We start from the raw sequence: 144,179 nt of genomic DNA on the forward strand, positions 1-144,179 counted from the left end.
TGAGAAATCGCTTGCTGCTCATTGCTGCTGAGCCGCAATGGTGCCTTGCGATTTTTTTTTTAAAAGACTGCAGACCTTTTGCGTTGCAACGTAATTTCAGGTCATCGCCCGCCGCTTCTGCAGTATCATTCCAATATATGCTATTTTGAAATCAATTTCTACTCATTGCCACTGAACATATGAACATATGAACATATGAAACTGCCTTATACTGAATCAGACCCTTGGTCCATCAAAGTCAGTATTGTCTTCTCAGACTGGCAGCGGCTCTCCAGGGTCTCAAGCTGAGGTTTTTCACACCTGTTTGCCTGGACCCTTTTTTTGGAGATGCCGGGGATTGAACCTGGGACCTTCTGCTTCCCAAGCAGATGCTCTACCACTGAGCCACCGTCCCTCCCTTTGCATCGCCTTGTGAATGTTTTAAAATAATTTTAATCTTGCTTATTTCAATGTTTTGACTCATCCAACCATGCATGAAGCACATATGTTGCTGTCTAGCTTCTTGTTTCACCCTCAAAATTCCTTCTTTTTATTGGGCTCTACAAATTTTGGTGCGTCGTGCTTTGTTAATGTTTCCCTGAATTCTGCCCCCACCAGGTAATTAGCAATCATGGCATCTCTTTCCAGCCAGAGCGTGCCATCTCCTGCGTTTGCGACGCGAGGAGATTAGCTTGTTGGTCAATGAAAACACTGTCTTCATTGAAGAGGAGGAATGCAGATTCCGGCCACGGTGTTTTTGTCCTCAGAGAGTGTGCAAGGAAGTAATTATCACAGAGATTGTTGAAGACAGAGATATTGCCATTATTCCAAAACAGTATGCCTACTGCTCCATGCACCCTCTGACATCTGTTTGTGAGCATGCTTGAGATAAAAGGTTAAGAAAATATGGTGTTCCTTGAGCTTTGTTTCTTCAGAATCCCCACCCCCCCAAATTCAAGCAGTGGTGGCCAAATACCTATGACCAATAAGAACGCAGACAGAGAGCGAAGTGCCTATTGGTTATGCTATAGCGTAACCACGCATGCAACCAAAAAGAAAAAGAAAGGGGCAGAATTAGATGCCCAGAAAAAGGGGGAAAGGAGCAAAATTTGAGAAGGATTAGTCAATGTGGAACCATTTGCTCCGGACAACACACCAAAGTTGAGGCGGTAGTGCGGAAACAAAATTTGATCTGGGGGAAAATAGACCCGCGGCACATGAGAAGCAAACAGACCAGTGCGGAAAAGATCTGTGTATTCTCTGGCATGCTTCACCTTAAATGGCTTAATTCTAATTTTTACAATATGCTACTTAATATACTTCATTCTACTTATTTTATTGAGGACCAACACTAATTTCAAAGAAGCCAATAATTAGCCTCTAAACAAGAACACATACGTTCTTGTCTACTACCATAGTCCAGAGGGATTCTCAAAGTGTGTTCAGGAACTTGGACACACTAGCAGCAGTCCCCAACCTTTTCGACACCAGGGACCGGTTTTGTGGAAGATAATTTTTCCATGGACCGGAGTGTGGGGGGGAGGGCAATGGTTTTGGGATGATACAATTGTGCATTTTATTTCTACTAGTTTTGTGTAATGGTTAAGTGCACAGACTCCTATCTAGGAGAACCAGGTTTGATTCCCCACTCCTCCACTAGCAGTTGCTGGAATGGCCTTGGGTCAGCTCCATCTCTCACAGAGTTATCCTTGGAAAGGGCTGTCAGAGCTTTCTCAGCCCCACCTACATTACAGGGTGTCTGTTGTAGGGGAGGAAGATAAAGGAGATTCTAAGCCACTCTGAGACTCTGAGATTCAGAGTGGAGAGTGGGATATAAATCCAATGTCATCATTATCTTCTTCTTTTTCTTACATTGTAATATATAATAAAATAATTATACAACTCATGGCCCAGTTATTAACAGGCCACTACCGGTCCTGGTCCACAGATTGGGGGTTGGGGACCCCTGCACTAGTGCATATGGCTTTTGATTTTGGGTGTTTTCCCACAGAGCTTACCTCGGAGTGACGTCCCTCTTCACCACGCAGCCGCGTCTGCGCGGATTTTCTACCAACTGCTCCGCATAACCAGGAAGTGCCGGACCTTTTGCGTCGCAGATGTAAACCGCTAAAAACCAGTTTACGTTAGCGATGCAAAAGCCGCGGCTCTTCCTGGTTATGTGGAGCAGTTGGTGGGAAATCCGCGCAGATGCTGCGTGGTGAAGAGGGACGTCGCTCCGAGGTAAGCTCTGTGGGAAAACGCCCTTTCTTTCTTTGAGCAACAGTCTTTTCAGAGCATCTACAAACTCACCTACAAACTCCTACCTTGATCTATACAAGAGACAGGCAGCAATAACACTGGTTTTAAGATAGTAAAAAATCCTATAGGACAGGGATGTCAGACATGCAGTTTGGGGGCCAAATCAGGCCCTCAGAAGGCTCCTATCAGGGCTCCGAGCAACTAGGCATCATCTGCTTCCTTCTTCATAACGGCTTGCTATATCTTGCTTCCTTCTGCATAACGGCCTGTTTTGCAAGGCTTGCTCAATTGCACAGGAGCTACAGAGCAAAACCTCTATTTTCTTCATTGGCTGAGGCTCTTCCGTTGGGAAGAAAGGGGGGAGGAATAGCTTGCTTTGGCAGGCTCTCTCAATTGCATAACAGAACTACTGAGCCAACCCTCTCTTCCTTCTATTGACTGAGGCTCCTCTCCCCCAGACCCTTGGAGAAGGAAGGAAAGAGCCAGAGCTTCCTTTGCCCAGTTCCCTGGATCCCATGGGAGAAATACAAAGAAAGCATCTTTAAGACCAATGAGTGCTAAAATTTTAAGCATGTTTTAAGTTTTTTAAAAATATATATATTTGTGTTTGTCTGTGTTCTTCATAAAATTTATGTCTCTGCTATCTAATCTTAAATAGATACACACATGGCCCGGCCCAACATGACTCATCCCAACCATGGTCCGGCCCAACAAGGTCTCACTTATGTCAGATCTGGCCCTCATTACAAATGAGTTCGACACCCCTGTTATAGGGTGTCCAGTGCTCATTGTGTGGTTTTATACATTGTACTCTACACTTCCAAAGCAATCAGAAAGCACTGACTTTCTGCCTTTTTCATCCCATATATTTTCTTAAATTAATTTATAAACTTCTTTTAGTAAATAAAATAAAATCCCAAGGCCATTTACAGCACAGTAAAATACCATAATACTATGTTGTTCAGTCAAGCTATAACATAAACAGGCTATTGTGTATGTCATAATTATCTAATGTTTATTAGAAACTTGTTTATGGAGGTCACTCAGGAAGAAACTAGATACTTGCTTTTTTAAAGAGTTGAATCCAGGTTTCCTGCTGCCACTTGGGTTCCCTGTAGCCACACAGCAGCTGTGGGAAATGGCTATTAAAAATAAAGCAAAGTTCTTCGAGGTTTGAAACTTTGCTGCAGTGGGTTGGAAGAGCTCCTGCCTCCCCGCCCCCCCCCCCCCCGGTTATTTTCCACTCTGAAACAGTGCTGGAGAGAGGTTTTTGCTGCTCCATGTGGAGTATTCTGGGATCCTGGATCCATCTCTAAAGAAAAGCAAACATTTCGTTTGGATATATGATCTGCTGATATATCTGTTTCCCCACCATTTTATTTCTCTCAGTCTTACTTGCTTTCTTAATGTTTTAATTTTTTTTGGCTAATTGCCCCTGCTGTGGTGCTTCCTTCTAGGCCTGTGAGAGGGATCTCCAGTGTGGAGGTCGGACATGCTGTGCCATCAGCTTGTGGCTCCGCGGGCTCCGGATGTGCACCCCATTAGGGCAAGAGGGAGATGAATGCCACCCCATTAGTCACAAGGTATCCATAGATGGCTTTTCCTGACATTAACACTAGCCAGTTCCAACTGCTCTGGTTCTAGTTTCTGTGGCTGAAGAGCTATTTAACTTGGAGAATGGCTCCTTAAGTGAAAAGAAAAGTTTCAGTGCTGCTGAGAGTGATACGATACAGGCCACTATTACAACTGTTCTGTGCCTAAACTGAGAAATGAGATATAGTAAGGAAGATTCCTAGATATTTAATTCAATTTCTTGGGCAAGGCTTAAGACAATTTTTCATTGTGTTCCTGTCTTATTTTCATTGCACGCAGCCTCCCACTTGTGGAAGCTTACAGAAAAATATGTTATTCGGACTATATACATGTAATTAGTCCAACCAGCATCTAGCAGTCATTTGTGTGATCCTTCAGTTCTTCATGTGCCATATAAATCATACTACTTTATTTCAAACACATTTCAGTGAGCCTGGAAGGTTAGATGTGGAGGTTATGAAAGGCCAGCAAATGGGCTACTGTAAAGTAAAAATGAACCTCTACTGCTGTAATTATCAGAAACAATCACAGTACATAGCAAGTTGTTTACCATGGGAGTGGGTTCCTTTGTTCTGAATGATTCCTTTGTTCTGCCCCAAGGAACCTTGATTTTTGGCCTGTGAATAGCAGTTGCTGAGGACAACAGGCAGAAATTTTGCTATCTATGCCCAGTTTTCAGACCCTCTAAGGTAATCAGGTTAGTCACAATGGAAATCAGGATATATGATTAGATAAACTGATTCAGTAGGACTTTTAAGATTCCTGGTTTTTAATTTAAGGACTTTTAAATGTTTCACTTGTCTTTCAATTCACTCTACATCACAATAATATTATATAGTTGCTGCTTGGTTGTGTCAGGCCACACAGATAAGAATGTCAAGATTTGGCTTAATGGCTGTTATTATCCACATTCCTTTCCTAGTTCATACTCTGTTTCCCTTGGATGCCAATGATGGTATATTGTTAACGTTCTCCGTGTTTCTGTTTTCTCTTAAAGGTTCCTTTCTTTGGAAAACGACAACATCATACCTGCCCATGCTTGCCAAATTATATATGTTCCAAATTCATTGATGGCCGATACCGATGTTCTATTGACTTCAAGAACATAGACTTTTAATAAAAAGGAAAGAGTCTCCAGGCCCTTCCTATCCCAGAATCCCCGCAGCACACATCACTTAACCACATTCTTCTGCTTCAACATTTACAAGGGCATTGAAATTCCCATCTACACAAGTATTATCCACTGACTTATCTAGGATTACAACAATGTAGGAGGTCAGTGACTTGTTTCAGTGCAAACTTCCAATAATTGCCCTTACAAACAATTAAAGGGGGTTTCAGAGTTGTAAATGTAAGCGGCATAACTGGGTAGATCTGTGTTTGTGGAAGTCTCACCAATATATTTTAAAAAGTATTTTGAAGTTCAATAAACACTATTTGAGCCCATCATATTAAAAAGCAGTGGCTCTCATACCATGCATTTCAATTGATCACATAGAAATTAATCTTTATGTGCAAAATAACTTATGTATAGGTATGCAGTTTATTTCTTCCACTGTAAGCATGGCCATTAGGCAAGTCCAATGCACTGGTTGTCCAATCCGAAGCAAGAAAGAAAATAATGCACAAAATGCTCATTTCCTTACTGAAGACTAATGAATCAAACCTTTTCATATCTTATATTTGAAAGGGGCTGTGGCTCCGTGGTAGAGCCTCTGCTTGGTAAGCAGAAAGTCCCATGTTCAATTCCAGCAGTTAAAGATCTGATAGTAAGTGTTGTGAAAGACCTCAGCCTGAGACCTTGGAGAGCTGCTGCCAGTCTAAGTAGACAATACTAACTTTATTTATTTATTTACTTATTTATTTACTTATTTATTTATTTATTTATTTATTTATTTATTTATTTAATTCGATTTTTAGCCCACCCTTCCTGTAGAACAGGCTCAGGGCAGGTTGCATCATAAAAACAATCAACAGTAACCCCCCCCCCCCAATTTAAAATATATAAAATCTAAAATTACAGAGTAACATTAGGTAGTAAAATGGCAAATTCTGCCTTAGAGACATGGCCTATTGTCCAGGTCCAGCAGGTCTTATAGCACTGGGATGGAATGAAGGGGGGGAGGCTGGTAACAAGTGACATCCACTGCCTCAGCTGAAAGCCTGGTAAAAGAGCTCTGTTTTACAGGCCCTGCAGAATTGAAGCAGATCTCACAGGGCCCAGATCTCCAGGGAGAGCTCATTCCACCAAGCAGGGGCCAGGGCCAAAAGGGTCCTGGCCCTCATTGAGGCCAGATGGATGTCTCTGGCGCTGGGTATCACCAGAAGTTGTTGGGTTGCTGATTGTAAAGACCTATGGGGCTCATACAGGGATCAAGGGTCTGATTCCATATAACAACAACAACAACAATTTTTATTTATATCCCGTCCTCCCCGCCGGAGCAGGCTCAGGGCGGCCAACAACATGATTCATACATTGGTTGTACAAAATTGAATAAAACTACATTAACAGTTTAATTAAAATTCTGATTAAATTTCTAAAATTAATAAAATGTACTAGTGCTATGTTTACTTTTATGATGGCGGTTTTCTTAACAATTTCCTTCTTCGTCAGCGAAGGCCAATCGGAAGAGGATGGGCTTGCAGGCCCTGTGGAACTGTTCAAGGTCCCGCAGGGCCCGCATTTCCTCTGGAAGTTGGTTCCATAGGCTTGGAGCCATAGAGGAGAAAGCCCGGTTACGGGTGCTTTGCAGCTTCACCTCTTTCGGTCCGGGGATGGTCAACAGGTTTTTCCCGGCTGACCTATAAGACAGTTTCATGTGTTCATTTATACATTCTGCCTAGATAAGTTCATGGACACACAACATCTAAGTCTGGATGGAAGCAGGCAGAGGATTAGGTTTCCACAGTGACAGTTAGGACATGTGTCAATTGCTGGCAGATGATCTGCTTCCATTGGTACATGTTGCTGCACGGTGGACTGTATTGTCACTTAGAATCGCTGTGACTGGAGGGCATTGCAAGGCAGTTGCAGAGGCCCATGGGCTGCCAGCTATTGAGTGAGAAGCAGCACTGGGGACAGGCAATGATGACACATTAATGGCCTGCTTCAGGCACTGCCCCTCTTATAGAAATCAGTGTGGTGCCAAAGTAGTGGCCTCTCTGCCTGTGTCTCCACCACAACCTCGTTAAGGTTAGCACACCCTCTTCTTCAGGTAGAGTTGCTCAAGGGTGAAAGTTGGTAGTTTGCCAGCAAATAGCTGCATATAAGTCACCCCTGGGTTTCACCCATATGATAGTAATTAGGGATGTGCAAAAAAAAAAAAAAATCAGAAGTACACGGATTCGGAAATATACGGGGGGGGGGGGATACGGAATCCTGTATATTTCTGAAATCTGTAGTCGGAATAGCCGCATATACAGTAGATGCGCGGCTATTTCCAAATATACGGCCCCATTATACCCTATGGGCCATTGAAATCAATGGCAACATAGGGCATAATTAGAGGCTACTGGGGGGCAGATGGTTTGAGGGAGAGCCCCAAAAACTGCAGGGAACCCGCAGGGGACTCTCCCCTACAAAACCCCCAAGGCCCAAAAAGATTGGGCCAGGGGGTCCCTGTCTTTGGGCTCCCCAAAAGGTCCATTGCCAACAATGATGGGGAAAGCCCAATTAGCCACTTCCTCCACTATAATTGCTGTGGGGAAAGTGGCTCTGGCCAGAGGGGAGTTTGAGGGAGAGGCCCCAAAACTGCAGGGCAGCTTCAGGGGACTCCGCAGCATGAAACCCCCCTGGCCCAAAAAGACTGCACCCATCTGTGGACACCCCAAAAGGAACACTGCTCCCAATGGTGAGAAAAAACCAATTAGAGCCACTCCTCACTGTAATTGTTGTGGGAAAAGTGGCTCTGGGGAGCAGGAGGTTTAGAGGAGAGCCCCCCAAACTGCTGTGCAGCTTCAGGGCATTGTCACACACAAAACCCACAAGGCCAAAAAAAAAAAAAATTGGACCGGGGGTCCAATTCCTGGAGTTAGGTTTGGCACCCAAAGCCAAACCTAACTTCACACCAGATAATCTCTATAGGACCCAAATGCACTACATCCCTCTATCTACTCTATGAACCCTGCAGGCCTGGAACCAATATAAACCCAGTTGCCAACGTCACTGCCACACAAAACAAAATCTGCTCAAGGTCTGCTCTGCAGACCTGGCTGCAGCAAACTGCAGATGCCAGCTCTCCAGTCCTGCCCCAAACAACACAGGGAGAGCTGGCCAAGCACAACAAGCATGCTGGCTCTGGTTCTTTCACCCAGGTGCCAGCTTTCCTGCCACAGAACACACAATCTACAGATGCCAGCTGTCCAGCCCTGCCCCAAACAACACAACTCTCAAACAAGAGAAGTGGTGGACCACCACACCTAGCTCCACATCATTCTGTATCTGACACAAAGCAAGAAGCATTCTGACTTACTTTGAGTGATGGATGGTTGGCTGGTCCAGGCTCTTTTGCATTACCCAGGGTGCACCACGAGGAGGCGAGCCAGAATTGCACACCAAATGAGGAAGATCACTGGGAGAGCCTCAGATTATGTGAGAGAAAGGCAACCATTCCTTCTCTCTCAGCTCAGCAACACACCAGCATCACTGTCCCATTAGAGGGACCTCAGCACTGGTATGGCTGCTGGCTGCCTGTCATCATCACTGGCACCTCCCTCTTTCTTCTACCTTCCCCTGAAAAAAAAACTGGGTTATCCGGGCTGGGCCTGTGGGTGCTGTCAGTTACAGTTGGGGGCTGCAATGGCCCTTTCAGTATTATTAGGCATGTGTGGATGGGGGACTGGGGAAATTTGGATCGCTTCGCAGTTTTTAAACCAGCATTCACTTTTGGTTTGGGGAGGGATGAGAGGTGGGGGGGATGCACTGCCAATTAATTTGTGAGTTACTTTTTGGGCTGTCTTTGAACTCTAGTCTATTTTTAGTGGAGGAGTGTTTTACAACCACCTTCCAAGCACTGGCCAAGAGAGGATGCAGGCACAAGTAGGTGCTCACTTCATTCACTTTCAAAATCTATGTTCGGGGAGCCGAACAGAGGCAAATTGACCTTCAGGAAGACCAACTGCTCAAATGTCCAGGGTTGCATGCGATTGCGATGTGGGCAGGCAATGTCAGCCATATGCGAAAAGACATGCTCGCTCTGCACGCTCGTCGGTGGGCATGAGAGGAACGCCTTGGCCACGGAGGAGAGGGCCGGCCAGACCTCCTCCTTCGTGACCCAGTAGTCCAAAGGAGATGCTTCCTGTGGCTCGAGGGGCTCCAAAAGATAGTCCCTCACCATCGCAGCACCCGTCTTCACTCTCGGTGTCCTACTGCTCCTAGAGGGGCCAACGACCTGCCCGATGAGTGTCACCTCAGGACTCTTTGTAGCGTGAGTCTGGTGGGAAACACTGCCGAGCTGGGGAGGTTGGGGATGAAAACAGCAGTGGAAGTGGCAGATGAGCTGCTTCCACTCCCTCCTCCTCAACTACTGGCACTGGGCCCTTTCTGACTCTGGAATGCTCGGCCTTCTGGGAGAGCTCGTCTCGGCAGCGATCGAGCTCGTTGGCCCACTTGGTGACTGTGCCTTTAAGGCGCGGGTCTAACATGGTCGCCATCATGTAGACCTTATCCTGGGTGAAAGTCTGAAAGCGGGCCTCAAGCACTTCTTGCAGCCTAACAACCAGGGCGTGCACCTCTGGAAGAACCTCTGCATGGCTTGAGCTGGCACTAGAAATGAGGCCAGGTCCTCATGGGCCATCTGGACCATGGGGACAACCAGTGCGATGCTCACCATGTCAGACGAGAGCATTTCTATGTGGGTCTTGAAGGGCCCAAGAACCTCCACAGTCTGAGAAATGACCACCCAATCCTCTTGGGTGAGATGGTTCTCATCCCAAAAGACCCTCGTCTCAGAGACAAAGGCATCCAGGGCTGCTCTCTGCTCCACCATGCGCTCCAGCATGGCACAGGTGGAGTTCCAGTGTGTGCTGACGTCACCGATCAGGCAGTACCCTGGCATGCTTGTCAGTGTCTGTTTCTCACACAGCCGATACGAGTCCGTATTGCTGCGTGAAAAGTGACCCGTGATGTGCTGACACTTCTGGAGCAGAAGTCGGTACTCATGGGTTATGGCTAGATACCGACGATCTTGGCTTTTCGTCTGGCCCAATGCGTCCTTAACCACGAGGTGGAGAAGGTGGGCCACTCAAGGAAGGCGTTTTAGGCCCTGACGCTGGACAGCTGCCTTGATGTTGGAGCCACCATCAGTCACCACGAAGCCCATGGCGACGTCCCCACTGCCTACTCAGCCCTCTAACTGCCGTGAGAGGATGTCTCTAAGAGTGTCCGCCGTGTGCGGCGCATCAACTGCTTCGGTGTGCAGCAAGGCCAGCAATAGCCGTCCTGGCAGCCCTGACCCTGCCTGCTGCTACTGCTGCCACCCCCACACTGCACTGCCCCCAGCTCTCTGGGTTGCCACCAATGCACAGTCAGGGAGAGATACCCCCTCAAATGCATGTTGGGAGCTCCAGATATCTGAGGTGAAATGAACAGTCCCCCCGGCAGCATGGGACAAATGCTCCTTCACCACATATCTGGTCGCCCTGAAAACAGCTGGCACAGTGGTCCTGCTAATGGTGGTTCTCGCAGAAACTTTGTACAGGGCGCCAGGTACTCGAGCAACCCTAGCACCCCAGGATTCTCGATCACTGAAAATGGAAGCCCATGGGCGATCGACCTGGCAAGGTTCCAGGCGATCACCCTCCTGCCATACCTGATTCCCCCTCTTGGCACACAGGTGCCACCCCTACCAAACATTTCAGGCAGAGATGCCTGGCGTCCCTGTACTCCCACGGAATGCTCCTGGAGAGCAGAGGTAGTCGCGATGGGACGGACCTCCTGGCTGGGTGATGTTGGCTGCTTGGGCACCACAGCACCAGCCTGCTTCTCCCCCTTAAGAAGCACCTCCGGGTGGTGCTTCCGCAGGTGATTCCACATCCCCCCCCCCGGGCTCAGGTGGGCAGGGTCCCGCCCACGACTGATCCGGGCCCTGCACAGCTGGCACTGCGCATAGTGTGGATCCTCCATAAGTTGGAAATGCTTCCAGACTTTGGAGGTGAATGGATGCCCAAACTGACTGGCAGCTTGGGTGTCTGGAGCCACCTCCTTTGATGTGCTCGGGGCAGACACACCATGTCTCAGGGTGGCAGGAGGGGCTGGCCACTGGGGGGAAGTGGGCGGAGATGGAGGTACCTCGTGTGTCTCCATCTCTTTCCCCTCCACCCCATGTGGCCTCCACTCCTGGTCATCCCCTGAAGGACTGCTGGTGCCTGAAGAAACCGAAGAAGGGGGCTGGTCCTCCTCAACCAGCTTCTCCTCCAGCTCCTGCACGACACTCTGCACCCTCCTTGGGGTGATCATTTTGGACAGAAAACTGTCCCCAAAGCTCATCTCCAAGGAAGGCTGCTCTTGCTGCCCCTCCTCTGGCTGCTGAGGCCAAGTGACATCAGGTGTAGGAGGGACTGCCCGAGCAGCAGACCCCTGCTCAGTGCCAGCACCTACTGGCACCTCTGCTGAGGGCGCCCCAGCAGCAGCCTCGATGAAGGGCCCAAGACGGGCCTTCTTCTTCATCACACTCTGGCTAGAGTTCGGAATGCTGGAAGGCGGCTGTGGAGTGGCCCCACGCGCAGGTGGGGGGGAGACCTGGGTCCTCCCTCTCCCCTCTAGTCTTTTCCTTGGCCTTGCCATCAGGGCCCCTCTTCTGCTGCCTGTCACTCGTGTCACCCTTGGCCAGTCTCACACAACCTGAACTGAGAGTGGGTTTTTTTACAAGCCTAACTCACTGCACTATACCCTGAACCAACAGGTGCCCTGACTTCTTTTTAAGAACCCTCTCACCAAAACTTGTTTGTTTGTTTTTTTGGTCCCTAACCTGTCCCTGTTTGGGTTGGGGTAGTAGTAGTCTGGTAAAGTTTAGGAGACTAGGTGATCCTGCCTCTACCTGGCTACAGTTTTTAAAAGGCTACCTTGAGATGAAGGCAATCCTTGTTATATCCTCCTAATTAAACTTCTCCTAACTAGATCCTGGGACAAACCTGATTTCCTTGAAAACTAAAAATCATGTGTCCCCTATAACTTGAGGGAAGCTGTGGTTTACCCTATGGAAATCTAAGGATGCACCAGCTTGCAGTGGCTGAAAGCAAGATGCACTGCAACTCTAGTCTCTTTAAAAGGGAGCCTGATGTGGCCTAGTAGTCACGCTGCCATTTATGAGAAACCTAAAATCTTTTAAAATCACCCCTATCTGTCCTACTTGAATTTTGAAAGGAGATAAAGCCCTAAACTGGATCAATTTTTTTTTAAATTTCAAAAAACAAAATCCCTAAAAACACCCTTATTAGTGGGGCAGCCTATTTAGTGGTGCTAGCCAAACCAAAAGCACACTCAGACTCCAAAAATAACTCTATAAAAACATGAAAGTGACCCAGCCTACACAGCCCACACACACCCTCACCAACCTCCACACCAACCAGAGGTAATTTAAAATTACAAAACGTGACAGAAAAAAACTTAACTTCTAACCCACCCACCCCAAAAAACCCAGCACAATCAGAAAAGGCCAAGAAACTCAACTGTTAAAAAAGTGGCCTTTTCACCAATAAGAAACCTCAGGCCAAATCAGTCAACAACCCCCCCCCCCAAAACCAGAACCCGGAAAAGGGGGACAACAGGACAGGAGGATGCAAAACCTGCAGCAATAGGGAATAGATCCAAACAGAAGGCCAACACAAACTCAACTGTTAGAAAAGTGGCCTTTTAAACAATGAAAATTAGGCCAAACAGCACCCCCCCCCCAAAAAAAAAAACCAGAACCAGAAGAGAAAAGGAACAACAGCAGCACAATACAGCAGCAACAAATCAAACACAGAATCCTTTTAAAACAGTAAAAAACTTAACTTTTAACAATACAGGAACTTTCCCAACCCCCTTCACCCTAACCCCAAGAAATCCAAGCCACTCAAATCAGGAAAAGTAAAACGACACTGCACTTTTAAAAGTCCTCTCACTAAAGTAAGATATGGGCAAATTGGCAAACCCCCCCACCCCACCCCAGGCCCCCTCACCCAGTAGAACCCCCTAACCCTAACCCCAAATAAGCTAGTACCCACCACCCAAATCTGGATAAGTAAAGGGACTCTGAGTCATAAAAAGTCCTTTTACCAACAAAAATAAAAACAAGAACCCCAAGACTGTCTTACCTTAGATGTCTTCTCTACTCCAGGAAAGTCTGGTAAGGCTGAGAGAGAGCAGCAGCAGCTGAGGCCAAGGGCCAGCACAGCACAATCTCTCTTTCACACCAACACACACCAACACAGCAGCAATGGAGGAGTCCAGCCAGGCAGACTCCTTAAAAAGGTTCTTCGGCCCTACAGAGAGCAGTTTCAAAAAATAGCACTGCTCTGTGATTGGCCAGACAACAGTGCTTACTTGGATACCCAAGTAAGCAAAAGATCAAAAGAACAACAATGTTGCTGATGGCTGGGGGATCAGCTACACAACAGCCCTGCAAAGCATGCATTTGCAATGCATTTTGCAAATGCATGCTTTGGATTGGCTGCTGGGGCTCCTCTCCCCCCCCCCCCCCTGATCCCAGGGAGGCTATGGGAGAGGTGGGAAAAGACTACCAAAGGCGGGAAAGGAAGCAAGCAGCTCCCCTGAGGCTGCAGAAGCCCCTTTCCCAGCTTTTGCATTGAATTCCGTATACTTCCGAATATATATACGGAAGTATACGGGGAGCCATACTTGGCTCTTGCATAATGGGCCCCAATTGGATTCGGCTGTATGCTATTCCGTATACAGCCGAATCAGGGGTGATTCGGTTTGGCTGAACCAAATGCACACCCCTAATAGTAATCCCTCAAATACTTTATGCTCTTCATTTCTTATAAGAAAAAAAGAAATGAAACCACAGCCAGTTTGAGCATATCACTGGATCTGCAGTGGATTTGGTCTCAGAATACTGAAATTATTTATAATGTCAGTTTGATTCACTTAGTTGTTTCCAACCTAACCCCTTTCTCTGGAACTGTCACCATACATTCCCTCTATGATTACAATGGGTATGTTCACACACGCTAAATAACACACTTAGCAACTGGATTTTTACTGTGTAAGAATAGCAAAATCCACTTGCAAACAGTTGCCATGTGAAAGTACCCAATGAATTTATGCTAAACTGGTGCACTCCAGTGTTTTCTGGATTGTTCTTTTGTCTTTTTAATGCACTCTCCAACTTTTAACACAATTGCTACACCAGCTTATCAGAGCGGCCCGGCAGAGCTTTGTTTGGCAAGGCAGTGAATGAAGTCCCAATTTCATTCACTGTCCTGCCTATGTATGGAAAGTTCTCTCTCTTCAAAAATAAATATTATTACGGGCAAAGTTCTTGGATGCATTCTTCCTACCCTTTCCCAGACAGGGTTGCAGCAACAGTGGTGAAGGCAAGGAAAAGGGGTGACTGGAGACGCCAGCGGAGGAGGAAGAAGGAAGCTGCTGCTCCATTTTCCTCCCTTGCCTTATAGCCCAGCAACAGGACCCTGTGAGCTATGGCAGCAGCCTCAGCTGCTCATCCTCATCTGTACCTGCAGGCTAACTGCCCTCCCTCCTTTTGTTCTCTGCCTCCAGGATCAAGTTTAACAAGATGTTCACAGCAACCTTTGGGAAAGAAGAAGTGAACAGGAGCTAGGAAGGAGGTGGCTTAGGAGGGCACAGAAGGCAGCTGGTACTGGAAGGGAGGGGAGGGGAAGGCTGGGTGACTGCAGCTGTTGACCATACAAGAACAGTGGTGATGTATGCCTGGGAGAGGCATCAGGCAGCCAGCACAAGGTAGTAAAAATGTACAGATCACATTAAAAAGATGAAAACAAATGTATTTTTTGAAGCTATCTGAAACTGGCTGGAAATGATGAAACTGCAGAGCTGCTGGTGGCAAAAAGTGTGTGTGTGTGTGGGGGGGGAACAGTCCATTGGACTTCCTAGGACTTAATTCTGAATAAACTTATCTAAGGTCTTCTTGTGTGGAGATTTGGGCTTTGCTGGATTTTAATAGAAATCTGACTCTAAGAACTCTAAGTTAAAATTCTGCTTCAAGCCGATCACAGAAGAGCAACCTGTTGGGCAGTGAAAGAGGATCTTTAGGGACTCTTTCAGGGAAGCAGCCCTATGGAATGCCTTGCAAAAATGTAGCATGTTTTAAGACAGCCAAAATATTTTTATTTCCACCCGTCCCACTAGCAAATGAGTCTAGGACTGAAAGGATCCTCTTCAGACTGTTCAGTCTCTGAAGCATATGTTCTGTCTCTGCTGAAGAATTCCAAGGAAAACTCAATTACTTTTGGAGAAGTATCATAACTTTCTTACAGCTGCTCTACTACTGTCCAGCATGATCAATGGCACATGCTATTAATTGAAATTGGTGGTGCAGCACAGTGCCATCAAGTTGCAGTGACTTCTGGTGATTCATAGGGTTTTCAATGCAAGAGACCTTCAGAGGTGGTTTGCTATTGCCTGCCTCTGGGTAGCCTTCCTTTGTGGTTCCTCTATCCAAGGACTCACCAGGACTGACCCAGTTTAGCTTCCAAAATCTGATGAGATCAGGCTTGCCTGGGCCATCTGAATCAGGATGAATGAAATTAGAATCAGCCAGTATTTGGTCTCTGGATGCTTGTAGAAAAGACTTCCTGATTCAGTGGGAGAAGCCCTTGCCCTTCACTAGTAGGATCTGATGGATCATCATTGCTTTGAAATTATGGATGGGTATGAGATATGGAAAGAAGAGATGGATATGAATGTGCCATGGGTTTATTGTTCTGCAACACAATATTTGAAGTACTTTTAAAATATACATAAAGAACATTGCTTTCAATGTGGAAAGAAGCCTAGAACTACATAGACTGGATATGAACTGTTGTGTAATATGGAATGTTTCCCTGTAATGTCCTTTACTGTCATGTCACACGTACTATGTTATAATATGGATTATTTTCCTGTATTTTATCATAAATTATGTAGTTACCTAATTTCTCTCTTATTGTATAATGACTGTTTAGTCGTCTTTGGCAGGAGACTGAGGGCCCAACTATACATCCAGCCATGAGTTGGGCAGAGGTTCCCTATACCCAGTTCCCTTTCCCCACAGCAACTGCAGGGCAGTATTTTACTTAAACTCTGCAGCAGTTCAGTGGCTGCACACAAAGCAAGTCCAATCAGGGGGACCTTCTTGTATCTCTGGCAAAACTGATATTGTAATTTTTGAGTTGTTTCAAAAATCTATAAAACTTGTTTGTTACAGTTGGACCAAGGGAAGTCATGTTTAGAAGCACCCTGTGTCCGCTTTTGGAATGGGCGGGATATAAACAGAAGGTAAATAAAATAAATAAATAAATAAAATAACCTGCTGTTTGAAGGGGCAAGGAATAACTGGGAGTTTTTGTAGGAAGAGGACAGATGGACAGGGTTTTGTAGAGCAGGAAGGAGATATACTGCTAGATAGTCCTCTTCCTGTTTTGACTTATCAGGATGCTCGTGGTGTGCACCTTTCTGCATGTATGTGTGTTGAAAATGGGGCCCACATTGATTAGAGAAGCAAAAGCTGGGAACAGTGCTTTTCAGAGGATGTGGGCAACTAGGCACACAAGTATATTTCAGTAGCAGCCCTGAGTGACACACCATGAAGTCCCGAAAGGACACTTTGCTAATCTTCAAGAGCAACTGTGAGGACATTAGAATCCTACACAACAGAATGAGGTGTATCAATCTGGAAGGAATGAACTGGACCCACCATAGAGGCAACAAAGCGCATACTGGTGTTACAAAGCCCTTAATAATTTTAAGGCCATGTCTGCATCTCCTGCTGCTACTTCACTGTGGGAAGAAAGCAAAACTACCATAAGTTGTGCTCCTAATAGCAGGGATGATGTGGTATGAGACTCCTGCACCAAAGACAGAGGAGAGGCAACAATCAGCAACAGAACAAAAAACAAAAGAGAGACAAAATTGGGACCTGAAAGAGGTGCTTCAAGACAAGTTGTATCATGGCTCAACACATTTCAGTGTCTTCTTAAGAGACTAGAAACTTGCTTTGATGTTAGTTTGCTTTTAGCAAACAGCTTTCTCAAATATGACTTTTAGGGTCATGATAATAGAGTGCTTCAAGAACCAGCGTGTCACCTGGGCAAATCTGAGAGCAAGTTCCAGCAGGCTCTTGGTTAAGTCCCGATCACCTAGACTCAAGTTCCAACCTGCAGAATGGGAATAATAGTGATATTCCTCACAGGATTGTTGTGAATGTGAGCCTAATAAAGATTTTAAAGCACTTCGCAAGTTTAAAATGCCACACAATTGGCCTAGCAGCTTTTAGCTCCCCCCACCCCAATCTAGCTGGATGTGCTCTAACCTTGTATGCAGGGGAAGATGACCTGCTAGTGGAATTCTTGCTAAGCAACATTCTAATAAGGTACAAGGCAAGAAAGGTGACCTACAACAATTCTTTATTTATTCACTGAAAGTTTCCAACAAATATAGTTTGACTCAGTACGTACTCCCTCAAATTCAGATACCCTTTTGCACCAGAACAGGTTAGATACATATCAGATGGTCTTTAAACTGAGATTTTTGCGATGGACATTGAATTATGGCCAAGTATTGCCAAGATAAAGCCAAAGAGAGCTGTATATTGATTTAATAGCTAACTGAGGGAAAATTGGACAATAAATTTATATTGCAGAAATACAGTCCTGTATTCCCTTCCATTCTTAGGACTTACATAGCCAGTAATTTTTTTTTATTTTGCAATCTGGGGCAAGGCACTTGGGTCTGGGATGCCTATACTGTATCTGTGGAATGCAGTCCAGTCATGGAATTGTTTTGTAGTTTGATGCAGGAAAAGAAACTACATGGCAGGACTTAAAACACATCAAACTCAGCTTATTTTCATAGGACTACTATCTTTCAAAAGGGGCCTGGAGTTCTCCAGACTACAAGGATCGCTTCTTGTTGAGAAAATGTTCCCTTCAGAGAGCAAACTTTATGGCATCACATCTGTGATGAGCTCTTCCCCCTTCCCTGACTTCCCCTTCCCCAGGCACTGCTTCCAAATTTCCACAATTTTCTCAAACTAGAGCTAGCAACTCTATTATTTTGCCCTTCTGAAAGTCTCTGCTTGTCTTTCTCATTTGACTCTTTCTTCCTCTTCCCTTTTTGACATAAGGCAAGTTTAGTCCAAAGGACAGTCTTCTAAACCTCTTTCAAATGAACTGCAATTCTTAGAACACAACAAACAAAGGACACTTATGAGAACTGTCAAAATAATATTCAGTGAAGAAAAGTAATGAGTTGGATGATATTTCATCTGTCAGTGCAATGACTTCCTTTTTTCTTTTTTTACTAATCACAAAAGGTAATTTCATTCATGTGAAAAGTGTAATTAAAAATGCTTCAGTTTATAATCTTATAGGGTGGAAAAATGCTGCAACAGGATTTCCTCCCCCCCCCCCTGCAAAAAACAGCAACAACAATATTCACCCTGCTGTTCACCCTGTAATACCTGCTGTTCCCTTTAGGGATTTATAAAAACAGCATAGGCCTGGCCATACCCCAGTGTTCACATTTGCACTGATACTGTTATTTATCTGCAACAGCATCAGTCATGTACAAAAAAGCCTATTCCTCTCACTGACAATTTCTCTTCTTTGCTCCTTACAAGGGCATTTTTTGTAGAAAAAGCCCAGTAGGAACTCATTTGGATATTAGGCCACACCCCCTGATGTCACCATTGTTTCACACAGGGCTTTTTTTTTAGAAAAAGCCCAGCAGGACCTCATTTGCATATGAGGCCACACGCCATGACACCAAGCCAGCCGGAACTGCATTCCTGTGCATTCCTGCTCAAAAAAAAGCCCTACTCCTTACACTTTCTAAGAATTTACCAGAGAGGAGAGTAGGGTTGCCAAGTCCAATTAAAGAAATATCTGGGGACTTTGGGGGTGGAGCCAGGAGACATTGGGGTGGAGCCAGAAGCAAAGTTGTGACAAGCACAACTGAACTCCAAAGGAAGTTCTGGCCATCAAATTTAATGGAACTGCACACCTTTTAAATGCCTTCCCTACATTAGAAATAATGAAGGATAGGGGCACCTTCTTTTAGGGCTCATAGAATTGGACCCCCTGGTCCAATCCTTTTGAAACCTGGAGATCATTTTGAGGAGAGGCATCGGATGCTATGTTGAAAATTTGGTGCCTCTACCTCAATAAACAGCCCCTCCAGAGCCCCAGATACCCCCAGATCAATTCTCCATTATACCCTATGCGAATTGATCTCCATTGGGAATAATGAAGTGCCCAGCAGACATTTCCCCCCACCCCCGTTTCTGATGTCTCTGAAGTGAGGGAGGGCTTGCTCCCACCTGGGAATTAGCATCTCTACTTACCTGTTGCTGAACTTCCAACTTCTTCAAGGTAACACAGAGCAACCAAAGGTTCAAGTTTACCTTTCCTATGCAAATGACCTCTGAAAAGGAGCAACCATGTTCTTCTGCCTGTTTCCCCCAACCCCATTCTGCCTTAAAGACACAGACACACCATCCCAAGAGGAAGCCTTTCCAAGTGGAATCTGAAGCCTCCGGAGGGGGACAGGCACATGGTGGCTGTGGGGGTAGGGCCTCCCCCTGCTGACCAGCTGACTGGGAGTGGGAAGGAGCCTGGGAACACGGGAGAACCCCCACTGGGACCTGGGGATTGGCAAGCCTAGAGGAGAGAGCTGGGAATCCATGCTCAAAATGCCTGCACAACACAGCATTTGATGCTACCACCTATCCCTGCAGGTATGTCAGAAGACTGCAACCATAATGTGCAGTAAACATTTCTGGGACTGTTCCTTTGTGGCTTGATGCATCATCCCTCAAATTCCAGCTTAACATGTAGAGGTCACTTATGAGAACTGTCAAAACAATATTCAGTGAAGAAAGGTAATTTGTTGAATGATCTCTCATCTGTCAGTGCAATGACTTCTAATAATTAGGTCAGTACTGTAAAGAACAGAGGACAACTTATTTTTGCAGGTCAGTTATGCAAAGTCATATATCTAAAATGTGTACAGAAACAAAATCATGGATGCAGCCGGTAACATACACATACACCAATATGCAGCAAAGTCACAAGAGCTAATTAATGCTTAGTGGACATTTACACAGGATGACCTTTGTGGATCTTTACACAGGATGACCACTGTCTTACTCTCTCTCTCTTAGCTTCACCTGCCTTTCAGTGTTGTTGTATAGATAAAAAATGGGGACAATGTGTGCTGCTAACAATTTTTTTTGGAGAAAGGGTAGGCTAAATATGTATTCATAATAATTTTATTATCATAGGTGTTTAAAGGGTCAGAGCAACACAGGGTCATTGCAGTTAGGAAGTTTATCAGCTATTAAATGCCATTACCAATGTCAATTTTAAATATTTGAACAGGACCTAAAATTCCCTTATCTATTGTGCTCTAAGATTAGGGCTGAGGATTTTTAGATAAAAATGGTACATTTGCTTTGGGAATACAATGCCTGGAAATTCCCCAAGGGCATACAGAACATTGGTCAAGATTTTCCCCTTTTATTTTACCTTAATTATGAACAATTAAGCTGAAATCAGATGTATCAGTTCAGTGTGGTTTACTCCCAGGTATGCTTGCTTAGGATCACAACCTTGGAGAGGTTTAAAAGCTCTACCTGTCCTGGTGACAAGACAAGATCTAGTGAGGAGGGCTTTTTTAAAAAACAACAACACCCCTCCCTCCTTAATCACACAAATGGTTAATCAAAGACAGCAGAAAGCCACAAGTAGGGGCACATCTCTCCAGTTGTTGGGCTCAGCAACTGATATTTGTATTGCCTCTGAAGATGGAAGTTCTATTTAACCACCATGACTAATAGCCATTGATGGATCTGTCTCATCTTACTTTCAAGTCATTTATGCTATTGATCATCACTACATCCTGTGGCAATCAGCTCCACAGCTTAATTACTTGTAAGTAACTCTATGTTGCTCAGCATATGAGAAATCAGCAGGTATAGAGGATCCATAGCTTTAATTTATCTTCAGGTGGGTAGCTGTGATGGTCTGAAGAAGTAGAACAAAGTAGGAGTCCAGTGGTACCTTTAAGACCAATGAAGTTTTATTCATTGCATGAACTTTTGTGTACATGCATGCTTCCTCAGATATTTCTTTTGGGCAGCAAAATCTCATTTAGCAAATAATGAACTTAAAATAGTATTATCCAAGCTATTATCCAGGCAGCATATTCCAGTACTTGATATGAACCTAGGATGCTGTGTTATACAGAGATATTGGTCCATCTAGCTGAGGATTCAGACTGGTGGAAGCTCTCCAAATTTTCTTCCCCAAACCTTGCTATTTGACATCCTTTATCTGATGCCAGGGACTGAACCTTTTACATGCTGAGCCACAACTCATTTCCACAACAGTCAGTGTTGAGAATATCCTTTTAGTGCCCTGTCTCACTCCAGCATCTAGAATCATAGAATTGGAAGGGACCTCACAAATACTTCCCCCTAAATTCACAGGATCCTCATTGCTGTCAGATGGCCATCTAGCCTCTGTTCAAAAACCTCCAAGGAAGGAGAGCCCACCACCTCCCGAGGAAGACTGTTCCACTGAGGAACCACTTTAATGGTCAGGAAGTTCTTCCTAATGTTGAGCTGAAAACTCTTTTGATTTAATTTCAACCCATTGGTTCTGGTCCTACCTTCTAGGGCCACAGAAAACAATTTCACACCATCCTCTTTATGACAGCCCTTCAATTACTTGAAGATGGTGATCATATCACAGCCGTCTCCTCTCCAGGCTAAACATCCCCTAAACATCCTTCAACCTTTCTTCATAGGATTTGGTCTCCAGACCCCTCTTTGTCGCCATCCTCTGGACCCGTTCCAGTTTGTCTATATCCTTCTTAGAATGTGGTGCCCAAAACTGAACACAATACTCCAGGTGAGGTCTTACCAGAGCAGAGTAAAGTGATACCATCACATACTTCTGTTGATACAGCCCAAAATTGCATTTGCCTTTTTAGCCACCACATCACACTGTTCACTCATGTTCAGTGTATGATCCACTAAGACCCCTAGATCCTTTTCGCACATACTACTGCTAAGACAAGTCTCCCCCATCCTATAACCATGCATTGGATTTTTCCTACCTAAATGCAGAACTTTACATTTATCCCTGTTGAAATTAATTTTATCGGCTTTAGCACAGTTTTCCTTTTATCTTCTGAATTTATTTATTTAGGAAAGTGATATGCTGCTTCTCTAAAGACCTGTTCAAGACAACTCACAAGGTAAAAACGATGCAATAAAATCCTAAAAACCAGCCATAAAACCCTACTCAGCAGCCTAACATGATATTCATGTAACAGTCCTCAGGCTACAAGTGCACCATTAAAATAGCTTTAAAAAGATGGGCCCCTTCCCTTAAAATCCCAGGTGAGAAGCACTGTTTTGACTTGGTGCCTAAATGAAAGTATGGTAGGCACTAGGTAATTTCACTGCTAGCTGTCTGCTAGCCAAAATGTTATTGTTCCACACTGGAGGATGTTTTAAGAGCTGCATGCTAGGACAAGTAATCTCAGCAACATACTGATTTAAAAAAAAAAAATACTGTGCAGCATCTTTGCTCCTTCCCTTCTATACTACTGCAATCTCAACATCAGGGATCATTCCACTTATTACAGATACAGTGGAACAGGCAACCCAAAGGCCAGCAAGATGTAGAAATGGCACAGATAACCCTCTAAATATTTCTTATTCTATTTTATTTAACTTTATGTATACTCTTTCTTCCCAATGGGGACTCAAAGCAACGTACATTGTTTTCTTCTCCATTTTATTATCACAACCCAGGTGAGGCTGAAGCAGTGTGACTGGCCCAAAGTCACCCAGTGAGCTTCCATGGCAGAGTGGGGATATGAATCTGTATTGCCTAGATCCTAGTCTAATATTCTACTCACTATACCACACTCACTTCCTAATGCTACAATACATTCAGTAAACACTACCAAGATAGAAAATTCTTTTGAAATGTCACTGGAGATTTTGGATTAGTGATCATTGTTCAGAGTAAATTACATGTGTGCATCAAGCTCAGTCAGTGTGGGGAAAAGAGGGAAATTAAATAACCTTTTAAAATAGAATGCAAAAGGAAAGATATAGGACGCACTTAGGATCAGGCACTAACTTGTTGTTTGGCTTTCTGATATATTGCAATATGTTGACTGAATCAATGGACATTCACAATATTATTTACCTGAAACTCCCCTAAGGTAGGATTTTTCAGTGCATTTATAAAGTAATTTGTTTGATCACTTTGCTTCCTTCCTGGATTCCAGAAATGGGCTGGGCTTTCTCTGCTTACATATGGTAATCTAGTCTAAATAGAGAGGCAAGACAAACCCTTCTGAGGCTATAAAATAATAAAACTGTGCCCAACAGGCATCAGACTGACTGGATCACCCTCTGTTGAATAAGCAGGATGAAGTACCTAGCAGTTCTCATCACGATTGTTGCTCTCACAGAGTGTATCACTAAGTAAGTCATCAATTTGTTATTATTTGCTTCAGTGACAGGTAATTGAATGTATTAAGTGTCAGGGAATGTGGATTGAAAAATTCACACAATGGAGGCCAGGTAACAGGCAGGGTCATTTTCCTACAAGCACAGGAGAACACCCAGGTTTGAAGAAAAATCACATTAAAAAAAAAGTTGAGGAGGATTTACAAGAACCTCAGAAGTGTTCTATGAGCAAGTGCAGACTACAAAGAGGTATTTCAGCCAGTGAGTGCATGAGGGTGGAGGTGGCAGTGCCTATGACAGTGAGGTGAGGACCAAGAGGAAGGCTGGCAGGCAAGGAGAGAGGGCTGGCAAGTGGGGCCAGGCTGTGAGGGAAGAAAGTAGAGGGTAGTGGGAGCCACCACAAGCCAGGAAAGAAGCCAGGTGAGCAAACAAGTTGTTGGAGAAGGTGGAAGTAGAAGCATTGCTCTTTCCTTCTGTCTTTAGTTACCACTTTCACCAGGGAGAGAAAGTGGACAAGTATTGGCATCAAGGAGGAGATATAGCTGCTTCTTTCTACTTTTCTCATGCAGAAGAGGAGGCAAGCAAGCTACAGTGGCAGTGGCTGGGGGAAAGGACAGGCACTACTGCTCCCTCTTTCTCCTTCTCTTCCTACCTCACTTGCCCCAGCCCCTACCAGGGGGAGAAGGTGGGCACCCCACCCCTGTGAGTCTGTCACAGGTCCCCACTTGTAAGACTATATTTAAATAAGATACACTTCCCCCAACACACATATATTCAAAAGACGAGAATTTAATGAACTACAAAATGTTTCTCTGGCAGCACCTATGTGGTTGTACAGAGAATGAAAATAGGTTGCCAGTGGTAACACAATAGGATTCCTTGTCTTCAGTGACTCAGTAGCAGGTTAATGTCAGATGGGTTCAGTTCCAGCCTTTATAGTTTAAGCCTAGCATAAGACTGCACTGCTGGAATTATGAGGGCAAGTGGAATTGCCATGCTGTTTTCTGCAATTCAGCTAGTAAAGGCTTGGTAGGGACTGGGAAGAGTTTGATTTACATCAGTCAAATTTTGAACACCCATACACCCAGGCCTCATTTTGGGCAGGAGCTCACAGGAGCAGAGCTCTGGAACCTCTAAATTTTATTGTGCTCTTTCTTTCTTACTGCCCCCAGTACTTACTTCTGGGCTGTATTGTTCAAACCCCATGTGAGAATTTTGCTGAACTCTAAGATTTGACAAATTTTCTAATATTTTTCCCCACAAAAAATGGGAAAATAACCAAAACGTATAAAGCAAACAGATGGAAAGTAATTTTAAAAGTGGGGTGGGAGTGAGATTTTATTATGACAGTTATAATTCAAGAAGAATTTTAAGGTAGATGCTGGGCTGATATAATTTAGTACACCTTCTGGTGATGTCAGGGGTGTCTGGCATATGCAAATTGTGCTAATGAGCTCTGGCACCTCTTTTTCTATGAAATGACCCTTGCATACACCTATAGCCTTTCTCCCTTTAATATTGATGCAAATTAGTCAAAGATTCCATCTTTGGGACCAAAGGTTTGTAAGTCCCGATGGGTTTAATGGACCTCATGTATGAGAAACGGCTCACAGGACTCGGTGTTTTTATTTTATTTTTTTAAAAAATAATATTTATTCAGCAATTTTTTGTTTGTATTTGTAACAAAGACACAGAAAACATCTTCAAGCTTGTAGAGCCTATTTGGGAAAGCAGGACTGTTATTTACATTGGCATTTCTCAATAAAGCCTTTGAGCGGCCTTTCAGTTAGATTCCCTTAGGGTGCGGTCACACGTCACATTAAAAGTGGATTCAAGGTGGGGCCAATCAGATGAGCATCCAAGAATGCAACTCATCCCGATATCATCCTGTTGTTGAATGGTCAGACGTATTAAATGCTATCATGCTCTTTTCTTGGAGCATGCACACAACTGATCAAGCAGATCCAAAGTAATCTCACTCTCATTCAGTTGCTGAGCATTCATACGGTGATTCCTGCAGTGGGGTTTTCATTGAACATGCGCCCAACCATTGGTAGGTGGGGAATCAAACGTTGCTTGCGGGGGCGCGGGGGGGGGGAGTTCTGGTAATTAACATTGCTGATACATACTAGGGGACTGCCAGGAACTACTTTCCTGGAAATGGGCAGCGAGAATGATATCTGGAAATCCTCCACATTAAAAAAAGCTTTTTTCTGTTCTTCTGAATACTGGGATACGCTCCCACGGATCCTGTGTTGATCTGAGAAGCAGAAGCCTCACCTCAGATTCCTGATGATCTGGTCATGCACATGTCTGCTGGGGCTTTTTTTTAAAAAAAGGTGGGAGGGGCAGATGGCAGGCACCAAACATCCCAAGGGGCAGTATCCTGCATGAGCAGTCCAAACAGGAATAACCCAAATATGTGTCGCTTCTGGGGAAAAGGGCTGGACTTTCTCCAGGGTAAAATAATGCTGACATCAAACCGGGGCAAGTGGGGATGCTGACGAGTTGCGTTCGAGGGACAGATGTGGTTGTCTGAACATGCTCATAAAATCTGAATGAGAACCACAGATAAAATGGAACTAAAGGCATGTCTGACCACGTCCTTAATGTTTTAATTCAGCTCACATCTGAGTTAAAAAGTGGTGAGAACCTTAAACCCATTACATTGTGAGATAGAAATGCTGGACTAATTTCTCACTAGGCTTGTTCTGATCTTGGAGCCCTTTCCCCCGCCCCCCCCCCCCCCCCGGCGCTTCTGTCTGATTTTGCACAAATTGCTGCGGGGCTGCAACTTGCCCCGCCTCTTTTCCACGGCAAGCAGAAACTGGTTTTCAGAGAATCTTGCTTGCCACAGGAAAGAGACGGGGCTAGTCACAGCCCTGCAGCAGCTTGTGCAAAATTGGACAAAAGCGCTGGGGGGGAAAGGGCTCCAATACTGGAACAAGGCTAGTGAGAAAGCGATCCTGGTCTTAAAATGAGCACATCTCTGCCGGGAAGGAATCTATTAATTTTGTTTCCTGTTTACCAGGGTTCCCCTGGAGAGAGGCAAGAAGTTGAGAGACATCCTCAGAGAGAAGAATTTGCTGGAAGGGATTCTTCAGAGACACCCTTATGACATTGGTACAAAGTATCACTCAACTTTTTCAAGTGCTGCCCAAGTGGCTGATGAACCACTTCTGAACTCCTTAGATGTGAGTAGACACTTTGGTGGTATCAACTTATTGTAATATAAAAACACCTCGCCAAGATTTCATGATAGTCTGTAGCTGACATCTAGCTGTGAGCAAAATAATGGGCTCAGTCCAACAAAATACTCATTTTCACTAAATGCAAAAGAATGGTAATAGTCAAGACATTCTTTTGATTTTGTGGAATTTAAATTATGACTAACCTTTGCGGCATTGTGTTCAATTATTGGAGGCATGATCTAGCTAAAGTATTGAATCTAGTTGACTTCACATACTTAACTGTCACACTGAAATAAATTAGGCTTAAATATGTTTAACTTTGGCTGGTCTTGCCCAGATTTTCCAGGATGCCAAGAAAAAGCAAACTCACCCAAAGTATTTGAATTATTTATTTCCCATGCTTATCTATGCTGGTGCCAATGTTTTCAAAACAGAAGCTAAGATTCAAGTCAATTATTACAATTTAAGAATATGCAACCCTACTGGATCAGACCAGCGGTCCTTCTAGTCCAGCATCCTGTTTCAGAGAGTGGCCAGAGAGTGGCCAAGCAGTTACCCTCCTGGCACTGGCTTCAAAATGTTTCCTGCCTCTGAGTATGAAGTTTGCCTTTTCATTGCTGCCATGGGACCCCTTCTTCCAGGATCTGTGATGAGATGGGAGATTAATTTACTCTGGCCCCATACATTATAGTTTTGACATAGTAAAGTTGCCCTGAAATTATTATTTCAAGTGGTGAACATTAGGTTTGAATATGCCCTTCTGTACTGGAATCTGATATTTTGCATGACCAAGCAATTCCTAGATTTTAGAAACTAGCAGCACAATTCTAATCCATTTTAAAAAAAGGTAAAGGTAGTCCCCTGTGCTTTCGCAATGTTTTCACATCAGACTTTTTATGGGGTTTGCCATTGCCATTCCCCAGTCATCTACACTTTCCCCCCAGCAAGCTGGGTACTCATTTTACCTACCTCAGAAGGATGGAACCTAAACCATTACACCCTTCTAAATCCATTGACTTCAGTGGATTTAGTCAATTTAGAAGAGTATAACTTTGAAGAGGATTGCACTGAAGCAGTGGTAAATGATGCCCTCAATGTTACATTTTTGACACATGCAACATACATACATTGTCATTTATTGCATTGGTATGTGTTTGGAAATTCCTTTTGCTTTCCACATAATCTCATAAAAGGTGGTGGTGATCCTTTGATTCTGATTATGTAGCATTCAGATTTACTGTAATTATGATATACATTTTTATTAAACTAAAATGTTCAAAAAGCTATGATAAGAAAGAAAACCTGACAACATATATTTATTTCATGAATTGCCAGACGGAATACTATGGAACAATCTACATTGGAACTCCACCACAGAGATTCACTGTTGTTTTTGACACTGGATCATCCAATCTTTGGGTACCCTCTGTTGACTGCAGTAGTTCAGCGTGTCGTAAGTATCCAAGTGTATCAAAATACAAGCTTAGAAGCCATGTAACACTATTTATTAAGACTAACCAAAAGAATTCAAAGTAGTGCCCAGGTTTTTGAGTTCTCCAGAATTTTAATCTAGAGAAAACTTTAAAGTTTCCATACTGGTGTGTTTTGCACCCCCCCCCCCCCAAGTCGGAATGAAGAGGCTGACACAGTGTTAGATGAAAACCGGGCCGCTTTATTAACATAACTTGAATGAGCAGGAATGGCAAGAGGTCTAGGCGTAACAGGACAAGCCCTGGGGTCAAACCCAGGACCCCACCTTGTCCTGGGAGGGCGAGCCACCTGCCCCCAGCACAAGCCCAATATCATCTGGCTGGTGCTGGCTCAGTGGTAGAGCATCTGCTTGGGAAGCAGAAGGTCCCAGGTTCAATCCCCGGCATCTCCAAAAAAGGGTCCAGGCAAATAGGCGTGAAAAACCTCAGCTTGAGACCCTGGAGAGCCGTTGCCAGTCTGAGTAGACAATACTGACTTTGATGGACCAAGGGTCTGATTCAGTATAAGGCAGCTTCATATGTTCATATGTTCACTTAGGCCGGCATCCAACCCACTGGAAGGATCTGCCCTGGTGAGGCTTTGTCATGATCTGCACTCCCTGCATTGAGCCGTAAAGCCCATCTGCAGTTCGTACAGACCACCAGCACTAGCTGGTGCAGAGCCATAGGTGGTCCCCTAAAATACTATAGCCAATACCTCATCCTGCCACCGCCACCGCCAATGCCAAGCCTCTGCTTAGGCATTCGCGCCCACCGGGTGGCCCAGAGCCGACCGCAACCCCCTTCTTAGCTCGTCCAGAAAGGCCTGGTTTCCCAACTCCGATAAATGAACCCCATCCGGCCTATACAGGTCTGCATTCTCGACCCGTATCGACGGATGAGGAAGGAATATGCCCAAGCCCCCTTCCATGACCTTCTGCAAGGACCGGCTGGCCTTGCGTCTGGCGCACTCGATACCCCCCGGACATAGGGCAGCCCGCCAGACCCTATGTGGCAAAATTGCCGACCAGATCAAGAGGACCCCCGGCCATCTCCACTCGATGGCCCGCAGATCCTCCTCCACTTGCAAGGAAAGGGCCTTCCCCTTCATAAAGCCAAGGTCATTACCACCCAGGTGAATGACCAAGATATCCAGAGGGGCGCTCTCTTTTCTCGGAAAAGCAGTGGCATGATGCCCGGCCAACGCAGGCCACGGCGGCCAAGCCACTTCACTGTCGCTCACTCGCTGAGACCCAGCTGTGTACCAATTGAGGATCTCCTAGCCTGGTGGGCTGCCCAGAACACCATGCTGTGCCCACAGATGAAGATGCGACGCCTCACACTACGAGCGACAGCACCTGAAAAACAGAAAACGGTCAGATCCTGGAAATAACATGCCAACGGGCAACAACTGCAATTACATCCCAGGAACTTATCTAACCAACGAGCGCACATAGGACTTATAAACCAATATAAGCCCATCCAATTTATAAGCCAATATAAGCCCATCTGCTATATGGTGGGGTGTGTGTGTAACCCATTGCCGCCACCGTAGATGCAGCCCCAATTCGGAACGAATGGGTCCCAAATTTGACACCCCCCAAACCCAGCTCAGCCAGGGCTCTACCGGTCACCGCCCAAAATTGATACTTTGCGAGGGGGGGCCCCTCCAGATGCCGAAACAAAAGGCCATCACCCTCACCCCTGAGCGAAATATATTGCTCCAGAGCTCTAACTGGACACAGCTCCGCTGCGGCACATTGGCCAATCATAATGACTATCCCTTTCCGTCTGCCCTGGGCCCCCGCTCCCTTGTCCAGCCCTCCAGCATCTTTTTAACCCTGAAATCACCGGTGCCCTCTAGAAAGCCCTGCGCTTTACTAATAAAAGCCAGTGCAGCCAATTGCCCCTTGATGGATTTCAGTCCCAGCCCCCTCTCCTTCTGGTAAACACAAAATTGAATAATGTAGGCCACCGGTACTGGCCAGCTGTCAGGGAGCCCGGCAGCCTCCCTGAAAGCCCAGAACTGTAATTCTGCCCTCCCATATGCTTTTCGGGTACTAGGTGCTAAAGCTAGTTGAATTGCCCTACTGGCTTCCACCTCCCAAGCTGCCAAAGCTCCAGTGGCATTCGTGCTGGTCACTGGTCCGCTTCCGGAGCAAGCAGGCGAAAACGATCCATCTGTTGACGAGATAGTGTGTCCACCACCCCATTACAAACTCCCGGAACATGCTGGGCAAGAAAAAGAATATTCAACCAGAGGCAATGTAAAGTGAATGATCGTACCAAATCCATTACCACAACTGATTTTGATGACAAAGAATTGATAACATATATGACAGCCATGTTATCACACCAAAAATGCACTGTATGGTTGGCTGACTGATCTCCCCAAAGCCAAACTGCTACCACGATGGGAAAAAACTCCAAAAAAGTCCCTATATAACCCACTGCCCAACCACAATGCGGGCCATTGCTCCACGCACCAGTGCCCTCTGAAATATACTCCAAAACCAGTAGCCCCAGCAGCATCTGAGGATATTTGGAGCTCCGCTTCTATCCTCAAGTCCTCACGCCAAAGCAAAATTCCATTGAAGGAACTCAAAAATTCCTCCCATACTTCCAAGTCCATTTACATACCGGCTGACATTCGCACTCTGTGGTGGGGGAGCCTCAGAGGCCCCATTGCGTCGCATAGCATCACAAGAACGCCCTACCCAGGGCTACAACTTTGCACGCAAAGTTGAGGTGCCCCACCAGCTGCTGAAGATCCAATAGCGTCACCTTACGCTGTTGTTTAAGAGAAGCCAACCTGACCCTGAGGCACTCCACTTTGTCCGCCGGCAGCCTTGAGGTTTGCTGCGTGGTGTCCAACTCGATGCCTAAAAAAGTAAGAACTGAACTAGGGCCCTCAGTCTTCTCATGAGCTAATGGCACCCCGAGTTCCCGAGCAAGGTCCACGAATGACCGCAATAATCTGGCACACTGTCCAGACCCGGCAGGGCCCACGGAGAGGTAGTCGTCTAGGTAATGAACGGTATCGTTCAACCCTGACCTAGCCCACAGTGCCCATTTGATGAAGGAACTAAACCTTTCAAAAGCCGCGCAGGACACCGAACAGCCCATGGGTAGGGCCCTATCCATGTAGTACTTCCCCTCAAATGCGAAACCCAACAAATCGAAATCCTCTGGGTGTACTGGCAGAAGATGAAATTTTGCCATTTCGGCCCCCACACCACAACCATGAACCACTTTGATCGCTTGATCAAAGGAAGTGTACCTAACGGAACAAAGAACTTCCGGGATGGCATCGTTCACCGATCCGCCCCTGGGGTCAGATAAGTGATGGATCAGGTGGTATTCCCCCGACGCTTTCTTAGGCACCACTCCTGAGGGGGATACCCATAATGTGGGTAATGGCAGGTTCTCAAATGGGCCAATGACCCTCCCTTCCAAACATTCTTTCGCTTTTTGGCCCTGACCACGTGTTCCATCCCTATTACCGAGCAAAGATTGGGGGCAAAACCAGGGACCCTAGGCCCTTGGTACGGAATCCTAAATCCATACATAAAACCATCCATCAAATAATCCCTATCAGCCATCAAGGGGTAACTAGCCAGCAGCCTTCTAAGTACCCTCAGATGAATGGGGCCAGGCCTCTTTTCCAGGCAGCTTCTGGCTCCCCCCCCCCCACACAGGGGTGCTTGGTACCAGCCTTCGCCTTTGATCTACCGCAGGCTGAAAAGGTGTGAGGCCCCCTGCACAGCGGGCACTCATGTTTGAATTTGCAGGCCTTCCTGGAACACACGCCCTTGGACGTAAATTCCCAGAACTGACTGGCCTGCCACACTGCGGGCCCCTGCGCTGTTCTGCTGTCTATGTACCAGGTGCCCGCTGTCGGCCCTGTCCCCTGTATTGGGCTTCGCGGGGGACATCAACTGAAGCCAAAGCTGCTAGTTGATTTGATCCCACGGGAGCCCTGGATTAACTGTGGCCCTCATCCTGAAGGCCTCATCGTATTGCAACCACGCTGCACCCACGAAATCCGTGTACGCCCGGTGCACGATGTTATAATACTGAAACATGTCTTTCTTCTCGAGCTCTCTAAAAAGGAGACTGAACACATCCACATATTTGCCCCTCAAAATTTTTTCCCGAGTTGCCACCGTCAAATGATGCCCTAGTGGTAGGGCAGTGCCACCATATGGCATGACATGGAAGGGGATGGACCCATATGGATTGGGGGGATAATGCCAAGTACCCCAATGATAACCAGGCCACCCACTTTGCTGAGACAGCTGATGCTGCCCCCCCCCATGGCAATACCCTCGACGTTGCCGCCGAAGCGGAGAAGCCCTGTGATGAAGTTGTGGCCATCCCTTGCCTGGGGGGTTGTGAAACAGGCCCAACCAAACCTTGATATTGAGACGCTGCACAAGGCGGGCTCCAAACCCAGGAGGGTCTTGCCTGCGCCTGCTGCCCTGAAGGCCCCACCTGTCCTGACGATGCCACTACCGGACCCACCGAGCACTGTGAGGCACCAGGCTGGACCGGGCCCCATGGCCAGCTTGGCAGCTGGGGTTGTACTGGGGACTTACCCATTACCCCCAAAGGGCAAACCGCCATCGCCACAGCCGGAGCTGGATGCGCTACTTCACCTTCCGATCCCTGAGCGCCGCGCTCCCCGCTGTCTACCGCCTCCAAATTGGCCTCGTCTTCCTGGTCTGGCTCCTGCCGCACGTCCGCCGAGCCAGGACTTCTTTTTCAAAAGTCAGCTTGGAAGACCGCCTGGACGCCCGGCGACGGCCCTCCCATATAGGAGCCCCGGCGGTACCCTGCTGCTGCTCCAGCACGTCCAGCTGTCCAATAATGGCCTGCCTCAGCTGGGCTTCCTCACCCGAATCCCCAGGGGAAGCGGGCCGCTGGGTTCGCTTTTTTGCAGGCTGCTTCCCGTTGGACGTGCCCTGACCTTTCTTGGGTGCCATGCCCCCTCACTAACAGCCGTGATCCCCAGACAGGGATACACTTAAAATGTGGCGATGGGGAAGGGTAGGGGTGTGCCCTGCGGCGTATGCCAAACACCCCCAAGCTGCCTCTCACAACACTGCTACCCAAAGGTGTGTGTGTGAGAAATATGAAGCTGCCTTCTACTGAATCAGACCCTCTTGGGTCCCTCAAAGTCAGTCTTGTATACTCAGAGGAAAGTTTTTACACGCCTCTTTGCCTGGACCCTTTGAGTTGGAGATGCAGGGGATTGAACCTTGGACCCTCTGCTTTCCAAGCAGATGCTCTACCCCTGAACCACGTCTCTCCCCACCAATCTCCCTCCCCAAGGCCTCCCTACCAGGCCCACACCTCCTGCTGCCCTCTTAAAGAGGGAGAGGGAAGAGATGAGCTGGCAAGGGGGGGGGGTGGACTATGAACTGAAGAAAAAAGGGGGGAGCCCAACACCCCCTAAGTTGCCTCCCACTGCCCTTAATGCATGGGGGGGGGTGAGCCTCGCTGCCACTCCAATGTCCCCCTACCCCCTCAAAGATCTTCCTCTAACTTGCTGTCTACCATGGAGCTGCACGCTCCAAAAAGAAAAACGCGCTGCGCTGACAGCCACTCTGCGCCGCGATCGCCTCAGCTCCACTCTTACCGTATTACTGGCCGTCCGCATTCCACGGCCTCCTCGGCTTCCGGCTCCCGACCAACGTGGCTCTCTCGCCCCGAGAGCCCAGAAAAACTGCATTGGTTGGGGTGGGGCCAGGGCTTTAGAGCCCCAACACCACGCCCCATCAGCTCCCTGTATGTCGGGGAGCTGAGTCATCCCTTCCTCCTTCCGGGAGGGCAAAACCCAGCCCCCAGCCTAAAGCGGTGATGCTGCTCGGCTGGGAGGGGGTCGACTTATTTTGGTTGGTTTTAATAAAAGGTATTACATGTTTCTTGTGTTTTGTTTTAGATCATTAATGCCAGAGTCAATCAGTTATTCAAGCATAACCTCATACTAACTAGTGGTTATAAAGTGGTTCTGTTTCTACCTACCATTGATTAAAAACTGTTTTTTAAAAATTAAATGCTATTTTTCTAACTTTTAGGAAACCATCAAAGGTTCAACCCATCCCAGTCTTCCACCTTCCAGAGCACACAGCAGACTATATCCATAGAATATGGCACAGGAAGCATGGAGGGAATCTTAGGATATGACACAGTAATGGTAAACAATGTTGTAGTAATGTATGGGAAAGTGAACCAGAGAAAGTTATCAATGGCCATCTTTGCTGTAGATTACCATGGCCAGCATTTGTCATTCTCTCTGAATGCAGAAACTATAACTTCAAAGCAGTGAGCACCATTTGTCTTTAGGAATGCAGCTTTAAAATTGCAACCGTAATGCTGAGAATCTAAGCATACATACCTGGAAGAACAAAATCATTTAAATTGATGAGACATGTTCAAGTAGGTTTAAGGTTGTGTTTTATGTCTGAATTATTATTATTAATTATTATTATTATTATTAACATCAGTAACAACAACAATTTGTTAGACTTGATTAATTGCCTCATCCCTGGTTTACACTGGACTCTGGGTGATGTACAACATATATTATAAACAATATACAAGTTAAAAACCAATATAACAATTTAAGTTAAAAATCTATTGAAGACCTAGATGGTGCCCCATGAGTTTTTGTCTACACTCTGGCGTACCAGGGCATCATACTTGGGGGAGGGGGGGAGAGAAACTTACAAAGCATCTGGGGGGGGGAGTGGGAAGAGGGAGATGCCAGCTGAATAACAAACCGTTGCTGTCCTCAGCCAAGTAAACAGGTAAATAAATAAATGGCATGGACAAAGTAGAATTATTCCATAAATAAAATTAACTATTTCAATAAAGTGAATCTATTTCAATAAAACTAAATATATTTCAAGCCATAGTCATCAGATGAAAGTTCAAAGGGAAAAAAGACATATATAATTATGTTACCCTCTTCTCTGTGTTACATATGTGACTCAGTTCCATACAATACTGATTGGAAGCCAAGCTCATGATAACTCTGCATGAAGTGTGGTAAAAATTTTCCTTACCAAATGATTGGTTGACAAACTATTTATACTCATATTCTGGTAAGGTATCACTTGGTTAATGACCATCTATAACTACTCGCTGTTGTAACTGTAATGTAAATATGTAGAATACAGGGGAGTTTGTGGTGATAGCAACAGGTGTGGTTCTAGTGGGGACAGAAATCACTGTCTCAAAACTAGACAAGCAAAGCATGTTATTTCATAAGAACATTCCTCTTTCATTCTATCCCTCCAAACATCCACTGAATGCCATGTTCACAATAGGCTATCAATGGAACAATCCTGTGCAGTTACTCCAGTTTATGCCGGCGGATTTCAGTGATCTTAGATTGGAGTAACTCCATACTGAAATGCATCATGAATCTTTCTGCATTTCCTAAAACTGTACAATAGGACCCAATTGACTTGCATCCCACTTAATTGAATGGAGTTTTCTCCCAATCAAATGGACACAATATTGCAGCCTTATTGTTTCTTAGCAAAATCCTATTCTGTATCTAATCAGCTAAATAAATGAATCTTTTGTCTTTCTTAGGTGTCTAGTCTTACAGATGCCCACCAGATGTTTGCTCTGAGCACAAATGAACCTGGCTTCATCTTTGTCTACTCCAAATTTGATGGGATCCTGGGATTAGGCTACCCCTCCTATGCTGTTGGTGGAGCAACTCCTGTCTTTGATAACATGATGAGTGAAGGCTTAGTGCAGCAAGATTTGTTTTCAGTTTATCTCAGCCGGTAAACAGTTTGCTATCATGATAAGATTTGTATCGTTATTGATGAGTGGATGAAGCATATATGGATTGAGAATATACTTCAGATTATTTCATACACTGGCTACTGTTTTAGCTGCAGCATTCCATAAAATAGTCAGCTCAGTCTATTGTCAAAGTAAGATAGTCATGATTGTATTGAGGCTCACACTAGTACAAGTGTAAGGCTGTTAGCTATAATAACTGTAGAAGAGGGATGCATTGTAAAGACCATTTAACATCATTACTTTTGAGGCAGAGGAGTCACTCTCACTTTTTGGATGTTTTCAATGACTTTATGAAACAAGAATGACAAGTAGCTATGTCTTCAGAAACTCTTGTATTCTAGACATTTTGAGGCTATAGAAACCTATATGATTTTACTACATGGGATTTCTTCACGTGATAATATAAATAATGAAGGGGAAAGAATTTCGGATAGATAGACTAAGGCTAATGATGTCATAATCTAGAATAAAAATGGAGACATGCAAGAATGGGCATTAATTGACTATGAATGAAAGTTTGTAATGAATTTTAGCTAGTTCATGATTAGCAAAGGGATGTTTACAAATTGAAGAGCCAACACAAACTTCCTCAAATTTTAAGGCAGTTCATAGTGATTCATGAAGAGCAGAATTGTGAAGAGCAGAGCTTTCTGCTCTTCACAAAAAACTGCTGAGTGGTGGGGAGCAGAAACCCCTGCTTTCTGCTTCCTGCTGCTTTTTCTGCAGAAATCCCTGCTTTCTGATCACTGTGGCTTTCAGCAGGGAGCAGGTAGCAGAGATTTAAATGGCTTGGAACAATTAAAACACTTCCTTTCTGCTTCCTGCCACTTTTTGCAAGGAGCAGAAAGCAGAGGTTTCCCCATGAAAAGTGCTGGGGAGCAGAAAGCAGGAGTCATGAACTGATAACAACTGAATCAGTTTGTGAACCAAACTCCCAGTTCATATTGGTTTCTGCGCATCTGTAGTGACATGATTTGCCTGAGACAGAGGCTGATCCAAATAATGTTTAGCATTTTAGAAAATGACTTTGGCTGAGGGCAATGGTATAGGAACCATGGTCTTTGTTAAGCTAGCTGAGCTTTCTCAAAGCTTGATTACCTGAAAATAGCACAGTTTAGACATAGCAGTGAATTATGCTTCCCTCTGCTGTTCCCTACACTGTTCAAGTCTATTTTTAAATATTAGAATTGGGTAGGTAAGCTTTTCAGCCCTGGCCCTTGCCTGGTGGAATCAGCTCCCTGTGGAGATCCGGGCCCTACTTTAATTACTGCCATTTCATAGGGTCTGCAAGATGGAGCTGTTCCGCTGAGCCTATGGTTGAGGCAGTGGACATCCTATTATTCCATCATTTGGCCTCCCTTGTGGTGACATCATGCTTTATTACAGTGCTATCCTATTACCATCATTTAAGGTGGGCCTACAACTGGTTATTGATATGCTGTTTCCTGTCCGCCACTGGTGCGTTTTATTTATTGTTTTTACTGTTAATTTTAATTTGTTGTTTTAACTTTGTTATGTAGGTTTTTATTGTTATTTTTATATGTTGTGCCCCGCCTTGAGCCCGTTTATGGGAAAAGGCAGAATATAAGCCTACTAAATATAATAAATAAATAAATAAGTCACTGAATTTAAAAATTTGGACATGGTGCTGAGGTGCGGAGGGTACAGCAAGGAAGTACTGCTGTTATATTTAATCAAGATTTTATTTCTTCATATTCAGAAATATAGGAGAGCTGAAACCCTCTATAAATCACCCACAGATGCTGATCCAGTATGAGATACTATATAACCAACTTCTCTCTGTCTCTTTTGTAATGGGAAAATTTGGACAAAGACACAAAAAATGTGATTCTTTTTGATTTTACACTGGATGAATATTGGATTAATGTCTTGTGAACAACCTATCATTTATACATATTTCAGAGAAACAACTGGGAGTGTAGTCATTTTTGGTGGAACTGATGAATCATATTTTACTGGTTCCATTAACTGGAATCCTGTCACAGAGCAAGGTTACTGGCAGATTGCAATGGACAGGTAAGCAATTTAGCAGTAGTAGTATTGGTATAGTTATGGAGCATCCCATATTTCACACTATATCAGTTTGGTGTCGTGGTTAAGTGCGCCAACTCTTATCTGGGAAAACTGGATTTGATTCCCCACTTCTCTACTTGCAGCTGTTGGAATGGCCTTGGCTCAGCTATAGGTCTTGGCAGAGTTGTCCTTGAAAGGGCAGCTTCTGTGAGAGCTCTTTCAGTCCCACCTACCTCACAGGTTGTTTGCTGTGGGGGAGGAAGGTAAAGGAGATTGTAAGCCGCTCTGAGACTCTGAGATTCAGAGTGAAGGGTGGGATATAAATCCAATATCTTCTTCCACAGTAAAATTTGAAAATACTATCAACAGAACAGGGCCGGATCTAGGAAGAGGCAGAGGGGGGTGCTTGCCCCAGGCACCAATGGAGGGGGGCACCAAATTGGGTATGGAGTCCATTGTATTCTATGGGACCATAAGGTAGAATGGACCATAAGGGGGCACCTTTTTTAATTTTACCCCCCCCCCCTCAAAAAAATGTAGATCCGGTCCTGCAACAGAATGCCTGCTTAAAGTTTGTGTTCTATTTATTTATTTAAAATATGTATATCCAGGGCTTGAATTCAGCAGGAGCTCAAAGGGGTACAGCTCTTGAACCTCCAGCCAGGGTCTGCATGAGTGGGGAGTTCTCTCCCTGCTGCACACAGATCCCGGGGCATATACAAATAAGATATGTTACTGAGCTCCTGCACCTTTTTCCCCTACAAAATGACTCCTGTGTATATCTTGTGTTATTTGTTTGTATTCAAGGCAGCTAACTATGCATCAACAAGCCACAAAGACACAAAAAGATCTCTTAAAAAGTTGGGATGCAAAGTGAAAGGTAATGAAAAAGTCAGGGAGAAAAATGTCACTATTATTCTCATAAACTACATGTGATAAATCTGTAGGTGGCAGTGGTTAGAGAAAGTTATTGAATAGAAACTACAGCAGTTAAATTGTTTAATTTTTATTTACTGCAATTGCAAATACAGATCAGGAGTCTTTGCTTTTGTCTAGAGTTTGAAGTCTTCTTCCCATCTAAGGAAATGTAATCCCAATTAAGTGGCTCTCCTGTCAGAGGAAGGCTCCTTAGGCTGTAGGAAGGCTATTTGAAGGATAGTTGGATCCACCCTGTGATTTCCAGGGCTAGAAGTTACAGTTAAAGCTATTGCCTGTAATGGGAACATGACATGACTAACTAAGGGTCAGGTATCATATCTCCACAGCCGTATTGTTTCAGATATATAAAATTACCAGCATCTCATGATCTGCAGTTTCTCAGTATTTTAGTGAATGGGCTGGAGATTGCCTGCAGTGGTGGTTGTCAAGCGATAGTTGACACAGGAACCTCACTCTTGGCTGGCCCACCAGCTTCTATAACCAAGATACAAAATGCCATTGGTGCCACTTCAGGGAACTATGACCAGGTAAGATCATGCTAAAATACTTTATTCTTTGCCTCTGATTTTCCATTGTTGATGGAAGGTCCCCAAATATAATTTCCCCCACTCCTAGCATCAATCCTCAAGCAGGGCTCAAGTTTCAGATGCACACAAGGGGGTTAGGATTTATCTTAGTTTCTTTCCTGACTACAACAGCCAGTATCCTAGTACCAAGCATTGTGTTTCTTCATAATACTGCATATATGTGTAGAATCACAAGGAACTGTGGCTTTGAAGACTAAAGTTCCAGCATCCATTGAGTATTTCAGAGTTAGATGATGGGGAACAATGACTATTAGAGGGAAAGGGTTAGCTGGGCTGACATCACATGGGAACACAGGCTGTGGCAAATTAAATGCAAGGCTGTGATCAGGCAGGCAAAAAGGGACTACGAGGAGCATATTGCAAAAAACATACAGAGGAACAATAAACATTTCTTCAAATATATTAGAAGCAGGAAACCAGCCAGGGAGGCCCTTGGATGACCAAGGGGTAAAAGGATTATTGAAGGAGGATAGGGAAATGGCTGAGAAGCTGAATGCATTTTTTGCCTCAGTCTTCACTGTGGAAGATGAGAAGTGTTTGCCCGCTCCAGAACCACTAATTTTGGAAGAGGTGTTGAAAGATCTGAGTCAGATTGAGGTGACAAGGGAGGAGGTCCTACAACTGATTGATGAATTAAAAACTAATAAGTCACCAAGTCCGGATGGCATACATCCAAGAGTTCTGAAAGAACTCAAAGGTGAACTTGTAGATCTCCTGACAAAAATATGTAATCTTTCGTTGAAATCTGCCTCCGTTCCTGAGGACTGGAAGGTAAAAAGGGTTTCAGAGGAGATCCGGGAAATTACAGGCCAGTCAGTCTGACTTCAATACCAGGAAAGTTGGTAGAAACCATTATCAAACACAGAATGAGTAGGCACATTGATGAACACAAGTTATTGAGGAAGACTCAGCATGGGTTCTGTAAGAGAAGATCTTGCCTCACTAACCTGTTACAGTTCTTTGAGGGGGTGAACAAACATGTGGACAAAGGGGACCCAATAGATGTTTACCTTGACTTCCAGAAAGCTTTTGATAAAGTTCCTCATAAAAGGCTTCTTAGTAAGTTCGAGAGTCATGGAGTAAAAGGACAGGTCCTCTTGTGGATCAAAAACTGGCTAATTAATATGAAACAGAGAGTGAGTATAAATGGGCAGTCTTCGCAGTGGAAGATGGTAAGCAGTGGGGTGCCGCAGGGCTCAGTACTGGGTCCCATGCTCTTTAACTTGTTCATTAATGATCTGGAGTTGGGAGTAAGCAGTGAAGTGGCCAAGCTTGCAGATGATACTAAATTGTTTAGGGTGGTGAAAACCAGAGAGGATTGTGAGGCACTCCAAAGGGATCTGTTGAGGCTGGGTGAGTGGGCATCATCGTGGCAGATGAGGTTCAATGTGGCCAAGTGCAAAGTAATGCACATTGGGGCCAAGAATCCCAGCTACAAATACAAGTTGATGGGGTATGAACGGGCAGAGACTGACCAAGAGAGAGATCTTGGGGTCGTGGTAGATAACTCACTGAAAATGTCAAGACAGTGTGTGATTGCAATAAAAAAGGCCAATGCCATGCTGGGAATTATTAGGAAGGGAATTGAAAACAAATCAGCCAGTATCATAATGCCCCTGCATAAATCGATGGTGCGGTCTCATTTGGAATACTGTGTGCAATTCTGGTCACCGCACCTCAAAAAGAATATTATAGCATTGGAAAAAGTCAAGAAAAGGGCAACTAGAATGATTAAAGGTTTGGAACACTTCCCCTATGAAGAAAGGTTAAAACGCTTGGGGCTCTTTAGCTTGGAGAAATGTCGACTGCGGGGTGACATGATAGAGGTTTACAAGATTATGCATGGGATGGAGAAAGTCGAGAAAGAAGTCCTTTTTTCCCTTTCTCACAATACAAGAACTCGTGGGCATTCCATGAAATTGCTGAGCAGTTGGGTTAAAACAGATAAAAGGAAGTACTTCTTTACCCAAAGGGTGATTAACATGTGGAATTCACTGTCACAGGAGGTGGCAGCGGCTACAAGCATAGCCAGTTTCAAGAGAGCAGAGGTCCATCAGTGGCTATTAACCACAGTATATTATTGGAACTGTCTGGGGCAGTGATGCTCTGTATTCTTGGTGCTTGGGAGGGGGCAAAGTGGAAGGGCTTTTATACCCACTTGTGAACTTCCTGATGGCACTTGGGGGTTTTTTTTGGCCACTGTGTGACACAGAGTGTTGGACTGTATGGGCCACTGGCCTGATCCAACATGGCTTCTCTTATGTCTTATGATTCATGGTGCAATAGCATAATGTGTGCTTTACAGAAGATCCCAGATTCTATTCCTGGCATTTCAGTTTAAAGGATTGTAGGTAAAAGCTGTTGGGAAACATCCTTCTCTACCTGGGCCCTTGGAGACCTGCTGTGAGTCAGAGTTAAGCACACTGGGATGGATGGTCTGGTATTATATAATGCAGCTTCAACATGTATATCAATTTAGTATGCCAATGAAACTAAATCCAGAATGGGGAATGTATTCTCAGACCAAAGTTTAAGACATTACGTGGTATTATCTTTGTGCATGATGAGAATATTATCTTTGTGCATGATGAGAATATAAGAAACTATGGGTTTATTGATCTATAATTTTTACACACTTGTCTATAGACCACAATATGCTGTTCAAAGTGAAGCATTGTATTGGATGGTTATTTGGATTAAATTCCACAACATTCAAGAGCTGACATAAAATGGCAGGTCTGTTCTCCTGAACATTCCTGTTTGATTTCAGGATAATAACACTGAATATCTAGGACCTTCCTTTAGCAAATTGGGGTTTGGTAGTTATTATTATCAGAGTAACCAAAGACTTCTCTTCTTTATTTCTTGCAAGTATGACATCAACTGCAATAACCTCTCCAATATGCCTGATGTTGTTTTTGTGATCAATGGAATCCAGTATCCACTAACCCCATCAGCCTATACTAATCAGGTACAGAATGGATCTGTTCCACTAGCTATGAAACACTTTTATCCATCATAAGGATGAAGTTTCAAGGGACTGCCATATTTTGTTGCAGTACTGCAAGTTGAATTTCCACATGAGTGTTTGTATCTGAAGAGAAGCAGGGTATCTGTAACGGGACTGAGGACACAAATGATTAATCTGCCCTTCTGGCATTAGTTGTTAGCCTTAAATGTTCATGCATAAGGCACCCTGTGTGCTAAGTGCCTTTTCACCAATGTTTTCCATCATCTTTCATGTACTGAAACAGAGGTTCAGAATGAGAGGGTTCTATATACACTGGTGTTTATTTAGGTTGCTTCTTTCCTCCTTTCACTGTGAAGGCCACATTTATACCTCCCAAGCTTAGGATCCATCATGGAAATTTATGAGAGTGGAGACTCTGAAGGGCTGTCTTCACAGCCTGTTTATACATCATGTACGGGAGATGTATGGGATTGGTTCCATGATGTTATGCTGGTAATCTGGTTGTAGCTGTATATTGATTATCATGACTGGTGAGTGACCATAGAATTGCTAAGGTTGCTGTGGGAGAGGCTATCAGGGACATTACATTGTTTTTGCTGATAAGCATTGATGTAGCATCTATGCACCTAGTAGAACCACAGAACTGCTTTGCTCCTTAGCATACTGAAAACACTGAGTTTATAGGACTCTATGATTTTAATAATAATATAATATGGAGAATCACATGTATCTGATTGCTATCCTTTTCCTCCCCACTCTAGGTTATGCAGGGAGATTGCACAAGTGGCTTCCAAAACACATCTGGGGACCTTTGGATCTTAGGAGATGTGTTCATAAGAGAATACTACAGCATCTTTGATAGGGCAAACAACCAAGTGGGACTGGCAAAGGCAGTTTAAAATTATGGTGCCTTTAAACAAACAGCATGTCCATGTAATCAACCTACTCAAATTTTATTCTAGGTTCACAGCAATACATTTATGTTAATAGAAACATTGATTACATCCTTTTAAAAGTAACATCTGTCCATTATCTTTAATGACAGCCTGCAAGTGATACATATTGTTAAAACATGTATGATTACAAAATTATGAATTTCAAATTTGTGTACAAGAGATGAAATAGTAGCCCAAATATAATTGTCTGGATATATCTACTTCAAAAAGCCTTTAATATAAGTAAAACTGGCTGGAAATTTGTGATGGGTGTGTGTATTTTGGGGGGGTGGGGGTGGGGTGGGGTGGGGGGTGTCAGTAGGAAGTGGGAAGACAAGATGCAGCAAGTTGACTCCAGGATTCACTTCAGTTGACATTGTGAAAAATCTGAGTATTTTAAAGACATGTGCTATCATTTTTGTGTTTTATAATGGTACCCAACAACTATTCAGTGGAAAGAAGAAACTTCACAAGAGATTTAAATGCTACTGAAGCATAATCATGTGTTGCCTTAAAAGGGAGAACAGATGAACTGTCCTCTGCCTCCAGAAATGGGAGGGTACGTGTGGCTTAGTGGTGGAGCACCTCCTTTGTATGCAGAAGGTGCAAAGTTCAGTTCTTGGCCTCTCCAGTGTTTTTTTTTTTTTTAAACACCAGGTAGTATATGATGTGAAGGGCCTCTGGTTTGAGATCCCAGAAAGCTGCTGCCGGTCAGAGTTGACAGTTCTGTCCTTGATAGACTAATAGGTTGGCTCTTTGTAAGGCAACATCTGGTGGGTTCACCAACCTCCAGGAGGGACCTAGAGATCTCTTGGAGTTACAGAGAGCAGATCTCCTAGAGAAAATAGCTGCTTTGAAAGGTGGACTCTATGGCATTATACTGTCCTGAGGTTCCACCTATCCACAAATCCCAGGAAGTTCCCAACCCAGAGCTGGTATCAGTGGTTCAAAAGCTAGGGCTTTTTTTTTTTTTAGCGGGAACTCCTTTGCATATTAGGCCACACACTCCTGATATAGCCAATTCTCCAAGAGCTTACAGGGCAATGACATGGAAGAAACCAGAATCTCAAAATGATCCTGATTCTTTCAAAATCAAGGAGTATAGAGGCAGTACACAACAATTGCTTTCATATGTAGAAGACTCATGCTTTAAGAAATGGCTCAAGTCTCTTCATATCCATTCTACTAAAGATGAACATGGGAGGAAGAGACCAATGCAGAGAATGGAAAGGGATATGGATTATGGATCTCTCTTCTCCATTGCTTGCTGTTGCTGTACTGGAGTAGTGCTTTGTAAATTTTCCTGAAAAAAGAAAAAAAATACATTCCACAAAACTGGGAACAAATGAGCTAGAGCCATCAGAGAGTGTCACTCCCTGGCTTTATCACAATTTTTTAATTAGCTACCTTCCCCTTCAATAATTAGGTGGTTCTATTGAACTGGCTATAAGCTTAAATAATGATGTTAAAAGAAAAGAAATTCACCATGAAGGCCTATTTATAAAAAATTATGGAAGGTTTCACACAACTTTATATGAAATATGGGAATTTGCTCAATTCTTCTGACAGAGTTATAACTGCAGCATCACTGGCAGTGTAGTCAAATGGAGTTTCTTATGGCTCTCATCTGGAACATTATTGCTGAACCATAAATGTAGAAAGAAGTTCCCAGATGAGCAGGTATACACCAACATTTATCTTTCTGGCCCACCATGGGCCAGCAGTCCCCTTCCATCTATAGAGCAGAGATGCAGGGAACTAGAACTAGAACAATGATTTGTTTCTGTGTGAAGGTCTGTTATCTAGATCAACTCTGATCCCTAAAAATTGCCCTGGGCAGATATATCCTAAGAATACTTAACTATAAAAATACCAGGGACTGAAGAAAGCAGATTATTCACATCATTACTGCTGATTTCATACAATCTTTGGATTATGAATCTGCCTTACCGTGGTAACACTAGAGGGAGAAGCAGTCATGGATATCTCAGTAGATGGAAGCTGGATAGTTTTGCGCCAACAAATCCAATTCCAATATGCCTCTCTCACCTGAAGATCCAAAACACACAGTGAGAATTCTCCTCTTAAAAGGACAAAAAAGAAAGCTCTGGAACTCGAGTTGTGAGCTAAACAAATAATTGTTCAACAGTGGAAAGCAATGGCTATAGCCCATACTGAAATATGAACTGAAGCAACATTAGACCTGGCAGTGAAAGAAAGAGCTGACTTTAATAGACAGGAAAATGTGAAATATTTGGTCTGGATTTGTGGATCTGGACATTATCATGTGTGTATTAGTTTGTAGAGAGCATGGAATTATCCTGTTGCTTCAGCGTCAAGCAGGATTTTGTGGGGGACTATCTCTAACTGGCCATGAGATTGTTGGGGTTTTTTGCCTCCTTCAGACTGTATCAGGAACTTAAATTTATTTAAATAGATCTGGTCAATGTGGACTGATAAGGTCCTAACTGAAAGGGGCAGGTATGAAGCCAGCAGTAGCTATGGCCAAGATTGGAACCAGGGTGAATTCACTCACATTTTTGGTAGGCCACTTGCTGATGGCAACTTACACTAAAGTTTAGATTCTTCATTTGTAAGTAAATAAATACAATATTTGAACAAACTGAGATGACCAGGGAAAAAGAATAATTCTAAAGCCAAACACTCTAAGAGCTCTCGTGTAGAGCGGCCTCTCCTCCTCCCATGAGGCTAAGGAATGTGGACGAAATGTAAGCTTCCCTCTTTCCCCATTAAACACCTTGATATATCACAGCTTCTTCTACATTCTATTATCTGCCCTTCCTTTGCCATATTTTTGCACCCAACTCACCCCACTTCTCACTCTCCAATTGTCATATTTTTGCTCTGCTTTTGATGTGTAGCGTTCTTTTTTTCTTTTCAATGCAGCCTCCTACCTATCTCGAAGGACTTCAGTATTCATGTGCATAATCTCACTTTCTCACCATCATCCATCTTCAGTTCCCTCCTGCAGATCATCATTCTGGCCCTATCTTTGACTTCATTCTTTGCAAGAGTTGAGGATCAAACTAGATGGGATGTTTTTTAATGAGTTAGGTCAGTGTTCTCTCGGGGTTTCCTTGACTCCACTGTCATTCCCTGCAGTCAGAGGAGAGCTGTAGGGAACTAATTTCTTAAGCACTGCAGGGGCTGAACTTGGAGTGGAACTGTGGAGGCTTCAGCTTTCCCCTTGCACCATTTTCCTGGCCCAGAAGAGTCTGGAGGGAGGGACTGCTTGTGCAGCGTTATTGGTTATTCAGGGCTGCATGCATGAAAATATTGGATTCATTGCACCTAGTGTTCTCTTTTAGGCCTCACAACTCTCTAGCCCCAATATCTAATCTTTTGTGATGCATCTTCCCACACACAACCTCTCTATGATTTCCAGCACAGTGATCACTTTAACCCTCTGCTCAGTTTTGCTAATCAAAGACTGCCTTGAAAAATTGGACAGAGTACTTCAAAAAGCTTAATCTCACAGCCTATAAAGCCAACTGGATGTTGCTGCCCGCAAACCCCACCCTCTTTTGTCCTATACATCACCTTTTTGTTGAGCAAGCAGTGCACCAGGAAGATGAAGGCTCCCTGTGCACTGTTGGTGAGGGTGAACAGATATGCCATAATATCAGCCAGTGGTCCAAACTGAAAGAGACCGAAGCACCAAGTCAAGCCCAAGATGAACAGATGGGCTATGGCCTTAAATGTCAGTGACCTGTGTCAAAGAAAAACAACACTGTAGAAATCAACAGGATAAAGAAATACCAAGAGAAGGGGGCCAATTTGAGCTATTGGAGCACAGTTTGGTTCTTGTTGTTTGTAGGTCTTTCATTGAGGACTGAAGGGGGCATGATGCTTTGAATTGTGCAGCTCCCTACATCTAGGGTTAATCCTTGCCTCCCCCACATTCATTTGTAACCATTTGGGAGCAGTAAGAGTCTGAAGTATTAGGAACATAAGAGAAGCCCTGTTGGATCAGGCCAATGGCCCATCCAGTCCAACACTCTGTATCACACAGTGACCAATATCTATCTATCTATCTATCTATCTATCTATCTATCTATCTATCTATCTATCTATCTATCTATCTATCTATCTATCTATCTATCTATCTATCTATCCCTCTGCTCCATATTTTTATCCAATCCCCTCTTGAAGCTGGCTATGCTTGTAGCTGCCACCACCTCCTGTGGCAGTGAATTCCACATGTTAATCACCCTTTGGGTGAAGAAGTACTTCCTTTTATCCATTTTAACCTGACTGTTCAGCAATTTCATTGAATGCCCATAAGTTCTTGTATTGTGAGAAAGGGAGAAAAGGACTTCTTTCTCGACTTTCTCCATCCCATGCATAATCTTGTAAACCTCTATCATGTCACCCCGCAGTCGACGTTCCTCCAACTTAAAGAGCCCCAAGCGTTTTAACCTTTCTTCATAGGGAAAGTGTTCCGAACCTTTAATCATTCTAGTTGCCCTTTTCTGGACTTTTCCCAATGGTGGGGGGTGGGCTCCCTCTGGGAATCCTACCCCCCCAGGGAAAGTGCATGCGCAATACATAGCCTCTCCTCTCCCGGTGTAGTGAACGCCGCGTGGTCACTGTCTGGCTATGCCTGGCAGATGGTCACTGCAATGGCCTCTCCTGCATTACTGCATCCGTAGCAACACCTTCTCGCTGGTCCCCCCCGTTTTCACAGAGTTTGCTACGTCATGGTGCGACCGAATTGTCCGGCGGTATAACCGGATGGGCAGGCTGGGCCCACCAACTTCGTCAGCCTAAGAGAAGGAAAACTCTAACATCAAACCCGGGCAGATAGAGCTCGTTAATGTAACACCTACCACCTGGAGGACTCACTGCCGGCGTCCCGGCTTACTGGGCCATGGCAGATGACCCCCAGGTGAAAGGGTGGAGCAAGTACCGCGCACACTGCGCTTCACCTAAAACATTCCTCTGCGCAGGCCTGAAGGGCATATCCACACACACAACCCACAACGCATCAAGTCCTGCAGCGATAGGCAAGGGGCGAAACGGCAGGTGGAAGGTGCCACTGGAAGCCGCAGTCCCGATCCTGCATGTAGGCGGTTCAGGATATTGGTCGCCTGATGCTAACCCGGAGACGAAAGCATCTTTCGGCAGCACCCTGAACGACCAAGCAGCCTTATCTAGGGACAGCACTGCTTGCTCCACACGGAGAGGGGCCTAGAAAAGGTGGCCTAAACAAAGCTCGTCTCCCCCACCCCAGTTGGCTAGCCGCGGTCAACGGGCATCCTTACTTGCGGTCGAAAAATAACAACAAAGAAAAGGCATGCACCTGCCTCACAAAGTGTGCAAAGACTAAAGCTTGCGTGTTGGAACATCAGAACCATGCTTGACACAGTAGGCAGTGGTCGCCCTGAACGACGCTCTGCTCTAGTTGCCCACGAACTTCTCAGGTTGAATATCGACATAGCAGCTCTCAGTGAGGTCCGTTTCCCTGAGGAAGGTAGTCTTCAAGAACACGGTGCTGGCTATACCCTCTACTGGTCGGGTAAGTCAAAGGCTGAGAGCCGCCTTTCTGGCGTTGGCTTCATGGTCAGGAACTCCATTGCCTCCAAACTCGAAAACCTTCCAACAGGTCACTCAGATCGCATCATGTCCATGCGCCTCCCACTTCAAAACAAGCAGCATGCAACACTCTTCAGTGTGTATGCCCCAACCCTTCAAGCAGATCCTGCAGAAAAGAACAAGTTCTATGCTGATCTACGCAACCTCGTACGGAAGACCCCTACAGAGGACAAGGTGATCATCCTTGGCGACTTCAATGCCAGAGTAGGTAAAGACTCAGAAGCCTGGAAAGGAGTACTTGGCAAACACGGCATTGGCAACTGCAATGACAACGGGCGCCTCCTGCTAGAATTCTGCATGGAGCACCAGCTCACCATCACCAACACTATCTTCCAGCAGAAGAACAGTCTGAAGACAACCTGGATGCACCCACGGTCCAAGCATTGGCACCTTATCGACTACATTCTGGTGCGCCAGAGAGACCTTCGAGATGTCTTACACACCCGAGTAATGCCCAGCGCAGAATGTCATACGGATCATCGTCTTGTACGCTGCAATCTCCGTCTTCACTTTAAACCCACACCCAGGAGAGGAGGTATCCCTCGGAGGAAGTTTCAGGTTGGCAGCCTCCAGTCAGCCGAAGTTAAAGCTGCCTTCCAGGCAAAACTCCAGTCAAGAATTGAGGACCTCAGTTGCCCCACAGACCCTTCTCCAGAAGCACTCTGGGAACACCTAAAAACTACCGTCCTGCAGATCTCTGAAGAAGTCCTCGGGTTCTCCACAAGGAAGAACAAGGACTGGTTTGATGAGAACAATCAAGAGATCCAAGAATTACTGGCAAAAAAGAGATCTGCCTACCAAGCACATCTTGCTCAGCCCTCCTGTCCTGGGAAAAAAGCAACCTTTCGCGCTGCATGTAGCAACCTCCAGCGCAAGCTTCGAGACATTCAGAACGAGTGGTGGACCAAGCTTGCAGAGAGAACCCAGCTGTGTGCAGACACTGGTGATTTAAGAGGGTTCTACGAAGCCCTGAAGGCAGTATATGGTCCATCATATCAGGCTCAGAGTCCCTTGCATAGTGCAGACGGCCAAGTGCTCCTCACAGACAAGGCATCCATACTGAACCGGTGGTCGGAGTATTTTCAGGTTCTCTTCAGTGCCAACCGCGTAGTTCAAGATTCAGCAATCCACCTCACCCCACTTCAACCGGTGAAAACAGAGTTGGATGAGATCCCCACCCTAGAAGAGACTGTTAAAGCCATCAAGCAACTGAAAAGTGGCAAGGCAGCAGGAGTTGATGGAATTCCACCAGAGATCTGGAAGCATGGGGGCACAGTACTACATAGCTCACTTCACAAAGTACTTGTCACCTGCTGGGAACAAGGCAAATTACCACAGGACTTTCGCGATGCAATCATCATCACCCTATACAAGAACAAAGGGGAAAAGTCAGACTGCTCCAACTACCGGGGGATAACACTGCTCTCCATCGCAGGCAAAATCCTTGCCAGAATACTCCTGAACAGACTGGTGCCCACCATTGCAGAAGAACTCCTCCCAGAGAGCCAGTGCGGCTTCAGAGCTAACAGGAGCACCACCGACATGGTATTTGTTCTCAGGCAGCTCCAAGAGAAATGCAGGGAACAGAACAAGGGTCTGTATGTGACTTTTGTCGACCTTACCAAAGCTTTCGATACCGTTAGCAGGAAAGGCCTGTGGCAAATCTTGGAACGTTTAGGATGTCCCCCAAGGTTCCTCAGCATGATCATCCAGCTACACGAAGACCAGCGAGGCCAAGTCAGACACTGCAACGACCTCTCGGAGCCCTTTCCAATAGGCACAGGTGTAAAGCAAGGCTGCGTTCTCGCGCCAACTCTCTTTACGATCTTCTTTAGCATGATGCTTCAAAGAGCCGCAGTAGATCTAGATGAGGACGATGGTGTCTACATCCGCTATCGCACCGATGGCAGCCTGTTCAACCTGAGGCGACTAAAGGCACACTCCAAGACAATGGAAAAACTCATCCGAGAGCTACTGTTTGCTGATGATGCTGCACTCGTCTCCCACTCGGTATCAGCTCTGCAGCATATGACGTCCTGCTTTGCAGAGGCTGCCAAGCTATTCGGCCTAGAAGTTAGTCTGAAGAAGACAGAAGTTCTCCACCAGCCTGCACCCCAGGAAGATTATCACCCTCCCTGCATCACTGTGGGTGAATCAGTTCTGAAGACAGTCCAGCAGTTCAGCTACCTGGGGTGCATCATCTCCTCAGATGCCAAGATCGACAAGGAGATTGACAACAGGCTGGCAAAGGCAAACCGTGCATTTGGCCGACTGCACAAAAGAGTGTGGAGCAACAAGCATCTGAAAAAAGGCACAAAGATCAATGTTTACAAAGCGGTTGTGATGACAACCCTCATCTATGGCTCCAAATCGTGGGTTTTATACCGTCATCACCTGCGACTCCTTGAGCGCTTTCATCAGCGCTGCCTTCGCACCATCCTCAACATCCACTGGAGTGACTTTGTGACCAACACTGAAGTCCTCAAGCGGGCAGAGGTTACCAGCATCGAGGCACTGCTTTTGAAGACGCAGCTGCGCTGGGCAGGGCATATTTCTAGGATGGAAAACCACCGCCTTCCCAAGATTGCCCTGTATGGCGAACTCTCCACCGGCCATCGAAATAGAGGGGCACCAAAGAAGAGGTACAAGGACTCCTTGAAGAAATCCCTTAGCACCTGTCACATCAACCATCACCAGTGGTCTGACCTAGCCTCAGATCGCAAAGCATGGAGGTACACCATCCACCAGGCTGTCTCTTCCTTTGAGAACACACGCATAGCTGGTCTTGAGGACAAAAGGAGATTGAGGAAGAATCGCACTGCTACAGGACCAACCCTAAATCAGACTTTTCCCTGCAGCCGCTGTGGCCGGACCTGCCTGTCCCACATTGGTCTTGTCAGCCACCAGCAAGCCTGCAGCAAACGTGGACTATTGCACCCTTCTTAAATCTTCGTTCGCGAAGCCAAGCCGAGAGAATATCCTTTTTGAGGTGCGGTGACCAGAATTGCACACAGTACTCCAAATTGAATCATTTGAAGTGCCTTGTCGTGAATGAAAGCTTAGATAAAGCTCTGGTGAAAACGAAGTCAGAATATTCCAGGACCACTTGTTTAGCTATGATATAGAGCCTTGGAAATAATTCTGCACATAGGAGAATCTGCCTTCAGTCTGAAGTCCGTCTGTCTGCTGCATTCTTCAGTCCATTCTGCTTGTTGTTCAGCCTGCAGGGATTGTGGATATTCACTTGAAATTGGTTGTGAACTGTCCCTTTCTTGTCATTTTGTTGTTTCACATGAAGTGTATATTGTGATGTGATAGAAATAATTATTCTAAGTTTTTCAATCATTGTAAGTGTGAATATCTTTAAGAAACAGTCTGCAGACGTTTAATATGGAAGCACTGCTTTCTTTCCCTGTTATCCCCCATGTCCATGGTTGATAGTACCCCATGGCTTAGTCAAGTGTAAGGGAGTAAACAAAAATTTTCTGCTGGTTTTGACCACTTTGAAAGAAGATATCATGAGAGTCCTTCTGAAGAAAATGGCTGTTATATTCTTGGGCAAGGCCTCATTTTATTTATATTTTTGGGTTCTTCAGTGGTTCATCTTTACTCCATGTTGTTAAACATCTATGTGAATACCCTGGGAGAGATAATCTGTGGATTGCAGTGAGATGTCACCAATATGTGGATGACTCACAGCTATATTTCTCCTCAACAGCTTAGTTAGGTAAGTCTGTGGAAGTCTTGAACTGCGAGGCTGCCAAGAGTCACCAAGGGCCACCAGAAAAAGATTCTACCTGGGCCCTCCATAGGACTCTGATCCAGACCAAATATCATAACAAAACAAGCCACTTTGCTTGCGGTTACCATGAATCTATAGTAATAAAAGAATTGGCCTGTCTGTGCATTTGTCCACTTATGGCAAGCATAGGGTTGCCAAGTCCCTCACAGCCCCTGGTGGGGGACTCTCTTTGCGCGTGAAGTGTGATGATGTCACCCAGAAGTGATGTCATCATGCCAGTGATGTCGCATGATGGCCACTCTAGGCATTTCCAGGTAAACTCTATGGTTTTCCTGGATGCTCTAGCCATTTGAGAGGGGAAAATCTATGGTACCTATTGTACCATATTTTCCCTCCCAAATGGCTAGAGAGTCCGGGAAAACCCTAGAGTTTTCCTGGAAACACCTAGAGTGGCCACCACCACGCGATGTCGCCGGCACAATGATATCACTTCCGGGTGACATCATAGTGCCGGCGACGTTGGGGGAGATTTCCAATGTGGGCCAGCAGGTTGGGGCTTGGCAGCCCTAGGCAAGCATAACTCATCAGAGAATAAGTTAGGAGATTCAAAATTTGCCACCAGCTTCAGGATGATTGTGGGAGTTCCAGGTCAAAACTGAAAGGCTTGGGAATATCCTAGCTGAGGTGAGACACTCCCCCCATGTTATTTACAATGGAAGCTAGGGGTCACTGTGGCAGGCATAACTCATCAGAAAATAATGCTACTTATTTGAAAACTGACCACTGAACCCAGAATGATGATGGAAGCGGAAATGCTAAAAGTGAAGGGAATTAGAACATCCTGAACCAGGCTATCTTCACAATAGGCAACATGTAATAAGAAAGCTTTTAAGCAACCTATCATGCCTCTCTGAGAGCCAGTTCGGTGTAGTGGTTAAGTGCATGGACTCTTATCTGGGAGAACCGGGTTTGATTCCCCGTTCCTCCACTTGCACCTGCTGGAATGGCATTGGGTCAGCCATAGCTCTAGCAGAGTTGTCCTTGAAAGGGCAGCTGCTGTGAGAGCTCTCTCAGCCCCACCTACCTCACAGGGTGTCTGTTGTGGGGGGAGAAGATATAGGAGATTGTAAGCCGCTCTGAGTCTCTGATTCAGAGAGAAGGGCGGGGTATAAATCTGCAATTCTTCTTCTTCTTCTTCTTCTTCTTCTTCTTCTTCTTCTTCTTCTTCTTCTTCTTCTTCTTCTTCTTCTCTCTAATACTCGGATTCTCAATCCGCTATAGAAGGTTGCTGGGTGACATACTCTAAGTCAGGCCTACCTCAAAGAGTTGTTGTGAGGAGAAAATGGAGGACAGGAGAGCAATGCAGCTTTGGGCCTCATTGGGGAGAAAGACTGGATATGACATTTGTTATAAATCTAATTTTTAATGATATTAGAAAGATTAGATCATTTGTCATACAGCAAGGTAGTCTTTAGAAAGGGCTATTTCTTCCACCCATACAATAGTAATGATAAACTCAGTGCCTGAACTGGAAGTTCTAATTTCTGTTCCACACGTATAACCTCTAAAACAGATGAATGTTCCATTGTCATGCATGGAGGGGAGGGGGAGAGCATTATATGAACATAAGAAGAGTCCTGCTGGATCAGACCAATGGTCCACCATTCCTGCATCCTGCCTCACACTGTAGCCAAACAGTTCCTCTGGACTGCCAACAACAGGGCATAGAGGCTGAAGCCATCCCCTGTTGTTGCCTCATGTCTCTAGGGGCGTTTTCGCACTGACCTTAATCAGAAGGGACGCCCCTCTTCACTGTGCAGGATCGGTGCGGATTTCGCACTAATTGCCGCGGAGCACCCGGAAGAGCCGGAAAGTCCCGCGGCTTTTGCGGCACAAACGGAAACTGCCAAAAACCAGTTTCCATTTGCGCCGCAAAAGCCGCTGGACTTTCCGGCTCTTCCGGGTGCTCCGCGGCAATTAGTGCGAAATCCGCGCCGATCCTGCGCGGTGAAGAGGGGCGTCGCTGCTGATTAAGGTCAGTGCGAAAACACCCTAGGATTCAGAGGTTGACTGTCTCTGGTGGAGGTTCCCCTCAGTCACCATGGCTAATAGCCATTGATATTTCCTTTTGTCTGTCCTAAACCTACTGCCCATCAGCTTAATTGGATGCCTTTGAGTTCCAGTATTTTGGGAGAGGAAGAAGAATTTCTTTTTGTCAACTCTCTCCATCCCTTGCATAATTTTATAAACCTCTATTTTAATCATCTCTTTTCTAAACTGAAAAGTCCCAGACTCTTCAGCTTTCCTCATAGGGAAGGTGCTCCAACCCCCTAATCATCTTGGTTGCCCTCCTCCACTGGTGACCAGAACTGTAAACAGTATTCCAAATGAGGCCACATCATAGATCTATACAAGGGCATTACAATAGCAGCTGTTTTATTTTCAATCCCTTTCCTAATAATCCCTAACATATTGTCTTTTTCACCACTGCAGCATACTGGACATTTTCATTGAACTATCCACTACTACCCCACTAACAAGAACTTTTTCCCTATCAATCTCAGCAAGCTCAGACCCCATTAGCCTATACTTGAAGTTGAGAATTTTGTCCCAGTTTGCATCACCATACGCTTACTAACACTGAACTTCAGTTGCCACATTGTTATCCACTCACCCAGTTTCTGGAGGTCCTCTTGAAACTCTTTACAGTCAGCCTTGGTTTTCACCATCCTGAATAACTTTATGTCATCTGCAAATTTGGCCATTGCACTACTTAGCCCTAGTTCCAGAACTGATGAATAAATTAAATAATACCAGCCACAATACTGATCCTTGTGGGACCTGACTGCTTACTTCCCTCCATTGTGAGAAATGTCCATTTATTCCTACTCTTTGCTTCCTGTCATGTAACCAGTTTTTAATCCATAAGAGAACCTGTCCTCTTATCCAACAACTGCTAAGTTTACTCAGGAGCTTTTGGTAAGATAACTTGTCAAAAGCCTTTTTGGAAATCCAAGTATATAATGTTTAGGGGGGTCACTGTCTTCCACATACTTATTCATTTTCTCAAAGAACTCCAAAACGTTGATGAGGCAGGACTTCTCTTTACGGAAGCCATGCTGATTTTCCTTTAGCAGACTTTGTCCCTCTATGTGCCTAACAATTCTATCTTTGATTACAGTTTCTACTAATTTGCCTGGAACAGACATTATGCTGACTGGCCTTAATTTCCTGGTTCCCTTCTAGATCCCTTTTTAAAAATTGATGTCACATTGCTACTCTCCAGTCTTCTGGTACAATAGCTGAATTTAGTGATCAGTTACATATATCCGAAGAACCCCGTGGTGCAGAATGTTAAAGCTGCAGTACTGCAATCCTAAACTCTGCTCATGACCTGAGTTTGCTCCCAAGTGGAAGCTGGGTTTTCAGGTAGCTGGCTCGAGGTTGACTCAGCCTTCCATCCTTCCAAGGTCGGTAAAATGAGTACCCAGCTTGCTGGGGGGGGGGGGGGAAGCATAGATGACTGGGGAAGGCAATGGCAAACCACCCCATAAAAAGTCTGCTGTGAAAACGTTGTGAAAGCAACGTCACCCCAGAGTCGGAAATGACTGGTGCTTGCACAGGGGACCTTTCCTTTCCTACATATATCCAGGAATAACTGCATCTTATAGTTTTTCACCATTCCACTATATTTCTTAGATACCTACTATATCTAAATTGTCATTGAGCAGCAAGCACTCCAGCTCCCCCATCTTGACTTGGAGATTTCTAGCATTGGCATATAGACACTTATAATGTGTTCACCTCTCCACCTCCCTCAGCCCCTCAGTCACCACACATGGCCCTAAGTCCCCATCATGCCTTCACTCCCAGGTTTTATTATGCTCCTATCAATATTACTCTTAGTGTTTATGCAATCATCCCTTTGGACTGACTTGTTCTGAACTGGAAAATCCCTGGCTCCTGTCAGCTTTCTTCTTAGGATTAGTTTAAAAACCCCTATTATAGGAAACTGATGTATTACGACCTCTAAAATATATATTGTAAGTATTCTTATATTATAATTTAGAAATAACAGTATATTAGCATAGTTTGAAAGAAAGGATTGTAACAATGGAAAATAGAGAATGTATAAATATTTGTTAATGTTAATGAAAAATTTTTAAAAATATTTTTTTTAAAAAACAGGATTAGTTTAAAAGATGCTCTGACACCTTTTTCATATTAGACATTAACAACCTGGTTCCCTTTTCATTCAAGTGAAGTCTGTCTCTTTGTACAGGTTTGGCTTGTCCTGGAAAGTTCCCCAGTGCCTGACAAATCTAAACTCTTCCGCTCAGCACCACTTTCTCGCCCATGCTTTTAGATCTGTGCTTGTCTAGCTGGCCCTGTGTGTGGAACCGGCAGCACTTCTGAGGATGCTACCTTTGAGGTTCTGGCCTTTAAAACTTTCCTCTATGGCCAGATGACTATTTCCCAATGTCACTGATGCCAATGTGCACCATGACTGCTGACTACTCCCTAGCACTATCAACCTATCTAGACAGTGTGTGCTGTCCGCAACCTTCGCACCAGGCAGGCAAGTCACCATGTGGTCAAAATGTCTGCCATAGACCCTCCCCACAGCCCCTCCTGGGTATCCTTGGAATGAGAGGATATTGGTCTACTGCCCAAGGAAGGGGTCCTTTTAAAGGAATCACATCCTTCCTTCTTAGACTGATGCCCTCCAACCTCAAGACTCTCATTCTTTACAGCAGTAGGAGAGCTGTCAGAACAGGAGTGGGACTGTTCTGGTAAATCCCTGAGGGTCTCAACCCCAAATTCTTTCTCTGATTCAGCGTCTCCAGGTCAGCAATCCTAACCTCAAGGGAACAAACCTGCTCCTTTAGAGCCACAAGCTCCATCCAGTGAGCACACATCCACAATTTCCACCTTCTGGGTAGTTAATCATTCATGAGTCACTTTTGCAAAACACTGTCTAGCCCTTCCTTCTCTGCTTGCTTTCTACCTTCATAAGTGCTTAGTGGCTTAAAGGTATCTAGAATGATGCAGGGTCCTAAGGCCTGATCCCTAGGCCAACAGATCTTTGACATATGCCCTTCGGCTTGCACCTCTGCCTAAGAGGAGCCTTATTGTTCAGAGGCCCCCAGCAACACTTTAAAGGAATTGTACAAGAAAGTCCAGAAAAAGCTGCCACAAGACTCAGATACTGTTGTTTGTTCCTGACTGAAATGAACAAGCTCTTTGCTAGGGAGTGATTCACATATACAGCAAAGCTGGGGAGTCCTGAATATTTGGGGGATGAACGTCATGCTGCATTCAGCCAAACATCTTTCCTTTTATTTTAAAATGCTGTTCTGGCTGCAGTCACTAGGAGCGCAGTACATACCAAAAAGCACACTAGGGGGCTGTTCAGACGCACAGTATAATCAGTTATCGCTGCTGTTTCATACTGGATTAAAAGTGGCTGATCAGACAGCAACATCTGCCTCTTGGTATTAACTCGTAGTAGCCCCCCCAATTCTTTTCGGAACCAGAGAATTTTGTTACCTGCTCCTTTGCGGTGTTTTTTGAGTTCTTCAGTTTCACCTCGTAGTTTCCCCATCTGGATAGTTCTTGACCAACTTCCGGATGTCTGAAGGCTGTCCTGGAGCAAAAGGAGCCTCAGACATCCGGTTTATGGTTGCCATTTTTTTTTTACTACTTAGCGATATGCGCATAACTGCATAACCATATAATGTTTTAACCTATGTGCATGCGCATAATGCACATAAAAGTGGAGGAAAAAAAGAACTGCATGGTGCCATCATGTGGACGGCAGAAGACGGTTTCACCGCAGAGTGATTCGAATTGCATTATGGCAGTCTGATCAATAATATCTGGAACAAAGATATTCGGAACAGAACCGGGTCTGTTTAACATGGACTCAACACGCTGTGTGAACAGGGCCTAGGATCGGCTAAACTTCCCTTTCTCCAAAACTGAAGCAAACTTGCTTAACAGATCATACAGTTGAGCTAGCATGATAATAGCTGCTACAGGAACTGCCAGCATGCAGGTCATTTTCTCCAATAGTCTTGCATTTCTCTCTTCCTTTGCTTGCACCCAGCTCAACCAAATCTTACAAAGCAGTAGTTAGCAACTGGGTGTTGCAACCTGTCTTGATTTCTCTCCCTCTTGTCCACAGGTTTCTCATTAATTTCTATCTCCCTTTACCTAATTTTTCCATGTCTCCTCCCCACTTTATTTTCACTTCTTGGTCTCAGGACCATCTCATTCCTATTGTGCTTCGTGACAGAATGTATTTAAGAGTAGCACAGTAGCAAACTTTTGTTACTATTATGAACGAAAGTCACTGGGTTTGCTTGGCGCTCCACATTGCCCTGGTTCTGCTGGGCTTGCAAAAATGCCCGCCCTCAGTTTCTATTGCAGAGATTCTCTGGTTTGATTTTAGTCCTTTGGAAACAATGGGTGGGGATGGGGGCACTTTCTTGGGGTGGGGTAGTGTGTTTCTTAACATCCAGTATAGCAAAGCTCACAATATCTATTTTGTGTTAGTAAAAAGGCAGACTGCTAGCTCTCAAAAGCGTCTTATGGGTGTTTGGGATGGTTAGGTCTTGGGCTTCAAAATGGAGAATGGAAGCCATTCCAAGTGCCTGCTTAGAACACAAGTGCTATGATGGATTTTTTTTTTTTTTGCTGTCAAGTCACAGCTGAGTTTTCAAGGCAAGTAGTCATTTGGAAGTGGTTTGCCACTGCCTGCTTCTGTGTTGGCCCTGATTAGCTTCTGAGATCTGATGAGATCAGGCTGTCCTGGGGCTATCCAGGTCAGGGCTAGGCTAAGAGAAATGTAACAAGTGGGGATTCAAACCTGGATTTCCCAGATCCTGGTGTGAGACTTTAACCACTACGGCATTCTGGCTCTCATGATGGAACAGCATGTTGGATTTGATTTTTTTTTATTGCCATGATTGTATATATGAAGTGATACTAAATTGGGAGGGGTTGCAAATACAGTAGAAGAAAGAAACAGTATACAGTATGACCTTGACAGGCTGGAAAACTGGGCTAAAACCAATAAAATGAATTTTAACAGGGATAAATATAAAGTTCTGCAATTCGGTAGTTATAGGATGGGGGAGACTTGTCTTAGCAGTAGTATGTGCGAAAGGGATCTAGGGGTCTTAGTGGATCATACGCTGAACATGAGTCAACAGTGTGATGCGGTGGCTAAAAAGGCAAATGCAATTTTGGGCTGTATCAACAGAAGTATAGTGTCCAGATCATGTGATGTGATGGTATCGCTTTACTCTGCTCTGGTAAGACCTCACCTGGAGTATTATGTTCAGTTTTGGGCACCACATTTTAAGAAGGATATAGACAAGCTGGAACGGGTCCAGAGGAGGGCAACAAAGATGGTGAGGGGCCTGGAGACCAAGTCCTATGAGGAAAGGTTGAAGGATGTTTAGGGGATGTTTAGCCTGGAGAGGAGGTGGCTGAGAGGTGATATGATCACCATCTTCAAGTACCTGAAGGGCTGTCATATAGAGGATGGTGTGGAATTGTTTTCTGTGGCCCTGGAAGGTAGGACTGGAACCAATGGGTTGAAATTAAATCAAAAGAGTTTTCAGCTCAACATCAGGAAGAACTTCCTGACCGTTAGAGCAATTCCTCAGTGGAGCAGGCTTCCTCGGGAGGTGGTGGGCTCTCCTATTTTGGAGGTTTTTAAACAGAGGCTAGATGGCCATCTGACAGCGATGAAGATCCTGTGAATTTGGGGTAGGTATCTGTGGGTTTCCTGCATTGTGTAGGGGGTTAGACTAGATGACCCTGGAGGTCCCTTCCAACTCTATAATTCTATGATTCTAAGTTAAATAATTTTTTCACTGTCTGTGTTTCTTTTCTCGTTATCAAAACAAAGTTTGGGTCCAGTGGCACCTTTAAGACCAAATTTTGTTCTGTTGCTTCAGACCAACATGCTTACCCACCTGAATCTAGTTTCTGGCCTAGTTATACCTATTCATTTTATTTCATTATTAATGAAAACAATTTTGTCATATAGAGACAGGACCCTGACCTGGATAGCCCCAGACAAACCTGATATCGCCAGATCTCAGAAGCTAAGCAGGGCCAACATGGAGGCAGCAGGCAATGGCAAACCACCTCTAAACATCTCTTGCCTTGAAAACCCTATGGGGATGCCATAAGTCAGCTGTGACTTGATGGCAAAAAAAAAAAAAAAGAGGAGAAGGGTGTTAAAAAATATCCACCCGGGAGAGGCTCCAACCAACTTCCTGGTTGGGAGCCATTACCCAGTGTTCATCATTTACCTGCTTATAATAATGATATTTCACTCTCTGGCAACAAAATGTATAGCTTGAATGATGTCTCCGAAAGCTACTATGAATGAGAAGAAGGGGGAGGGAAAAAAGAGAGTGTCTCCCTTTTAACAGAATTCATTTCATCAACAGAGTCTCCGTCTACCTCCTCTGCAAAGCAGGAGATGGGTGAGTCAAAGACAGCTGAGAGTTTGCTCATGACAAATTTCTTAATGCAAGCTTTAAATAAACAAAGACAAGAAATGAAAAATGATATCTTGGAAATGCTAACACCAATTTGCCAACACCTAGATGAACTGGAACAAATTTATGAACAGACTAACCAAAAGGCAGATAAAGCCATTAAGAAAGTAACAGAACTAGAAAGCCAATTAGTCTCCAAAACATCTGACACCTGGGTGAAGGAATGCATTTTGATGCTTAATTATCATCATTATCATCAACCCACTTTCACCAAGTAGGGCAATATATCCACAGTATTCAAATTTATTTCTCTTTTAGGGTAGTGTATCAGAATAATGCTTTTGTACTGACATACTCAAACTAGGAATATTGGCTGTTTATCTCATTACATATATTAAACCCATCTTCTACTATATTTTAATGTATTTTTTCCTAATGGCAAACTAGAATGATGTATATATTTATGTTACATGTTAAAAGGTAAATTAGTTGGACAGGAAAAACTTCTGGGAAAGAAATGCCTTCTTTTTGACCCAGGTTTATTAGCAATAGAATAATTAACAGGCATTTTCACATTCTGACATGTTACTGTTTTATGATTTCCCACACTAATTCAACCCAGATCAAAAGTTTTCTGAATTTGTTCATTTTACTATTCTGCTATTGGTTTTTAACTTTGTACCACTTGGCATTCCAAACCCCACCTGCTATATGTGGCTCTGCTTACTGTACCTCATTCCTCGTCTGAAGAAGTGTGCATGCACACAAAAGCTTACATTCTGAATAAAACTAAGTTGGTCTTAAAGGTGCAATTGACTCCTATTTTGTTCTATCATCGAGAACTCTCTTTGAAGTTTAGGGGGTTCCAAGAGAACGCGCTGGAGGAGAATTAAATTTATTTATGGCTAACTGGCTTGCAAGCACTTTGAAGCTGGAATCTGGTGTTGTCCCCCTCCTGCAAAGAGTTTATCGAGTCGGAACAGAGAAATCTGCCTCCAAAGGATATACTAGAGACATACTAGTGGAATTCAAAGACTTTCCTACCAGAGGATTTTCAAAAAAGTCAGGGATCAGGGTGGCTTTGAGTTTCAGGATGTAAAGATTCAAGTCTTCCCTGATTTACCTCAGGAGTTCTTAAAAATAAGAAGAGATCTTAAAGGAACAACTGATAAGCTCCAAGACTGTGGAATTAAATATCGCCAACTTCTATCAGGCAAGCTATCTGTTCAACATGGACAAAATCATTATATTGCTTTTGATGCTACAACTGGTGAACAAATGTTGGCTGCTATAATTCCTCAACATTGGAACCAACAGATAACAAAACAAATGAAAGAAAGGAATGTTCTCCTTCAACTCCTGGCAAAGTATCTAAAGTATGTGTGCTTGAAAACTCCTTAGAAATTGAAGAAAACTTGGACTCATTTTGAACTTAGGACTTGGATAAAAATAATTTAATATATCTACTTGATTTATATTCATTATTTATTCATTTTTCTCTTCTGTAGTATTAAGCAGGTTGGAATGGCATAGCATTTGGGTATGTTCCCCACTGTTTATTATTTTTATCTGCCTACCAAGCCTACCAAGAGATCTGCCTACCAAGCACATCTTGCTCAGCCCTCCTGTCCTGGGAAAAAAGCAACCTTTTGCGCTGTATGTAGCAACCTCCAGTGCAAGCTTCGAGACATTCAGAACGAGTGGTGGACCAAGCTTGCTGAGAGAACCCAGCTGTGTGCAGACACTGGTGATTTAAGAGGGTTCTACGAAGCCCTGAAGGCAGTATATGGTCCATCATATCAGACTCAGAGTCCCTTGCGTAGTGCAGACGGCCAAGTGCTCCTCACAGACAAGGCATCCATATTGAACCGGTGGTCGGAGTATTTTCAGGTTCTCTTCAGTGCCAACCGCGTAGTTCAAGATTCAGCAATTCACCTCACCCCACTTCAACCAGTGAAAACAGAGTTGGATGAGATCCCCACTCTAGAAGAGACTGTTAAAGCCATCAAGCAACTGAAAAGTGGCAAGGCAGCAGGAGTTGATGGAATTCCACCAGAGATCTGGAAGCATGGGGGCACAGTACTACATAGCTCACTTCACAAAGTACTTGTCACCTGCTGGGAACAAGGCAAATTACCACAGGACTTTCGCGATGCAATCATCATCACCCTATACAAGAACAAAGGGGAAAAGTCAGACTGCTCCAACTACTGGGGGATAACCCTGCTCTCCATCGCAGGCAAAATCCTTGCCAGAATACTCCTGAACAGACTGGTGCCCGCCATTGCAGAAGAACTCCTCCCAGAGAGCCAGTGCGGCTTCAGAGCTAACAGGAGCACCACCGACATGGTATTTGTTCTCAGGCAGCTCCAAGAGAAATGCAGGGAACAGAACAAGGCTCTGTATGTGACTTTTGTCGACCTTACCAAAGCTTTCGATACCGTTAGCAGGAAAGGCCTGTGGCAAATCTTGGAACGTTTAGGATGTCCCCCAAAGTTCCTCAGCATGATCATCCAGCTACACGAAGACCAGCGAGGCCAAGTCAGACACTGCAACGACCTCTCGGAGACCTTCCCAATAGGCACAGGTGTAAAACAAGGCTGCGTTCTCGCGCCAACTCTCTTTACGGCCTTCTTTAGCATGATGCTTCAAAGAGCCGCAGTAGATCTAGATGATGACGATGGTGTCTACATCCACTATCGCACCGATGGCAGCCTGTTCAACCTGAGGCGACTAAAGGCCCACTCCAAGACAATGGAAAAACTCATCCGAGAGCTACTGTTTGCTGATGATGCCGCACTCATCTCCCACTCGGTATCAGCTCTGCAGCATATGACGTCCTGCTTTGCAGAGGCTGCCAAGCTATTCGGCCTAGAAGTTAGTCTGAAGAAGACAGAAGTTCTCCACCAGCCTGCACCCCAGGAAGATTGTCACCCTCCCTGCATCACTGTGGGTGAATCAGTTCTGAAGACAGTCCAGCAGTTCAGCTACCTGGGATGCATCATCTCCTCAGATGCTAAGATCGACAAGGAGATTGACAACAGGCTGGCAAAGGCAAACCGTGCCTTTGGCTGACTGCACAAAAGAGTGTGGAGCAACAAGCATCTGAAAAAAGGCACAAAGATCAATGTTTACAAAGCGGTTGTGATGACAACCCTCATCTACGGCTCCGAATCGTGGGTTTTATACCGTCATCACCTGCGACTCCTTGAGCGCTTTCATCAGCGCTGCCTTCGCACCATCCTCAACATCCACTGGAGTGACTTTGTGACCAACACTGAAGTTCTCAAGCAGGCGGAGGTTACCAGCATCGAGGCACTGCTGTTGAAGATGCAGCTGCGCTGGACAGGGCATATTTCTAGGATGGAAAACCACCGCCTTCCCAAGATTGCTCTGTATGGCGAACTCTCCACTGGCCATCGAAATAGAGGGGCACCAAAGAAAAGGTAGAAGGACTCCTTGAAGAAATCCCTTGGCACCTGTCGCATCAACCATTACCAGTGGTCTGACCTCGCCTCAGATCGCAGAGCATGGAGGCACACCATCCACCAGGCTGTTTCTTCTTTTGAGAACGCACGCATAGCTGGTCTTGAGGACAAAAGGAGATTGAGGAAAAATCGCACTGCTACAGCACCAACCCTAAATCAGACTTTTCCCTGCAGCCACTGTGGCCGGACCTGCCTGTCCCGCATTGGTCTTGTCAGCCACCAGCGAGCCTGCAGCAGACGTGGACTATTGCACCCTTCTTAAATCTTCGTTCGCGAAGCCAAGCCGAGAGAGAGATTATTTTTATATATTTTTCCTAGGTTTTTTTTCCAAATCCTTGGGAAGAGGGATCAATGTTTCCCTTCGCGACCCTTTTGGCCATCCTGGATTGAAATGCAAGATTTTTCTTTCTTAGTAATTAAGCACTGAACAACAACAGTTAAGCATAGCAATAATAGTAATTATGAAAAAAAGAAAAGGAAGTATAGAAGCAAAGATAAATGTTTAATGTGGTGTCAATATAGCAAGATTAAGTAGATAATTATATGTTCTTTTGTAAACCTGCTTCCAGTGTGCCAAATAGGCTAGGTACGCCACTGTTGAGAGGCGCAGACAAACTTTGGCTTGGACCAGGAGAAGAGCTTCTCAGCTGCCAAATTTCCTCACTGGCTCAGATAAGAATCTCTCACACATACTTTCTAGTTTATCTCCCCCACTGATGAGCAGGCGCAGCTCTAGTGCGAATAGCGCCCTAGGCTGGTGGCCTCCCTGGTGCCTTCCTGGCGTGGCGCTCACCTGCCCACCCACCCCCGGCGCTCTGCTCACCTGCCTGCTGCTGTTGCTCCGCTCACTCCCGTCCCCCTGCTCACCACGGCTAAAAGTAAGCTCTGCCAGCTTCGCAGCCCGCGCCTGTGTGTTTTGTTAAGAGACAAAACATGCAGGCACGGGCTGCGAAGCTGGCAGAGCTTACTTTTAGCCACGGCAAGCAGAGGGAAGGGAGGAAACGGAGCACCGCTGCAGGCTAGTGGAGTGCTGAGGGGTGCGGTGGCAGTGGGGGGGCCGTGGGGGGGCCGTGGCAACAGCCCAGAGGGGGCTAGTGATGGCCATGGCAGCAGCAGGGAGAAGGGAGGGAGGCACCAGAGGGGAGGGGAGAGCCCAATTTGCCGCTCCTGGCCTCTTGGCACCCTAAGCAACCGCCTAGTTTGCCTAGTGGGTGAGCCGGCCCTGCTGATGAGGCATGATGAGGTAGAAACTGAAGGCAGCTGAGAAGACAGAAAAGTCTTTCTTTTGCACTTTCATTTCTTCTGCAATGCATTCTAAGAGCTGCAGCTCTCTCAATGACTGACAATAACAGCCAGGCATTTTACACTTTATTTATACCTTGCCTTTCTCCCCAGTGAGGACCCAAAGCAGCTACATCATTCTCATAGTCTCCAAATAGCAACCCTAGGAGGTAGGTTAGGCTGAAAGTATGTGACTGGCCCAAGGTCACCCAAGAAAGCTTCCATTGCACCTCCTTCTCACCCCTGCCAAAAAACCCCTAGCCTTCACAATGGTATTGTCTAGAACTCTCCCTCTCTCTTTAAATTCCTCCTATGTGTTACTTATTTGCAGCTTTTCTTACCTGGTATTTTTCAAGGTAGATACTTTTGAATTGAGAGATGCAAGCTTCTCATGCAAGATCTTCAGAATAAGGCAGAAAAACACTGTATTGATCTGATATAGAAAATGGAATGTAAAAAGGTCAAACAAGTTCCACTGAAGATGGTGATGCAAGATCCTTAGCTCTTCAACTGACCTGACCTTTAACGCAATGATATAGTTTACAATAATGCGGAAATATGAAGATCAGTGCCCCAGATTCTTTACTTAATTTTGTGGTATCAGTGCAGTTATTTCTAGCTCAGTATCACTGCATAATAGGCAATCTTGCATAACTAGTTGTACAGAAGACACAGAGTAAATTTGAGTTCAGAAGAGTCTAATGCTGCTCCAGAGTTGTACTAACACAAAAGTGAACTAAAGTTCAGACACAAAAGTGAACTAAAGTGAGTTTACAAAAATCCAAATCCTTAAGAACCTTGTGGTTCAGTGAATGGATTCCTATTTCATTCGTAGCCAGGGTTAGGGTCACCAACCTCCAGGTGGTGGCTGGACATCCCCAGCTATTGCAATTGTTCTCCAGGTGACAGGGATCAATTCCTCTGGAGAAAACAGCTGCTTTGGAAGGTGGGATTTATAGCATTATACCTTTTGAAGTTCTTCTCCTCCCCAAACCCACCCTCCTCAGAATTCACCCCAAAAATCTCCAGGTATTTCCCAGCCTGGAGCTGGAAACCCTACTCAGGGATGACAATAAGAAATAGGATTTCTGCCTCCTAACACTTAAAGGGCTTATTTTTCTTTAGCAGTTGTGGAGAGCTGCTTCCCTTCCTTGCTCCCCACACCGAAAAGTTGCATGCCTGAGTAGCTGGCCAGGAAATTGATAAACTTCCTCTTATTTGGAGGAAGTTGCATTTTGTTCTATATTTGTTACAAGAGCTGAATCATTTTTGTTGCTTCTTATGAATTCTTCCTGTCCTGTACTTGATAAAAGAAATATCTTCTCTGCTGAAAAGTGCTGTTAAAGAAGATGACATTCCTACTGTTGATTCCAACTGAACTTGAATCAGGTTTGTCATTCTTTGTTCTGGGCAGCTTGAACAGAATCTATTCATTTTGCTAATCTTAGAGAACATAAGAGCCCATCTTACTCACCACAATTATGGCACAGACTGGTCCCAGAAAACTCCAGTGAAAACCTTTATCAGGATTAAGCCAACAGCTAAGGAAAAGGAAAAGAAAGAAGACCATCAGCAGAACTTTAGGAAAATTTTCATGCAATGAAATACAGAATAATTTTTCTAAAGCATGTCTAGTACTCATGCTCAATAAACTAGAATAGGCTAGCATTTAACTGTTCTCTCAGCTCAGAAATACAAAATCACAACACAAACTCCCAGCCTGGATAAAAATTTGGAGGCATGATGGAGGCAGTTCTAGATTTCAAATAGTCCTTGCCCTTGATAGATCTTGTCTACCAAGACATCTTGATATAGCAAAGTTTGGTTAATATTATTGTCACACACTGTATTGTAAACAAACCAATGGGATTATATCATGTTCTACACTTATCTACCTTTCATTTTCCCCTGCTGAACTGGGAGTTATTCCTTGAGAAGGGCCCTTTATTTTAATGGAACATTGTTTTAGAGTGGATATCAGCTATAATGAATTAATAATGCCACATTGCTCTCTGAATGCCTAGTTAAGGACGCTTTGATCTTGGGGTTGCAGGGTTGCCTATTCCAGGTTGGGAAATACTGGATGTATGGGAGGATTGGAGAGGGAAGGGAACCTAACATGGTAGAATACCATAGAACACATCCTCCAAAGCAGCCATTTTCTCCAGGGGAGTTGATCTCTGTTGTCTGGAGGTCAGTTGTAATACCAGGAGATCTCCATGCCCTTCCTGGAAGCTAGCAACCCCAGGTTTGAATCTACTCAATCTCATTGTGTCGCAATGCTCCTTATTGTACTATCCCCAGTGAATATCAGCTAATTCTTTGGGAATCACTGTGACAAAAGATCTCTTGTGGGTTTTATTACAGAGTCAGTATAAAGGAGTAATCTCAAATGAAATAACTGGGAATAAGTTCCATTAAAATCAATGGTATTTATTTTTGAGTAAGGAGCCAGGATATGTTCCACTGGCTGAAGAGAGATTTTACAAAAGTTAATATTCAGTTCTCTACTAAAAACTTCAAAACAAGCACTTACTGATAATGAGTCCCATAGGCCCATGGAGCACTTGCTGCAGAAATTGCTACTATCAAGGCAGGGATCCCATAGCCACAGAGGTACATGCATATCCTCACATGTTTGTTGGCACCACTGTAATTTGCCACTTTCAGATTCTTGACAATGAAGTACAGATTCACACCTTCCAAGAACATCCACAGAAAGCAGGCCAGGAAGACGTAATGCAGCATTCCAGCAACAACTGAGCACAGAACCTGGATCAGAAATAACAGCTGTCTTTCTTTCAGGACTGGCTTCTTGCATTGCTTTTCCTCTCCTGGGTTTGAATTAAGAAACTGAAGTGGACTGAAACAAATTTCTAGAATTCTACCATACTAATTGCAATAGAGCAGTTCAGCATCTCAAACAGAACTACAGGACAACCTGCTCAGGAAGAATCAGAGCAAACTTCCTCCATATTACATTATCAGAAATAAAACTAAAAGGAATAAAATCTGACTAGGCTTGCTGAAAATGTATGTTTTTGCCCCATCAACACTATAGGTATAGTCAGGGCTTTTTTGGTAGAAAAAGCCCAGCAGGAACTCATTTGCATATTAGGACACACACCCTGACATCACCATTGTTACACATAGGACTTTTTGTAGGAAAAGCCCAGTAGGAGCTCATTTGCATATTAGGCCACACCCTCTGACACCAAGCCAGCCAGAACTGCATTCCTGTGCGTTCCTGCTCAAAAAAAGTCCTGGGTATAGTGTTACACAGAGGTATAATTCCCTGGATTCTTCTATATTATATCAGGGATCTTGCCATTCCTAATATTTCCCTCAGAGGACAAACCATGGGCGTTTTCGCACTGACCTTAATCGGCAGCGATGTCCCTCTTCACCGCGCAGGATCTGCGCGAATTTCGCACCAATTGCTGCGGAGCACCCGGAAGAGCCGCAAAGTCCGTCGGCTTTTGCGGCGCAAATGGAAACCGCCAAAAACCAGTTTCCATTTGCGCCGCAAAAGCCACGGGACTTTGCGGGTCTTCCGGGTGCTCCGCAGCAATTGGTGCGAAATCCGCGCAGATCCTGCGCGGTGAAGAGGGACGTCGCTGCCGATTAAGGTCAGTGCGAAAACGCCCCATATTATAACATATAATCAATGGCAGCTTCTTAGAGTTGCCAAGTCCCTCCCGACAACTGGTGGGGGATCCTAGGTCTTGTTGCCAGCACCACACAGGAAGTGATGCCATCATGCCAGTGATGTCTGGGCAACATTCTGGTATTTGGGCAAAAATTCTATTATAAAACTGGCTTCTACCATAGAGTTTTTGTCCAAATACCAGAGTGTCACCTGGAAGTCACTGGTGTGGCTCACATTACTTCCTTTACAATGCCAGACAAGAGGCGTTGGCCTTCTTTTTCTGCTGGTAAGTCCCCCCACCAGCCAGCTGATCAGTGGCTGGGGATAGGGCCTGTTGGGTGGGGGAATCCCTACCTCCACCAAGGGGCCTGGCAACCCAACAGCTTCTACATGGGGAGTGTGTGTGACCCCCCCCCCCCAAATGGCAGGGACAATACTGCCCTATGGCAGTAATGGCTTTGTACACTGTGTGTATACATATGTAAAGAGAAAAGGAATGCTGGAAATCACACTTTTAAACTCTACAGGGCAGAGTATGTCACACATATCTTTTCAAGATGTGTTGAGTACCTTGTTGTATGTTTTGTCTATTCCTGCTAAGAAGAGAATGTCTGCAAAGAAGAGGCAGAAGCCCAGCTGTAGGTGGATGAAAGTGCTACTATTTTGGACGGAGCGGCAGTAGAGAAATGTTACAATGGATAGGAAGAGGCAGACGATTGAAATGATCAGTCCAATGTAGCTGATGAAGACAAGAACCAGATCCCCCTGGAACACAGAAGACCTGCTCTCAGATTCAGACAACTGCCTTGTGACAAGCAAATCTCTTCTACCTTTCATTCTGCATACATTTGTTGATGGAACAAATCCTCAGCTGGTTTACACCTGCCTCAGTCCATTCATTGCAGTGGATGAAAATAATATGCTGAATATCTTGCAGAACTTTTGTAAATACAATGAATGTAATAGAAAGTTAATGAAATAATTTAGTTATGAACTGTCATGGCAAGAGAGGGCTGGAAGGGAAGGGGGAAGAGATGTCCACACTGTATTTTCCTTTCATCCCTTCCATCCCTTCTCACCCCCTCCAGCCTGTTCTTGCCTTGCAGCAGGACTTTCAAAGTTTTCCCAGTTCCTTCTTCCCAAGTTGTTAGAATTACACCTTTCCTTTTTTCTTGCTAAAGTAACACTTTCCCTCCCTCACTGTGTTCCTTCTACACTAGTGGCCATAACCAGATGGACACAGTATTTCCAAGTTATAAGAGTATATGTGCAAAGTGTCAAATTCCAGAGGGTTTCTAGCCAACATTCCACAGAAAGAGATTTGGTAATTAGTGACCAGCACATATAGTAATCACATTAGTATACTAGGGAATAGATGTGATTCTCCTCTTTTGCATAATTAGCCTTGAGTCCAAGTGAGAAAGGCAGACTGTATGTACATACAAACATACATAATTGAATGGCTTAAAACTGGCTTAAACTTGCTTTCTCATTCTTTGCTTGCTACAAGAGGGGGTTGAGAGATTTCCAAATCCAAATACCACATACTTGCTTGGGAATGGTAGCCATCAACACAGCATATGTAGAGAAATATTGACAACTGCATTTGGAATGAGAGTTGTTAGAATGGAGATGCCAACAGCCCTCAGGAGTCCAGGCACTATCCTTGCTTGCAGAGCTCAACTGGACACAAATAGCTTCTTTCTGGGGATCCTTGTCCTGCAAAGAAGGAGAATGGTTGAAAGGAGATACCTGATTCATTCATTTATGGGATTTATACACTGTCCTTATTGGGTTCAAGACAGGTTACAAATCCTTTAAACAGAGTTCACACCAATGTTCCCTCTAAGCTGAAGAGTGTTGTGAGCAAAAATTCTACTTTGTGAGCTCTTGGTATTAAAGTTGTGAGCTACTGGCATTAATTAAAGTTGTGAACTACTCCATAAATTATTGTGCTCTGGGGTCATCCTTCCTGAGCTAAGACAAAAATGTGTGAGCTGGAGGCTAAAAATTTGTGAGCTAGCTCACGCTAACTCAGCTTACAGGGAACACTGGTTCACACAGAACTAATAGTTACATTTTCTTCTAGCATACAGATTAGGCATCACTCATTAAAACAGGCAACAGATGTAAGATGAGCTAAAGGAAATATGTACAGGATTTAGTTTCAGGTTCCATACTTCCTGACATCTGCTACAATACTGACTGGCAGGGATTTGAACTTAAATTCTGTCAGCTCTTTCCTTGGCATTCGTATTCTCTATCACATCTTAATATGTATGAATACATATGAATATGACTAAGTGAACAGGAAAATATTGTTGGCATTTTCCAGATGTCTCCAACAGATTTGAGTTACATACCTCAAGGTGACAAAAAGTGAGGTTGATAGGGATGGAAATATTTCTCATCCAGCTGCTGGTAGAAGCACTTACTACCCTGGAGTTCATACGGATGTTTTCCAGCTTTTTGCCATTCTGCAGAGTCATATTCTGCAGGGAAGAGGAATTTCCTAGGAGTGATTCCAGCCCATTGAATGATAAAAAAGCCACAGCAATGTAACCTGTGGGAGACATCATGAAGACAGAGGTTAGAGGAGAGAAGAGAGAAATGGCTCAGGCCAAAATGTATACATTATTACCTAGACACTGGCTATACCTTGGTAATAAGCATAGCAGTAAGATGCAAAATAATTTATGAAGAAATGGCCACATATGCTTCAAAGTACACCAGGAGGTACACAAGACAGCACAGGTAAGGTGACAGTGACACCTCCACCCCTCCCTAACAGCTCTTCTTTGCCTTCTCATTCTCTCATTCCACCATGCCTGGCTGGCACCTTGTGATCTTGAGTACTTGCATTTTAACTATGATTATACAATTTTGTCTAAAAGTCTAGACTTTCCATGAATAAAAGGATTAGTGTATTTGTATAAATGTTACCTGGGAAAAAAGGAGACAGCATACCTTGAGTGGCTGTCCTAGCCAGTGCACTTGGATGAATAGCCAGTTGGTCTCCTTGGGCATCTAACCTCATAGTTTCTCTTCTGGAAATCTGTTCTTCATTCATGAGTTGTGTTTGAATCACTAAAATCAGCAGAAAGGGAACCTGAGTTGTTGAATAAGCAGCACTACTATAAATCTTACCGGTTAATGAGTGTATCCCAAAATAAACACAGTGTTTCTACTGATCTGTTATTACAGACAGACAGGTAACATTTCTATTGGAGATATAATTTAATTTACAGTGCTTATATTCTGCTTTTCATTTTAAAGACCAGAAAGATGCCAAACAAACCAGTTAACCATAATTTAAAAAAAAAAAACCCAATAAAATTGCAATATAAAATTCTGAAGCAGAACCAGCAGTACTAATATATAGCAAAGGGCACCATCTGTTAAAAGTTCAGGAGAATAACACTATTTTAATCTGGCACTTAAAATTCAGTGTCTTACATCCAAAGTTGTCCACACAGTGAAAATGTAACCAACTACAGCCCACAGGGCATGGTTTGGGTTCTACAGTGGAAGAGGGGAATTAGTGAAAAATGCTTACCTTTTCTAATGCTAGAAGTGTCCAATTCCTGATAGAAAACAAGGTTTGGATTCAAGCAAGCAGTAGACTTGGTGTCAGGAGAACATTCTAACACTGGAGTATTACTGCAGATAATGCAATCTCTCTGGTCATGCCTACATAGGTTTTGAAAAACCAACAAACTGGGATCACAGTTCATATTACAAGCAATAAGAGAAACCAACACTGATGTACTGGCTAACAATGTTTAGAAAAACCTTTTTAGAATCATATAATCTTTTTATACATTACAATAGCACAAGAAATGTCCATTCAAATTGCAATATTGCAAGAAATGTCCATTCTCACATTACAATATTACAAAAAAGGTCCACTTTCAAAGATCATCTGGATATAGGCTCATTTCGTAAGTGAACTTCCTTAGGAGTAGTGCTTCCTATTTCTTTCAGGGTTATTAGCCTGTTGTAACAATTCAATATGAGTCTATATCCAGGTGATCATTGAGAATGGGCCTTTCTTGTAATATTATAATGTGAGAATGGGCCTTTCTTGTAATGTGGATGGACATTTCTTGTACTATTATAATGTATAACAAGATTACATGATTCTAAAAGGGTTTTTCTAAAAAGGTTTTACTAAACATCACAGTGTTTGTTTCTCTTATTACATAACTTCTGAATGCAAGGGCATCGGCTGGATATGATCCCCCTTCAGATGACTTCAGAAAGGAAGCAAGTGTAGGAGCAAGTAGTCCTTTGAAGAAGAAGATATTGGATTTATATCCAACCCTCCACTCCGAAGAGTCTCAGAGCGGCTCACAATCTCCTTTACCTTCCTCCCTCACAACAGACACCCTGTGTGGTGGGTGGGGCTGGAGAGGGCTAATACAAATCTTTTTTTTTTCATCTTATAGTAAGCATAATAATTTTCCTTTTTTTTCCAGATTCTTTGACCAGTCTTCAATTTATATAATTGGTTAATTTGGCCATAATGGCATTTTATCTCTGCAATTGTTTTTGTTGTATGGGCACTCCTCAGCTTTCCATTTGGTTGCCCATATTGTTCTGGCCACCACCAGCATGCATCAGAACAATTCATGAAGTATTCTTTCATTTTATTATTATTTATTTATATTTCACCCATTCCCCCGTAGAGGCTCAGAGTGGACTACAACATAAATACTTTTTTGCTCTTTCACAAGTCCACCACATATGGTAGAAAGAACCTTCATGTATTTTACATTTCCAACATCTGTCTGGCATCTTATTATTCATTTTTGCCAATTTCTTAGGAGTCATATACCATCTATACATCATTTTAAAACAGTTTTCTTTAATACTATGGCACGTCAAAAGCTTCATAGAGTTCTTCCACAAATATTCCCAAGCTTCCATCTGTATTTCTTTATTTACATTAATTGCCCACTTAATCATTTGAGATTTCACTACTTCATCTTCCGTAGACCATTTTAAAAGTAATTTATATAATTTTGAAATTAATTTTTCGTTGTCTCCAAGCAGAACTTTTTTCCATTTCTGTTTGTTCTTTTCTTATTCCTTCAGTTTTAATGTCATTCTCCACCAAGCTCTTTATTTGTTGCATTTGAAACCAATCATATTTATTATTCAGCTCTTCAGCAGTTTTCAATTCTATTTTGCCACTTTTTATTTTTAATAGTTTATTATATGACAACCACTTTTCTTCACCCGTCTCAGCTGTTATTTTTATCACTTTGGCTGGCAGCATATACATTTTGACTTCCTCAGTTTCAGTATCATACTGAAGTAAAAGTTTGTAAATTCATCTTAGCAGATGATCCTTTCATTGAATAATTTTTTTTTAAAAAATCAGTTAAATCTCTTATCTGTCCTCTATAAGCTTGAACAGCTTTTTTTCAGTCTCAAAGTTAGCTGAAGAATACCAGCCATTGTATATTCTTTCTTCTTCTTTTACTGTTTTAACCTCTCCTTGTAAATTCAGCATGTCTTGATAGGTTATAAAATCATTAATATTTCTCTCATATTTATCATAGAATGCCTCTATTGCTGACATAATTGTGAAGTCAGTGGACTAATCCTTTTTTTCAGAGAAACCGAGACTTTAAGTAGCTGCATGAGATTTCTTTTGAATTTGTGTCATTTTCTTTACCCAAAGAAGACCACGTAGCCTTTCTGTCTGGTCTGCATTTTCTAATTTCATTAATCTATCATTTCAGTTTGTAATCCAATCTGAAATCCAGACTCAGCTGCTTGGTAGCACAGTTTAACATTGGGTACTGCTAAACCTCCTCTTCCCCCCACCATTTTACAACACTTTGAATCTGATCCTTGGCTTCTCACCCTTCTATATGAATATATTTATTTGCTTTTGCCAGTCTTTCAAAGTTTCTCTTGTATATTGATTGATATCATCTGGAATACCATCTGGAATATTTTTTGGTAGTACATTAATTTTAATTGTAGAAATTCTTCCCAACCAAGATAATTTTAATTTTTACCATCTTTCCATATCCTTTTGTATTTTTTTCCAGACCATATCATAATTATCTTTGAATAATATTTCATTCTGCCCAGTTATTAGGGTTGCCAAGTCTCTTGCAGCCTCCAGTGGGGGACTATTGTACCATAGAGTTTCCCCTCCCAAATGGCTAGAGCGTCTGGGAAAACCATAGAGTTTTCCTGACTGAGAGTGGCTGCCGCACGATGTCGCCGGCACAAGGTCATCACTTCTGGGTGATGCCGTTGAGCTGGCAATGTCGGGGGAGGTTCCCCACGCTGGCCCAGTATGGGTTGGTGGTTTGGGAGCCTCCTGGGTGGGGAAACCCGTGCCCGGACTGGGGGTTTGGCATCCCTGTTTCTTCAGTGTCCTTCAGTGTTTTATTTGCACTGTTTCTTCAGTGTCCTTAGCTTTCCAGTAAACCACGATTTCTGGTGTCTAAATCACTAGAATGGACACTTACAAGTTACAGTCTCAGTTACAAACAGCAACTTTCCACTGAAGAGATCAATTAAACAGTGATTAAGGAAGTTATTAGTGTAATGGGAACATTTCCTGAAAGAGTTTTGGCAGCTACAAAACCTTTCAAGGGGACACCATGCTAACTGCCCCCACACAGTTCTTTGCCATGTAGTTGGACTTCAGAAGCACAAAAAGAGCAATCTTATTTTTTTAAGATACAATAGAAGTCACTTTGCTATGTCTTACCTACTGACTTAGTAGTCACAGTCTGGATGGGTGTCTCTGGAGATGAGAGAGCTGTTGTTACAGCAGTGGATCCTAGCTCTTCCATAACTAGCATCACAGTAGATACAACATCCTCCTTTGCCTCAGTATTCCAGACAGAATTATTGACAAGCTTTTCAAACGATTCTGCTGTTTCCTGTAACATTACAAGAAACAAACAGACCACACAACCATTCAGAAGGACCCTTGATTATTCACAAGGATGTCATTGTCAAAAGAGAATCAGGTAGTGAATCTACACAGACGAGGCAGAGGCAGATTTTTAATCAGTCTTGAAAATCAGCTCTATCTACTGATGGATGGCCAGCCTGGCTGTGTCCCAGAAAATCTGGATGTGGCATTGCAAGCTGTGGCAGGATGGCTTAGGCTGAGTTGATTGAAGCTGAATCCAACTAAGACAGAGGTCCTTTGCCTTAATTGCGGCAGTCTGGGCAGGGAAATCCCCTTACCAGCATTTGACGGTGCGCCACTGACAATGGCACACAAGGTCAGAATCTTGGGGGTGCTGCTGAAGCCTGCCTTGACAATGGAGGCCCAGATAGCAGCCACTGCTAAATCCACATTTTTCCATCTTAGGCGGGTGAGGCAGCTGGTCCCCTTCCTTGAGCACAGCGACCTGGCAATGGTGATCCATGTAAGGGTCACCTCGAGATTGGACTACTGTAATGCCCTCTACATGGGGCTGCCCCTGTCTCAAATCCAGAAACTGCAGCTAGTGAAGAATGCAGAGGCCAGGCTGCTACTGGGGCTTCCCAGGTGGGAGCGCATACAGCCAGGACTGCGGGAACTGCACTGGCTGCCAATAGTATCCTGGATTTGCTACAAGGTGCTGGTTATCACCTTGAAGGCCCTATATGGCCTAGGACCTGCCTACCTTAAGGACCGTCTCTCCCCATATGTTCCCCATAGGGTACTTAGATCTGGATTTCAAAATCTGTTAGCAATTGTTTGTTGTGGTTTTATGCTATGAGCTGCCCTGAGCCTGCCTCGGTGGGGTGGGTGGGATATAAATCAAATTTTAAAAAGCTGGACAATAAATAGGCATTGTCTTATGAACAAGTAACCCATTCAAAAACTTACTAATGGTTGTAGTAAACAGATTGGGGCGCATTCTTTTATAAAGGGAACAATATTGTGGTTTTTAAAAAAATAAATAAATAAAGCAGGTGGTGCAAAGGGTGTTCTATATGGCATTGTTTATTAATTGCATTATACTATTTTTGTTTTACTGATGTCTATTGTTGTAATCTAGCTGTATATACTAGCCTCTTTTGCATGATTTTATAATGACATAATCCACCTTGAGTTGCAATGAGAAAGGTAGACTAGTTAATAAATGAACTTCCAGAATGTACTTGGTGAATAAACAGCCGACACCTTGCTCATTATTTGACTGTATGCATGTGTGCAGAGATACACACAGATATAAGAAATAATGCATAGGAACAAAACAATCACCTTTCTCTCTGTCTAGCTCCTAGGTGGTAGACAAAATGAGTACCTGGACACATTCAGCCATCACTCACTGTAGTCTACAATATGACACCATACAAGAAAGTATTGCAACATCTCAGAAAGGGAAAGCACAACCAAATGTCTCTTTAGTTCTGAGTAAGTCTCACCTCCAAGGAAAATGCCAGGCTGTCATTTTCACAGGCAAATGACAAGAGACTGAAGGTAGACTCCACCACTGAGCAATAGAAGCTGCTGTTATGGCCCAGGGAATTCTAAAAGAAGAGGGGGGAAAATCTGTGTTGGCAGAGGTTAGATAATAAGGAGAAAAGGAATCGTTGCAACTGTTCAGCATGTCATTAGATGGGTTGTGAAAAGGTCTAGTTATGTCTGGTGATATGAAGCTGCTTTGCACCAAGTCAGAGCACTGCCTATCTATTTTCTATATTCCCTTCCCCAAAAGGCAGCAGCGGTTCTCCAGAGTCTCAGCAAGTGATTAAAATGCGGAATTCATTGCTAAAGGATTATGGCCCCAAGCACAGATAGCTTTAAAAGGGAATAAGAAAATTCATGGATGTCCATCAGTGGCTACTAGCAAGGGTGACTAAAGGGAACCTCCAAGTTAGAAGCAGAAAACCTCTGAATACCATTGCTAGGGGACAACACTAGATGAAGGACTTCATGTCCCATTGTTGGCCCTCCATAGTAATTGCCTGGACACCATGTGAAATGGGATATTGGATGAAATGAACTATGGATCTGATACAACAGGGCTCTTCCTATTTCGGGGGTGGGGGTGGGTGGGCAGGAAGTATCTATGAAAAATTATGCAGCTAATTCTCTGTCAAAGTCTAATGATTTGACTCTATTACGCATCAGTTTCCTCTCAGATATCCATATAGTCAACCAATATATTAGAAAAAAAGAACAATGTATGTTATTTTTTGATTACTGCAGTTACCTAACATCTGATTAGAGCCTTATCATGATAAATGTATGGATGCATATTCTTGAAGATGGTTTGGAAACTTCATTTGATCCCAAATGCAGCAGCTAGGTTCCTTAAAGTTGCCTGCCACTGTGATAGGGTTGCCAGGTCCATCTCAGGAAGTATCTGGGGACTTTGGGGGTGGAACCAAGAGAAAGGTTTTGACAAAGACAATTGAACAGCTTAAACAGAGGCTAGATGGCCATCTGACAGCAATGAAGATCCTGTGAATTTAGGGAGAGGTATTGTGAGTTTCCTGCATTGTGCAGGGGGTTGGACTAGATGACCCTGGAAGTCCCTTCCAACTCTATGATTTTATGATTCTATGAACTCTGAAGGGAATTCTAGCCACCACATTTAAAGGGACCGCACTTCTTTTAAATGCCTTCCTTCCATTGGAAATAATAGAGGATGGAGGCATCTTCTTTTTGGGGTCATAGAATTGGGTCCTCTAGTCCAATCTTTTGGAAACTTGGGGGTGGGGTTAAGGAGAGGCATCAGATCCTATGCTGAAAGTTTGGTCTCTCTATCTCAAAGAATAGCCCCCCCCCCAGAACCCCATGGATCGATTCTCCATTATACCCTGTGGGGAACCTATCTCCAAGTCCATATGGTATAATGCAGTGCCCAGCGGACATTCCCCCCCCCTTCTGATAACCCTAAAGTGGGGGAGGGCACCCAAATCACGGGATCCTCTGCCCCCAACTGGGAGTTGGCAACCCTACACTGTGATCATATAAAGCCAGTCCTATACTATCTACATTGCCTTCAAATTTGTTTCCAGAATCAATAAAAGGTGCTTATTTTGGCCATAGAACACAACTTTAGGCTCAGAGAACCAACCAACCCAATGTTTGAGGTGAATCCAGAAAGCCTTCCTTTAGAAACCAGCCTAAGCAGAGGTTTGGCTGATGGGAACCTATGGGAGGGATTTTGGGGGCTTTTCCCCCAAAATGTGGAACTCCCCCCTCAGGCTGCTTCCTGAAAGGTTTTTAGGTTGGGTTTGAAGCCCTATCTTTTCCAAAGGGCCTTTTAGGTATAAGAAAAGGTATGACAGGAGGAGTGATACTACTGAGAAACTATTTTTCATTGTATTTTATTGCATCGCTTCTTGTTGTATATTTACAGGATTATTTTTTACAGGAAAAATATTACTATTTTTATTGACTCCTCTTTTATTTTATTGTGCTGTAAACCACATTGGGGACTTTTAAAGTTGAAAAATCAGTCTATAAATAAACATCAAAATAATCAGTTTGTCAAATAACACATCATGCATTTTGTGTTCTTTATTTTGTGGAACCAGCATGACTGTGAACATCGTAATTTGAGCATTATATAATAGACCCTTACCATTTGCAGATTCATGACATGAGATTTCACTTATTTACTCTCTGTGGTACAATCAAGGGATGTGGTCTCCAGCCTCTTTACTCCCACCATACTATCATGATGAAATTTGGATGTCTGCTGTTGGGATCTCTGCCTTCAGTATTTGTAGATTTTGCAATTTACAGTGATCTTAGGAATGGATCCCCTGTGAATGGCAAGTGTCTACTGTACTAAGTTTACACATGGCATGGCAAACTTACTTGTTTTGTTGCATTTAAACACTTCATTACATTGTCATTTCCTCTCATTATATCTGGCTGGCAGTGGTAGGGAATTTCTGTGAAGGAAAACAAAATGTTGAACTCTGATGCCCATGCAGTGGAAGAGAAATTGCTCGTGTAAAGCATGGTAGATTGTCTATTGTCTTTATGGATTTGACCAATAGAACTACTCTGATAAATCTGACTTCCTTACTATTTTCTGCTCTGAAGTTCATGGCTCTTGATGTAGTCCTTTCAGTTATTTCATTTATTTCCCTCCTTCCAGTGGCTCCCTCAGCTCTTGTACTCTCTTGCCCCGCTCTTTGTCTCTGGGTGATCTCTGTGGTGGAGAAGAGCAAGCAGGCCTGCCTATTCCCCCCCCCCCCCTTCACACACAATAGAAATAGTTGCCTATTTGTGGGTCAATGCTCAGAGGCTGACTGAGGTCCTGATGCTTACTTGAGTTATAGTAGCCTGAATTTGCTTAGGCCTCTCTGTTTGGTTGTCTCCCATAAGGCATTGCTCTTCAAGCCTGACAATAGAGCCTGCACTCTGCTCTAAAAAGAACTGTTTACATTTATGAGTTCCAGTCTCAGAGATAAAACATCTAGATATGAAGACCTGTGGCTCCAAGCTCTTGAGAGGGAGGTTATTTCTGAACTAGTAATGCAGTGACCCTGGTTGAGTCTTCTGGTCAGAAAAGGGAAGGGTTTGGTTTCTTCAGGACTGTTGTGTCCTAGGCTTAAATGGGAGAACTGTTACTTTTGGAGGGAAGCTGAACAAGCCAAAGCTTGTACTCCACACCAGGGTTCCAGAGAAGGCCTAAGCGTGCCCAATCAGGGGAAGGATTGAAACATAAGTAGCCAATCAACATCTAGGCTCATACTGTACCCTGATAGGCCCTTAGGGCCCTGTAAATAGCCAATCCATGTAAATAGTTAAGGACCAATCAGAAGGGGGCAAGAATTGTATAAAAGAGCGGGAAGTTTGAATAGAGCTCAGTCTGTGTGTGTGTTCCTGAAGTAAAGCTTGCTGAAATCACTCTCCGACTCTGGTCTCTTACTGCGCCAACCCCAGTACTTTACACTGGCGACGAGGATGGGATGCCAGTAAGAACCAGCAACAGAACCAGGAACACGGAAATCCAAGCCATCTGGGTCCGCACCTCCGCTCTGCGCACACCCCAGGTCGCAAGCCACCCAGACACGCTGCCAAGAATGGAGGCTCCAGCCAACCTCCTACAGCCCTTTAGCATCGATCGCCCAGAGGGTCGAAGGCTTCCAGTCATACCTGACCTTCCGGAAGATTACAGAGACTACCATGCAGAGAGCTCTGCTTATCAGTACGTGTGGTACAGAGACCGTGGACTTAGCCAGGGCTCTTCTCCAACCCAGGAAGCTCTCAGAGACGCTGATGGACGACATCATCAGCGCTCTGGAGAAGTATTTCCAGCCCCAGCCAACCAAGCTCACCCGGCACTGGGACTTCCGACAAAGGACACAGAAGGCAGGCGAAACCACGATGGCGTTCTTGACAAGCCTGCGCCGGATGGCAAGCCGATGCAGTTTCGCAGACCTCAACGAAGCCCTTCTCGACCAGTTTGTATGGGGCTTGAGGGACGAAAAACTAGTACAGAAACTCCTGTCCCTCTCCGAGTGCGACCTAACAAAGGCAATCGATGTGGCCACCAGCTGGGAGAAGGGCAGATCAGCAGAGCCACGGCTGACAAGACAGGCTGCGGCACACCAGATCAACCCTGAACCATCTACAGAGGACTCAGACGAGGACAAAGCTCTACAAACCGGCTATCGTTCAGCGGGAAGGAAGACCACCCATGTCCCACAGGGCATGAGACACAAGACACTACCTGCATGTGCAAGTTGCGGGGGCCAGCACGAGCGGAAGACCTGCCGATTCCGGAATGCCATCTGTCGACTCTGCAACAAGGAAGGCCACATAGCCTGCGCCTGCAGATCCAAATCCCGAGCACGCGTCCCACAAAGATCTGCGCACTCCGAAGGCCAGCCAGACTTCGAGACCGACGCTCTCCACGCCCACCCATACCCGGTACAGTACCTACCCTCACCAGTCAGGCCCTCCAAAATCTGGGTCAATGTAGGGATCGGGGGGGGTGCCCTGCCAAATGGAGGTGGACTCTGGGTCAGCATCATCTATTATAGTGGCAGAGACATTTTTTAAAATTCCCACCAGGCTGAGGCCTCGTCTCAGGGACCCGGGGTTTACCTTAGTGGACTTCCAGAAGAATAAGGTGCCTATCTTGGGAGTGGGCCCAGTCCCAGTCCAATACAAGGGGTTCAAGGGCCAGCTACAAGTGCTAGTTGTCAAGAACCACCTTACAAACCTTTTGGGTCTCGACTGGTTCAAGCCCCTGGGAATAGAGATCAGGGGGGTCAATAAGACTGTCGGAGTGGACTTTAACAAGGTTTGCGAAGAGTTCCCGGCCGTTTTCAATGGCACCTTGGGCTGCTACACGGGTCCCCCGGTTACACTACACCTCGACCCCACAGTGCGGCCTATTAGGCTTAAAGCGCGGCGAGTTCCATTTGCGCTCAAGCCTAAAATTGAGGAGGAACTGGATAAACTGATTGCACAGGGAATACTAGAGCCTGTCACCCACGCAACCTGGGAAACTCCCATCGTGACTCCAGTCAAGCCCAGTGGGGAGGTGCGGATTTGTGCAGACTATAAGTGCACCCTCAACAAGGCTTTTCAGCCCCACGCATACCCTGTGCCCATTGTCAGCCACGTTTTAGCCACCCTAGCTGGCGCAAAAAATTTTGGCAAGTTGGACTTGGCCCAAGCTTACCAACAGCTGCCGGTGGATGAGGCCACGGCCAACACCCAAACAATTGTGACCCACCGGGGGGCCTTTAGAGTAAAGCGGTTGCAATTTGGCGTGAGTGTGGCTCCGGGGTTGTTCCAGGAACTCATGGACTCTCTTTTAAAAGGACTTCCCGGAGTTACTCGATTCTTCGATGATGTGCTGATCGCAGCAGCCTCGCCTGAAGAATTCGCCGCCCGCCTTAGAGGAGTCCTACAACGTTTTGAAACAGCCGGCCTCAAGGTCAAACGGGAGAAGTGCCTCCTGGGCGTGGATCGGGTGGAATTCCTGGGGTTCTCCATCAATGCCCAGGGGGTCCACCCCTCCGACACCAAGCTGCGTGCCATCAGAGATGCTCCAGCGCCCACCAACAAGCAAGAACTCCAGGCCTTCCTCGGCCTCCTAAACTTTTATCATGCTTTTCTCCCCCACAAGGCAGCGGTGGCCGAACCCCTGCACCGACTTCTAGACAAGAACCGACCCTGGGCATGGGGCCACCAGCACGCTAAAGCCTTCCAGGATATCAAGGGCCTCCTGATGTCCAACTCCGTCCTTGCCCATTTCGACAAGACCCTGCCCTTGGTCCTTGCATGTGACGCATCCCCTTATGGCGTGGGGGCAGTTCTGGGCCACCGACTCCCTGATGGGACCGAAGTCCCTATCGCGTACTACTCACGGACCCTCTCGTCAGCGGAGCGGAACTACGCCCAAATCGACAAAGAAGGGTTGGCAGTTGTGGCCGGCGTCAAAAAATTTCATGATTACATCTACGGCCGGCCCTTTACCCTCTATACGGACAACAAACCCCTCTTGGGCCTCTTTGCATCGGACCGGCAGACCCCTCAGGTGTTGTCCCCATGGGTCCTCCGTTGGTCCATTTTTCTAGCCGGCTACACCTACACCCTAGTGCATCGCCCGGGCAAGGCAATGGGCCATGCTGACGCCCTGAGCCGCTTGCCCTTGCCTGACGTGGATCCTGATCCAGCCCCGGCTCATCAGATCCTACTGATGGACATGCTTCCGGACAGGACATTGCTCGCCCGCGACGTTGCTGCCCGCTCCGCTCGTGATCCAGTCCTCTCCCGTGTCTTGGACTGGGTGGGGAGGGAGTGGCCCAAGGGCTCGACTGGGCCAGAATTTACTCCGTTTGCAGCCCAGAAAGACGAACTATCCACCCACAAAGGCTGCCTACTATGGGGCAACAGAGTCGTCATCCCCAAACCCTTGCAAGACCAAGTGCTGAGAGCCCTGCATGAGGCACACCCGGGCATAGTCCGCATGAAGGCTCTCGCACGGAGCTATGTCTGGTGGCCCAGCCTCGATGCAGAAATTGAGGCTTGGGTTAAAAGGTGCCCGACATGCCAGGTGTCAAGGCCTGACCCCCCACGTGGCCCAGTGCAATCATGGGAATCCACCAAAACCCCCTGGTCAAGACTGCATATGGACTTTGCTGGCCCCTTCCATGGGCGGACTCTACTCATACTAGTGGATTCATACTCCAAGTGGTTGGAGGTGGTCCAGGTGCCCTCGCCATCATCGCAGGCGACCATCACGGCTCTGAGGGCCATCTTTGCAACCCACGGGTTGCCGGAGACCATCGTCACCGACAACGGCACAGCATTCACGTCCGCAGTGTTCCAGGACTTCTTGGCCAAGAACCTCATCAGGCACATTCGCTCTGCCCCGTTGCATCCAGCCACCAACGGCCAGGCAGAGCGGATGGTGCGCACGGCAAAGGAGGCCTTGAACCGTCTGGGCCCCTCAGACTGGCCAAAAGACATGGCGTGTTTCCTAATGGCCTACCGGACCACACCTACCGCCTCCACAGGTCGCAGTCCAGCTGAACTCCTCATGGGCCGCCGCATCTGCACCCTGCTGAACAAGCTGCACCCTGACCGAGCCCCAGACAGGCGACCGGCGCCGGAACACCTTAAAGCCCCCAGAAGGTTCTACCCAGGTGAGACAGTGTGGGCACGGAACTATGCCACCACTGGCCCCGCCTGGCTCCCTGGAAAGGTGGACCACGTCACCGGACCGGTCTCCTATGCAGTGACCTTGGAGGGTGGACATCTCCTGAGGCGACACATCGACCAACTCCGAGGTCGCCTGCCTGCCGGGGAGCCAAGGTCAGAGGCTCCAGATCCGGACAACGTAAGTCCCCGAGAGCCTGACACAGAACAGGGTTCCGTGGAGCCTGCTTCTGCCCAGCAGGAGGAGACCCCCGACCACGCAGCTGAACCCAGGTCTCCCGGGGCCGCCGTCCCAGATGTCTCCAGCTCTGCAGCCGCGGAACCACCAACCGAGTCGGAACGCCCAGTCCCCTCGGAGCTCCGACGCTCGACACGAGACCGCCGCCCTCCGGCATATCTCCAGGACTATGTCACCTGATAGCTGGAACTATGGGGGGAGGGGTGTTGTGTCCTAGGCTTAAATGGGAGAACTGTTACTTTTGGAGGGAACTGTTACTTTTGGAGGGAAGCTGAACAAGCCAAAACTTGTACTCCACACCAGGGTTCCAGAGAAGGCCTAAGCGTGCCCAATCAGGGGAAGGATTGAAACATAAGTAGCCAATCAACATCTAGGCTCATACTGTACCCTGATAGGCCCTTAGGGCCCTGTAAATAGCCAATCCATGTAGATAGTTAAGGACCAAGCAGAAGGGGGCAAGAATTGTATAAAAGAGCGGGAAGTTTGAATAGAGCTCAGTCTGTGTGTGTGTTCCTGAAGTAAAGCTTGCTGAAATCACTCTCCGACTCTGGTCTCTTACTGCGCCAACCCCAGTCTCTCTCTCTCTCTCGGCTCGGCTTTGTGAACGAAGATTTAAGAAGGGTGCAATAGTCCACGTTTGCTGCAGGCTCGCTGGTGGCTGACAAGACCAATGTGGGACAGGCAGGTCCGGCCACAGCGGCTGCAGGGAAAAGTCTGATTTAGGGTTGGTCCTGTAGCAGTGCGACTCTTCCTCAATCTCCTTTTGTCCTCAAGACCAGCTATGCGTGCATTCTCAAAGGAAGAGACAGCCTGGTGGATGGTGTGCCTCCATGCTTTGCGATCTGAGGCTAGGTCAGACCACTGGTGATGGTTGATGTGACAGGTGCTAAGGGATTTCTTCAAGGAGTCCTTGTACCTCTTCTTTGGTGCCCCTCTATTTCGATAGCCGGTGGAGAGTTCGCCATACAGGGCAATCTTGGGAAGGTGGTGGTTTTCCATCCTAGAAATATGCCCTGCCCAGCGCAGCTGCGTCTTCAACAGCAGTGCCTCGATGCTGGTAACCTCCGCCCTCTTGAGGACTTCAGTGTTGGTCACAAAGTCACTCCAGTGGATGTTGAGGATGGTGCGAAGGCAGCGCTGATGAAAGCGCTCAAGGAGTCGCAGGTGATGATGGTATAAAACCCACGATTCGGAGCCGTAGATGAGGGTTGTCATCACAACCGCTTTGTATGCGCCCCCTTGCCCAGATTGTCCGGAGGTTTGGGCTGGGTTGCCATCAATATGCGGATGACACCCAGCTCTATCTGCTAATGGATGGCCGGCCTGGCTCCGCCCCGGGGAACCTGGATCGGGCCTTACAGGCTGTGGCGACGTGGCTCAGATTGAGTGGATTGAAGTTGAATCCAGCAAAGACAGAGGTTCTTTGTGTGGGTCGTGGCGCTCGGGGAGGGGAAATAGCTCTCCCAACTTTCGATGGCGCACCATTGGAACCAGCGCGCCAGGTAAAAAGTTTGGGTGTTTTACTGGAGCCTTCATTATCAATGGAGGCCCAGATAGCAGCCACTGCCAAGTCAGCATTCTTCCATCTGAAGCGGGCAAGGCAGTTGGCCCCCTTCCTGGAGCGCCGGGACCTCGCAACAGTGATCCATGCAACGGTCACCTCAAGATTGGACTACTGTAATGCCCTCTACTTGGGGCTACCTCTGTGCCGGACTCGGAAGCTACAGCTGGTGCAGAACGCGTCGGCCAGGCTACTGTTAGGGCTCTCGAAATGGGAGCACATACGGCCGGGGCTGCGCGGACTGCACTGGCTACCAATTATCTACCGAGTCCAGTACAAAGTGTTGGTTATCACCTTTAAAGCCCTATATGGCCGAGGACCAGCCTACCTAAGGGACCGTCTCTCCCCATATGAACCCCAGAGGGCACTGAGGTCAGTGGGTAAAAACAAAATGACCATCCCTGGGCCGAGAGAGGTCAAACTCCAACATACTAGAGTACGGGCCTTTTCAGCGGCTGCACCGGCATTGTGGAACCAGCTTCCGGAGGAGGTGCGGGCCCTGCGGGACCTCGGCCAGTTCCGCAGGGCCTGCAAAACCGCCCTTTTTAGGCAAGCTTATAACGACACTGACTGCTGAGTTGCCTGGTGTAAGAACCGGCATCTATAAGACTACCTAAACTGGCAGAACCAGCGCCATAACAGCTCAATCGCTGCCAGATACACTCATATATATCTAGGCTAACGAAAATCATGTATTTTAACTTAACTGACTGGTTTTTATGCTTAATTTTAATTGTTAAATTTAAAGTTTTATCATTTATGTTAATGTCTAAGTTGTTGTTAGCCGCCCTGAGCCGCCTAGGCGGGGAGGGCGGGATAGAAATAAAAGTTATTATTATTATTATTATTATTATTATTATAAACATTGATTTTTGTGCCTTTTTTCAGATGCTTGTTGCTCCACACTCTTTTGTGCAGTCGGCCAAATGCACGGTTTGCCTTTGCCAGCCTGTTGTCAATCTCCTTGTCGATCTTGGCATCTGAGGAGATGATGCACCCCAGGTAGCTGAACTGCTGGACTGTCTTCAGAACTGATTCACCCACAGTGATGCAGGGAGGGTGATAATCTTCCTGGGGTGCAGGCTGGTGGAGAACTTCTGTCTTCTTCAGACTAACTTCTAGGTCGAATAGCTTGGCAGCCTCTGCAAAGCAGGACGTCATATGCTGCAGAGCTGATACCGAGTGGGAGACGAGTGCAGCATCATCAGCAAACAGTAGCTCTCGGATGAGTTTTTCCATTGTCTTGGAGTGTGCCTTTAGTCGCCTCAGGTTGAACAGGCTGCCATCGGTGCGATAGCGGATGTATACACCATCGTCATCATCTAGATCTACTGCGGCTCTTTGAAGCATCATGCTAAAGAAGATCGTAAAAAGAGTTAGCGCGAGAACGCAGCCTTGCTTTACACCTGTGCCTATTGGGAAGGGCTCCGAGAGGTCGTTGCAGTGTCTGACTTGGCCTCGCTGGTCTTCGTGTAGCTGGATGATCATGCTGAGGAACCTTGGGGGACATCCTAAACGTTCCAAGATTTGCCACAGGCCTTTCCTGCTAACGGTATCGAAAGCTTTGGTAAGGTCGACAAAAGTCACATACAGAGCCTTGTTCTGTTCCCTGCATTTCTCTTGGAGCTGCCTGAGAACAAATACCATGTCGGTGGTGCTCCTGTTAGCTCTGAAGCCGCACTGGCTCTCTGGGAGGAGTTCTTCTGCAATGGCGGGCACCAGTCTGTTCAGGAGTATTCTGGCAAGGATTTTGCCTGCGATGGAGAGCAGGGTTATCCCCCGGTAGTTGGAGCAGTCTGACTTTTCCCCTTTGTTCTTGTATAGGGTGATGATGATTGCATCGCGAAAGTCCTGTGGTAATTTGCCTTGTTCCCAGCAGGTGACAAGGTGACAAGCCAACCCCAGTACTTTACAAGGACCATCCAATTTCTTGATTGACAGTTAATCTGGATTCTAAAGGTATTTAACACCAGTGTTTGAGATGCTAAGGGCCCCTCTGCCAACGCTGTGGTTAAGACTTGACAGAATGCTGGAATGCATTCCTAAATAGATAAATGTGTACTATTGGTTTATAAATATTTGTTTATCTTTTTTTTTCTTTCTGAAAAAATGAATACTGAAATTGCTTCTTGCTTGAAAAGGTGTGCAGTGTGGTTTTCTTTTAATAAATGGTTTTTTAACTTTGGAACAGGTTTCTCTCACCAATTTCACATTAGGCTTCTTCTGGGTGGTGACTCCTTTTGCTCCTGGTGCTTTTCTCAGTTTTTGCACAAACTGCCCCAGAGCTGTGAGTTGGAGCTTGCTGCGAGAGAGCTGCACGCCAGCTCCTAGCTCTGCAGCAGTATGTGTGAAAATGAAGAGAAGCACTGGGGGCAAAAGGGCTCTCCACCAGGGACAAGCTCTAGTGCAAAATTGGTATCTGTCTGTCTCTCTCATATTATGGGGTTCTTGCCAGTCATCCACCCCCCACCCATTACTGAACCCGGTGGGAAAGTGTTGTGTCTTGCATTTCAGTCCTGAAGTTACAACACAGCGAACACTACAGAGGTGACCAGTGGGAGTCCACTGGTCCCCAGACGTAGCTCGCAATTACGCTCTGCCAATCAAGATCTGTGGCGGGAAGTTTAACTGGCCAGGATTGGACCTGACCAGGCTGAGGGTTGTTCCGGGGTATGTATATACAGTATTTTTTGCACCATAAGACTCACTTTCCCCCCCAAAAAAAGTGGAGGGAAAAGTGTGTGCGTCTTAAGGAGCGAATACTGCAAAAAATTCACACAAATGCCTCTAAATTCACACAAACGGCTCTAAAAACTAGGTGCGTCTTATGTTCAGGTGCGTCTTATGGAGCGAAAAATACGGTAATTGGGACCCGGCCTGCGTTTCTCTCTCTTGTGATGTACTCACTAATAAAGCATGTTGCCTTCAACACATCTCATCACTCTATACATTACAGAAAGGGAGTCCTCAAAAAGGTTTCTCTACTCCAAAAATTCTCTAACAGTAAGGCACCCCTCACAAACCTTGGCAGGTTCCCCACTGCACACCTGGAACTGGTGTAGCAGTCAGCACCACAAAACTGGGCCATATATTTCCTAAGTAGACTGCTGGGGATTGAAGGAGGGAAAGCTGAAGACAGAGGCAACCTATAAAGATAGGTTGGCTGGTGTGTGGGAAGGAAAGAAGGAAGCAGAAAAAGTGGAGACTCTATGTGGGCTTTATGAAAAGGGAAAGAAGAAATAGTGGGGGGAGGGAAAAATGCACACCCACAAGTCCTTGCAGTTCCCCCACTTGTTCTACTATTTTTCTTACTTGTTAATCAATTATATGCAGATTTTCAATTTTAATCAATTATATCCAGATTTTACCCTAGCTACCTTTGACACTATAACTAAAATAAATGCACTTACTTTCACAAAAACACTCATTTATTCCCACAAAGGTCATCATCATATATCCTTTTTCACAGAAGCAGCTGGATGCATTATAAGGAATAGTGTCAGGATCACAGTCTATTACGCTGCCACTGAAACCACTGACTTCATCATCCAATGGATTACAGTCTGGAAAAAAATTAATTACTTCAATGGCAGAAATGCATTTCAGCTAAATTACTCAACAAAATGAGCCTTGGGTCCAAAGAAAGGCTAACCAATGCAGTGATCTTTGTGCACTAGAGCTCCCTAGGTGCACCTAAACAGGACCCCCTTTTAACCTTTAGCCTACTCATTAGTTATAATTCTTAGAGGCGTGGGAGTAAAGTGAATCCAGAAAAGATGCCTGCGTTATAGTTAATCGCATGCATTGAATCGCATCAGTTTTGGATCACTCCAAGCTGTACTTCCTAGCAGGGCTTTTTTTTTTGCAGAAAAAGCCATGCAGGAATCTATTTGCATATTAGGCCACACCCTCTGATGCCAAGCCTGTCGGAACAGGATCCTGTTCTGCATGGGTAAGGGAGCGCCTCATGGCACCCCCAGGCGGGGTAGCGCCCCAGGCTGCCGCCTACCTTGCCAACTTCCATGTGCCAGCCCTGATGCTGTTGCATAACAAATTATTTATTTATTTAATTTATATCCCGCCTTCCCCACCAAAGGCAGGCTCAGGGCGGCTCACAAACCAAGGGTTGACACTAACACATTAGTGTGACCGATACAATAAACAACAATAAAAACATAGAACATAAAAACAATTTAAAACATTTGCATGTGCTACTATCATAATTTCAGGCAGTGATTTAAATTCTGGTGGTTAGCTATACTCAGAGGTCTCAGGATCACCACAGCGTCGTGCAATAGGCCATTGGTGGTGTTCTTATGGGTCAGTCCCATTGCTGCAGATGTTACCATTCATGTAAATGCCTGGTGGAAGAGTGCTGTTTTCAGGCCCTGCGGAACTGTAAAAGCTCTTGCAGGGCCCTAACCTCCTCCAGCAGCTCATTCCACCAGCTTGGGGCAGCAATGGAAAAGGCTCTGGCTCTCATTGTTTTGAGCTTCACTTCTCTGATACTGGGAACTGTCAACAGGCTTTGAGACCCGGACCAAAGTGCTCACTGGGGTATGTGCAGGGAAAGGCGGTCCCTAAGGTATGCAGGACCCTGGTCATATAGGGCTTTAAAGGTAATGAACACCTTGAAGCGAATTCGGTACCCTATCGGTAGCCAGGCTGGATGTGTTCCCGTAAAGGAACTCCTATTAACAGCCTAGCTGCAGCGTTCTGTACTAGCTGAAGTTGCCAGATTTGAGACAAGGGCAGCCCCATGTAGAGCGCATTACAGTAATCCAGTCTCAAGGTGACCGTTGCATGGATCACTGTTGCCAAGTTGTCACGTTCGAGAAAGGGGACCAACTGCTTTGCCATCCGCAGTGTCAGCTACTTGGGCCTCCATTGTTAAAGAGGGATCCAAGAGCACCCCTAAGCTTTTAACCTTGGGCACCAGCATAGCTGGGCTCCATCGAAGGTTGGTAAATGGACCTCCGGTCCCGGACAGCAGTGACTCAGATACAGGACTGCCATCTTCATCAGATTTAATTTCAGTCTACTCAGCCTGAGCCACCCCGCCACAGCTTGCAATGCTGCAGACAGATCTTCCGGTGTGGAGTCGGACTGGCTGCCCATCAACAGATAGAGCTGAGTATCATCCGCATACTGGTGACAACCCAGCCCATACCTCTGGGCAACCTGGGCGAGGGGGCATATGTAGATGTTTGAATAACAATGGAGAAAGAACCACTATAAGTGGGTGTTGTCGGGATAGTTCGCCACCTTCTGTCCCTGACCCTGGAGGAAGGAGGAAAGCCAGTGCAAGGCCAACTCCTGAATCCCAGCATCGGCGAGGCGACAGGTCAGTAGCTGATGGTTGAACGCCACCGACAGGTCGCCACCTACACCGTGTCGAACGCCACCAACAGGTCTAGCAACATCAGCACTGCCAAGCCACCTGTCCAGGTGCTTTGGCATCTACTTGGTGTCAGGAACAGCATTCAATAACTTTTGCCCTCTGTTGTAATCCTTCCCCCTACTTCCTGCTACATAGGATTAACAAACGAAGACTTGGCTAAAACATACCCTGGAAATTCAATGCCACAGCTTGTAAATACTTCAGAATTTCATCATACCACATTTGGTGTTGTCCAGTTATTCCTGCAATTAAGAGGTAGTTCTGTTAAGTGTCCATTTATTGGTCCTAGTCAGCAAGATTGTTTAAAAGATAGCACTTCTTTGTGCCCAGAAGCAGCATCACAATCAGCTTGTCACAGAAGAAGATGAAGAAGAAGATATTGGATTTATATCCCGCCCTCCACTCCGAAGCATCTCAGAGCGGCTCACAATCTCCTTTACCTTCCTCCCCCACAACAGACACCCTGTGAGGTGGGTGGGGCTGGAGAGGGCTCTCACAGCAGCTGCCCTTTCAAGGACAACCTCTGTCAGAGCTATGGCTGACCCAAGGCCATGCTAGCAGGTGCAAGTGCCGGAGTGGGGAATCAAACCCGGTTCTCCCAGATAAAAGTCCACACACTTAACCACTACACCAAACTGGCTCTCAGAAAGTGGCAGCTCCTTAGCAGAAGAGACAAAGCAAGAGGTAATAAGCCTCTTCAACTAAGGATACAAGTAATACCTGTGGAATACATATGAGTCTACAGTTTGGAGGCTTGATGAATATTGGAAGTTCTCCAGACAATCACAAATCAATAAAATTGGTTTGAAAGAACACAACAATTGGTGTTCTTATCAGACTTGTGAATGTGGGAGACCATAATATGGCAGTTATGCTCCAGCCCTCTTTTTGAATTTCGAGGTTTGGGTATTTATGTTGGCTAGATTAAATGCATTTCCCTCCAAAGTTTTATAGGGGAGATATCGATGGCTGATTCTACATTCATGTTTGGGTCTGATTTTCTGAGCACTGAAATTGCCTTCTAGAAATCCGGAGTATATTTTTTCATCTACACTCAAAATTTTGCTCCTGGACTTTCTCCTCTACACTTGCTTGCTTTACTGCGATTCTTGTCAGTGATTTATATAAGTGTCTGCAGGATATGCATGCCAAACTTAAAAACTGCTTGAAACCATGGAGGGGGGAGGAGGGCAGGTTTAAGAGTTCCTTTATTCTTTATTGATAAAGGAGTTTATTGCCCTGCTTCCCAGGAAAGATATCATCTTTATGGCCTCAGCATCTTTTGTCCTGTGGAATGCGCTTGCAATTTCTCTAGCCAGTGTAAGAGTCAAAACAAATGCTTTCTTTTAAAAGGAACTACTTTGTCTAAGTATTCTATCCTATATTATCTTCTACTTTAGCCATATGCACTACTACTTAAAACTACTTATAACAATTTTATTAGTACAAATCTGATTGTCATAGCTGATCTATAGGTCTGAGAAACATCATAGGTACCAACAGCCAGTAGCAAGTGATGCTCAGAAGGACATCTGCTGTTGTTAACTAAACAATGTGCCAAACAGAAGTAAAACATTTTCACTTATGGCCTTAGATTCGAAGCTTCCTGGAAAACCCTTATTCAAAAGTAGTCTTGGAAAGTCAGCAACAACTCAGTGGCGAAAACGTTTTCAGAGCCAATTCAGGGTTTTAAATGTAAATGACAGTCAAAACACCAGAGCAAAACAGAAGTGAAGGCAGATTGTAATACAGATGGCCACTTTCAGAAGCACAGCATTACTGGATCTTTTGCCCAGTGTAAAATCAGCCTCTAGAATCAAGTCCCTTTATGTGATAGACTCTGTACCTGTGGAGCGAATATTCCCAACTCAATTCAGCATATATTGCTGGGTTGTTCTATATATCATAATCTCCAAAAAGAACTATTTTGCAAGCTTTCCACCTCCCCATATCTGTCTATTCTGCCACCCTGTCATTATTTACTGAATGATACTGAGTGGGAGGTTAGCAAGGCTGTGGCAAAAGTTTTGGTTGACATTTTTAAATTTAAATCTGACCATGTATGAATGTATTTGTAATCTCTGTTTCTTTCTGATTTTATATCCAATGTTTAAACCTTTTACATTCTCATTTGCAGTTGTTATGCCATTAAAGGTTTGGTATTGTGGCTGCCACTTCCCCTTGTGCTACTGGATGGTTATTTCTGGGCTTAAAAATCAGCAACAGACTGATTGCTGGGATGCAATAATGTTTTAACCATCTATTATTGCAGTCTACTAGTTCCTAGCTTTTCTTTTCAAATAAAATGCAAGTCTATTAGCCCTTTTCATCATAGAGTTGTAAGGGAATATGTAGAGTCTGAACCTTGGTGTAAGAAGGCACAGAGAGAAACCAGGTAACAAGACTCAAACGTCATCTCAAACATGCTTTTCTTTCTTTGATATATATGCCATTTAACAACTGGAGGTGGCCATAGCAGAGGGAGGCAGTGGCAAGAAAGCAGGCTGTAATTCAGAATTCAGATATATCCAAACTGTTCAGATGCAGATGAACAGTACATTGGATGCAGGATCACTGATTGTGACCCGCAAGCAAGACATGGACTCAACCACGATCCCTACTTAGTAGATGATCTTTAGGGACCATCTATAGGAGGCAAATCAAAATGTTTGTTTGTTTCAATTTATATTCCAACCTCCCCACAAGTGGGCTCAGGTCAGAGGTATTATTGGTTTCCCAACAAAATTCCTGTTTTATGCTTTAAGTGAAAAAATCTTGCAATGTTTTTAATAAAATGAACTTGCAAACAATTATTTTAAAATGTTCTGAGAAAAACTGCAATGCTTTCCAGCAGCCATTTTGGAAACTGAGTGAATTCCTACACTTATTTGGCACAACATTCAACACAATTACAGAACTTAAAAATGACAAGAAGATAGCAAAAATTGTGCAATTTTTGAGTTCGATCCTGGCGGAAGCTGGGTTTAGGTAACCGGCTCAAGGTTGACTCAGCCTTCCATCCTTCCAAGGTCAGTAAAATGAGTACCCAGCTTGCTGGGGGGAAAGTGTAGATGACTGGGGGAGGCAATGGCAAACCACCCCGTAAAAAGTCTGCTGTGAAAACATCATGATGCGAGGTCATCCCAGAGTCGGAAACGACTGGTGCTTGCACAGGGAACTACCTTTACCTTTACGGTAGCAGTCCTAAGCAGGTCTAATCTGATAAAACCCCAATATTATTCAATGGGGCTTTCTTCCAGGACAGTGTCCTTAGGATTGAAGTTTAACTTTACAAAAACCCCAAGCCGGGGTTCTCAGTGCTTTCCAATAAGTATACTTATGCAAAGTATACTACTATTTTATGATATGGTGCATGTGTGACATATTCTTCCTGAATGACATTGTATGTCTTCCCATAATGACAGTCCTGTCCTCCTGGAATGACATGGATCTCTCTTTCTGGAAACATATATCATTCTTTACCCAATGACTATGATGCGAATCTTATTAAATTGGCCCATGCTACATTGGTAGGGGGCATCATTAACATGCATTTTTTTAAACTAGTTACTACCTACACAAGAAGATACAAAACTGAATGGCTGATAACATCGTATTAATGGCCAGATTCTGAATTTGGAAGTTTCAGGTTTACTTTTGATTCATGGAAAGAAGAAACAGCAAATCTGTGTCAGGAAACAAAGCTTCACCAAAACAGTAATCTCTCATCTGCTGCTTCCCTTTTCCATCCTAAAGGTGGGGCTGTCGGGCAGCTGATTGTCAGGCAGCCAGCTGTTACAAGTACAGGGATTGTAGACAGAGCTTTAAAGGGCACCTCCACTACTCCCCTGGTGGACACTGAGCTCAATACTACAGTGTATCAAAGAGAACACGGCTGGGCACCACCAAATGCACTCCCATAGCAACTCTAAAGAAAAACCAGCTGGCACAGGTAAAAACCAAGGCAATGCACCTGCAGTTTATCAAGTACTACCCCACCCCCAATAAATAATTTTCTACCTGATCCATCTGCATGGACAAGAAGAAATCCAAGACCTGGGATAAATAAACAAAAACTATATTGAAGTGGGATAGAGAGCCTTTTATTAGTTTTGGTTCAGAAAACTGATGAGGCAACGAATAAGGGAGAATGAACGGGGAGGAGGGGAGATACCCAATACAGCAAGTTATTCTTATGAAAGCCGATGCCTTATTCTTTAAAGTTCCAAAGACCTCTTTATGTTTTTGCTGAAACAGACATCCAGTATACTCAGGAATTAACTTGGTCTGCTGTTTTCCATTACAAACAAGGCAAGCCAAAGTTGCTCTGCCTAAGTAATTCTCAGAGCAGCTTGTGACAGCTTTATATGGTTGCAGATACTGTGACAAAATGCACTGTGATGACCAACCCTAATAGACATGACATGAAACTAAGGGCCAATCTAGAAAAGACCAGAATGACCTGTTATTAGGATCTTCCACAGCTTTTGAAAAGCTAATGAGCATTTATGTACACAACTGATCTAGAAATTAGAAAAGGGGCACGGTGGAAGAACTATTAAAATCCTTTCATCTCTTTTAGTGCCCTCAATGAGGAGTCATGATTTAAACAAGCCCTCTGAAGTCACAATTATCTCTGCTTGGAAGAGGAAGAGAAGAGACTGGATTTATATCCTGCCCTAAACTACCTCTAGGAGTCTGACAGTGGCTTACAATCTCCTTTTCCTTCCCCTCCCCACAGCAGACACTCTGTGAGGTAGGTGGGTCTGAGAGAGCTCTGACCAACACTGCTCTTGAGCAGAACAGCTTCTGACAGAGTTATGACTGACTCAAGGTCATTCTAGCAGGTGCATGTGGAGGAGTGTGGAATCAAAGCCGGTTCTCCCAGATAAGAGTCTGTGCACTTAACTACTACACCAAACTAGCTCTCTAATACACCAAATTGGCTTGATTCATTCATTAATCAAACTTGCTGTATCCATATGCCTCTTGGTTTGCAATTCTGATTTGTGGGAAGGAAACAAACTCTGTTTCCCCAGACATCATGGTTTATAGGAGTTTGACTGAAGGCTTCCCAAGTCTGAAGGCTTTTAATCATGCTCCATACACAAGGGCAGGTGGGAACTTGGGAAGCAGCCCATGAGCATGAGAGTAAGCAGGGTTTGTGCCTTATCATAGGCAGAGATTTGTTTGAATCCAACCTGGAAAAGCTAATGGTCTTTTTAAAAATGCAAAACCCTATGATCTCAGACTGAATTCATATATAACACTTAAAGCACTCTTAAAACCTTCTCCCAAAGTTGGTGTGCAAAACAGAAAGGCAGTTTATTGTCTTTCTTTCAGGATTCTCAATCAACTGATGCCCCTACAGGAACACTGATTTACAGCAGGGTTTCATCCTTCCTGCACTTTACAACATATATGTGATTTTGATCTTAATACATTTGGTTTTCAATGTGAACTGAAAGTCTTCCTGCTCCCATTTCAGCATTGAATTTGGTTGGTGAGCAGAGGAGTTCGTAAAAAATAAAAAGGTACAAGACAGTTTGCAATTATCCTGGACAGTGATTCCCCCTTGGGTTGCATGAATAGCACAGCTTGGGCATTGACCACGCTATAATTTCCTTCCCAAGATCATCTCAAAACATGCACAGGTTGCAGGGACCAGATATACTGCATCAGTTTGCCCCATTCTCAAAGTCCAGCATGGGCATTAACATTTTCACTAATACAGTAGGATCCATAGTAAATGAAGGAACATATTCTAATAATACAATAATGATTTAGGTAATAATAACCAATTTACAGTCTTGTTCACTTCTGAAACGTCACACTGTACATCCTGAGATAGCTCCCCCCCCCCCCAACTCCTCTCCACAATCCCCTCTTGTTGCATTTTTTAAAAGTGAGAGTGGGATGTGAATTACTTTTCACATTGGTTGCTCACTCTTGTCTTCCTGGTCTGCATTTCTTAGCCTGTGAATTTCCTACTCACCAAGAAAAAGGCAAATGAATGCGATCCTCATGGTTTTCTTTGCAGTGAGCTAATGTAGCTCAAAGTGAAGGTGACTTCTGTGTACTGAGAGCAGCTTTTTAGAGAATGCTTTACTGCATCAATCAACACTTCCTCAAAGTCTGACAGAAGCAGGGGAGGGTAAAATTCACCAAAACACCATTACTGCTCCATTAACCACATATTTTCATAGCCTCACTGAAGATATGGAGTTACTTTAAACTGAATCAGACCATTGGGTCATCTTGTCCTACTCTAACTAGTGCTGACTCTCCAGAGCCATAAGCAAGAGGGTCTTTTGCAACACTGTTGCTCCAGATCCTTTTACTGATACGCCAATAGTAATGCCAGCCTCCAGGTGGGACCTGAGGATCCCCTGGAATTACAGCTCATCTCCAGACTACATAGATTACTTTCCCTGAAGCAAATGGATGCTTTGGAAAGTAGACTCTATCGAACTGTACTCCGCTGAGGTCCCTATCCCTCCCAAGCCAAATCCCCAAATATCCAGGAGTTTCCCCAACGGGATCTGGAAAGCCTACCCCACATCCCCTACCGGTGGCCGGGGGACCTGGCAACCCTAGCTAAGGACTGAACCTATGGCCCAGGCTAGTTTGATCTCATTAGATCTTGTAAGCTAAGCAGTGTCAGCCCCAGTTAGTATGTGGTGGGAGACCACCACAGAAGTCGAGGGTCACTATACAGAGGCAAGCAATGGGAAACCATCTCTGAACATCTCTTGCCTTGAAAACACTGTAAGTCAGCCCTGATTTGACCACACTTTCCACCATCACCACTTAAGGCACCCAAGAGAGCAACCAAGAGTACAGAATAGGGTGGAATTTGAATAAGCAAGCCATAGTTCTCTCTTAAAAAAATGAAATTTCAACAGCAACTATAATCTGATCTACACATCTGAGAAGGGAAAATAGCTGACTCTGACACTGTCATTACCTGTAATGACTACAGTGACCTCCAAAGGCCACAATGGCTGATAATGGTTGGAATACACTGGGGGGGGGGGGATGGCTTAAGAAAAAAAGGCTCCATTGTGCTGTAGCAACTAGAAAGGTTTGTCCACACCAGGAAAATCCAGTATGGAACAACCGCTGTATGACAACAATAGAGCAATATTCAACAATGTGCATATACAGCCAAAGGAGATAATAAGTAGGCCTTTCAAGCTCAGGACTCAAAAAATGAGAAAAAGAAGCCCTATAAATGAAGTATCATGCAGGACAAAGCTGCAAGCATTATGGAATGGGGGGTGGGGGGTGTTAATCAGGGCTTTTTTGTAGAAAAAGCCCAACAGGAACTCATTTGCATATTAGGCAACACCCCCTTGCATATTAGGCCACACCAAGCCAACTGAAATTATAAGAATGACCAATGCAGTGCTCAGGAGACAGTTCACACTTTGACCGTTTTCGCACACAGCTTACCTCGCAGTCACAATGCTGTTCCCTCCGCAGCGTCTGTCGGATTTCCCACCATCTGCACCGGAGTTACAGGAAGTGCCGCGGCTTTTGTGTAGCAAACGTAAACTGGATTTTAGCAGTTTACGTTTGCTACACAAAAGCTGCGGCACTTCCTGTAACTTCAGCGCAGATGGTGGGAAATCCGACCAGACGCTGCAGAGGGAACAGCATTGTGACTGCGAGGTAAGCTGTGTGCGAAAACGGTCTTTGTATTTGTCATAGCCCTCTGTAATGACTACACACCAGACCCATTACCTTCCATAGGGCTTTTTTCCCCAAAAAACAATTTTTATTAGTAACATACAGCAATATATTCAATTTCTTATATCATTAATAACGACTTTTTTCTCTATCCCATATATTACTTTCTGCCTACCCCTCCCCCCATTACTTGACCCCTGCCAGTGTACTGTAATCAAAACATCATAATAAAAGGTACCCCTACTTAATAAGAACCAAAATTCATAACCTCCTCCCACTTATACTTAATCATTATCAAAGATTGTCCAATGTCCTTTTATCTTCCATTCTTTTTCTACATATCTTCTGAACTTCTTCCACTCCATCTTAAATACTTCTAAATCATAGTCTCTTAAAGTTCTTGTTAACTTATCCATTTCACTCCATGTCATAACTTTTACAATCCAGTCCCATTTCTCTGGGTTTTTTTCTTGCTTCCACAACTGCACATACAATGTCCTAGCAGCTGAGAGCAAATACCAGATTAAAGTTCTATCTTCTTTTGAAAATTTTTCCATTTGTAATCCCAACAGAAAAGTCTCTGCAACTTTGTTAAATTCATATCCCAAAATCTTAGAAATTTCTTGCTGAATCATCTGCCAAAACATTTTAGCTTTTTCACAAGTCCACCACATATGGTAGAAAGAACCTTCATGCTTTTTGCATTTCCAACACCTGTCCGGCATCTTATTATTCATCTTTGACAGTTTTTTAGGAGTCATATACCATCTATACATCATCTTAAAACAATTTTCTTTAATACTCTGACATGTTGAAAGTTTCATAGGGTTCTTCCACAAATATTCCCAAGTTTCCATCTGTATTTTTTTGTTTACATTAATTGCCCATTTAACCATTTGAGATTTCACTACTTCATCTTCTGTAGACCATTGTAGAAGTAATTTATACATTTTTGAAATTAATTTATCATTGTCTCCAAGCAGAACTTTTTCCATTTCTGTTTGCTCTTTTCTTATTGCCCCCCCAGTCGGAATGAAGAGACAGACACAAAGTGTTGGGTATAAAAACCGGGCTGCTTTATTAAATAATTAATCAACCTATAACTGGCAGGGATGGAACCTGACAGGACAAGCCCCTGGGGTCACACCTGGACCCCGCATTGTCCAAAGGGCGAGCCACCCTGCCCCCAGCACAAGCCCGCCGTATTCGGGTTGTAGCTGAGCGGCCAGGCCCCAGCCATTCTCCACCTGGGCTAGCATCAATCCCCCATGGAAAGATCCGCCCAGGTGAGGCTCTCGATGATCTGCATTCCCCGCACTGAGCCGTGTAGCCCATCTGCGGTTCCTACAGACCACCCGCACCACTGGTGCTAGGCCATAGGTGCTCCCCTGAAAACCCTATGGCCAAAACATCCTCCAGCCACCGCCAATGCCAAGCCTCTGCTTAGGCATTAGCGCCCCAACGGACGGCCCTGAGCCGACTGCAAACCCTGCCACATCTCTTCTAAAAAGGCCCGGTTACCCAACTCTGAAAGATGAACCCTATCCGGCCGATATAGGTCGGCGTTCCCGACCCATATGGCCGAATGAGGGAGAAAATCCCTAAGCCAATCTCCATGGCTTTCTACAGGGCCCTCCTGGCCTTGCGCCTAGTGCACTCCTTCTCCCCAGATGAAAGGGAGAACCTCCAAGTCTTGCATGGCGATCTAGCTGACCTTACCAGGCCAGCCAAGGAGGACAAGCCCCTGGGGTCACACCCGGACCCCGCCTTGTCCGAAGGGCGAACCACCCTGCCCCTAGCACAAGCCCGCCAGATTCGGGTTGTTGCTGAGCGGCCAGGCCCCCAGCCATTCACCACCCGTGCTAGCGTCAATCCCCCATGGAAAGATACGCTCCGGTGAGGCTGTTCAGTGATCTGTAGTCCCCACACTGAGCCATGTAGCCCATCTGCGGTTCATACAGACCACCTGCACACTTGGTGCTAGGCCATAGGTATTCCCCTGAGACCGCCCAAGAGCAAGACCCAGATGTACGGAGAGGGTGCCCTGCCTCTCTCCGAACTATGGCCCACACCGGCCTACGGCGACTCAGCCATTCTCCAACTGCACCGTCGCTGAAGCCCAGCTGGGTACCGTTGAAGACCGCCTGGCTCTAGGGGCCGCCTGGAATGCCCTGCTGTGCGCGCAGATGAGAAAACGGTCCTCTCACTAAGAGCCACAGCACCTGCAAAACAGAAAAATTATCAGAACAAGTCATGACCAAGAGGCGATAAGCTCTCGCCCTCCAAAAATGCCCCCCAGGCAACCAACCCATGTTGAATCCCGGCCTGGGGCGCCCTTCCCACAGTGTCAGTCACTAGACTGCATAGTTAACTAGCTAATACATAGCGCCCAAAACAGGCCATCAACGTGGCCAAATGAAGCAGCGCGGTCCCGGAAAGGGGACAGCGAAATCCGTGCCACGGAACCAGCCATCCCACATGCGGCCCTGCAGTGCTGCCAATTGCCCGAAATTGGGAAGCCACTTTGTTATATGCCCTTCTGTTAGGCTTTACCAATAAAGGCCAGCACCGCCAGGTGGCACCTAATAATCCTCAACTCCAAACCTCTCTCTCTGCAACGCGCTGGATTGCATAATATGAGCCGTCGAAATCGGCCAGTAATCCTGAAGCACCGCGGCCCTAGGAAAGCCGCCCTACTATAATCCCCCCTGGTACTAGGTGCCAAAGCCAGCTGGATGTCCCTACCAGCTTCCGCTTCCCAAAATGCCAGAGGTCCGGGGGGAATCGCGTCGGCCGCGAGTCAACTTCGGCGAGCTTCCGAAAGCGCCACAACTATTGGCAAGCTAGAGCGTTCGCCGCCCCATAGCAGCCTACTGGGCACGTGCCCTACCAGGAGCCAAATATGCCACCGGAGGTAACAAAGAGTGAATAACCTACCAGTTCATCACCCACACTACTTAGAGGTCAAGGAGTTGATAACATGTACTACCGCCATGTTATCGCCCCAGACAAGCCCACACAAGTCGGCCAGTAGCTCACCCCCAAGCCGAACTGCCACTAGACTTGGGAAAAATTCCGAAAATGGCGGGACCGTACTGAACCCGGTGTCCAACGCCGGTGTCCCTGGCGTCCCAAATCACCTCAAAGAGGCCCCACCAGGTGCCCCCACTTTCGTGCAAAGTTGAGGTGACCCACCACCTACTGCAATTAGAGCAGTGACACCTTGCGTTGCCCACTAAGAGCAGCCAACCGGCCCCTAAAGTCAGCAACCACTCTCACCGGCAGCCAAAATGCCCGCTGGTGGGTATCAAGCTCAATGCCTAAGGAATGTCACCACCATACTGGGCCCCTCGGTATTCACATACACCAAAGGTACCCCCCAGCTTGATGGCCAACTCCTGAAGCACGCAAGAGCCAGGTGCGTTACCTTGTACCTGCTGGGCCGACAAAAAGGTGGGCGCCCCGATAGTGCACCGTGTCATTAAACCATGGTCCTATCCTATAACGCCCACTCCAGCAAGGAGCCAATGCGCTTGAATGCAGCACAGGAGACCGAGCACCCCATCAGGAGGGGCCGGTCCATCGCTGCCCCAACACCTCAAACCCCCACAGTACCTTAACTGACTGGTCAAAGGAAGTGTACTTCATAAACATAATTCCATAATTCACCGACACCCCTCCGGGGTAGTACTGGTGCAGAACAAGGCGATAGTCCCCTGGCGCTTCCTCAAACACCACCCCCGGGGGAAATACGCACAATATGGGTACAGGCGGCGTACCAAAGGGGGTCCTAAGGCCCCCACTTTCCTGGCGCTCTATAGCGATCTTATGTGCTCAAGACCCGCCACTAAATGGAGATTAGCAGCCAAACAAGGGGAGGGGGGGCCTAGGCCCCTGATACGGGATCCGAAAGCCCAAAGTGAGACACCCCAGGCGGATACTGGCCATCCGCTTCACGAGGGAACTTACTCAATAATCAAATGATTACCCTCAGTCAAATGGGGGGGTTTGTTAACTGCCACCACTGCCCCCCGCCGGGGCGCCTACCCCTTGGCCACGGCTTCGCCCTAATACAGGCGTAGAAGGCATGAGCCACACTGCAAAGCCGACGCTCGTGCATGAAGTTGCAGGGGTTTTCTGCCCAGCACCTTAGGCACCGCCTAGTGCCCCGCCTTGCTCACTAGGCCACGCCCCCTGTAAGTGCATACTACTGCTCACCACCCAGCGCAAAATGCCAAGGGAGGGGCGACACCATGGGAACAGCAGGTGTCACCACTGGGCGGCCTGTAACCCGCAGCCAGTAAGCCTGAACTACCCAATGCGGATCCATAGGGGGCCCACCCTGCGTGCCCCAGCCCAAGGTGGCCCGAAACCCCCCCGCTCGGTGGGAGTCAGGGACCGCCCAGTGCCCCCAAGCCCCACACCCTGACACCGGGGGGGGGCATTCGAATAGGACTGCAGGGCCCCCTCGCGTCTGCTGCAACAGGTGCTACCTCCAATACCAAGGGGGTACCAGCCCCGCCTGTGGTCTGCTGCACTATGCCTCCAGGCGCCCTGCCGCTCGCCTGTTTAACCAACGGGCACCTGTCCAGGCCATCCTCCTGGTCCGGTTACAATTGAAGTTCGGGCCCAGGTGCGCCGCTCTGTGAAGCAGTAAAGCGGGCCAGTACCGCCGCTCAAGAGTTAGCGGCGCCGAGCACCCAGAGGTGCGATGACGCCCCTCCCAAATGGGAGCACCCCTGGCAACTTTTCCTTGCTCAATGGCCTCTAACTGGCCCCTAATGGCACCTACAGACAGACTTCCCCTGACCCGGCTCTTCAACAGGGCCGAGCTGCAGGCATTGTCCCCGGGCCGGGCGGGTGGGCTGATTGCCCTTAGACCTGCCCTGCTCTATCATGGGTGCCCTCAGGACACCTCTAATCCGCAGCCGGGCCCACAGCAGTAACTGTGCGACACTTTCCCAGCCGGTCCCAAGTTCCCCCGTCCAGTGTACATAACGCAATAAGTGGATGGGTGCCCAAAAGGTTAATCTACCGTGTAGCCACCCGACCCAACTAGGGGAAAAATTCAAGCAAGACCCCAAGCAGCACCCATATGGAAGGCTGAGTCAACCTTGCCGGCTACCTGAACACCCGGCCTCCGCCAGGGATCGAACTCCGATCATGAGCAGAGCCTGGGACTGCAGTACTGCAGTGTTAACGCTCTGCGTCGAGGGGTTCTTCCAACTTTCCAACCATCAGCTGGCACAGTGGAAACAGGGGGGGGGGGGGTGCTCAACCACGCCGACCGCCCTAAAGCGCAACGACATCCTTCCCATATGTAAGCCCCCTGTGGCAACCATTTGTTGCTCAAGACCCTCCAGTTGTCTCACGTTGGCCAACCGGACTAGACCCCGCCCACAAGACGGGTAGGCAGGCAGATTACCCATGTACCCTCCTTATCCCATCACGGGTGCCATAGTGTTGCCCTTACCCCAAGCGGTCCACATAACGGTGACCAAGATAGCCCACACAGCAACCAAGTAGCCACTGAGCTATGCTAATGTGAGCCACCCAAACCATGAAAGGAATGGTGGAGGCAAAATAAGTTGAAGCTGGTCCCAAAACGGCCCCAATGCATGCCAGCCATCACAATACCCTGAGGAGGGGGAGGGTGGGTTCACTGAATAGGGTATGCCAGCCGCAGTCATTATGGTAACATATGAAGCTGCCTTCTGTTGAATCAGACCCATGATCCATCAAAGTCAGTACTGTCTCAAACTGGCCGCGATTCTCCAGGGACTCAAGCTGATGTTTTCCACCCCCCTTCGCCTGGACCTTTTTTTGGGAGATGCCAGGGAATGAAGATGGGACCTTCTGCTTACCAAGCAGGTGCTCTACCACTGAGCCACCGACCCTCTCTAGGAAGCCCAACTGTGACTCTCCAGGTTCCCAGGCAGAGATCTTACTCCTTGCCTGCTGCCTGATCACCTCCACTGCCCAAACTTGTAACTGGAGATGCCAGGTATTGAACCTGAGCTCCTCTGCCCCACTGACCCAGGTAATCTCCCACGTTAAGATGAATACAAATAAACCTCTAGCCCCAAGGGGAAGGAAACCCAGACCAGCCCTGAGCCACCGCGAAGCCACCCACGGGCTCAATAAACTTGGCGGGGGGGGAGATGACTGGCGGCAGAAAAGTGCAGGAAAAACCCAGCCCCAAGCACTACCCTGTACTCCCTTTGACAAGGAGAGCTCCTACCCACCCTGGCCTGAAGGGTGGGGGGGGGATGGGGGAGATGTGAAATGCCCACAAAGGACGCCCCCCGTGCCACTTATAGCCGCCCACAAATAGCCACACGAGTGGCCTCGTGCGGCCGACAAAATGGCCACCGTGCGCGCTTTCCAGACCCCCCCCCCAGGCTTAAAATGCCCGCCGCATGCAAACCCCGCCGCCGTGCATACCACCCATTCCAGAGGAACGACGATCTTCTGGCCAGTGCTTGCGCGACACCCCGCCGCTCGCTCCGCTGCCGCCGCCCAGTCCTGCTGGACGACGATCAGCTGGCCAGCGCTTGCAAGCCCGGACCGGAGGAAGGATCAGCTGGCCAGCGCTTGCGCAGTACTCGCCGCTAGCGCTCCGCTGCTGCCGCGCCAATCCGAGCCAAACCGAAGCCGCACGTTCCTTGGCTCCCTCAGCCGGCGCTCACAAGGCCCGTTCTCCTTGTGATGTACACGTGGCTCTCTCTACAGAGAGCCCAAAGGACTGAAGAGCTCTGGGCGGGGCCAGGGCTTATATAGCCCTGACTCCGCGCCCAGAAACAGACCCGGATATACCAGGCTGAGCACTATGTCCCTCCCTCCTTCCGAGGGGGCAAATACGGCCCCCAGCCTGAACGCCGGCGATGCCGGCTTGGCTGGGAAGGGCCGGGCCTTCCTTCAGTTTTAATGTCATTCTCCACCAAGCTCTTTATTTGTTTCATTTGAAACCAATCATATTTATGATTCAACTCTTCAGCAGTTTTCAGTTCTATTTTGCCACTTTGAATTTTTAATAGTTGATTATATGACAACCACTTTTCTTCACCTATCTCAGCTGTTATTTTTATTACTTCAGCTGGCACTATCCATAACAGTCTTCTCTCATCTCCATATTTCTTGTATTTCATCCATGTATTTAGCAAATTATTTCTTATATAATGGTGAGAGAAAAAACTGTCCATCTTCTTTTTTCCATAATACAAACACGCGTGCCAGCCAACATTATTTCCGTGACCTTCCAGCACTAAGAGTTTTTTATTTAACAACATTATCCATTCTTTTATCCACACTAAACAAACTGCTTCCTGATATAATTTTAAATTCGGTAGTTGAAACCCACCTCTCTCCTTTGCATCTGTCAAAATTTTCATTTTAATCCTTGGTTTCTTTACAGCTCATACAAATTCTGAGATTTTTCTTCGCCACTTATCAAATTGTTTACTATCCTTCACAACAGGAATAATTTGAAACAAATACATTATTCTTGGTAAGATATTTATTTTAATTGCAGCTATTCTACCCAACAATGACAAATTAAGCTTGTTCCATATCTTCATCCATTTTATGCCATAACTTCTCATAATTGTTTTTAAACAGATCAATATTCTTCATTATCTTCACTCCCAGATATTTTACCTTGGAGGTGACTTCACAGCCCGTTAGTCTCTGTAGTTCTTGTTGCTTGTTCTTCTGCATATTTTTACACAAAATTTTTGATTTCTCTCTATTAATACAAAGTCCCGCCAACTCCCCATATTCTTGTATTTTAGCTAACAACAAAGGTGTAACTTGTATGGGGTTTTCATTTATAAACATTATATCATCTGCAAAAGCTCTGTATTTATAAGTAAATCCTTTTATTCTTAATCCTTCTATATCTTTTTCTTCTTGGATCTGCATCAATAATATTTCAAGAGTCATTATAACCAACAATGGTGAAAGCGGACAGCCTTGTCTAGTACCTTTGCTAATTTTCATTTCTTCTGTAAGATCTGCATTTATACATAATCTTGCACTTTGTTCAGAGTATATTGCTTTTATCATTCTTATAAAACTTTTTCCGAACTCTATTTTTTCCATTACTGCAAACATAAAGTCCCAATTTAAATTGTCAAATGCTTTCTCTCCATCTGCAAAGAATAATGCTACTTCTTTTTCTGGATGTCTTTCATAATATTCTACAATATTTACAACAGTTCTAATATTGTCTCTTATTTGCCTTTTGGGAAGAAACCCTGCTTGATCTTCCTTTATAAAATTTATCAAATGTTGTTTAAGCTGTTCTGCCAAGATTCTTGTAAATATTTTATAGTCATTATTTTTTTTTTAATTTTAATAATTTTTATTAATAAAATATACAATTCAACAGACAAAAACATAAAACCATAACATTAACAATAACTTTAGCCTTCCTGTTTTGATTATAACATGAAGTTAATGATCTTAATAATATACAAAATTTAAATATTTTTCTGGTAATTTACATAAAGAATTCTGTTGTTTTTGTACAAATTCAAAGAAGTGGAACCACTTTTCTACAAACTTTATTTTTTTCAATTCCTCCTTCTAATACTTCTGATTTTTGTAAGGTGTCTGCTATCTTATCCATATTATATCCCAATTTTTTAGGAACCATTGCCTTTTAGATGGTAAAACTGTTGACTTCCACTGGTGAGCTATTAAAATTTTTGTGGCTAATATAAGCAAAGATGTTAATTCTGTTTTATGTTTTGGCACGTCTTCATTTTTCCACAGGTTTAGTAGTATTGACTCCGGTGAAAAAGGTATATTATGGTTTATAATTAGTTCAATAGTGGGCAAAATTTTCCTTCAAAAATTTTAAAATAGAGGACATTCCCACCAACAATGAATAAATGTGCCAATATGGCCACAGCCTCTCCAGCAATTGGCATCTTTTGACCTCTTTGCATGAAAGATCTGTAGTGGTGTCAGATACCACCTTGAATAAATTTTAAAATTTTGTAATCATAGATTCAATAAAGGAGTATGAAATAGTTTTGATAATCAAATGTTTGACCATATAGTCATTATTTAATAGTGAAACTGGTCTATAATTTTTTACATTCGTGACATTTCTATCTTCTTTAGGTATCAATGAAATAACAGCTTCCTTCCATGTGTTTGGTATTTTCCCTTTTATTCTTATCGTATTCATCAACTTCTGCAATTTTGGTATTAACTCGTCTTTAAAGGTTTTAAAATATTTAGCTGTATATTCATCTGGTCCAGGTGCTTTTCCATTTTCCATTGCATTAATTGCTGCTTCAATTTCTATTTTTTCAATTGGATCATTCAAAGCTTTTTGCATATTTTCAATTAAGGGCTCTATTTTTATCTTTTGTAAATACTCATCCATCTTCTCTTTCTTTATTTTAACACCTTTATACAATTTGGCATAGTACTTAAAAATTCTCTTTTTATTCCCTCTTGGGAAACCACTTCTCTTCCATCTACCACAATTTTATTAATAATTTTATTTTCTCTCTTTTTCTTCAATTGCCAAGCCAAATACTTTTCCGGTTTATTTGCTCCCTCAAAAGATTTCTGCTGAAGTCTTTTCAAACTCCATTCCACTTCTTTATTTAGCAAATGTCTAATTTGAGTTTGAAATATTGCAATTTCCCTTAAAATTTTCTTTTTCTCTGGCCTTTTTCTCAACTCCCCTTCCTTTTTCTTTATTTCATTTTGAATGTCCAACAACTGTTTTTCTTTTGCTCTCTTATCTTTATTATTCAAAGTAATCAACATTCCTCTCATTACTGCTTTGTAGGCATCCCAGACCATCTGAAATTCTATATCCTCTTTGTCATTCACTTGGAAAAAAGCTTTAGTTTCATTTTCTAGGTATGCCAATGTTTCTTTATTCTGTAGCAAATCTTCATTCAATCTCCATCTTCTCAACTTCTTGGACAATTTTGTAATCCACATTATTGGGTTGTGATCAGCACCAATTTTAGGTAGAATCTCTATTTTCTTTGTTATAAGACCTAAATCTTTAGTCCCCAACAACATGTCAATTCTAGAAAAAGTTTTGTGTCTTGCTGAAAAAAAAGTATAGTCCCGAACCTCAGGGCTAAATTTTCTCCATATAGCTTCCAAATTTTCTTGTTTAACCAATTCAAAAAAAGACTTTGGCAATTTTCCTTCCTTGCTATTATTTTTTTCTCTCCAGACATATCCAATAAGTTCTTAACTGTTCCATTAAAGTCACCCATTATCAAAACTTGGTCATAAGTCTGTTCATCAAGCTGTTGCATAATGTCTTTTTAAAAAGCATCTTTTGCACCATTAGGCGCATACAGTCCCAATAACAACGTTTTCTTTCCATTTAATATTGTTTCTGCTGCTACAAATTTTCCATCTTTATCTTTAAACACTAATTTTGGCTCCAATTCTTGTTTAATATAAAAAAAACACTCCCCTTTTCTTCTGTTCAGCCAATGAAAAAAATTCCACTCCCAATTGTTTATTCCATAAAAATTTGCAATCCTTTTGTTTAATGTGCACTTCTTGCAGACAAATTATATTACAATTTTGTTTCTTAATCCAATGAAATGTTGCCCTTCTTTTTTGTGGTGAATTTAGTCCATTTACATTCCAAGACAATAATTTGTAATCCATCATGGTGCAAATTCTTTATTTTCTTCAAAAAATCTACGCATTTCCTGCGCATTTGTAATTGTGATTCTTTTCCCTTGAAGTTCAAAACTCAAACCTTCAGGTATTATCCATCTAAACCTCATTCCATTGTCTCTCAATTTTTCTGTCAATTTTTTATATGTTCTTCTGTCATTTATCACTTGCCTTGGCAACTCCTTCATGATTTTCATTCTACTGCCTCCGACTAGCAATGTCTTTTCAAAGTTTTTGCTCCTGATCCTGCCCACCATTTCCTTTGTCATATATCTTATAACAACATCCCTGGGTAAATTATTTTTCTTGGCATAAAGTGAGTTCACTCTGTACATATAGTCATACATATTTTTAGACTGTTCAGGATCTTTCTCTAAGAATTCTGCAATTATTTTTATTATATATTCTTTTAAATCCCCATCCTCCTTTTCAGGTACTCCTCTCAGATGTATCTGAGTTTCCATCAATTTGCAGTCATGGATTGTCACTTTTTCTTGCACTTTCAACAAGGTGGAATCATATGCTTTCATTCTCCCTTCTACCTCCTGCACTTTCTTAGAAGTTTCCTCTGTTTCCTTTCTGAGATCTTCCATGTCTTTTTAAATCTCTGCAATAATTTCTTTTTTTTATTCATTTATCATCTCTCTCACTCCTTTCATCATTCTGGTCTCTATTGCCTATAGTTGGTCCTGCATTTTTTCCAATGAAGTAGCCCTTCAGACATGTGTTCAGACATTTAAAAAAAACAGCCAAAATTTGGACCTCACCAATTTCAAATTTGACTATCAGAATCAAAAGAATAGGACTTGTTTTTTATAACAAGCCAAATTTCGCTGTCCTTGGAGCCCCCAAAGTCAAGATATTTATTTTTAAAGTTTTAAAATCTTTCAAAATGGCGGTCGCAACTTTTTACTGCTCCTTACAATTTTTTCCGCCTTTTAAAAACATCTGAGGTCCACACAAATAACAAGTCCAATAATATTTATCTTCTTACCCACTTCTCAGTTAACTCCAACAATTTTTAATGTCCCGAATTCTTTAAAAACATTATTTTAATTTGACCTCCCAGCAATGGCCACCGATGTTTCTCAATGGTAGTATATTCCTAGAGTAGATTTTCCTTCCGTTACTTCCTGCTTTAGTTGCCACGAAGTCTCATTCACACTAGCAAGGAGATCTCACGATACTTGATGTACTTCCTGTATTGCTTGAATGTGCTGCAAGTCTGTTACGATGGTGCTCTTTTTTCCAAAACCGCAAGTAGACTAAACAATAAATTCCTTTGCATTTTTAGCACTTTTTAGCACTGTCCTTTATATTTATAAAGTCCAAATTTCACCTCTTCCTCCCCTCTTCTTCCAGACTTTCTAGATTTTCCTTTCCCACCTTTAAATTTATTCCATTAAGCTGTAAATTGTCTCGGAATGAAAAATAGTAAACAGTACCTTCTCTTCCAATTATCCAAATTCCCACTGGTCTTGTTTAGCTTTAAATGTTTAGCAATGTCCAAGGTTAGGATCTGTCGAGCTTATGTCAAATAAATGACTCTGAAAACTTCTGCAGATGATGAATATGCAACTCTTCCCAGAGACCCCTCAAAGTCTCAAAGGAGCCCCCCCCCCGGGACTCCCTTTTAGCCAAGGTAAATCTCCTCAAAGTTTCCTGTGCATATCTTGGACTAATCTCTGACTGAGAAAAGTAGGCAGTAGGCATTAATTTGCCTTCCACTACCCCAAACAGAAGTTCCAGCCTGCTCCCGTTATGAGAAGCAGCTCAGCTCGACATTTTCCTCCCCCGGAAGCCTGCCTTCCATAGTGCTTTTTTTTAGCAGGAACGCATAGGAACACAGTTCCAGAAGCTTGGTGTTAGGGGGTGTGGCCTAATATGCAAATGAGTTCCTGTTGGGCTTTTTCTACAAAAAAGCCCTATGTGAAACAATGCTGATGTCAGGGGATGTGTTCAATGAACGACAGAATTTGTTCAAGAATTAGAGTTCACACACACTACAACATACTTTTTCAGCAACCCTGGGAACTATAGTTTCACAAAAGAGTTAGAAATATTTAACACAGAATTTTCTAACAGAACTAGATAAAATGTCAGTTAAACCAGTTCAATGTCAGTTCCGCCGGGTCTGTAAAATGGAGCTCTTCCACTAGGCTTTTCATTGAGGCAGCAAGCATTCACTTTATATCTGGCCTCCCCTCCAGTGACTCCAGGTCTGAGTGACCACTTGGGCCCAACTGGGTGGATATCTGTTGAGGCAATGGTTAGTTTTAATGCTGATATTCTGATTATTTAAGATGCATTTTAATTACTTAATTACTTTCATTGTGTGGTTTCATGAAGGAACCCACCCTGAGTCTGCTTGTGTGGAGGTTGTGATATAAATTAATTAAATAAATAAATTTGTTATCTAGATTCTTTCAGGCCACACCACACATTGTGATTTTTAACGTGTAGTGTTTGTGTTCCCCCAAGCTAATTTTGACTCAGACAATGACATATCAGGGGCAAGGGAATTTCTTCCCCAGGTGCACAGGGTTCCAGTTGGATGGTGGAAGAGAAGGGGTGTCATCTTTCCCTACTACACTGTTCTCCCAACAGCTCCAGGGAAAGCTTTTTGCCATGGGGCAAAAAGCTTACTTGGGCCATTTCAAGTTAGGAAAATAGCTCAGGGAGATGGTTAAAACTCTCTCTCCCCCTCCCCACTGTTGTCCCAATCTGAATTGGGGCCGTGGGTCTTTGGAAGTTCAGCCACACCTGACAAGTAATATCTGAATAAGAGTCTGAACAGGGGAACCCAAATGCTATATGTCAAAACTGTTTGGCCCTGAGCAAAAGGAGTCATGTGTATTTTACAAAATGTAGATTAAAGCTTTTTCCAAACTTTTTCCTGGCCTTAGGAGAAAAAAGTTAGGCAAGGTTATTTCCCAGGATATCAAACAAGGAACACATTCAAAGGCAGAATTGCCAGGCAAACACTGTACAAAGATATCTAATGCAAGCTGATTAAAAAAAAAAAATTCAGGGCTTGGAGGAGTTCTCTGAAATTCTTCATTTCCTTCCTCATCCAGGATTGAAACCTAGTATATTTTAGGCCACAAGACAGGGTATTTTTTAGCAAACTAATCAAATGAAGGGGATTTTGATTTCCGGTTTCCTTTATTTTAAAATGTAGATTCCCCTTCCCCAGTGGTATCCATTATCTGCAAATGTAAGCCACTCTGTAGTTCCCTCTTCCTTGAAGAGAAATCAAAATATCCCACCATGTTATACTTTATCCTAGGCACTTTTGTAGGTCATATGTTCAGTTGCATGGATTTGCAGAAAATTACTGCTGTTGTTGACCAAGCTGATATGTTTGCATAATACTGTGCTTCTCTGAGGAAAATCTGAGTTAGTAAAAGCTAGTAGGGGAAATCCTCCTGAGTTCTCAGGAAGTTGACATAAACCACACATTAAAGCAGTCTGCACATTTTAATAGTACAATGAGGTATAGTGCATGACTAGCATTGTCTCTTTTGCTGCCTTATCACATTTTGCTACAAGAAGAAATTCAGAAATGCATATTTTTAATCACAATGTTGAGACACTCTCTAGCTCCTATGTTCACTATTATATGTTAACACACAAGACAGTCTTTCTGGTCTGGATAATAGCAGACATCTTTCATTTGCAATGTCAGCTTTAAAGCTCAAAAAGCCAGGGCTGAGACTCACTATGGGTCCTGTTTGTGGCCCCATGGGATGGGGGAGGGGAGAGAGGATAGTGGCAGCTGCAGTGGTTCTCACTGGCTGGGAGGTGACTGGGCCATGGTAAGTATGGGAATTTTAGGCCAGCCCCTTGGCCCCGGATGGGCCTATTTCAGAGACCTAAGGGGATGAGTGGGTGGGGGCAGCCAATCCAGTCATTTAAGGTGCCATGCTGCCCCTGGCTGCTCTCTTTGCTGCATGGGTTTTTGCTGCTGGTTCCCTGTCACTTTGCTTGGCTGCTCCAGGCACTTGGGCCCCAGCACCAGAAGAGCAACCACCAGCAGCTCATTGGTAGTGGAGGATCAGTAGCCCAGGTGGCACTGACATAGCTGGAGTATGAGTCCTGAGCACAAGGTGAGGTGGCCAGGGAGGTTATCTTCCCCAAACAACTCCCCCTTTTTCCTCTTTGGAGGCTGGCAGTGGTGGTGGCCACTACAGAGACCATGGGATGGGGGCAGCTTCTGACCACAATGGAGATCAGTGAGAAAGGAACCTCACCAGGAGCTGATCCTAGGGACAGTTGGGAGGATGCAAGTGGCAGGGCTGGAAACCTTTCAGGGCACCCTGGGCAGCTTTGACTGCCTCCATTAAAACTTGGGGTCCTGGGAGGGGGGGTTTGTGTGTCCAGACCCACAGCATGGGGGTGATGGTGGTTGGAGAGCCTTGGCCCAGACTGCAGCCCCAAGACCAAGGCACAAGGATGCCAATTGCCACTGGGCCACCAGCTGGTGGGATTCACCACCAAGTTTTTTTCAGGTAGGGTTTTAGAGGTGCCCATTGCTGAGAGCTGTGGGACTCCTGGGCACAGGGCCACAGATCTCCCAGTTGATTGCTCTATGCCCTCAGAGAAAGGGAGTTAGTGACAAATTCTAAAACAGATGCCGCTAATTGCCCCCTTGGGGAGTTCAGTCCTTTTGGTGGGCAAAATGGGAGTCTCCTTGGCCATCAGGTCTAAGACTGCCCGGGAGATTGAGGGACTCACCTGTGCTTGGCCCCCCTGCTAGGGGGGTAGCCCATGCCCAGTGCGGACCACTAGGGCTTTTCTTGTGATACACACGCACAAGTCAGGACCCTTATTCATCCACAAGAACAGCTCTTTACTTACAAGGTAGCAGTTTGCTGGGATCCTGTGGGCTGGCATGGTTGCACTGGATCTTCTCCCAGGAGATTCTGGACCCCATTCTTTCCAAATGGGGGTGGCAATTACAGCTGCCAAACTGGGCCTGCAGCCTTTGAGCATCCAGGCCATGGGAAAATGGCATTCTAAGGCCTACTGGATGTACATTTTCCATCAGCTGGTTACTGGGAGCAGCAAAAGCACTCTGGTTCTTCTTGGGCTCTCTTGTTGTGACTGAGTCACTCTGTGTGTGTGTGTTGTATGCATTATCTGGACAGCCGCTAAATTGCACTCCCAATAGGTAAATATAGTCCCATGTAAAATAAGTTCTTTGTCTTTATAAAGCTACCCCCTTTATTTTCTGAATATGTATGACTGTTTATAGAGTGCTTTTTCAATTAACAAGTTGGATTTTAATTTTGTTTAGTTTTCTTTAATAAAAATCATTTTATTAATTAAAGCCTGATTTATTTGAGTTTTGAAGGAGGAGCTCCCAGCTGTGACCATTTTCTGGTCTGATTGGCTACATTGGTGGTCTTGGTGTGGGGCCCTCTATGCTGAACAGGTTGATGTGGCAAGGAGAAAGTTGACCAAGAAGCTGGGCGAGAGCATGGAGGCCATGGGGGGGGGGCATAGGATTCACCATCTGGACATTTTGCTTCAACTGGAAGCCTTGTTTCAGCCTAATGAGAATCACTTGTCTTGCTGGGGGATGGATATCTGGCTGCATGGTATTAAGGATGGCCTATGGGCTTGGCTACAGCTGTATCAGCTTTGGCCAGAGCCAGGCATGAGGAGGCCAGACTTTTGTGGTGGTATCAACATGGGGCCAGATCCATTCTCAGAAAAGCTGGCCTGCATGACCATTTTTCTGAGTATGAGGATCCCCTTATGGGATTTTGGGGTGAGGGTTTCAAGAGGAATGCCCAGCCTGGGTAGAGGGGACTGCTGGGGATTACCCTCAAACTCAGGTGGCAGGGGAGACTACTTCAGGTCTGTTACCCTTGTGGGATCCATCGACCTGTCAACCCATGGTTCTCACAACCCCAGCTAGGGTGGGCAGGAGATCATCAACTGGCAGGATGAGCAGTTGATTACCTGGATCTGGTACCCCATGCTGTGCCAAGGCTTCTAACAGCTGTAACCAATAAAATTGTAGCCAATTTTATTCCAAAAACTGGGTTGTGCTTGTTTTATTCAAACCTGGGTTAAAAACAGGGTTACTGGAGTATGGGGAATAAGGGAACCTCTTGCCTTTGGTGCTCTCCTCTTGGTGCTGGAACCACAAATGAGGAATAGCCAGCCATGTTTGCTGACCACTTACTTTTTTCTCGAAGTCCAGCATCATTATCTTCCATGTTTATTTACAGGACTGAACAAAATACATTACAATACTGTATGACCTTCAGTAAATCACTTCTGATGTAACAAATAATGCGTGTGTGAACACAGCACACCCTACTGTGATTGTGTATTCGCACCCTAAAAGACTGTTTCATTTTCATAGACAAGAGATGATTTTCCAAAGGTCAGTATTTATGAGATTATTCTTTTATTTCGGTCTCTTGTCACCATAAATCAGCTGCAATTTATTGGGTTTTGATTTAAATTGGCTTTGATTTGACAGCACTTTCCACCACCACCACTCAATGGACATGATACATGAAAACTGTAAAGGCATCTTATTTCCATCATCCAGTACCATGGGATGATGTTCCTGGTCAAACCTAATTTATACTTCATAAATCGTTGCTCTGAATTCTTTCATAGCAGTTTCTCATATTGATTTTTATAGTTGTTCTAAGTCACTGAAATTATGTATTAAGATATGTATTAGATATGTATTAAGATTTAATTGTTTTTTCATGTCTTCACTGAAATTTGGAAAATTTTCATTTCAGTCTTTGAAACTGTACTATTTTTATACCTGTTCTTATTATATGCCTATCTTTGTTAGTTAGTTTATTAGATTTGTATCCCACCTTCCCCACCGAAGCAGGTTCAGGGCAGCTCATAGTACACAATAAAATCACAATAACAATTAAAATAAACATTAATTAAACAGTTAAAACAATTAAACAATTTTAAACAATTTGGTGCTAATTACTATTTAGATTACAGATGGTGTTCAGTATTCTTAATTCCTAACTATGTGTATAAATCAGGGGTGTCAAATTCGTTTGTTATGAGGGCCGGATTTGACATAAATGAGACCTTGTCAGGCTGGGCCATGTGTATCATAAAATAGCGGACATATAAACTTTATAAAGGACACAGACACACAATTAAAGATTTTTTTTTTACTTAAAATAAAACATGCTTAAAATATTAGCCCGCTTGCAATATTTTGTTTTACAATCTATGATAAATGTCACCTCTTGCTATGAATTATTGCATCAAAAACTGCAGACAATGTCTGTGCTGTACCAGTCTTGAATATGTGCTGTTCAGGTGTGCATATCTGTAAATTGCAAACCTACTTTTGATTCATTGCCATTCATTACAGACATCTCTTGGTCAAAGCTTGGAGCCTAAGACCCAGAGGAACATGAAGCAGCTAGGCATTGTGAGCTTTTGTACAGAAGTTGCTTCACGTACTAGTCAAGAACATGTGAAGGCACCATGGCACAGACTGAGGGTTATGTGCTTGTCTACAAAACTATCATTTTCCCCAGAAAAATGGCTACAACTAAAGAAAAAATACAACTCTCCCTCCCCAAAAAAACAACTACAAGAACAGAGAAACAGCCATGTACAGTGGTCAGTGCCAGGCTTCCCAGTGCCAGTGCCAGGCTGGGAAGTCTAAATTCAAAACCCCCAATAAAAGGAAAATGTGAAAGGAAAATTAAGGAAAATTTGCTGGGTAAACCTGGGGTGGAACACATTCTCAGCCTAATGCTGATATTTCTCTTTTAAATAGTTCACATGCTTTCCTATTGAGAAAGAGTGGAGGGCATGAGTACAGTGAAAAAGAGGAGGGGAACCCAGTTACAACCATAACAAGCCCAACAAAACTCCCTGGTCGTTTTCGCACTCACCTTAATCAGCAGCGACGACCCTCTTCACTGCGCAGGATCTGCACGGATTTCGCACTAATTGCCGCGGAGCACCCAGAAGAGCCGGAAAGTCCCGGCGCTTTTGCGGCGCAAACAGAAACCGCCAAAAACCAGTTTCCGTTTGCGCCGCAAAAGCGCCGAAACTTTCCGGCTCTTCTGGGTGCTCCGCGGCAATTAGTGCGAAATCCGCGCAGATCCTGTGCGGTGAAGAGGGTTGTCGCTGCTGATTAAGGTGAGTGCGAAAACGACCTCTCTTTCTTTCTCTCTCTCTGTAGCAAGGCAAAATGTTCATACCTTCACTAAAACATTGCTAGTCTTAAAAGCACTCTTTGTAGCTCTCCTGATGGTGAGGACTGGCAAAGGAAGCTCTGGCCCATTCTTTCCTTCCCCCGGCATGAGGAAGGGGAGGAGCCTCAGCCATTCATTAGAAGGAAAAGAGGCTTGTCTCAGTCGCTCTGCAGAGTGATTAATTGAACCTGGCAAACTTAATCACCCAGCAGAGCTATAGAGCCAAGTTCCCTCATTGGCTGAGGCTGCTCCTCCCTTTGGGAAAAGGGAGTGGGGAGAGGGAAAGGCTGCTTTGCTGCTCTGGCTTATCTGGGAAGAAACACAAAATGGCGACCGAAAAAAGCAGGCAAGGGAAAATGAAACACACAACAGCCAGTTGCTAGAGGGCCTGATTGGAGCCCTCCATGGGCCTGATCCGGCCCGCAGGCCGTATGTTTGACACCCCTGGCAGATTTTTCATGGGGGGGGGGGACACATGGAATAAGAGCCTCAAAAAGGAAGAGAATATGAGAAACAAGCAACAGTTAGCTATTAAAGGCCATCAGTTATCAGTCTGCAGTGTTTTCCAGCCTGTAACTGCCTCGGGTTTTCATCGGTGTCATGATGGTTCCAGTTATTGTGATACTGGTGTGATCAGTTACATTTCCCCAACCCCACCCCTATTTTTTTCTCCATCATAGTTCCATCTGTTCACATTCACATCGAGGACTGATTTTCAAGGGTTTTCCTCCTCCTTTTTTGTGCATACACTGAAACATTGCAGTATTTCAGCAGCCTCAAGGGGCTTCACAATCCCTGTTAAAGTTTATTCATAATCCATCACAAGTAAGCTCAAGTGGGCTTACTCCTGATGAACTCAATGGGGCTTACACTCAAGTAAGCATGCATGGAAAGGGTGCTTCCAGGATGAGCTTGCCCTGGTTTCCAGCACCTTCCTGTGTCCTCTCTTGGGGAAGAGGCTCCATGAAAAACCCCTCCTTGCTTCTCTCTGCCGAACTGCTAACTTTGCACGGAATGGTATCTGATCTCCCAGAAGCTGTGTGTTTATGCACACGAACACCCACCCCTCTGGATGGGTTTCTGGCCGAACAACATTCTTTCACGCTTCCATGAGGGTCAAAGGCTCCAGACTTTTGACAGAAGGTAGTCCCACTGAACACCATGAAATCTGCTGCTGCCAATGCATGCATAAAATAGATTGGGCTGAAGACAAAATAAATGGCCAATGATTGGCTGTTGGTGTCAGGCATTCCAATGACACTAACTGTTTCAGCTCAGGCATCCTTCAGCACTGAAATGTTCCAGCACTAGCATGCAAATATTTTTTTTTTTACATTTGCTGTTCAAACCTGCCCTTTTTGGGTCAGTTTTGGGCAGCAATCCATGAAGTGGGAAAAAATGTTCAGATTCCAAGCAAGAGATTATCTTGTTTTTTTGTTTTAACAATTTATTAATAACATATCGTTACAATATTTAATTGTCTCTTTTGTATACTAACCCATATGATATTTCAAACCCCCCCTCCCTCCAATATTTGACTTCCCCAAAGTTATAAATTTAAATTCAATTATAAAGGTACCGCTAACCAATCAAAGTTCAATATTTTTCTTTTCTCATTAATACTAAAAAATTGTCCACTGTCTTTTTACCTTCCACTCTTTCTCCATATATCCTTTAAATTTCTTCCACTCTTTTTTGAATATATCTAAATCATAGTCTCTTAAAGTTTTAGTTAATTTGTCCATCTCACTCCACGATAAAACTTTCACAATCCAATCCCATTTCTCTGGTATTTTTCCCTGTTTCCACAGCTGCGCATACAATGTCCTAGCAGCTGAGACCAAGTACCAAATTAAAGTCCTGTCTTCCTTTGGAAATTTTTCTAATTGTAATCCAAGCAAAAAAGTCTCTGCAGTTTTCTTAAAGTCATAACCCAAAATTTTGGAGATTTCTTGTTGTATCATCTTCCAAAATTCTTTCACTTTTTCGCAAGTCCACCACATGTGAAAGAAAGAACCTTCGTGTTTTCTACATTTCCAACATCTATCCGACATCTTCTTACTCATCCTAGCCAGCTTTTTTGGAATCATATACCACCTATACATCATTTTAAAACAGTTCTCTTTAATACTCTGACAAGTTGAGATCTTCATCGAGTTCTTCCAAAGGTGCTCCCATGTATCCATTTGTATTTCTCTATTCACATTGATTGCCCATTTGACCATTTGAGACTTTACTACTTCTTCTGTAGACCATTTCAATAATAATTTATATACTTTCGATATTAATTTTTCATTATCTCCAAGCAGGACCCTTTCCAGTTCTGTTTGCTCACGTCTAATTCCATCCGATTTAATATCATTTTCCATCAAGCTTTTAATTTGTTGCATTTGAAACCAGTCGTACTTATTATTTAACTCTTCTGCAGATTTTAATTCAATTTTGTTTCCTTGAATCTTGAGCAGTTGATTATATGACATCGCTCTTTCTTCATTAGATTCAGCTGTAATTTTTATTACTTCTGCTGGCACTATCCAGAGCGGTTTTCTCTCATCACCATATTTCTTATATTTTATCCAAGTGTTTAATAAACTATTTCTGATATAATGGTGAGAGAAAAAAACGTCCATCCTATTCTTCCCATAACACAAATACGCATGCCAGCCGAATTTATTCCCATGAGCTTCTAACCATAGAGGTTTTTTATCTAACAGCATTATCCAATCTTTGATCCATGTCAAACAAACCGCATCATGATACAATCTTAAATCCGGGAGCTGAAAACCACCTCTCTCTTTGGTATTTATTAAAATCTTCATCTTAATCCTTGGTTTCTTTCCGGCTCATACAAAATCAGAAATCTTCCTTTGCCATTTATTAAATTGTTTGGTATCCTTCACGATCGGGATAGTTTGGAACAAATACATTATTCTTGGCAAAATATTCATCTTAATTGCAGCTATCCTGCCCAATAAGGACAAGTTAAGTCTATTCCATTTCATCAAATCTTTGTCCATCTTACACCATAATTTTTCATAATTATTTTTGAACAAGTCAATATTCTTCATGGTTATCTCTAATCCAAGATATTTAACTTTAGTAGTGACTTCACAGCCTGTCACAATTTGCAATTCTTTAATTCTATTTGGTTGCATATTTTTGCATAAAAATTTCGATTTCTCTTTATTTATATATAGTCCTGCTAACTCTCCATATTCTTTTATCTTAGCTAACAGCAATAGTGACACTTGGATCAGATTCTCTATTATGAACACAATATCATCTGCGAAAGCTTTATATTTATAAGAGAATCGTCTAATTTTTAATACTTCTATTTCTTTATCATTTTGTATTTGTTGTAATAAAATTTCAAGAGTCATTATAAACAACAATGGTGATAACGGACATCCTTGTCTTGTACCTTTGCTTACCTTCAATTCTTTTGTAAGATCTGCATTTATACACAATTTTGCTTGTTGATCCGTATATATTGCTTTCGTCATTTTTATAAAATGTTCCCCTAAGTTTATTTTTTCTATTACTGCAAACATAAAGTCCCAACTCAAATTATCAAAGGCTTTTTCTGTGTCTACAAAAAATAAGGCCGCTTCCTTTTCTGGATGCTTCTCATAGTATTCCACAACATTAATAACAGCTCTTACATTGTCTCTTATTTGTCTTTTAGGAAGAAATCCGGCTTGGTCTTTTTTTATAAAGTTAATCAAATATTGCTTCAATCATTCTGCCAAAATTCTTGTATAGATCTTATAGTCATTATTCAGCAGTGAAATTGGTCTGTAGTTCTTTACATTTGTGGCATCTTTGTCTTCTTTAGGGATCAAAGAGATTACAGCTTCCTTCCAAGTATTTAGAATTTTTCCTTTTTCTCTTATCATGTTTAACAATTTCATCAGTTTGGGTGTTATCTCATCTTTAAGGGTTTTATAAAATTTAGATGTAAATCCATCTGGCCCAGGAGCCTTACCTTCTTTCATTGCTTTTATTGCTGCTTCAATTTCAATTTTCTCTATTGGGTCATTTAAAATCTTTTTCATATAAACAGTCAAAGGTGCCACTTGGATATTCTGTAGATACTCTTCCATTTTTTCTTTCCTAATTTTCACACCTTTAAATAAATTTGCATAATATTTAAAAAATTCTCTTTTGATTCCTTCTTGATCTACTATTGCTTTTCCATTTGCCATAATTTTATTAATAGTTTTATTTTCTTTCTTTTTCTTCAATTGCCAGGCCAAATATTTTCCAGGTTTATTCGCACTTTCGAACAATTTCTGTTTCAGACTTTTTAAATTCCATTCTAGTTCTTTGTTCAGCAAATGTTTGACTTGAGATTGTAATATTGTAATTTCTTTTATTAACTTCTTTTTTCTTGGCCTTTTTTTCAAATCCCTTTCTTTTTTATTTATTTCATTTTGTAATGCTAACAACCGTTCTTCTTTGGCCCTCTTATCTTTATTGTTCAATGTGATTAATAGTCCTCTCATTACTGCTTTGTAAGTGTCCCATACTGTTTGAAATTCCATATCATCAGTTTCATTTATTTGGAAAAAAGCTGCAGTCTCCTTTTCTAAAAATGTCACAATGTCTTTATCTTGTAGCAAGTCTTCATTAATTCTCCATCTTCTTGTTTTCTTTTTCAATTTTGTAGACCAGCATATTGGATTATGGTCTGCACAAACCTTTGGTAGAATCTCTATTTTTTTAGTTATGAGGCCCAAACTCTTGGAACCCCATAACATATCTATTCTAGAGAAAGAGTTATGTCTCACTGAGAAGAAGGTATAGTCTCTTACTTCAGGGTTGAATTTTCTCCAGATATCTTCCAAATTTTCTTGTTTGACCAACTCAAAGAATTTGGTAGTTTTCCATCTTTGTCATTCTTCTTTTGGCTTGATCTGTCAATATTATTTTGTATTGTCCCATTGAAATCGCCCATCATCAAAATCTGATCATACGTCTCTTCATCTAATTGCAGATTAATATCTTTGAAAAAAACTTGGATTAAGAAATTGGCTAAAAAGATCATAACACAAGTAAGAATTTACATAATCAAAGATGGACTTCTGAAAATGTGGTTTACATGCTGGAATTTATTGAACCCCTTAAACTCTCTGCTTACATCCCCTACAGAAGCCTACTATGGAAAGAACATGAGAAATAAAAAATGATTTTTTAAATATCTGGCATGATGATAAAAACTCAAGGGAAAATCAAGTCTCGGTAAAATATCAAAGATGAAGGTGTAAACATTCAATGCCTGCTTTATTATCAATCAGCCTCAAGACTAAAGGAGATAATGAACACTGAAGGTGAAGTTTTAAGAGATGCAACGGAATTTGAACAGCTGATTATAAAACAAGAGCGTTTAGCAGGGGTGTCGAACTCATTTGTTACAACGGCCGGAACTGACATAAATGAGACTTTGTTGGGCCAGGCCATGTCAGGTTGGGCTGAACCATGTCAGGCAGGGCCATGTGTATACCTATTTAAGATCAGGTAGCAGAGATACAAGCAGAGATACAGAGATACAATTTTATAAAGAACGCAAACACAAATACTTTTTTTAAAAAAAACTTAAAACATGCTTAAAACATTAGCGCTCATTGGTCTTAAAGATGCTTTCTTTGTATTTCTCCCATGAGATCCAGGGAACTGGGCAAAGGATGCTCTGGTTCTTTCCTTCCTTTTCCAGTGGACTGGGGGGGGGGGGAGCCTGAACCAATAGAAGGAAGAGAGGTTTGGCTCAGTAGCTCTGCTGTGCGATTGAGAGAGCCTGGCAAAGCAAGCTCTCCCTCCCCCCCTTCCTCCCCAAGGGAGGAGCCTCAGCCAATGGAGAAAACAGAAGCTTTGCTCTTAGTTCCTGTGCAATAGAACAAGCCTGGCAAAGCAAGCTGTGATGCAGAAGAAAGCAAGAGAGAAGGAGAAGGAAGCAGATGACAGCCAGTTGCTCCGGGGCCCGATAGGAGCCCTCTGGGGGCCTGATTCGGCCCCCATACTGCATGTTTGACACCCCTGATTTACTGTGATGGATATGTAAGATTTTACTCTAGTTAGAAACAAAAGATGAACAATTGAAAAAAAGTACGATTAAGTGGATGCAAAACTTTAAAGAACGGATACCTATGCAACACTGGGAATGACTATCTGAAAAAAATATCAAATTTACAGACAGCTAGGCATTAAGAGAAAAGTGGCACAAAATGTTTTCTAGACAGTATATAACTCCAAAGGACATTGAAAAAGCAGAGAAAATCTACAATAGAAAATGCTGGAAATGTCAAGACATTGATGGGACCTTCTTTCATATTTGGTGGGCTTGTAAAAAAGCAAAAAGATTATGGAAAGAAATAAACTGAAAAATGCAGAACATGTTAAAATTTAAATCCCTAATGGAAGTTAAGAGCATGCTGTTAGACGTTCTGCAAAACAAATTATCAAAAATTTTAGAAGAGATATTCAAATACATGGTGACACTGGCGAGAACTATTTACACAGCAAAATGGAAATTAGATGTCTGTCCACATTTAGAAGAATGGGAAAATAAGCTTGCTGAATATGTAGTAATGGCAAAATTAGCAACCTACTTGAGAAACCGGTCTGTTACAAAATCTGAGGAGAGATGGAGTGTATGTTATATGTACTACGCTAGCAGGAGACAAACTTAAAATGAGAAGCAGTCAATTATAGTATTATATACAAATGTATGGTAATGAAATAGAAGGAGAATTAAAATCTGCTTTAAATGCAACATCTTGAATACAAGTGGAGTCTTGATATGAGACATCCTTCATACCAGAGCTTTTTTTGTAGAAAAAGCCCAGCAGGATTTGCATATTAGGCCATACCCATAATGTCATCAGAAGTGACATCACCATTCAGTAAGTTACTTTTCACATATTGACACAGAACAGTACAGTGAATATGGCTGCCAATCCCCAGGTGGGGGCAGGGGATCCCCCAGTTTGGAGGCCCTCCCCCCATTTCAGGGTCATCAGAAACTGGGGGGGGGGATGTCTGCTGGAAACTCTGTTATTCCCTATGGAGACTTATTCCCATAGGAAATAATGGGAAATTGATCTGCAGGTAGCTGGGGCTCTTGGGGGGGGGCTGTGATTTGAGGTAGTGGCACTATATTTTCACCATAGCATCCAGGGCCTCTCCCCAAAATACCCTCCAGGTTTCAAAAAGATTGGACCAAGGGGTCCAATTCTATGAGCCCCAAAAGAAGGTGCCCCTATCCTTCATTATTTCCTATGAAGGGAAGGCATTTTAAAAGGTGTGCGGTCCCTTTAAATGTGATGGCCCAAACTACCTTTGGAGTTCAATGATGCTTGTCACAACCTTGCCCCTGGATCCACCCCCAATGTCTCCTGGCTCCACCTCCAAAGTCCTCAGATATTTCTTGAATTGGACTTGGCAACCCTAACAGTGCCATCAGCTGCATTTCATGGATGTGCATTCTCACATAGCCAAATGAGAGAGCTTGTTCCCCCCCTCCCCAACCTGGCTGGAGAAAAAGAGCCACGTGCTGCAGAGCAGGGAACAGCAGGCCCAGCATCTCACAGAAGGGGGTACTCGTGGGTGGCTCTGTGTCTCTTGCTCAAACCCACTGGAGGCTGGAGGTGGCAGAGAGGATGGAGAATTGCTTAGTGCCTTCCCTCAGCCAGAGACCTTTTTTTGAGGTGGAACCCTGGCCAAGCCAGCCAGAACTGCATTCCTCTGCATTCCTGCTCAAAAAAAAGCCCTGTTTCATACCTTAATACATTGTATCTGTTAAAGGTTCTAATAAAGATGTAGAAGTGGTGAAAATATGTAATATTGAATACCTAGTGGTGATGAAACTAATGATGTAGTCAAAATAGATTAACTATGAAGTTTGAAACAAACTTAAAATACTGAATACACTCCTATTTCAATTGAAGTAAGAACTTTTGTATATTATAAATACCTCAAAAATTACAACAAAGGGGATAGATATCTGAAAAAGTGAGTAGTGACTCATGAAAGCCCATACCATGCCACAAATTTTGTTCATCTTTAAGGCGGGGTATCAAACGTGCAGCCCGCGGGCCAAACTGGCCCCCGGGGGGCTTCAATCAGGCCCGCAGGGCTCTCTTCTCCCCTCTCCCCCCTCCTGTCCTCACCCTGCAAAGCTCAGAGGCTTCCAACATCCCAGCTCATTCTGCCTTCTCTTTGCAGAGACTAAAGCAGAAGTGAAGCTGCAATGAAAATGTGGAATGGATTTCCAACTCAGGCCTATAGGCAAAGCAGACTGGAATGGGAAATCCACTACACATTTTCCTTGTAACTTTGTTTCAATGGAGAGGTTTAACTTCCCAGCATTCCTATGGCCAGCTGAAGCTTCCTGGAGTTGGGTCCTTGCAAATCAAGCGTGGATGCTTTGAGTCAACTTTGTCTCTTCTCAAATGGAATGAGAACTAGTGCCTAGTGAATATTCTAACTTGGGAACCCACAGCCAAAGGGGGATATTACACCGGAGAGCCATTGCTAATCTGAGGGGGGGTGGGGCTTGCAATGCCTTGCCTTGCTATTTCATGTTTTCCCAGGCTGAGAGCATTTTATTTTTTTAGTTTTCTGCTATGTGATCCTTGTGCTTTTCCTTGATGTTTTATTTTTAAAATTGCATTGCAAAATCCTACTATTCCCCTACCTTTTTTAAACAGAAATTTGCAAGAGTTTTAAGCATATTTGTATATTAAAAATAATATCTTTAATTGTGTTTGCCTGTGTCCTTTATAAAGAGTATATCTCCTCTCTCCTGCATTACATCTTAGGATATGCATGGCTCGGCCCCACAAGGTCCCATTTATGTCAGATCTGGTCCTCCCAACAAATGAGTTTGACACCTCTGCTTTAAGGTGTTACTGGACTCTTACGCTTTTCTACAGAGCGACGGGCAGCAGGACCAGCAAGGGAGCTCTCACTGACCTCACTGCACTACGCATTACGTCAGCCTGCAACAAGCCATCTACAATGAAGAAGATGTAAGGGAAAATATTTTCTGCCTTATAAGTTTTGTATTACATGACTCTCCTCAACAAATGCAATTTTGTAGTGTAACCCCTTTTCCCCCTTTCTCTTTTCTTTTCTGTACCTCCACTGTTTTCTTAAATAAATAGATTCTTTAAAAAAGAAAAGAAGTACAGGAAAAATTAGTTTAGGAAAGAACAGGGGGGAAACAGAAAACCAGGACAGCACAGGGATGTTACTGAAGTTGTCTAGATACTAGTCAAGAACCCATTCTGTCTTTACAAAGAATGAGAGCCTTGTGAGGAAGAGACAGGATTTTTTGGCTTCCACTTAAAAGCCATCAGTCTTGAAAAAAGCAACGAAACGTTTGACACCGGCTAATGTGGACTGGCTTTATGTGGATTCTTTATCCTACACCTCATTGAAAAAACAGTGGACTGAACGTGCAAGACTGTGCAGTGGGATAATTTGTTTCTTTAAGTATCTGTGTGCAATCTGGATGAAAGAATTCATTACAGACTGTTTTCTCATGATGTTGATTTATGAGTCAATAGTCTTAACCTTCAAAAAGTGCCTGTGTGCATTTTGATTCATTTTTCTGAAGACTGTTTGGGAATAAAGGTTGTGTCTAAGTGCCTGCGTGCACTCTTGTGTTTCATATTGCAGTCTGTGTAAGGTAGAAGCTTTGGAATATTAAAGTGCCTTTTGTTCACATTTACATTGTTCATCTTAGATAATTTAGGAGCAGAGTCTACTCAGAAGTAGAGGCCAAAAGCGTTTCCCCTATTACATATATATGTTTTGATAGTATAGTTTCACCCTGATGTTTTTTTCTATTATAGATACTAGTCAAGTTAGCCTTTATTGGCATAAAAGTCTTGATATGAGAAAAAGCAAATGGTAACAATGGGGAATAAAAATGGAATATTAAGGCAATCTGAAAAACACCTGTATTTATAGTTCCATGTAAATTCACAAAAAGTGATCATAGTGAAGCATCACTAAATTTCAGAGAAAATGCCTTGAGAACTGTGACAATTTTCAGCTACAAAGACTGCATTTCTGACTATCAATGTAAGAATTTAGAACAATAAATCAAACGGTTAAAAGATGCTTCAAAGAGGATGAACTCATATGGGCAGAATTTCCATGTATTGCACATATCCTGCTGTACATTATCACGTGGATAACTGGCCATCAAATTTACTGCTATTCTGAGCCTTTTGCCTTACACAGACTCCATGAAGTATACTTGCACACTTACGTATAATTTTCACAAATAAGTGCTATCCATGTGGCAAACCTATTATGTTTGTATCTTTGTTGTAAAATCTGCATAAACAGGCTTGAATAAAAAAGGGACTGACAACCAGACCCTGCTTCCTTTTTGTAATGCAACATTACTGTCTTGTTTGCAAATATTTGGTTACAGACATTTGGTTTGAGGGCCCTTTTTGGTGCAAATTTCCCCAGAACTGAACCCAAACAAATGGTAACCATGTTGACTAAGCTTAGCAGACCTGTGGCGCAGAGTGGTAAAGCTGCAGTACTGCAGTCTGAAGCTCTGCTCAGGACCTGAGTTTGATTCTGGCGGAAGCTGAGTTCAGGTAGCAGCCAGCTCAAGGTTGACTCAGACTTCCATCCTTCTGAGATCAGTAAAATGAGTACCCAGCTTGCTGGGGAGAAAGTGCAGATGACCAGGGAAGGCAATGGCAAATCGTCCCATTAAAAAGTCTGCTGTGAAAACGTTGTGATATGACATCATCCCAGAGTCGGAAACGACTGGTACTTGCACAGGGGACTACTTTTTTTTTTTAGACTAAGCTTGTTATTCTTGAATCTGAAACATTATCATTATGTTGCATGCTAATTTACTGCTCACTTTCTACATATAAGTATGGGCTGATAATTTCCCCTATTTGCACAGTTCTGCCTAGAAGAAGATTCAGTTTGATCCACATCTGAAGTTTGATGTATTTGATCAATAGTTTGATCCATTAGATCATTCCCATCCAAAGTACAGGTTTTCTCTCCAGCTCCCTGGAAGCTGATTGGACATTGATTTTCTGACCAAATAATCTTCCTACATCTCTATCAAAATGGGGTATCCCCCCCCCCCCAATGTAGACTCAGTAGGGTTGCCAATCCTCAGTTGAGGATGGGATCTCCTGGTTCAGAGGCCCTCTCCCACTTCAGGGTCATCAGAAAGCAGGGGCAGGGTGCTGAATGCCCATTGGGCACTCCAGACTGGTCCCCATAGGGTATAATGAAGAATCAATCCATGGGTATTTGAGGCTCTGGGGGGCTGTTTTTTTGAGGTAGAGGCACCATGTTTGTTCTGTAGTATCTGGTGCCTCTCCTCAAAAAAAACACACCCAAGTTTCAAAGAGATTGAACTAGGGGGTCCAATTCTATGAGCCTCAAAAGAAGGTGCCTCCATCCTCCCTTATTTCCAATGAAGGGAAGGCATTTAAAAGAAGTGTGGTCCCTTTAAATGTGATGGCCACAACTCCCTTCAGAGTTCATTCATGCTTGCCACAGCCTTGCTCCTGGCTCCACCCCCCAAAGTCTCCAGGTATTTCCTGAGTTGGACCTGGCAAACTGAGTCGACTGTCCTGATGTGTTTTCTTGACATGGCTCTGCAAGTATGAAGCTCTAAGTCTGTCAGATTTTTAAATGTAATGCCAAGTTATACATGGCAATGCTGATGTGAGTGGAGTAGGGCTGATCCTGAGTTAATCACAGCAACAGTAAGATATCCATATTTTGGCAATCTTATTGAGAATCCTGAAGGCTGACATTTCCTTCATACCCTAGAAGAGACTTGCCTTTGCCCACAGAGCTTTCCTTGACTTTCCATAATTCACTTCTCATGATTGGTGTCATCATATCAGGTCGGATGGAGAGATCATGGTGTTGAGTTGCTCAGCCCTGTTCTTCATAACCAAATTCATTTCATACCCACAGAACTCTTGTGACCTAGTTAAGCCAAGTTAAAGCCAAAGAAACATCAGCATTATAAGGCAGTAGTACAGAAATAAAGAAGAAATAAATAAAGAAGAGTAATTAATAATGATGCAACCTCACCAGGCTCTGTGTGTCAGAAAGAGTGAATGAAGACTCTCAGATGGAAAGGGGTAGTTGACTAGAGATAAGGGGCTGGTGTGGTCTTGCTGACAAAAAAGGGAAGAGAATAGGTTCTTACTCCAGGAGCCCCAATATGTGCATTTTCTTTCACAGTGTCCCACAGACCTGACAAACTGACACAGTTTAATTTCCTCTCCATGATGTCTTTAGAAAAATAGTCTTCCAGGACTGTGGCTCTCTTTAAAGAGACAACCCATTTAAGCTCAAAATAAACGATGAATAATTCCATAATACAGAGACAGCCAATGCTGGCTTAAAGTAAGCCCCACTCCTCAAAAAACAAGAATTTTTAAATCTCCCTAGAATTCACTGGGGTCATTGGACTCTGGTTACAGCACCTTCAGGGCTAAACCTTGAAATACATGATTAAAGCAAAATGTGATTAAGCAGCTGCAGAATTCCTTTACCTCATCACCAAATAATTGCCGCCATAGCCCACACAATTAAGGAGGAGGAATTCCAAAGCAAATACCATGGCTCCCATGCAGGCCCAAGCCTGAGGCTGAGCCATGCTACTACTTAGCCAGTCAATCAGGGTGGCATGGAAATGACTGTGTGACTGCCTCACCAGAGGCTGAAGCAAAGGCCTGCTGACTGCTTTGGTAGGTGAAATGACAAGGATAAAAGAAATAATGAAGGCCAAAGATATTTGAAATGCACACTTAAAGTGATGCTTCCATAACTGTCACTGAACATTATGCCAATATTTCATACCTGATTGTCCCATTACACTTTCACCACTGGATTCCCCCAACCAGGGACTGAAGACAGCCCTCGTCCAGTCAAAGAAACTGCTGTGTTTTTGAAGTGAGGCCTGAGGGACAGCAAGCAGCAGACTCCTGTGAGTAACCATCTTAAAAAGAAAAAAGTCATCCATTCCTGTCTGAGGGAGAAAGTGTGAGAGGAGCAGCTGAGCTGGTAGTATTAAACACCCAGCTTGCTCCCCCCTCACTTTCTTTTCAAGATTTTCTTCCAGACCAAGGCTGCGACCACCATCACTACTGCTGCCTGGAAAGCATGCCAACAAGCCCAGGGCTGAAAGACTGTGTGAGACCCTTGTTTATTTCACCCTCTAGCCCCCCCTCCCCGATACAAATATTCCTTCCCTTAGAGACAACATCTTAACTATTGTTTTATAGTATCACACATGGACAGAAACAGACCTCTTTCAGCTGCAGGCCAGTTTGCTGTAGTTAACTGAGAGACTAAGGATGCCCTAAGTAGCTAGATGAGTGTTTATTTTCTTGTGGCTTCTAATTTCTGTCCTGGATCTTGCTAAGACTTTTTTTTGCATAAATAAATAGGTTATAGCTAAGCACAGAAGGATCTGTTTGTTGTTCTGTTCTCACAACATAGTAAATATTAATAAATATTCTTGTTTTCTGTTCAGTATTAGTTTTCAGTTCAGTGTTATTTGTTGTTCATTTTGTTTTCACAACATAGTAATTATTAATAAATATAATATATATTCTGATTCATTCTTGTTTTCAGTTCAGTGTTATTGCCGTTCTATGTTAAAGGTTGTCAGAGACAGTTCCAGTAGTCACTGGGTTATAAAATCCCAAGTAGTCAGTGTCAAATATTTTTAATTTGGATTGGCAAGTGTGTCTCCAGAAATCCGATGCAATGGTCATGATCATTTTAAGATGTTACTACTGACCTTTTGAAGGGGAAATGTCAAAGCTATTACTTCTGAAAGAGAAGGCATATCCATAGCCCTTAGGGCCTTTGAAAGACACATCTCTGGGTTCATTAAGGCAAAGAACTAAACTGTGGTCTGGGTATATGGGTATACCATACTGGGTAAGTGAGCAGTGTGTGTGGCTGATAGGAATATAAGAGCCCTGCTGTATCAGAGCAAAATATCATCTAGTTCAGCATCACTTCCCCCAACAAGAGGCCCCTCCAGGAAGGCCAAAAGTTCAACAAGAAGGAGCTACCAGTGTACTCCTCAGCAACCAATATTTCAGTAGTATACTGCCTCTGGATGGATCTTCAGTATTGTTACTCTAATAGCTACTTGTTAGATTGTCTTTTATAAATGTATTTAGTTCCATTTTTGTGGCCATCTTCACATTTTGCACAGTGCCCAACCATGGGAGGGAGAGTTACACTAACCCAGAAGTCCCTAAGGATCTACCTCAGGCTGCAACCATGATATGATTTATTTACATTATTTTAGAAGTAAAATGGAATTGTGTGTCCTTCGTGCCTCATGGGATGGAGGGGATGTGTGTGGGGATGTCAGTTGCAAATATATACTGGGCCCAGAAATATGATTTGGTTCTGACCTTGTGGCAGAAAATTCTGTAAGTTAATTATGTGCTGTATGATTTTTTTTCTGTCCTAAATCTGTTCTTACTCTATTTTATTAAGGAACTCTGACTTCCTTCATTATTGAAGAAGAAAATAAATCAGAACCTTTCAATTTGTGTGATTCTACAATAATCAGAGCATCTTAAATGCAGCATCCCAAAATATTATAGGGAGGTGCTACATTTTCCTCCCTTGCTTTCACAGATATTCAGTTTTCATTAAGCTTTGGCATTCAGCCAAGAGTTAGGGTCTTTATTTGTGTTTTTTTAAACTGGGTGTTTATAATTTAAGAGAAGGTTAAATAACTTGAATGATGAAAAGCGGATCATAACTGAAGGAAGTTGAATTATAGAAGGTTGTTATATTATTAGAAGAGAATGTAATGAGTCACCAGAACAGCAAGGTTGTTAAAAGAGGAAAAGCAGATCCCTAGCAAGACAGGTTGCTAACCATCTGACCTCTAATCCGTAGAGATATATCAGTTATCTAATTGACCTTCTCATGGTTGTCATAGCAACTGAGAGAAAACGAAGGGAGTCCCAGAATAACAGCAGGAAACAGGATTTGACATGGAGAGGAGAGGTTTTCTGGTTATAGTCAGCAAGGAAGGGAAGCACAGAAGAAGGATGCCAGACCCCCACACCCCAGTTCAGGCCTTCAAAGGATTTGTGAATCACTACCATCTACATGTTTCTTTTTGACAACATCTTAGGGTGCTTGTGTGCACTCCAACCTCCAGCAGCTCTATTTCCCAGGGTCACATTTCAGGACTAGAGGTATGTTCCTCCCTTAACTCAGAGTCCCTATTCCTACCTCTTTTTCAGACTAGATTCATGTGACTATTAGGCATGAACTAACCACTCCAAACTCCTGCACCCACTGGCTGGCCATGCGCAGCATCTGATCATGTGCATCCACAACCATATTCCAGATTTAGTTTTAAAAAACATTTTGTTTTTAAAAAGCCCATTTTTACGGTTGTATGTAAATAGCTAAGCTCCGTGAATGACCACAGCTGCACACAACTAACTCTCTGGGCAGGGACCCAGCATGGGCAGAATTTCCAGGCAATTGCGTATATCCCATGGCCCTATGAATCAGGCCTGAGTGAGAATAAACTGCATTAAAGCACCAAGTGTTTGTTGATAAGAAACAATCTCCCTATGTTACTGGCTATTCCAGAACCCAGCAAAGTCCCATGTGAATAGTCACTCTTAGGCAGGGTCTTACAAAAGCTTTTGAATAATTGTTCTGGAAAGAAGTCTTATGTCCATAGTCTGAAAAACGAAAAGGCACCTATTATGAGAAATGCCTGAAGATAGAATCAGGACAGGGAAAGAGAAAAGTGAAATTAAATGAAATGTAGTAGTAGCTGATGTATCTAGAAGGAGGGAGTAACACAAGGGGAAGAGAGAAGCTACCAGAGATTGAATGAAGGTAAGAGAGCTGGGGACAGTATTTTGAGGCATTTTTAGAGAGGCAAGATATGAATATTGTAGGTTAAGCCAGTGTTTTAAAATAGAATTGAGCCCCCAGTACAAGGTAGGAGCAGAGATGAAAGAACTGAGACAGCTAGGAAAAATGAGGTTGCAAATGGGTACAATAGTTAGCAAACCAGGAATATATTACTGATGACTAGAACTTGAGTAGGAAGAAGAATCTTATCCTAGACAGAGGTGGCAAAAAGAGACCTGATATTTTGGTTCTTCCTCTAATCACATCTGGTGTTATTGCTAAAATAAATTAGAAAACCTGATTTTTAATAAATAAATAAATAAACGCTCAGCTGGCAGAATTTGCCAATTTTATTTTTCCTTGAAAATGAATACCATGATCTGTTAATATGAGTTAGTATAATTTTAAAACATTTTCTACCTTCCATACAGATTTCATTCACTGTGCCATTGCTTCATATCACTGTAAACAGAACAGAATAGAATGGCAAGGGAGGGGGGTGTCACAGAAAGGTTGAAAAATCTGCTCTTACATATGTGTGTGTGTGTGTGTGTGTGTATATTCAAACCTCAACTGCAAAAAGGAAGTTCATTTTAGAAGTTTCGTAGTTAAATAATGTGTGAATAGCTCATAATAACCAGGAATATAGTTGCTTTTGAGGAAGAATGTTCTTCAGGGGGGAGGGGGGGATGAAATAGTTCCATTATCCTCCTTATACTGCATCCTAAGTGACAAATTAATTAGAGAAAATGAAGTAGCATCCATTTACCTCAGCAAGCAGTATGACCAAATATCATGCAAGAAATATGAAAACTTGGATGGGGTTTCTAACTTAGCATTTAGGTTGTGTAGCAGAGATCCAGGACTGGGTGGTATAGAGAAATGTTAACCATCAAAATAAATTGACCCCAGTTCCTCTCTACTTATTATTACAAGATTCTGTTCTAGTTATGGTTACCATAAAGTTTTATAACATTTTAAATTCAGGTTAAATTTATTAATCTGACAATCAAAACATATGTCTTCCTATCCTTTTCCCTTTTATTTTTTCAAGTTTCACAACTTTATACTAAATTTGCATAGCAAGTTTGATAACGTGTCCTGGCACTAAATTACTACAAACATTTAGTATTCTTGAGATTGTTCTCCTCTTAGTGAAGTGGTCATTTTTTGTCCAAGTAAAATCGTATGCCATTTTCATGAGAGTTTCATTGAGATTTGCAATTTAGTATCAGGATTTGACCCTGAAACCTGTGAAATAAGAATAGGCAATGCCTCTGAGCATATGCAAAAAGCTTCCCCCTCACTACTATGGACACTTCTGAAGTATCATCACTGGGATCAGTGGCAGGTCAACAGGAAACACAGACGAGTGTGGCTCAGGTACTTCCTGTTACTGGGATTGAGTTGTTCCCTCTCCTACACCACATATACTAGTCTATCTGGACTAGTAGCAAATAAACCAAAGATTCCCTCAATGTGCCATTTGCAGGCAATCAGCCATAAATCTGTTTGTGCAGAAGCACCCACAGTATTCACAGCCAAAGGGGAAAGGCTTGCAGGTATGCCTTCTGGATGTTATTTTTTAAGAGGTCAAACATTTTCGATCATAACATCTCACACACTAGGAAACAAGTGTTAATTTCAAAGTAGAGAAACAAACAAAAAGGCAGCCTACAATTTGATTATAAAAGAGACAGGAGATCAAAGAAGAGAGATAAGAAATACTCTTGTTTATTTACAAAAATCACAAAAAGAGGCCAGAGATAGCAAAAGAAAAAAGAAAGGCTGAAAAAAAAATTAAAAAGAGAGAGTGTGGACACAGTATATCAGTCAGTCAGAACTCTTCACACACCCTCAAGCCTTCTATCTTCTGTGGCTGCTCAATATTTTTTTGTCCTGTCTTGAGAATAATTGTCATTTGTTTTGTTCAGGGAGTCCATACTCCCATTCCCTGTCATCACACTGGTCAGTATTTTCTCTACCTCCCTAGGTAATATTTGTCTGTCTTCATTCTCTGTCTCCCTGTGGTAGAAATAATTAAAGTTGGAGACAATGACTGGCACAGGGAGTGCGATGGTCAGCACCCCTGCAATAGCACATAGAGTCCCCACTATCTTTCCCCCCAGGGTGGTAGGACACATGTCTCCATAGCCAACAGTCGTCATGGTGACCACAGCCCACCAGAAGCCATCAGGTATGCTGGAGAAATGTGATTGTGGTTCATCCACCTCTGCAAAGTAGATGGCACTAGAAAACAGTATGACTCCAATGAAAAGGAAAAAGATGAGCAAGCCCAGTTCCCTCATGCTGGCCTTGAGAGTTTGTCCCAGGATTTGTAGTCCCTTTGAGTGTCGAGAAAGCTTAAAGATACGGAAGACCCTGACCAGACGGATAATCCTGAGAATGGCCAGGGACATGTTCTGTTGGCCATTTGGCTCACTGTGCTGAATCAGCTCAGTGGTGAGAGTCACAAAATAAGGAATGATAGATACAATATCAATGATGTTCATGATATTTTTGAAGAAGTCAGTCTTGCTGGGGCAGACAATGAATCTGACGAACAACTCAAAGGAGAACCAGATGATGCAAGCAGTTTCTATCACAAAGAATGGATCTGTGAAAGTGTTAGGGACGATGACAGCTTTGGTTAAGTTGTTTGCTTCATCCTTGATATCCTTCATCTCCCTCTCATCTCTGAACTCAGGTAAAGTCTCTACACAAAAAATTATAATAGAGATAACAATAACCAGGACAGAGACCAAAGCCACACCTCTGGCTGCACTAGAACTTTCAGGATACTCAAACAGCAGCCAGAACTGCCTATGAAAGTCATTGGTTGGCAGGTGAGTGATTGGGTCCTTGATAAAGCCTTCATCTTCTCTGAACTGGTCCATGGCGTCTTCCCCCAACTCATAGAATGTGATCTCATCAGCAAAGACATCTATAGGGACATTGGCTGGACGCCGAATTTTCCCCCCAGATTGGTAATAGTACAGTATCCCATCGAAACTGGGCCTGTTCCTATCAAAGAAGTACTCATTCCTCATTGAATCAAAGTAATGTATCCTCTTCTCAGGGTCTCCAAGAAGAGTCTCTGGAAATTGATTAAGAGTTTTGAGTTGCGTCTCAAACCTCAGCCCAGCAATGTTGATGATGACTCTCTGTTCTCCCTCATCCATGCCCACATTCTCTGGTCCCAAGTGGTCACTGAACTCAGCAGAGAATTTGGAGAATATGGTCTCATTGTTGCTGTTTTCACTGTTGATGAGAATTCTCCAATTCGATAGGAGGCTGGCACAGCTGGAACGGCCTTTGTGTGATTGGCTAGCAGCACTGAGGTCATTTGAATAACAGGTATCTCCCATTACCTCATCAGTGTTGTCAAAACTAACCAGTGCCACCTCCATTTCCTTCCAAGAGGATACATCCATCATACGGGAGTAATCAGATTACTGGCATAAATCCCCTGGTTAGATACCAGTAGCTCGTGTCTTTCCCACGCTATGACCTGCAACTGAACAGAGAGGATTTATGAATATGTGTCATTCTCTTGCTTGTAAAATATGAAATAAATTCAGGTCTAGGCTCTTATTTAAACAAATAAATTACCGGTAATAACCTTAATACCATTATTCAAAGAAGGATTCTAGTACAGGATTCAAGGATTCTGGTACAAAATTCAAGGATTCTAATAATTCTATGGCATAAATACATTATTGCATCATTATTGCTGACACCTTTTGTGGTTCCTGCCAAGTGCTTTTAGAAAAGAGGGGGTAAGTGGGGTTTTGCCCAGCAGAGCTTCTGATTAACCACTGGAGATCTGATTGACTGTGTAGATTTTTTTAAGAGCTACTTTTAAAGGATCTTCACTGTGTGACTGAAGGTAAGGTGTGTGTATTCATCTTTAAAGGCACCCTGTTAAGCAGAGGTTCTTCCTGAAATGTTCAAGAGTTATTATTAGATTTATGCACAATCTCACTCACTCACATTTTTTGGTTGATGTTGCCTCCCACAACGGCCATTTTTTGTTTGGCACTGACTCCTGAGGCAGCCATTTTATGGTTGTGCCCAGCATCCTGTGTCAGAATTCCAAAGGCTCCTGCAGTCTCAGAAAGATTGTGGAGCTCTGCAGTAGATTATGCCTTCAAATGAAAGGGACAGTTTTCCAAGTTACCCATTTTTCAGCACCTCAAAGTTACTGAAGAGAATTTATGTGTGGGCAGAAAAAAAAAAAGAAAAGGCAAATCTTACAAAAGACTGTTACTAGCAACAGATTCCTCCCAAGCTAGTTTACATGGGTCTGGATCTACTGCAAGCAGCTGCTGTTTTGCATACTGCTTCTCAATGTATGGGGAACATAATGTATGGCTTGTTCATCAAAAACGGAAATATCATTACCCATCATACTTTGGTCACATTATGAGAAGACCAGAGTCATTGGAAAAGACAATAATGCTAGGGAAAGTTGGAGACAGAAGGAAAAGAAGACTCAACATGAGATGGATTGATTCAATCAAATAGGGTTGCCAGCCTCCAGGTGGGACTGGAGAAAAAAAGCACTAGGCTTTGTGTATAAATGCCTCTTCTATATATGGAAACTGCTTAAACAATATTTTTTCAAAAAAGCAATAATAACCACTTCAGATGTTTCCAGTCTCTTTACCTAGTAGCAACGAGTCAACAGCAAAAATAGGCACAACCTTCTTGCCGTTAAATACTGCAGTTCACATAGACTTAACACAGGAACAGTCTGTTTTCCACCAACTGGTCATTGACTCAGTTCTTTCCACAATGTGCAAAAATAATTTTCAACAAGTAGCAGCAGCTAACCAGCAGCTATAATCCCAGCAACAGGTAAAATTGCTCTAGTCTCCTGTTTTGCAAAGTAGCTTTTTCTAAACTGTAATTTTTACCTAAAATAAAACATGCATATCTTTACGATCAATACATTTACAATAATTTTACAATAATACACCCAAGATAACCAACACCGCACTAGCCCATATGAAAACTTACAATTCCATGTATTCTTTTACTCTTACTATGCACTCACTCTTTCTCACTCAATTCAAAACTAACGCATCAAACTTCATTGCAGGGCTACCGTTAAGATGGAGGTTCCCAGGTGTGTTCAATATGCTATTGCTCAACCATTTCCTACCCATTAAAGAAATATTACAAAACATAACCATCCAGATGACCATTTCACAGAAAACATGAAAGATCCCATTCATTGTTGAATCCAACCAATTCCAACATCTTAAGTAAAAAATCCACCACATCTCTTTTTGCGCAAGTATTTTAGCCGCATTGCTCTGATTGATGTCTCCTAACTATAACCTTTCAAAAAAACCCGAAGGGAATCAGACTTGGTTAGCCACTGTTACTTGTTGAAATTTTTTTTTTGCACATTGTGGAAACAATCATGTCAATTACCAGTTGGTGGAAAGCAGACTGTTCCTGTGTTAAGTCTGTGTGAATTGCAGTATTTAATGGCAAGAAAGAAGAAGATGAAGATATTGGAGGCACATATCCAATATCTTCTTCTTCTTCAAAACCCTCAGAAATTTCAAAATCCTCCTCAGTTTAGTTTAGCTGCAGTGTTGACATTTATACCCCAATGCAATGAGAATGTTGATGATGAAAAAGGAATACGAATTCCTTTTTCAAAAGTATCTATATCTCATTTTAATGCTGTGAAGTTTTGCTGATTTGTTTCATAGGATTTAATGCTGGTTTCATAGGATTTAATTTCATGCCATCCCTATTTTACATTTTATACTAGACTCAGTGCTAGATTTCAGGGGGATTTCTGCAAGTGGAACAGGGGCAATTTTAGTTAATGCCCCTGCCATTGAAGATGTCATGCTATTCCTGGGGGTCCCCTGTCCCACAGGAGAAGCATGTTGGGAAGCATTTTAGGCTCAAGTGCAAATGGGAGACAAGGAAGGTCCAGTCCATTGATGGAAATTCCTTGGAATCTAAGCCCAAATTACACAATTATGGTGTTTTAGTGTGTGTGTGTGTGTGTGTGTTTAATTAACTGAAAATTGTCATTGAATTTTAAGATTGAGGCCTGATGCATACAACAGGCTGAATTTGCAGTTTACTCATATGCTTACATATATCCAAATCTGACTTGAAATCAGTGATGTTTTTGTTTCCATGAATATAATAGGGTTACTACACACAATCTTAATAAAAAGGCCGAGAAGACACTGTGGGTGTGGTCAGATGGGGAGGTTGCTGTTACAGGATCTCTCAGATTTAAATAAGCCACTTGAGTTTGGGGCAGTTTATGTTCGTCAGACAGCACCCCACAAGTCGGCATCATAGCACCACAGGGCCATGGTTGGTCATCCACATGGCTAGCTTGCCACAACACGGACCCATGGCTGGGTACCCCCCCCCCCCAAAAAAAAAAATTCCTGCTGTGCATGAACAAAAGCAAACAAGCTCTCACACACTTGTGGCCATGTTTTATGGGGTCACTAAAGTACATATCTGAGTAGGGTTGGGGGGTAAAGGACATACTGAAAATGGAGTGGAACAATCATACCACTTGTGCATTTCCATGGCATGCCAGGGCAGGCCCATAGCCACGGGGGGGAGGGGGCCGTCCTCCCCACCCAACCCCCCTTCAATCTTTTTGGCCCCTCCTTTCCCCTCAGCTTTGGCAGCCTCCACTCTCTCCGCACAGCACCTCCCACCCACCTGGTGAAGCACTGGCTCCTGGGGCTCTTTCAAGGCACCCCCCTGCCATCAGTTGATTGGCAGGAAAAACCATGCCGAGACTGGTGGTTCCTACACCGGCTTTCTGGCACACTCGGCAAGTTCAGTGCTGGCCGCCCCAGCATTGAACATGCTGAGAGCGCTGGAAAGCCGGCATAGGAACTGCTGGCCTCGGCGTGGCTTGGGGCACCTTGAAAGAGACCCAGGAGCCTGTGAATCACTGGGTGAGTGGAAGAGAGGGAGGAGGAGTCACTACAGAGGGGGGCAGTGGCCATCAGGGCAGCAGGGAGATGGGAGTTGCTGGAGCAGTGGTGGCAGAGAGAGTGGGGGCTGCCCTCCACCCAAATTTTTTCTGGCTATGGGCCTGTGCCAGGGTGATCAGACAACCAGAAACCTGCCATGGAAGTGCTTTGCCAGGGAAGCCACCAGAATTTGCTGGTATCCATGTTGGATTCATTTTAGCATGAGGTAAGGATGAATGAGGCATGGGAGCCAGATGTGCACAGAATCATAGAATCATAGAGTTGGAAGGGACCTCCAGGGTCATCTAGTCCAACCCCCTGCACAATGCAGGAAACTCACAAACACCTCCCCCTAAATTCACAGGATCTTCATTGCTGTCAGATGCCATCTAGCCTGTTTAAAAACCTCCAAGGAAGGAGAGCCCACCACCTCCCGAGGAAGCCTGTTCCACTGAGGAATCGCTCTGTCGGGAAGTTCTTCCTGATGTTGAGCCAGAAACTCTTCTGATTTAATTTCAAACCACTGGTTCTGGTCCTATCTTCTGAGGCCACAGAAAACAATTCCACCCCATCCTCTATATGACAGCCCTTCAAGTACTTGAAGATGGTGATCAGACCCATTTAAACTGGAGGAGGGGGAGGATGGCTATGTCTGGCCAAACTGTTTGTGTGATTCCACCCTATGTGTTCAATTTCAAATTATAAGCCTAGACTGGAGTAGCTTTGTAGGCCACACATTAATTATTTTTGCTGCTTATTGATTAAACTCTGATTGGAAGGTTTAAGGCCTGACAGAAAATCAGGACAAGAGCAGGACAACTGCAGCAGTTCCTCTTTTCAGATAGCCGAGCAATAGAACATACAAGCCTAGTTTAGGTTCTAGTTTCTGCATACATTCTGTGGTTAGATAGAAGGGGAAAAAACAGTTATTTTTGTCAAGCATGCTATTTCTGGTTATTGAATCAACATGTATTAGTGAGCACTCTTTCTTCTTTCTCTTCCTCTTTCCTGCATAAGATTGCCCTTCAAAGCTTCTCCCCACTACCCAGTAACAATAAAGGATTCAGATTATGCAAATAACCTTAAGAACATAAGAGAAGCCATTTGGATCATGCCAATGGCCCATCCAGTCCAACACTCTGTGTCACACAGTGGCCAAAATTTTTTTCTTTTATACACACACACACATATACACACTGTGCTAATAGCCACTGATGGACCTCTGCTCCATATTTTTATCTAACCCCCTCTTGAAGCTGGCTATGTTTGTAGCCACCACCCCCTCCTGTGGCAGTGAATTCCACATGTTAATCACCCTTTGGGTGAAGAAGTACTTCCTTTTATCCGTTTTAACCTGACTGCTCAGCAATTTCATTGAATGCCATGAGTTCTTGTATTGTGAGAAAGGGAGAAAAGTACTTCTTTCTCTATTTTCTCCAACCCAAGCATTATCTTGTAAACCTCTATCATGTCACCCCGCAGTCGACGTTTCTCCAAGCTAAAGAGCCCCAAGCGTTTTAACCTTTCTTCATAAGGAAAATGTTCCAACCCTTTAATCATTCTAGTTGCCCTTTTCTGGACTTTTTCCAATGATATATCCTTTTTGAGATGCGGTGACCAGAATTGCACACAGTATTCCAAATGAGACCGCACCATCGATTTATAGCCGCCCTGAGCCTGCTTCGGCGGGGAGGGCGGGATACAAATAAAAAAAATTATTATTATTATTATACAGGGGCATTATGATACTGGCTGATTTGTTTTCAATTCCCTTCCTAATAATTCCCAGCATGACGTTGGCCTTTTTTATTGCAAACGCACACTGTCTTGACATTTTCAATGAGTTATCTACCACGACCCCAAGATCTCTCTCTTGGTCAGTCTCTGCCACTTCACACCGCATCAACTTGTATTTGTAACTGGGATTCTTGGCCACAATGTGCATTACTTTGCACTTGGCCACATTGAACCTCATCTGCCATGTTGACGCCCACTCACCCAACCTCAACAGATCCCTTTGGAGTGCCACACAATCCTCTCTGGTTCTCACCACCCTGAACAATTTAGTGCCATCTGCAAACTTAGGCACTTCACTGCTCACTCCCAACTCCAA

The 144,179-nt window shown here is 44.1% G+C and overlaps 4 protein-coding genes across 4 annotated transcripts in view; 2 read left to right on the forward strand and 2 right to left on the reverse strand.

Moving 5' to 3' along the window:
* Positions 1-5,277, forward strand: part of PROK1 (prokineticin 1) — a 12,665-nt gene extending 7,388 nt beyond the window's left edge. The window contains exons 2-3 of the mRNA XM_060233296.1: positions 3,696-3,821; positions 4,829-5,277. Of these exons, the coding sequence (XP_060089279.1) occupies positions 3,696-3,821; positions 4,829-4,948 (246 nt within the window). The 3' untranslated portion in view covers positions 4,949-5,277. The remainder of the gene's footprint in view (positions 1-3,695; positions 3,822-4,828) is intronic.
* An 18,183-nt stretch (positions 5,278-23,460) lies between these two features.
* Positions 23,461-43,501, forward strand: LOC132567617 (embryonic pepsinogen-like). The gene is made up of 9 exons (XM_060233297.1): positions 23,461-23,516; positions 26,533-26,695; positions 28,028-28,145; positions 34,242-34,360; positions 35,767-35,966; positions 37,912-38,025; positions 39,344-39,488; positions 42,421-42,519; positions 43,281-43,501. The coding sequence occupies exons 1-9, from the start codon at positions 23,461-23,463 to the stop codon at positions 43,416-43,418; spliced, it is 1,152 nt and encodes a 383-aa protein (XP_060089280.1). The 3' UTR covers positions 43,419-43,501.
* A 1,193-nt stretch (positions 43,502-44,694) lies between these two features.
* Positions 44,695-98,675, reverse strand: LOC132567329 (adhesion G protein-coupled receptor E3-like). The gene is made up of 17 exons (XM_060233010.1): positions 98,570-98,675; positions 96,595-96,630; positions 92,742-92,816; positions 90,584-90,736; positions 80,563-80,639; positions 78,153-78,257; positions 76,492-76,666; positions 72,720-72,839; positions 72,116-72,315; positions 71,301-71,471; positions 70,323-70,517; positions 68,640-68,875; positions 67,578-67,644; positions 66,445-66,536; positions 47,016-47,184; positions 45,405-45,503; positions 44,695-44,757 (listed from the first exon to the last, which is right to left on the reverse strand). Exons 1-17 carry the CDS (start codon positions 98,598-98,600, stop codon positions 44,695-44,697), a joined length of 2,064 nt encoding a protein of 687 aa, XP_060088993.1. The 5' UTR covers positions 98,601-98,675.
* Positions 98,676-136,889: 38,214 nt separating this feature from the next.
* Positions 136,890-138,585, reverse strand: KCNA10 (potassium voltage-gated channel subfamily A member 10). Its single transcript, XM_060233298.1, has one exon. The coding sequence runs from the start codon at positions 138,521-138,523 to the stop codon at positions 136,970-136,972; it is 1,554 nt and encodes a 517-aa protein (XP_060089281.1). The 5' UTR covers positions 138,524-138,585; the 3' UTR covers positions 136,890-136,969.
* Positions 138,586-144,179: the final 5,594 nt, after the last annotated feature.

The sequence above is a fragment of the Heteronotia binoei genome, chromosome 2 (genome assembly GCF_032191835.1).
Source record: "Heteronotia binoei isolate CCM8104 ecotype False Entrance Well chromosome 2, APGP_CSIRO_Hbin_v1, whole genome shotgun sequence".
NCBI lineage: Eukaryota > Metazoa > Chordata > Lepidosauria > Squamata > Gekkonidae > Heteronotia > Heteronotia binoei.

Excerpts from the sequence above, each read along its gene's own strand:
- KCNA10 (XM_060233298.1), bottom strand. The coding sequence starts at position 138,523 with ATGATGGATGTATCCTCTTGGAAGGAAATGGAGGTGGCACTGGTTAGT.
- LOC132567329 (XM_060233010.1), bottom strand. The coding sequence starts at position 98,600 with ATGAGGATCGCATTCATTTGCCTTTTTCTTG. Across the intron at positions 72,316-72,719 it reads GGCTAGGACAGCCACTCAAG|GTTACATTGCTGTGGCTTTT; the intron begins GTATGCTGTCTC and ends TGTCTCCCACAG. Across the intron at positions 66,537-67,577 it reads CAGTCTGTGCCATAATTGTG|ATCAATACAGTGTTTTTCTG; the intron begins GTGAGTAAGATG and ends TTTCTATATCAG.
- LOC132567617 (XM_060233297.1), top strand. The coding sequence starts at position 23,461 with ATGAAGTACCTAGCAGTTCTCATCACGATTGTTGCTCTCACAGAGTGT. Across the intron at positions 23,517-26,532 it reads CTCACAGAGTGTATCACTAA|GGTTCCCCTGGAGAGAGGCA; the intron begins GTAAGTCATCAA and ends CCTGTTTACCAG. Across the intron at positions 39,489-42,420 it reads CTTCAGGGAACTATGACCAG|TATGACATCAACTGCAATAA; the intron begins GTAAGATCATGC and ends ATTTCTTGCAAG.